The sequence below is a fragment of the Ictalurus punctatus genome, unplaced genomic scaffold (genome assembly GCF_001660625.3).
Source record: "Ictalurus punctatus breed USDA103 unplaced genomic scaffold, Coco_2.0 Super-Scaffold_100068, whole genome shotgun sequence".
NCBI classification, from domain to species: Eukaryota; Metazoa; Chordata; class Actinopteri; order Siluriformes; family Ictaluridae; genus Ictalurus; species Ictalurus punctatus.
In genome coordinates this window covers 8,811-151,712 of record NW_026521091.1, presented here as the reverse complement: position 1 = coordinate 151,712, position 142,902 = coordinate 8,811, and the positions used below count along the sequence as shown (strand labels likewise).

Here is a 142,902-nt window from a genome sequence, read left to right as displayed (position 1 = left end):
AGCTGGGACCTCGTGGCGCAACGGAAGTGCGTCTGACTCCAGATCAGAAGGTTCAAATCACGTCGGGGTCATTCAATGTGCTCTTTTTCACACAGACCCATGATTTTCTGCGCAGTCTAATAAGGATGCTGTTATATGGACTCCAATCTCTATGATGACCTCCCATGTCTTTGTCAACTTCATGCTAAAAGGTAACAAAGCTTAGGTAGCAACACTCTCACCTAGTAACCATTAGTAACTTGACAACCTGCTGAATGTTTACCCTTAGTTTGCCCATTTTGCTTGCTGAACAAAACATGCTGGAAAGAGGCACCTTAGATGGCTTCACTGGTCCTCTCAGAAGATATGGAGGGTACTACAACACCCAAACAGGGACTTGAACCCTGGACCCTCAGATTAAAAGTCTGATGCTCTACCGACTGATCTATCTGGGCTCGAGGAGTGAGAGTGCACTTTACCCTCGAGCTTGTAGGTCAGGCCTGTGGACGCTCTAGTTCAACGGTTCTCACAGACATAAATGGTGCTCAGCCCTTGGCTTGGAAAGGGCCCACCCCAGCTGGTTCTCATGGCTTTCTACAAACTATTAACACAGCTCAGCACCACTATTCAAGGATACAAACCAACAGGGTTCAACCACGGCTCTGTCCTTCATACTTCTTTACCCACTGACTGCCTGCAGTCTGAGACATACAAAGAGACAAGGTTCTTGTGAAACCTGTAAAATGGTGACGTTAACCAAGAGAATGTTGAACTTTGGTCCCATCTATTATGTTGGCCAGTTTCTAAGTTGAGATCAACTTAACCCCAGTGCTTTCTGTTTAACGACCTTGTTCGTATTTTTGTTTACAACTAGCACACTTTTGACCAGCATGTCGCTTGGAAATCGTTACCAGCATAACTCTTATTCGTAAGGCTCACTCTGGAGGCTTGTCTTGGTTCAAGGAATGCCTTCGTGTCATGGTATAGGAACAAGTAGAATAGCATCAGCAGTTTTAATTAAACTTGGCTTTTCTGCACAAGGAGACCAAAATTTCTAACAAACACGTTAATTCCACACCACAAACTGACGTGTAATCTTGGCTCTGTGTGCCTCGCAAAAAGCAGGTTTACGCCACCTTTGCCACTGATTGCCCATCGTCTGACACGTATAATGACACAAAGGCCTCGTACAAATGGTAAATGTGTGAAGTTACCCAGAAGGAGGCTGAACCATGGTTCTATCGCATAGGCAGTTGAGTCCCTGAGTTGCGCTTCAGGTATAAGTTGTCCACGCTTCACTCTCACGCACTGGGGTGAGATCTACCATTTGATCTTGAAAATCTCCCTTAATGTCCAGGGAAGGGAAACCTGGCAGGTTATCCCTTTAAAGGGCTCGTGCCTTGTCCTCTGAAAGAGCTCTTGCCCAGATGTCAGACACTAGTCGCAACAGTCACAGCCCACCACCTGTCTCCGAGTTCCAATGCGTCTTGATCGCCACGCCGATGAACAAGTATGCCTTGCACCATGATGCGCTATAGGCTTCGAGCTGGGACCTCGTGGCGCAACGGAAGTGCGTCTGACTCCAGATCAGAAGGTTCAAATCACGTCGGGGTCATTCAATGTGCTCTTTTTCACACAGACCCATGATTTTCTGCGCAGTCTAATAAGGATGCTGTTATATGGACTCCAATCTCTATGATGACCACCCATGTCTTTGTCAACTTCATGCTAAAAGGTAACAAAGCTTAGGTAGCAACACTCTCACCTAGTAACCATTAGTAACTTGACAACCTGCTGAATGTTTACCCTTAGTTTGCCCATTTTGCTTGCTGAACAAAACATGCTGGAAAGCGGCACCTTAGATGGTTTCACGGGACCTCTCAGAGGATCTGGAGGGTACTACAACACCCAAACAGGGACTTGAACCCTGGACCCTCAGATTAAAAGTCTGATGCTCTACCGACTGAGCTATCTGGGCACGAGGAGCTAGAGCGCACTTTACCCTCGAGCTTGTAGGTCAGGCCTGTGGACGCTCTAGTTCAACGGTTCTCACAGACATAAATGGTGCTCAGCCCTTGGCTTGGAAAGGGCCCACCCCAGCTGGTTCTCATGGCTTTCTACAAACTATCAACACAGCTCAGCACCACTATTCAAGGATACAAACCAACAGGGTTCAACCACGGCTCTGTCCTTCATACTTCTTTACCCACTGACTGCCTGCAGTCTGAGACATACAAAGAGACAAGGTTCTTGTGAAACCTGTAAAATGGTGACGTTAACCAAGAGAATGTTGAACTTTGGTCCCATCTATTATGTTGGCCAGTTTCTAAGTTGAGATCAACTTAACCCCAGTGCTTTCTGTTTAACGACCTTGTTCGTATTTTTGTTTACAACTAGCACACTTTTGACCAGCATGTCGCTTGGAAATCGTTACCAGCATAACTCTTATTCGTAAGGCTCACTCTGGAGGCTTGTCTTGGTTCAAGGAATGCCTTCGTGTCATGGTATAGGAACAAGTAGAATAGCATCAGCAGTTTTAATTAAACTTGGCTTTTCTGCACAAGGAGACCAAAATTTCTAACAAACACGTTAATTCCACACCACAAACTGACGTGTAATCTTGGCTCTGTATGCCTCGCAAAAAGCAGGTTTACGCCACCTTTGCCACTGATTGCCCATCGTCTGACACGTATAATGACACAAAGGCCTCGTACAAATGGTAAATGTGTGAAGTTACCCAGAAGGAGGCTGAACCATGGTTCTATCGCATAGGCAGTTGAGTCCCTGAGTTGCGCTTCAGGTATAAGTTGTCCACGCTTCACTCTCACGCACTGGGGTGAGATCTACCATTTGATCTTGAAAATCTCCCTTAATGTCCAGGGAAGGGAAACCTGGCAGGTTATCCCTTTAAAGGGCTCGTGCCTTGTCCTCTGAAAGAGCTCTTGCCCAGATGTCAGACACTAGTCGCAACAGTCACAGCCCACCACCTGTCTCCGAGTTCCAATGCGTCTTGAGCGCCACAAAGATGAACAAGTATGCATTGCACCATGGTGCGCTGTAGTTTTTGCGCTTGGACCTCGTGGCGCAACGGTAGCGCGTCTGACTCCAGATCAGAAGGTTGCGTGTTCAAATCATGTCGGGGTCATTCAGTGTGCTCTTTTTCACACAGACCCATGATTTTCTGCGCAGTCTAATAAGGATGCTGTTATGTGGACTCCAATCTCTATGATGACCACCCATGTCTTTGTCAACTTCATGCTAAAAGGTAACAAAGCTTAGGTAGCAACACTCTCACCTAGTAACCATTAGTAACTTGACAACCTGCTGAATGTTTACCCTTAGTTTGCCCATTTTGCTTGCTGAACAAAACATGCTGGAAAGCAGCACCTTAGATGGTTTCACGGGACCTCTCAGAGGATCTGGAGGGTACTACAACATCCAAACAGGGACTTGAACCCTGGACCCTCAGATTAAAAGTCTGATGCTCTACCGACTGAGCTATCTGGGCACGAGGAGCGAGAGCGCACTTTACCCTCGAGCTTGTAGGTCAGGCCTGTGGACGCTCTAGTTCAACGGTTCTCACAGACATAAATGGTGCTCAGCCCTTGGCTTGGAAAGGGCCCACCCCAGCTGGTTCTCATGGCTTTCTACAAACTATCAACACAGCTCAGCACCACTATTCAAGGATACAAACCAACAGGGTTCAACCACGGCTCTGTCCTTCATACTTCTTTACCCACTGACTGCCTGCAGTCTGAGACATACAAAGAGACAAGGTTCTTGTGAAACCTGTAAAATGGTGACGTTAACCAAGAGAATGTTGAACTTTGGTCCCATCTATTATGTTGGCCAGTTTCTAAGTTGAGATCAACTTAACCCCAGTGCTTTCTGTTTAACGACCTTGTTCGTATTTTTGTTTACAACTAGCACACTTTTGACCAGCATGTCGCTTGGAAATCGTTACCAGCATAACTCTTATTCGTAAGGCTCACTCTGGAGGCTTGTCTTGGTTCAAGGAATGCCTTCGTGTCATGGTATAGGAACAAGTAGAATAGCATCAGCAGTTTTAATTAAACTTGGCTTTTCTGCACAAGGAGACCAAAATTTCTAACAAACACGTTAATTCCACACCACAAACTGACGTGTAATCTTGGCTCTGTGTGCCTCGCAAAAAGCAGGTTTACGCCACCTTTGCCACTGATTGCCCATCGTCTGACACGTATAATGACACAAAGGCCTCGTACAAATGGTAAATGTGTGAAGTTACCCAGAAGGAGGCTGAACCATGGTTCTATCGCATAGGCAGTTGAGTCCCTGAGTTGCGCTTCAGGTATAAGTTGTCCACGCTTCACTCTCACGCACTGGGGTGAGATCTACCATTTGATCTTGAAAATCTCCCTTAATGTCCAGGGAAGGGAAACCTGGCAGGTTATCCCTTTAAAGGGCTCGTGCCTTGTCCTCTGAAAGAGCTCTTGCCCAGATGTCAGACACTAGTCGCAACAGTCACAGCCCACCACCTGTCTCCGAGTTCCAATGCGTCTTGAGCGCCACAAAGATGAACAAGTATGCATTGCACCATGGTGCGTTGTAGTTTTTGTGCTTGGACCTCGTGGCGCAACGGTAGCGCGTCTGACTCCAGATCAGAAGGTTGCGTGTTCAAATCACGTCGGGGTCATTCAGTGTGCTCTTTTTCACACAGACCCATGATTTTCTGCGCAGTCTAATAAGGATGCTGTTATATGGACTCCAATCTCTATGATGACCACCCATGTCTTTGTCAACTTCATGCTAAAAGGTAACAAAGCTTAGGTAGCAACACTCTCACCTAGTAACCATTAGTAACTTGACAACCTGCTGAATGTTTACCCTTAGTTTGCCCATTTTGCTTGCTGAACAAACCAAAAACATGCTGGAAAGAGGCACCTTAGATGGTTTCACTGGACCTCTCAGAGGATCTGGAGGGTACTACAACACCCAAACAGGGACTTCAACCCTGGACCCTCAGATTAAAAGTCTGATGCTATATATATATATATATATATATATATATATATATATATATATATATATAAATATATATATATATATATATATATATATATATATATATTTATATATATATATATGTATATATATATATATATATATATATATATATATATATATATATATATATATATATATATATATATTTCATTAGAAAAAGTGCAGTACATTTTCATGGTACGGTCAGTACTGTTTATTTTTGTAATAAAGTGAACTTAACTTTTCCACTGAGTGTTATATTTTCATTCAGTAGTAATCGGTTATTAGTAGGTGCTACCCGACTTGGTTATCGGCATCTGTAAGATCCACTGTCGATCAGCCTTTAAAATAGATTAATGTGTATGACATGATCTTCTTTAATTAATAACGAAATGCGCTTGTTGACAACTTGCTGTGGTATAAGGGGAATAAAACACTTCAGAATGTGCAGTTCTACCTTAGGGTGATAACGGTCACTCCACTTCATTGGATCGTTGACTGTTTTCCTATAACCGTATGTTTATGCCTTACATAAATTTAGGGGTTCTACATGCATGTAGTATTTGTACAATCAATAACCTATTAGAGTAATACATTGTGGTATATAAACTGAACTTTGTGTTTGATGTGTCTGCAGTGCCCAAAGCCCGTGGTGGTGACAGTGCATGGCGTTTGTGTGGAAGCAGGTCTGTTGGGAGTGTTAAGTACCATCATCTCATACACTCACCACATCTCTGGGAAGTTCCATCCATATTGTTTGCTGTCACTTTTCCTGCAAAGCTTTAACCATCAGAGAGTTATCTTTTACTGGGGCTTTTAGCTGCAGGAGACTGAATTACTAAGTTTTTTTTTTTTTGTGGATCTGATCAGGGCACACTCTGAACAATTATTTACATTTGCAGTTTGTTGAAGATTAAATAAACCACAGTGAGCATCAGATGTCTGGTTTTAATACAAAGTTTTATGATGAACTATTTTATGATATTACCATCTTGTCATTTATCAAAGAAGAGCTACAAAACCTGAAATTTGTTCATTTTTAGACAGAAAAATTCTGCAGTGTAGCTCTTCTAGTGGGCTTTCCCACTGGATGTTTAGTCCAACACAGAGCAGTTTGCATGAAAAGTTGGTAATGTGACCGTCGTAATGTGGACTGGGAAGTGCACTGCGGTACCGAACCCGAGACTACCTGTAGAAGGTGGTCCGAGTTCAGTTACAATGGAACTGTGAATGTGAATTGTCCCATGAATGTGAACGTAACTTGTATCCGGGTCCGCACTTGTTCAGGAAGTAGAGTAACCTGTGCTGAAGGCCTGTTGTGGTGATGACGTGTCATGACATGTTTTGGCCCAAATCTGCAGTAACTTTGAAAAAGTGGAAGCTCCTCTGAATATTGTGGAGTTTCTTGATTTTGCGTTAATTTCTGTGATCACAAAAAGGTGAAATTCTGGACTGACACATGGAAGATATGGAATGATAACAGAAGAATGTGACTTTGGGTTGTACCATGTATTTTTTTCATGTAGCTTTATTATTTAGTATAAATGAAGGCAAGTGTGTGTTCTGTTCTTCATCTCTGCAGTCGTGTGTTCCCTGATAGTCCATGATTGCTGGAGCTCTGGAAATAGCAGGTGAGATTGCAGGCCGGAGTCGCGTCGCTGTCCAAGGAACCAAAATCAACCTCCTCTACTCCTGAGACCACAGTGTGACTGAGAGCCTAGACTACATGGTAAGAACCTGCTTAAGACATGAAAAGCATTTTTAGCCTCAAGGTAGACCCATGCACACACAGTATGGCCACAAACACAAAGTAGAGCGGTCGAAATCTGAGATATCTCCTCTGCGTCTCCAGGCTACTTGGAACATGAACATGTTGCAGACACAGGATCTTATGAAGTCAGCGCAGGCAGCCCTGGAAAAGAAGAGTCCGAAAGACGTGCCCTTCTCCAAGCTTTAAAGGAGAAGATCCAGGGCTGTTGAAGCTGCGGTGGAACTGAGACATCATCATCCACATATCTTCAGTTCTTCTTGCTAAGTCTGTTTCTTTTTAGTCTTTTTATTTTTAGACTGGTAAAAAGACTGATTAGTGGAAGTGAAATGATAGATGAACTTTTATTTACTTGCTTTATTATTTGCAGGTGCCTTGTACAGTAAGACAGGGTAACTAATACTCAAAAGCTTTTTTTGTGTGTTAACATGTACAGTAGATGGACATATTTTTTCTGGTGCTGTGACTGCAGAATGTAGTGCAGTTAACACATAAAATTTCCTTGGATGCTCACTTTTAACTCTAGGAGGTCACAGTTTGCCCAGACATCTTTTTTTAAATCCGTCAATCCGTCACCCACACGTCATTCTGGGGGACGAAGAGGAGGAAGCTGGACAGATAAATTTATTTATTTATTTATCATTGCTGTGTTTCCTTAATCGAGTGCAGAAAGAAGAAAAACAACACAACTGATTTAAAATAAAAATATAGAAAATAATCTAATGTAAGATTCTGATCCGGTTTGCTTTCAGCAGGAAGGCTGTCCTCTTTCCTGTTGCTCTTTCTCTTCTATTAGTCCATTTGTCCAGTCTGAATCGGTTTTGATTCGTTTCGAGACGATTCGGAGTCTAATAATTTTCTAGTGAGAGTCGCACACTTCCAAACGAACTAGACTGAGATGAGTATTTGATTCTCACTAGAAAGTGATTCGACTCTGAATAAACTCGAAATGAATCAGTCAAACTGATTCAGACTCTATAAAAGGACTATGAGATGTGATTAAGATATATATTCCAATGTTTTGCTTTACAATTCCATTGTGTGTGTGTGTGTGTGTGTGTGTGTGTGTGTATGTGTGTGCGTGCGCGCACGTGTGTTTTTCAGGAGAACGAGAAACTCGGACACAACAGTACATCCTGACCATTGGTACTGTGTACACATCAACATACACACACGTCTCCATGCTGGACATCTCAGGAGCTTTCACACAGTGCTAGGAATATCCCGGGACAGAGAAACGCACCTTCTAAGTGAGCGAGTTTAGCGTCAACCGGTGAAATTTGCTGTAGCGTGAACACTTCGCCTCTGTGAGCTTCACTCTCCGTAGGGTTCACTGTAATTAGACATAAAATGTACATAGTTTATTTTTCATGCATTTAGGATTTCATGTTTTTTTTTTTTTTTTTTTTACTCTTCGAGGAAAAGAAATGATATTTCGAGGCAGCTTCTTCATCACTACCTGCTCCGTTTGACTCAAAAATGTAACGACCGGTTTCAAAAAGTCATGATGTCTTACTGTTGAATTTAAACAGGAAATGTGAAATATTTTTTCCCTTTGTTTCCTCTACTGTCTTTTTGCTGTGATCTTGAACACAGTTGTAATTTAAAAAAAAAAAAATAATAAAAAAATGATAATTCTAGTTCTCTCACTTTCCTTGTCCTAATTGTCCTGTATCTGTTAAATCCGTTTCATCTCTGGTCTTTCTGTCTGTATGAACACTTGTAGAAATGACTTGTAGTCCATATTTTTAAATGATTCGTGATTTTGAATTTAAATAAAGATATTCTTTAATTCTGTATTTTGTCATTTAATTATCATTAGAAATCAGAAGATCAGATTAAAGCCACGGCTTCTTTACCTGCCGAAGCTGTAAAACTTTCAATAAACCAGTCAATAGATCAGCTGGATAAATGTAGATTTTTATTTACTGATGAGATGTATTGATGGTGTTGATAGATTATTTGAAGATTTTTATTGATATTGAACAATCATTCAGTTCAATATTGAAAAAACTTGATAAATAGTTGATTAAATAAATGTGGTGTAATGTACTGAGTCAAATATGAAAACTACAAATAAACAACATCTATTTATATCTGTGTATAATTAAAAACCTCTCTCAATACAAGAAATTCATATCCTAAATGTTGCAAGTGATTAATCTGATCATTTTATTCAGCTGTTTAATTATTACTTTCTAAATAATAAACAAATGAATGTTCTGGATTCATGAGGAATGTTTACATTTTGTGTCCAAACTCAAAAGTTTAAACAAAGTGTATATTTATGATAATAAAGCACAAAGAACGTGAAACCTCAAAACGTCTACAATCATCGATGAATTAAATATTAATTTAAAAAATTTAATTAAACAAGAGTAAGATGAAGTATATTTTTAATTAAAATGTAATTAGAAAGGAGCACTTTTAAAGTGGATTTGATTTAAAATAATGATAAAGCTGTTTTTTTTTATGTATTTGTATATCTTATCCTCTATCGTGTTTAAGAAGAAGAGAATAATGAAGCTTTTTATGAAATAATATTTGGGTTTATTTTATTTTATTTTCTCCTCAAAGATTCAAATTTACGTCAACGTCCGTTACGTTGGTGACGTCACCACGAGCGCGAGAAGTCGAAGGTAGGAGCAGAAAGCGGTGTTAGTGTTAGTTCTGGCCCGTTTGGACCCAAACTAAAGTGAGTTTATTCGGTTCTGTGTAACCGAATCCGTTCTGTTCTGTATTGTGTGTATGTGTGTAGTTAACGGTGTTAACACCTGTGTTTCAGGTGTATCAGTATGAAGCAGGCGGTGACGGCGCACTGATTCACTCTCGGAGCTCGGTTCACTAATGACCGAATCACCGAGGAACCGACCAAAGATAACTCACACCCGCACGGAGAAGAAGAACAAGAGGAGGAGAAGTGAGAAATAACATTTTAAAACTTTTTTTATTCACTCTGGTTCAGTATTAATGTTAATATTATACAAATATACTAGCGGTGCTAGCTTTTGAGGAGGCAGTCCAGTCCACGCATGCGCAGTGTAATTAATGAGCAAGCTATTCGAAATGTGATTAGCAAATAGGTCGATGTTATTTTTGATTCTATTTAAAACGATGAATTCACTCTGTCAATAACTGCCCAGTCTGAGAATACTGCATGATTTACTTTTATAAGTGGACGTGGCAGAACGACATTTAGCTTCACTGGCTAATTAGAGCTCTTTTACTAGTTTAATGGCTGAGTCATCTGGTTTCGCGCATGCGCAGTGTGGGTTAAGGCGCTATAGTTCTCTTCTTTTGAATTATTATTATTATTATTATTATTATTATTATTATTATTATTATTGAGACCATTTGGGGTGAATTTGGAGCATGTGGGGGGTTCGAGTGACCCCAGAATGACCTATAAATATTCTTTTAAGAACTGAACTGAAGCAGCACAAACGAAAATTTTTACGGCACAAACTATTCTGCCGATGTTTTGTGTTGGTGGGGGGTCCAACTTCACGCAGGTTGTGTTTGTGTGTGTGTGTGTGTGTGTGTGTGTGTGTGTGTGTGTGTGTGTGTGTGTGTGTGTGTGTGTGCTCTTCAAATATCCAGATGTTCGATGGTCAAGTGTGTAGTGTACAGATAGAGTGCACAATTTAAGAAATAGGAACCAGTCAGAGAGAGGACATCGAAATAAGAACAGAAAGCACTGACCAAATAAGGAAATAGATTAAACTGGTACACGGCGTATGGGAGGCAGGAGATCGTGACAGTTATGTTGAATTATAACGTGTTGGATTATAGAAATAAATAAAGTGGTACTGATGTGTGTGTGTGTTTTAGGATGAGCTGGAGTGGGGCAAAGAGAACTGCATTCAGATCAAACGGATACAAGAGGTTATGACTCTCACTCACTCACTCACTCACTCACTCACTCACTCGCACACATCTATACACACACTTCTCGACACAGATCCCTAACTATCATTTCTGGTGTGTGCGTGTTAGAGGTGGCTGAGTTGTTTGAGGATCTAAAGAATTGAGTGTCACAATTCAACATGCACATCAGCGAAACTTTTCCCTCTGACTACACCAGCACGCACGCACAGAAATTCATAGTGCAGGTAACACACACACACACACACACACACACGAGTAGAGCAGTTGTAGTTTAACAGCATATGTGTATAAAGAGGCTTTTTTCTTCAGGTCAAAATATATACAGCAGGGGTGCCCAATATGTCGATCGCGATCGACTGGTCGATCGCAAAGGAAGTGCAGGTAGATCGCTAGTTGACGTAGTTAGTTGACGTACAGGGCAGCCAGTCTGAGAGCTCGTCTTTTCTCTCACCACACGTGTGCGATCAAGCGCGCCAGTGCTAAAGGCTAGCAAGCGAAATCGTGGGGAGAGGACATTTTTCAGTCTTTTAAAGAATTCATTGACAAAACCCAGCTCCAGTGTGCAAATTGATATCAGTCAATGGTTGAGCAGTGCAAATGGATTCATTGCCAAGTGCAGGGAAGACGATGCTTTCCCTGACTTCTTTAACTACCACTGTGTTGTGGATAAAAAATGTCATAAAATAAACATAAGGGAGACCTAGCATCCAGCAAAAGGGAGAAGAAGAAAAAAACGGGCACCTAGACACATAGAAGCGGGATTAGGCGGACATTGACGGATTGGAATTACACTTTAAAGATCTTTAAGAGCAGTAGTAGTCAAAAAAAGCCAAAAAGAGGTATACGAGCTGAGCTGAGGAGTGCTAATACACACACACACACGCTCGTACAGTCAAGGGCGGGCAAGTAGACACAACATACACACACACTCTCTCGCTCTCATACACACACATGAATAACTTTAATAATATCTTATAGTAATAGAGAAACTATAAAAAGACAATAGTAGGATATGCAGGACAGTAGAACTGTAATGATATTAAGAAGTTGGAAGTACAGTAAACCGCTTTTCAAGTAGTATAAATATATATAAAATAAGAAATATAGTGCAAATATGAAAATAAATTATAAACTAGAAATACAGGAAAATGTAAACTTACTCATGACTCAAATGGTGAGGGTTCTTGGCTCGCAAGGAAGGCCTTAATTTTAAGAAAGAACCATGAGGAGCCAGTTATAAGGGTGGCTGGGTCAAACTGCCCCCCCGAGATAACGATAAGACCAAGGTCCCTCCCGGTTGTTTAGTCGTCTTGTCTACGTCATTTTATTTACCTAGGTAATTGAGAATCCTGGTTTCTGACCACCTAAGGTAAATGAGAATCCTGGTTTCTGATTCTCTATGTAATTCAAAACGCTGGGTTTTTATTTTCTGGGTTATTAGAAATGCCTGGGTTCTGATTCTATGTGTAAGTGAAATAGGCCTTTTCTGGAAACATATGGGTTATCTAGTGTGTAAATACAGTATAAATACTGGAGCTTAAGCTCAGGGTAGGGGGATCACTTCTGAGAATTCTCATCGGTGTGGATCTCGTGTGGTGGAATGGAACAATAAAGCTGGACCCTTGCTTCTTCTCACTCACGGCTGGTGTATTTTTTCCATCTCCAACTGGTCTCAGAGGTAGATGTGAGTATTTATTGGCTTTTAAGTTGAGTTTTAAATGTTTTTGGGTAATAGGCTAAATTTGAGCCAACAAGTGACACAGACGAAGGTCGTATATTTTTTAAGAGAGAACCAAGACGGGCCGTTTATTAGGGTATTCGGGCCGTACTGCACCTGCAAGATAACCGTCGCTGGGGACGGCTAGGGCCGCAAGATAACTGTCTCTGGGGACGGCTAGAGCCGCGAGATAAGGGTCCCTGGGAACAGCAAACTCTGTGGGAACAGGGTCTCTCAAAAGTGCTCATTCACATAGGTAATGGTGTCCTGGAGAAGCTAATTCTAAACATATTGGTGTTTGGGTTTAGAAAACTGTATAAATAGGGGAGCTTCAGCTCCGGTTTTTTGGGATCACTTTTGGGAGGTCTTAACGGTGTGGATCTCGTGTGGTGGAACAATAAACTTGGACCCTTTGCTTCTTCTCACTCACGGCTGGTGTCTTATTTTCTTCCTCCAACTGGTTAAAATATGTGAGTATCTGTTTCTATGTTAAATATTAAGTGTTATTGGGTAATAGGCAAAATTTGACCGTCAACACCAAGCCTGGACACACCTGTGTGAGCGAGTGTATGTCTTGTGTTGCTGATGGCCGATACAGATTTTTTTTCAAGTTAAAAAATCTGATACATATTCCGATATACAATTATAAGGTCAAAAATGAAACAGATGTTAACAGGTTTAATTAATGAGGATTTTTTTTTTACTGTCAAAAGCCGAATCATCAATATAAATATAAAGACTGTACTTATAATGTGAGTTTTTTTTAAAAGCATGATTTACACCAATGCCAAGAACATTTTGTTGGCCAACTGATATTGATTACTGGAGGTACATTTTAACAGCTAATATTGATCTTTAGACAACAGGACAATGTTTTATCATGTTTCAGTCATTTAGTTGTTAGTTATAGACTAAATTTAGTCAGCTAAACCTGATCTAAACCTTAAGGACTGAAAGCTGTTTTGGATATCAGCCAAAAGATTACATATAAGTGAGTCCATGAAGTCTGCCCCACCTCTGAGCACACTCTATGCCCTTCTCTCCCAGCTCCAAGAACTCTCTTATGGTGGACGGCACAGTCTGATCAAACGCCTTCAGGGCGACGACGCCATTCGTGCTCTCCACACCGATCCTCGCACTTCCCTCTACTCCCTGCCGGCGGAACTGGACCAGGCACATGCTGGCTGAGGTGAGGGTGCGTGTGCTTGAGCCTACAGAAAACACATGACCGAGTCTCCTCAAACTGAGCCACGAGCCCCACACCACTCTCATCTACCCTCTCTCTCTCACACACACAGGGGTGAAGGGTCAGAGAGAGAGCCAAGAGGACATCAGGGTCAGAAAAAAAGAGAGAAAAATTTAGAAAGTGTATAAATGATGTTTTGGATAAATAATTCTGTCGTATTATCAATTCTTTATTCTAATATTATTTTTGATAATGAGACTCCATAGAATCATTTGGCACTGGTTTGGTCTTGATTGGACAAAAAACCTAGGACTAGTTCGCAAAAGTAGGTTTTACAAAAAACTCCAAGATGGTGGAAAACTTTTATAGGCGGAAATGAAATCAGAGATATACGTTTTGTTCGTCTGGTCCCAAGGATTCCATACATGTAAGACACTGTGACAGTGTCTGTGACAAACGTTCAAAAGTTATGGCCATTTTTCTAAACATTCTCACTATAGTGCCACCATCTGGCCGATCGGGCCGAAACTTTGTAACTCTGTAGTACTCTGGGCTACTACCTTCCCTCAAAGTTTCAGCTCTCTAGGCCTTATGGTTTGGTCTGCACGCTCAGTTTTAGGGAATAATACTACTACTACTACTACTACTACTACTACTAATAATAATAATAATAATACTTACAATTACAATTACAATACAAAAATCATGGTGGACTTTATGGGTCCCAATTAATTTTTGTGCCTGATGGGGAAAAAAATTACATTCACCTGGATTTTTTTTTTTTTTTACTTTGTAGCAAATAAACAAAATCGCAGATATGACTCCGAACATTTTTTGTTTAATATCTGAACTTTCTGGCTTCATGAACCATACCTCAAATATTTACAAAAGCCAAACGACAACCAGCACTAACACCTCAACAGAAGAAAACAAGGTTACTACAAGTAAAAGTTACCACTGTAAAAAAAATAGTTCTTGACTTTAGTAAGTTCAACTTATTTTATTCAGTTGTTCCAATTAATAGCTGATTTAGTTGTACTGACTTATTTAAATGAGTTTGCTCAACATTTAATTATTTATATGGAATCACACACGTGTTCAACACAATGTATTCCCTAGCAACCAATTACATCACTGCTTACGTCACTTCTGCAAGCCGTTAAGTTTCCTTCACAAGAAGGCTGTGCTCTTTTTCATCGGTGGACATCTTCGATGGGTCCAAGTCAGGTCATTCATTTTATTTGATATTACTCTCAATATTAATATGTATTTGATATTAATCCCAGTATTAATATGTATTTGATATTACTCTCAATATTAATATGTATTTGATATTACTCTCAGTATTAATATGTATTTGATATTACTCAATATTAATATGTATTTGATATTACTCTCAATATTAATATGTATTTGATATTACTCTCAGTATTAATATGTATTTGATATTACTCTCAATATTAATATGTATTTGATATTACTCAATATTAATATGTATTTGATATTACTCAATATTAATATGTATTTGATATTACTCAATATTAATATGTATTTGATATTACTCTCAATATTAATATGTATTTGATATTACTCAATATTAATATGTATTTGATATTACTCTCAATATTAATATGTATTTGATATTACTCAATATTAATATGTATTTGATATTACTCTCAACATTAATATGTATTTGATATTACTCTCAATATTAATATGTATTTGATATTACTCTCAATATTAATATGTATTTGATATTACTCTCAGTATTAATATGTATTTGATATTACTCTCAATATTAATATGTATTTGATATTACTCTCAACATTAATATGTATTTGATATTACTCTCAATATTAATATGTATTTGATATTACTCTCAGTATTAATATGTATTTGATATTACTCTCAGTATTAATATGTATTTGATATTACTCTCAATGTCTGTTGTTAAGATTTGTTGATAATTTGCTGCTGGATGAGTTGCATTGTGAACATGGAGGCATTTGTAGGCGGTAAACTGCTCCACAGAAAACATTGCTTTACCAAAAAACACTTTGAGGTCATTTTTGTCACGTTTTTGAGTTAACTTATTTTTTGTAGCGAGTATTGTGCTCGTGTGTGTGTGTGTGTGTGTGTGTGTGTGTGTGTGAGAGAGAGAGAGAGAGAGAGAGAGAGAGAGAGAGAGAGAGAGAGAGAGAGAGAGAGAGAGAGAGAGAGAGAGATTTGTGAATAAAAAGGCTGCTTGAGTCACTTCTCAAGTCCGTGCCTCATTTTGGTCTGTGAGCATCTGATGCTAATCACACTGATTGGTTCAGCTGCAGCAGATTCTTGTGAACAGGTTTGACATGCGATGCTTAATGTAGGTGTGTGTTTAAAATATAAGTGTATTGGAAGTGTACATTCGTGTCCCATTCGCTTAAATGCATCAAAAATATAAATACGTTTTTAAATAATCCTGTAATCCTTGTCGGGGTTGGTTTACTGAGCGATGAAGAGTCGGTTCGACTGATTCAGTTCACTCATTCAAACCATCGAAATGGGATAAGCGGCCTTGGTAATGATTCTTTAAACGAGCCGATTCAGAATCCTCTTCTTGAATCGTTTGAGTCGTTCTCACTCGGTCAGGGTTGCACATGTGGGTTGCTTTTCCTGCACGTGTAATCAGCACGTGTTCACAGACCGTAAATCCCCCCCCCCCCCCCCCATCCCCCATGGTAGACACTCGACAGAAATTTCATACTAAAGTAAGTATTTTATATTTTCTGGGTCTAAACAGAGCAGAAATATTGCTAATGTGTTCTACAGATTCTATTGGACTGGTGAACTGTCCACAGGAAGACAGTCTTCTTGTGGACTTTTATAAAGTGTTCTGGCCTCTGATCGGAGAGGATCTACTGCTTGTTCTCAGAGACAGTTTGAACAAGGGGCAACTACCACTGAGCTGCAGGAGAGCAATCCTTACTCTTCTCCCTAAAAAAGGAGATTTACAGGAGATCAAAAACTGGCGACCAGTGGCTCTTCTCAGCACTGACTACAAACTTTTATCAAAGGTGTTGGCCATGAGGCTGAGAAACGTTATGGAGCATGTCGTTCATGTCGATCAGACTTATTGTATACCCAACAGGTTGATATCTGATAACATCATCCTAATTCGTGATGTTTTGGTCCTCTCCAATTCATTGGGCTGTGAATTCTGCTTGATTTCTCTAGATCAGGAAAAGGCCTTTGACAGGGTTGAACATCAGTATTTGTGTCTAACACTAGACGCGTTCGGGTTCAGCTCTGGTTTTATAAACATGGTGCGAGTCTTGTACAGTGACATTGAGAGTATTTTAAAGATCAACAGTGGTTTAAGCACTCCATTTAAGGTTCTGAGAGGAGTCCGACAAGGCTGTTCATTATCTGGCATGCTGTACTCCTTGGCCATAGAGCCACAGATTAAGACGGTTTCTTTCAGGTGTAACCCTTCCTGGATGTGAAACGGTTTTTAAATTATCTGCCTATGCCAATGATGTTGTTGTCATCAGCAAGAAACAAGAAGATATCAATACCCTTGTAGAAAACATTGAAGATTTTGATGTAGTGTCCTCTGCAAAAATTAACTGGGGAAAAAGTGAAGCGATAACGTTCGGCGATGAGTTGAGCAAGAAACTGGTTTTACCTGCTGGTCTGAGTTGGAACAAATGTGGTTTAAAATATCTTGGTGTTTATCTTGGTGATGATACTTTTGTGAGAAAAAATTGGGACAATGTTTTAGAGAAGGTTGAAGGGCGTCTAAATAAATGGAAATGGATCTTACCACACATGTCTTTCAGGGGTTGCACACTTGTGATTAACAACTTGGTGTCATCTATGCTGTGGCACCGCTTAGCATGTTTAGACCCTCCAGCACAACTGCTGGCTAAAATACAAGCAGTATTGGTGGACTTTTTCTGGGACCGTTTGCATTGGGTCCTGCAGAGTGTACTTTTTCTACCCAAGGAGGAAGGAGGGCAGGGACTCCTTCATCTCGCCAGCAGGGGCGCTGCCTTCCAACTCCAGTTTATTCAGAGGCTCCTTGTTGGGCCCAGAGACCTCGTCTGGAGACCCTTGGCCAGAACCATATTGACCCGAGGCCGGAATTTGTGTCCTGCTGAGTCTTTGTGGCTGATGGACTTGAGTTCTCACAAACTTCACAATCTCCCAAAGTTCTACCAAGGACTGTTTACTGTGTGGGGGATGCTCCACAAACAATGAAGACCAGGCTGTGAGACCCTATCGTGGCTGCTGAAGGAACCAGTGGTGCATGGGACTCGTTTCAACGTGGAGCGCGTAGCAGAACCCTTTGTGATGCAATTGTTCTGTTCAGCTGGGATTGTCACGCTAGGACATGTGGTCGAGCGATGTGGACCTGGTTTGGGACACAGCCGAATTCTCTTGTTCGCCGTAAAACTGCCGTGTGTGATCGTGTCCTGTCGCAAAATGCGGTGAAAATGCTCACACGATGTTCATAATGTGATTAAGGTGTTTACATGTCTGTAATGCACGTCCATAATACGATTAAAACAGGAGTAATCCACCTGTCTTAATTAGATTAGTGTTTAATTAGATTATGACCTTAATTAGATTAAGGTTGCTGTTTACATGGTAGTTTCTTAATCAAATTATGGTCTTAATTAGATTAAGAGTGGATTATTGACTGCGTTTACATGGACAACTATAATCCACTCTTAATCTAATTAAGACCATAATTTGATTAAGAAACTACCATGTAAACAGCAAGGTAGAAGAAAAAACCCACATTACTATGGGTAAATAATATAGGTGGCACTAGTGCTGCACAATTAATTGAATATCGATCACGATTACGATTCTGACGGTTCACGATTAAATGAACATGATCGACTGCGATATTAACGTTTAAAGTTCGTCCTCCGCTAATAGAAAACTCAGCTGCAGCTCAAATCAAGCACTTCCTACACTTATAGCCAATCACCATAGGTGTATATATAAAGGATTGAGGATGTGGTCATTTTCTTTAATCGCACGTCTATCATTAGAGAATCCGCATCGTGTGATCAAAAACGGAGAACGCGCATGAATTTGTTATAGAATTTGTCCAAGATTTTATTGGGAATGTTTCGTACAGAGTTGACGATCTAAATAGCTTAATTTAGCTTAAAACCGTGTAATTGCAGGGTTAAAGATACGAGCTATACGAGATCAAGCCTGCGATCGGAGCGTCCGTATACTCGATGTTTACAAAACCGCAAGAACACGTCAGAGTTAATGTATTGTATCAAACACGTCAGAGTTAATGTATTGTTCTGATGGCTGAAGGAAAATTTTACTTAACGGTTATATCTTAAGGGTGAGCTGAGGTTGTGTGTAATTAGTTTAGTAGAGAGAGAGAGAGAGTGATGTAGAAAAAAGGAAATAAAGAATTAACAGGTGCTGTGAATTGAGGATGTGTAGAAAAAAAGTATATTTAAAGCAGATGAATGAGTGTATTAGAAGCTGGGAAAGGTGAGGTTTCCTTCACGTGTTTCCTGGAGGATGCAGTAGAGGTGTGTGTGTGATTTCCTGTATACATATATACACTTATATAAAATATACATATATACACACGGTTGTGTGTCGTTTTAGAAACATCTGGCACTTGAATTTTCAGTGTGCACATGATAGATGTGCTATATATTGTAATTTAGAAACAGGTGGATTACACGAATATTTTACACTAAATATGAAACTTATTCACTTCGACTGAACATTAAATGAATCTCAGAACTGAGACAGTATTAAACAGTCAGTAACAGAGGCGCCTGTGAGAATCAGAACCTCAGGTTTAATCAGTGTTGTGGAATGTGATGTGATCAAATCAACAAGTTAGTATATTTTACTTGCACTCTAAACCGGTTATCTAGGAATCGTTGTAGGGGGAAAAAAAACTACTTGAGTCCAGCACTTTCCTTTAACTGGAGCTGAAACTTCTTGTTAAAGCGTTTTTGGCCTTTTGTCAACCCTACAGTGCACGTCCCCGAGGCGCGTTCACTATTCACGTTTTCCTACAAAATGTCACCTCCTGTAATAACACGAGCACTGCTTTTTATTTATTTAAATATTTTACATATACGGATTATATACTTTCTGTACATTTACAAAAGGCTGGTGTAGATTTAAAACGCTCTGAAAGTTTTCACTAAAGGAACAGAAATTATTATTAATTTTTTAAACTGGTTTATGATGCTCGTGAGTGTGGACTTTAACGCGAACACGCTTTAAACCGGTATTTCCCGTCGCAGCACACGCACAGGTTTGTTTAAGATTAGCACGCACACACTTATAATATTGTCACTACAGAGCCCATGGAAATTAATGCTACTTTTGAATGGTTTTACTCTTCACTTTATAAATCTGGATTTCCTGCAGACGATACTAAAGTGGATGCATTTCTTCAAGACCTTTGTAACCCTGTTATTGATTCGAATACTGCCATGCAACTGGACTCCCCACTCTCTCTTGAAGAAATTTGAAATTCAGTTAAAACTGCAGCGTAACAAAGCTCCTGGCCCGGACGGGTTCCGATTGAATTGTTTAAAGCATCTATTGGAAAATTAGCTCCATTGCTTTTATCTGTGTTCAACGAATCTTTGGAATGTGGGTCTTTGCCTCCAACTCTGACACAAGCCACTATAGCTCTCCTTCTTAAGGAGGGTAAGGATCCAACCTCCTGCGGTTCTTATAGACCGCTGTCTCTGCTTAATGCAGATGTAAAGGTGTTGGTATCTCGTTTAGAGAATGTTATGCCTTATATCTGAAGAGCAAACTGGTTTTATAAAGGGACATCAGTTGTTTTTCAATACCCGTACGCTCTTTAAATTATTCAAAGCATTCGGCTGAGATTGGGATTTCTTTAGATGCTGAAAAAGCATTTGACAGGGTTGAGTGGGTTCAATCCACATCAGAGAGGAATGATTTCTAGGATTTATGATTTCATTCTGGCGTTAGGTAGTGAGGCAAGTACCAAAATTAAGAATGCGTGGGAAATGGAGTTAGGAGTACAGATAAGTGAGGAGTGTTGGGAACGTGCTATTGGTAGGATACAGTCTACCACTTCCTGTGCTCGTCTTGGACTCATCCAGTTCAAAGTTTCACACAGAGTCCATTTGTCTAAGTCGAGACTTTCTGTAATATATCCAGAAGTAGAGGACAAGTCTGATAAATGCCATGGCTCTCCCTGTCATCTTGGCCATATGTTTTTCTTCTGCCCTGATCTCCATGGTTTTTGGACTGGTTTCTTTACCATCATGTCCACTATTCTCAGGGTAGATTTAAATCCTTGCCCACTCATTACTATATTTGGGATTCCTGATGCCTCAGTTCTATTACGCTGTGTACAAAAAGATATTATCACTTTCACATCCCTAATAGCAAGACGTTCCTGCGACTGGTTCATGTAAATAACTCGTACAGTCAGGCAGGTGTTGGTTGTTTAAAGAAACCTTTTATTTAACAAAAAACAAAATAAAAATCGGCTCCTCAATCTTCCCCCTCCTTCTGAAAACACAGACGAAATAGAAATCACACGCTGCAAGGACACAGCCAGGTTCTCTTTTACACACACCTGAGAGGAGATAAACCAGCTGAACTTTCTAATCTTACATTAAACATCCAACAAGCAGCTTTCGGGTCACAGTGAGACATTAATGACAAGTTCCTGTAACGCTTCTTCTGCGCTAAACTCGAACCTGAGGGTGACGACGCCATCTCAAACTAAAACAAGTTCTATCTACAAAGCTACAGTGCAGAAGAGTTACTCTGACCGGGGTGGAGTATTTCAGTATAGTACCTTCTGATCGGCGATCAGCCTGCCATCATGCAGCTCACCTTCCGTCAGCTTCTCGGCTGCAGGCTAAACACAGTCAGTGAAACTGGTGCGTAATGAACGTGTAGAGAGAGAGACAGCGAATAAGAGTGAATAAGTTCAGACGTTACTTTAACGCATCTGTGATCTGAGTGATGAGTGCCTTGACCTCGGACATGATCTCCCTGGCGAGGTAGGAAGCGTGAGGTTAAACGCTGTGACTGTAAATAAACACTGAAACAGGTGTTGACTCCTGCACTTACCACATGTGCAGAAACTCCGGCAAGAGCCTAAGGATCCTCCTGATCTGAGCCAAACGTATCCTCCACTGAGCTCTCAACACCTACAGGAGCACAGGTCTTTTAAACTCACGCACTTCGTTGAACATCTAAACCGTTATCCATGGACAGAACACACACTCTCCCCAAACAATATAAACACAGTAAAATAAAACTCAAGTGATCGAGTCACCGATGAATCGTTAGCAGAGTGGTTGAACGTAGTTAAAAAAAAAAAAAGACAAGTTTTAATTAGCTGAATTGTGCATCCTTACCGCCGGGTCTGGAGCTGCAGCCTGTTGGCCGTGCCCTACGCCACGGTATGGTGCATTTCCTTTACCCTGTCCTCCTTCTCAGCTGCACGTGAAGTGTGAGGTTAAACACTGTGACTGTAAATAAACACTGATAAACAGGTGTTGACTTACCCTATGCACTGAACTTCCAGCCTTAGACTATTGATCCAAGCGATTAGAGCCGCACGTCTCGCCCGCTGAGCTGCCAACAACTACAGGAACACATGGATCTTTTAAACTCACGCACTTCGTTTTACATCTCCATCAGAAGACGCAGTAGGCCCAATCAAAGGCCAGATAGAGGTCATCTAGTCCAGATACCTTGTTGCACTATTGACTGAACAAACAAGTAAACAAATAAATAATATTTTATATTCATTTAAGATCTGTTGCACTTTTATTATTATTATTATTATTATTATTATTATTATTATTATTAAATTATTCAACTGTTGGTTAAAGGCGCAAAAAAAGGAATCCACAATGCAATTAATGATTAACCAATTTAAATCGAATACATATATGTTCTAGTATTTCCCCCCAGAAGTTTATGTAAATATAAATAAAAGCTTCTCATTGTTGCCAGATTGAACAATCGAGTGCAATTTGAAACATGTTTTTTTTCTTCTGTGCATTAATTAGTTCATTATCAATTTAATCACAGTTTGCTGATTTATTCCTAAAATATATTTATTACTAAAATAAAAAAGGAAATCCAGTAGGCAATGATGTCAATAATTAATACATTTAAATCGAATAAAACTATTTTAGTATTTTCCTCCAGATATTGTACACTTAAAAAAAAAAAAAAAAAGAAAGTAAAATAGACAAAGAAAAACACATCTTCTCATTGTTGCCAGATTGAGACACTGAATGCAAATTACATATAAATAATTTTATTAGCTCATTATTTGGTTACACTTTGTTCTGATTTATTCCCAAAATGGAAATTGGAATTTCCCTGCTGAAAAAAACAAAACAAAAATCAATCACAACAGAAACCCTCATAGAATCTGTAATGTCCTGTAGGTCTACTGGTAATTTGTTGCTTTGGTGGCATGTTGTGTCTAGTGAATACCATTAAGAACCAATAATGGTACTGGTTTTAATGGTTAACAAATTAACATGCGTTCTCCGTTTTTGATCACACGATGCGGATTCTCTAATCATAGACGTGCGATTAAAGAAAATGACCACATCCTCAATCCTTACATCATCAATCAGCATGATCCGGGGTTGTGTAGAAAGCGGGCTTGTATGAACACAGGTGTGTGTGTGTGTGTGTGTGTGTGTGTGTGTGTGTGTGTGTGGCTTTTACCTGCCAGTTGTAATACATGTGGCAGAGTTTGTAGGTGAGTCTCTGCATGTGGTCTGGTTTGAGGACACTGCTGTCGTACACCACGTTGTAGTGAGTGGGGGCCACGCTGCTGAAGCGCACTTTGTGACTCACGATGAAGTCGTACCTAACAAATCAAGCCATCAGCGTTTAAAACACACCGAACGCAACCTGAAGCTGCGATCAGAAAGACCGCCAGAGAAAGAGAAAAAGATGGATGAACTATGCCTGAACACACCACTCGGGTCACGTGACTTCGGCGTCGATGACCGTTCTGGGAGGAGGGTTGCTCAGTCAACGATTTTCATTATCGATTATTATCAACTATTATGGATTAGTTGTTGCAGCTCTATTTGCAACACATTATACTAAGTATTGTGTGGTATTTGAAGATGTTTGTTCAAGGTAATGCAGTTAATACCCATTGCAGTTCTTTATACTTCGGGTTATTACTCAGATTATAAATGTATTTGAGTGAGGACATTTATCACCTGTGTGCTTTTTCTGCATTGTTATTAGCATATGTACTGTATGATTTAGTAAAATAATCATTAGCCATTACGTTGTGAAGCTCGGTGCAGTAGCTGATGTGAAAGTACATTTTATGTGGTGGCGAGGTGGAAATATGATCCATACGTATTATGAATGAGATAAGAATGATCTGAGACAACTTCAGACTGTGGAAGTGTTACAATATTTTCTATATTTAATCCGTACATATGAGGTCAAGAGTGTGACCACCATTATGAGTAGGTCCGATTACGTTCTGATTAATCCCTACTGAATCGGAGATGGACACAACCGCTGTTCTCAGAGGGTCTTCCAGGTTATCAAAATGAATATTAAAGTCTCCGACGATTAATGCTTTATCTACAGACACAACCAGGTTTGAGATAAAGTCTGCAAATTCACTAAGAAATTCAGTATATGGCCCTGGGGGTCTGTAAATAATAATTAGAGGAATTAACTTTTTTTTGTGGCTACATAAGTTATACTGGTATAATTTCAAAAGAATTAAATTTATGCTTAAGTTTTTGTGTGACGACTAGATTTTGACTATGGATGAGACCAACACCTCCTCCTCTACCAGTTGAACGAGGCTGGTACATAACTGTATCCAGGAGGACTAGCTTCATTTAAAGCTATGTACTCGTTTGGTTTAATCCAAGTTTCTGTTAAACACATTAAATTACATTCCTGATCAGTAATGATGTCGTTAACAATAAGAGCCTTAGACGCAAGAGATCTAATGTTTAATAGTCCTAGCTTCAGATTAAAGGTGCTGGCTGTGCATTCAGTATGATCTAATTTTAGGTTAATTAGGTTACTAAAACAAACATTCTGAAATTGTCTATGTATTTGTATAGCTCAGGGAACAGACACAGTCTCTATAGTATGTACTACAGGTGTTGGACTATTAATTGAACATTGCTTATGATGAACGTTGTTATTGTAGAGGATGTGCTTACGGTAGACAGTCACTTGGTGTGTAGCGTCTTGGAGATGTTGTCAGACAGCAGTTCCACTCCGAGGCTGCTGGGGTGCAGGCCATCAGGACAAAACAACCTAGGACACTCCCAGAACAGATTCCAGTTATTGACTAACAGCAGATTCTGTTCATTACACTGTGAGGGAAATTATTAATTTTTACTTTGAAATAGTTTTGTTCTTGTTCTGTTTCATTCTCATGTGAGGATAACGACTCAGAAGGCCATGTGATGTCACTGAGATCAGAATGTTTATCTGCTTACAGAGACACAAACATGTTCTTCTGTTCAAGGTTCGTCTAAACATCATCTAAGATCCTAAAACAAAGCCTGTTTGAACTGCCTCAAACTGCTTCTTATCGGTACACAGAATGATGTCATGCTCTGAGTTTCATATATATAGTAGTGGTTTCGTACAAGGACTTCAGAGCGCTTTCATTATTCTGTCCTGCTTTATTCTATCCTGTATTAACCATCTGAGAGAGGGGGCGCCGCTGCAGGGGTCCCGGCTCAGGAGTATGGGGGCGCTTGCAGGTCTTTAGTTTATTTATCGAAAACATTGGATTTGGTGGCACAAGGATCGCCAGCACGTTTGCGTGCCATGGCTCGAGCTGCTCTCTTAGTGCAGATCACTGGGAAAATTGCTCTCACACATTGATCTTACACTCATCACACCAGGTCACTTCTATTTTGAATTAGATCCACATGCAACACGACAGCTCATCAAAGAACAGGATATGAAGTTATTCTATGTGTCACCCAAAATTTAAATATTAAACCTATTAGTGTGTCTAATACACCAACTGTAGTGTTGTATTGCCTAATTAATTCTGTGGAGCCAGTCACTGAGAACACTCACGATTGCCTAGCCGAAATTCATATTTCCTCGAACCAAAGTTTGAACTTTTTAGACGTTCCATCTGGAAGATTTTGTGAGCACCCTGTTCTGCCCAATTGGCCGAATTAAAAGCTATCACTACAGAGTGCGAACTGGTTATGGGTAGAATTGCTAATATATATACTGACTCTGATTATGCCCATGGATAGCGTCATCCGTTTGGAGCTGTTTGAATGCAGTGAGGTTTTAGTAAAAGTGCTGGAACACCACTTTAACATACCGAGCAAATAGTTTAATTGAATTCTGATTGTACCTACTGCACTTCTCACTGTATGAATTTCAGATCACATGGTTTTAACCAGTGCGCGAGGGGGAAGTTATGGGAAAAGATAAAATAGCAAGAGGACTGGTCTCTGTACTTACAGGCAATTATGGATTATTATTATTATTTTTTTAAACTTACAGGCAATGGTGAATAATAACCTGAGTGTGAAATTTATGCTAAAAACAATGTCAGAAAGGGAAAATCAGTATCGATAGGGCTCGTATCAATGCCAGAAGGGCCGTTTAAGCACCTGGTGATAGACAGGTTTAGCAGATGGAGGGAGGCAATGCCATCAGCAGACTAAACTGCTGGAACAATGATTCAATTTTTAACCAGAGAGGTAATTCCTAGAGACTGCATACCATCTCAGATTAGCTCTGACAACGGCTTAGCGTTCGTTTAAAAAACAGTGTTACAGTAACTGTGATTAAATTAAAATTTTGATGTGTTTATCACCCTCAGTCACAGGGAATAGTGGAAAAGGTAAGTGGTACCTTTAAGGCTAAGCTTAACGCAATTTGTGCTGACTCTGAACTCTTTTCGGTAGATGCTCTACCTCCTGCACTAATGAGCTATCGCATACAGACTAACAGAAATATGCATCTAACACCGCATGAAATGCCTACGGGTCGACCCATGTCTGTGTCATACCTGAGAGGTCCTTATGAAGAACTGCCGCTGAAGTAATTACAGATGGAACTAAGAGCATATATGCAATAACTAACTGCTATGTATGAAGCTATCTATTCACAGGACCAGAGCTGGGGACTGAGAGAGGAGACAGAAGTTCCTTGTCCTGTGACTGCTGGAGAACAGGTGTACCTAGGGGTGTTCCAGCCCAGAAGGGAAGGGCCATACAAAGTGAGCACCTAGATTAAGACCTAGGAGAAAGGAGGATCAGCTGATCAAAGGGGACGATCCAGTGGTTGACATTGCAGAAGAAAGAACAAGACAAGACATGAGAGAGGGTCTAAATGAAGATAAGGGAGAATGGCAGTCTCAGGCGATGGCAAAGAAGAAGGTCTGTCAGGGGTCGTACCAACAGAGCAGGAGGAAAGAAGGGCTCCTGCTGCTGAGAGCGGTTCTGACGAGCCTGATACACCTGCTGAAGGAGAAAGTGGCCCAAGCAGACGTTCCTTACAGGACAACTTGTCCATAATTGACTTTTCAGCCCTTGACTAGTCTCCAAAACAGTACTGAACTAGAACTGAATGAGACAATCAGTGAGCCAGATTGGACCTTCGATCGGCTGCAACAGGATGGAACAGATTCCAGTTCCTCAAGTGAGGACGAAGAAGCAGCTTGATGAGCCATGCCATGGGTGTAAGTACTAGCTTGACCTCTCCCCAAGGGTCGTCCCCGCGATATGCAAAGTATCTGGGTCGAAGACAAACATTGTTAACACATCCCCTGAGAAAGGATGTGATGGAGTTTTTATTTTTTTCCATTTTTCTATTTTTAAATTTTCACATTTTCTATTACAATATAATCAAGTGTGATTAAGAGACAGGGTGATCACTGTCATGATTAATCAAACTGAGAAAATTTGATTCGTATTCATGTTTATTAGTCTATACTTGTATCAGCTATATGTGCTTAATCAACTGTGTACTCTACATCACGATGACAACCACGGGCAAGTGCTGAACCAAACGCATCCTCACGCTTACAAACAATGTCTTGATTTTTGTGGGTAGGGAAAGAGAGAGAGAATTTTTTACTCCTTTCTAGCCAATGGGAGATGTTTGTTTCTGGTCTCCAGAGAGAGTGGTTTCAGGATTTGGTCATTGGTAGAAGGCTGACGTGGTCATACATTGATCACTAGTGAGATTACTCTCTCTAGCTAGATGGGGCTTAGTAAGCCCCAGAGGGGGAGAATATATGGAAAATATCTGAAGTGCAAACAATATGTGTAACTGACATTTGGATATGCTAATGAAGTGAATTCAATATGTAACCAACATTTAGAATTATTACTTGAGCATTATCGTATAATCAATATTGGTTAAAAAACATCATCTATATGTATAATCAACGGTTAGAAGCATAATCTAAATCCATAGAACAATGTTTGATCAGGTTCTATTCTGAGTGGATTTGAGTTGAATGAACTCTGTGTTTCAGTGCACAACAATTGTTCTTCTGTATTAGCTGGCACCTGTCTCCACAGCAATAAAAATTGGCAGTAGATATTCGCATGCGTGAGTAAATAACTTTGAGGCAGGTACAAATTAGGGAGTTAGGAGAGGGCCTCGGGAAAGGAGGTAGATATCAGCGGGGACAACCGATAGAGACAGACAGATGCTCATTGAGCCCTAAGAAGGGAGTCAAGGTCAAGACACACAAGCCTGTGTGAAACCTTTTTTTTAAAAAAAGAAACCTTGTCCTCATGAAACCTTTTCAAGAAAAACAACTAACTGTGCATGTTCCACAAATTTAACATAACACATAGACATGAATATTTAATTGTGGCAAAAGAAGATTGGTCTATTTCAACGAGGAAAAGCAAAACCCCACCTACAGAGACTATGCTGTGGAGATAGGTATATAAAGACATGTTTGTGTATGCATAATTCAGACACTCTGCAGACTGTCACACTTTATTGATTTTCAATAAAGTTTATTTACTTTTTGACATCTACTAAACTCTCGGTCTCTGAAGTTTTTGACCTAGGCTAAAAGGTTGATTTTATTCACGACACTCGCAGGCCACGATGGGTTCTAAAATTTGACAGAGGGGCCGGGCCAGGAACAGACGGATGGAGTGTTTGTGTGAACTAATATAAATGACATGTAAAAGCCATTACATGAAAGGATTTGGCCTTTAACAGGTAGCAAAGCATGAATATGCAAGGCTCATTCTACAAATTGTTTTCCAAATGCATTAATTTGATAACACAGTAGAGAAACTCGCGTCCAGTTTCAGTGGGAACAGTGTTGTTGATCTCCCTTTTTTGCCAGTGCATCAAACTCTGGAGTTAGTTTTGTTATGGCAATTCTCAGGATAGATCCAAGGTGTTGGTCAGTTACCTGGATCTGTGAGGGGCTTTGTCGATGTTCATGACGCTGAATGTCTGCTCACATACGTAGGTCGAGCCAAACCACATCAGCATCTTCTGTGCCGTCCTCCGGAGGTTTGGAAATGTCTCTTCATTAAGTGAAGCATAAAAGTCATTCAGTTTAAGAGGGTTGAACTTCTCCTTTAAGACTGAGTCAGACTGAAGATCGATCAGTTCCAATTGCAGCTCCTGTGGTGCTGTTTCAGGGTCTTGTGACAGGGGACAGGACACCAGCTGAACCGACGGCAGAATTCTCTTAGCAGGTCGCCCAGTGATCTGTATTTCTTCACGTTTCGGGACGCCTCTTTCTGCATGGCTAGTGTGGGGGAATGAGAGAGAGATTTGTTTGAAATTTGACTGGAGAATAAAGTCAGCTTGGATTTGAAGGCTCTAACATTTGTGTACATGTCGTGCACAAACTGATCTTTCTCCTGTAGCTTGATGTTCAGCTCGTTCGTGTGTGAAAATATGTCCACAGCAAACGCAAAGTCACAAAGCCAGTTGTTGTCGCTTAGCTCAGAAAATTTGTCGGATTTCCCCGTTAACTCCAAAAATGCGATAATTTCCTCTTTGAGCTCCCACACTTGTTGAAGCACTTTGCCCAAACTTAACCAGCGGACCCGATAGTGGTAGAGGAGTCCTGGTGATCCGCATCAGTTTCCTCCAGGAACGTAAGAAACTGACGATGCTGAAGTCCCCTTTCTCGTATAAAGTTAACAAGTTTTACGACCGGATTCACGACATGTTTAAGCTGCAATATAGACTTACACAGAGATTCCTGATGAATGATACAGTGAAGGAAAATAACACCCTGGTCAGGGTTTTCCTCCTTCACCTTGTCCTGGATTCTTTTCAACAGCCCAGTGTTTTTTCCAGTTAAATTTGCCGATCCATCCGTGGTGACATTAGCAAGTTTACTCCAAGGTATCTTCATTCTCTCGATGACAGCAGACACCTGGTTATACAAGTCCTCTCCCCGCCTTTTTCCTTTCAGGGACTCCATGGTCAAAAACTCCTCCATTATCTCAAAACTGTCGTTAATCCCTCGGATAAAATTAGGAGCTGAGCAGTGTCTTTTATGCTGTTACTTTCATCTAGTGGTAGTGAATATAACTTAAAAGACTCCGCCTTTTTGTTCAATTCGCTGGCGATATCTTCGTCAATTAGTTCCACACGGCGAGTCACAGTCCTGTGTGATGAACTGATTTTTTCAAAATTTAATTTGCTCTCCGGACACAGGAGACCTGCTGTCTCTACCATGCATTCTTTCAAAAACTCGCCTTCGGAGAAAGGCTTGCTAGCCTTTGGTAATTTGAATGCCAGCAAAAAACTTGCCTTGGTACTTCACTCTTGAATCGCAGTTTGTCTGTGAAAATTTTTTGCTGAGTCTGTAAATTATCCGTCAACCTCTGAGCCGTAGCCGCCCGTTCTTGCGTTCACTGCTTGCTAGCGTAGTTGGCATGCTTCGTGGCAAAGTGACGGCTGATATTGTATTCTTTGAAAACCGCAACAGTTTCTTGGCATATCAGGCATACAACCGTTGATCGGACTTCAGTGGAAAAATATTTTGTTGTCCACTCCTTATTAAACACTCGGCACTCACTGTCCACTTTTCTTTTCTTTGGTCCACTCATTTTTACAGAAGGGCTCAAAGGGCAAAGCGAAAAAGTGAAGTAGAGAGTAATACACCACACTGAGGTTTAATAATATAATTTGGACAAGTTCGGATTAAAGCCGGTTTAAAAAGCCCAACAGGCCGTATATGGCCCTCAGGCTGTAGTTTGCCCATGCCTGGTCTAAACATACATGCATCGACAGCTCTGTGTCAATAACACGATTTCCTACCACAAAAACGTGAGCGACTGCAAGCAAATATGACTCATTTGATCTACAGCTACTGTGCAGCTAGAAAGTTTAACATTTACAGTTTTCTGTATTTCTCCTTACGTTTGACCTGAAACCTGATCAGATTTTCATCCAAGTCCTTAAACTAGGTAAAAGAGAACCCGGTTAACAACAGATGCAAAAAAAACAGTAGTTTTTACAGTTATTTATTAAGCAAAAATGATCCAGCGTTAAATATCTTTGTAGGAAAAGGAATGTGAAGTCTAGGAGTACGAGTTCATTTAAATGGGGCTGATTGAAGTCAGGCGTTTCAATCAAGGGAATGGCAATTAGGCCCGCCCATGTTTCAAGAACATTAACTTGGGTCTTCACCATCAAAGTCTGGTCTTCACCACACAGGTTTATGGAAGTGTGCCCTGCCTCGATCAAAGGACATTCCTGAGGACCTCAGAAAAAGAGAGTTGTCAATGCTCACCGGCTTGGAAAGGATTACAGAGCCATTTCTAAAGAGTTTGGCTTCCACCAATCCACTGTGAGGTAAATGACATACAGATGCAGGAAATTCAGCACCACTGTTACTCTCCCAAGGAGTGGGCGTCCAGCAAAAAAGATCACTCCAAGGGTGTGGTGAATAATATCTCAGTAAGTCATAAAGGACCCCAGGGTAACATCTGAGAACCTACAGGCCACTACTTTCCATAAAAGAACACTGCTGCCTGTCTGAAGTTTGCTCACAACCATGTGGAAATGCCAGGAGCCTACTGGAAGAATGTTCTGTGGACAGATGAGTCCAGAATAGAACTTCTTGCTTTAATTGAAAATCATTGTTCGATACAAACCGAAAATAGCATCCCAACATAAGAACTTCATCCCAACCGTGAAGCATGGGGGTGGCAGCATTATGGTTTGGGGCTGCTTTGGGTCCGAACCAGCTTGCCATTATTGATGGACCTATGAATCCTAGATTGTACCAGGAGAATGTCAGGGTATCTGTCTGTGAACTCAAGCTTAACTGTAAGTGCGCCTTGCAGCAGAGACAACGACCTGAAGCACACAAGTACATCTACAGAGAAATGGTTAAAGCAGAAGAAATGTAACATTTTGGAATGGCCAAGTCAGACCTTAACCCAATAGAAATGTTGTGAAAGGACCTAAAAAGAGCAGTTCATGCAAAGAAGCCTGCCAGCATCGTTGAGTTGAAGCAGGAGAAGTGAGCCAAAATTCCTCAAACCCATTGTGCAGGATTGAGTGAGTCATCGGAAATGTTTGCTTCAAGTTATTGCTGCTCGAACGTCTCACACCGGTTACTGAAATCAAAAGTTTACATACTTTTTTCAGCAAAGGTGTTTAATGTTGGGTAATTGTGCTCAGTGAATAAATGTGAAAACTATAATGCATTTGTTTAATTGGGTTCTCTTTATCTAGTTTTAGGGCTTGGATGGAAGTTCTGTTCACATTTCAGGTCAAATGAATTTAATTTTATACTTGTTTGTATTCTTTTTTGATTTTGGCTATAAAATCATCATATTTTTATCTTTCATATATTTTCTGGATTGTTCTGGTAAAGTCTTTAAATTGCTGCTCCTGAAATCAAAACTGGTGTTTCGAGATGTTTTTGTATCTGTTATGGCCTCCAATACCATAGTTAAAAAAAATAAAAAATTTAAAGTCACTTCTGGGGAAAAATGATACAATTTTAATGCTTCAGCATGCACTAGACTTGTGTTCGTCCAATTAAATGCTCTCTAGAATGTGTACGAATGTGGGGGTCTTGCTCAACAGTAGCAGCTCATTAGCATTAATGTTCTTCAGAGCTGGGCGTATCCCAAACACTGTTAACTGTTGTGTAACACTTCAACAATGTCACCACTCTTATTTCCTGTTTCAAAAAGAAATTTGTCTTCATACAGAATCAAATCACAGCTCTCAAAGTTGTTTTGTGGGGACTGTAAAGTAAAAAATGAGCGCATTGTTCATCTTCCTTTAAAAGGTACAATAGTTTTATTTATTTATTTATTTTTCACTTGTACAAATAACCTGGGAGATGTGTAAAACATGATAAAAATAATGGATTAAGTTGTGGCCTTAGCAAAAGTGCATCAAGTCACTTAGAAAACCTGTTTAAAAAAAGACTTCTGGTCTGGAAAGCTTGTTTGTGTTTGGATGTGCCTCCTGTCAATCATTTTAGAGACACTCTATGGGCAACCATAGATCCTGGGCTGGAGCTTTGTGAACATGAGCGGGAAACATTCAAATGTAAAAGTTATTATTCCATCAGCTCTGCATGACGTGACATCAATTAAATGTGCTAGAGCTCTGCTTCTCTGCACTTCTCCTTACAGTTTAGTCATTATGATGTAGTTCAACGCTACAAAAGGTTTGAGTAAACAGTAATGCCCTTCCTCAAACTGGGTTGCCTTGCAGAATGTTGTCAAGTTGCCTGGTAACTTGTAGATTAAATATCCGTGCAGTTAAAAGGACGTTAAACGGTTTTGTCCCTGTGAGCCTTTACTCTTTCAATTTTGACTCCAGCATGAGCCAGTCTAGTGTTTCTGACAACAGCTGAGTACCAGTAACAAGTAACAATAGTCTTTACAACACTGACACTGCAAATCTGCAGTTTGACCAAGCATGTGGCCTGAACGACTGCGAGTTCAAATCCTGTTTTTTCCCCGAAGATCCATAATCACTAATATCCCTCCAGCTATGTGCTAAATGTTCATCACTTATCAGTTACTTTGAAACAAAAAGGTTCTGCTGAATATATGGTCTGTACAGTATGTAAGATGTATGTAAGTCTTATTTATTTTATTCATTTTAAAGTGCACCTATTATGTTTTAAAAGTTTCAAAAATCAAAGCAAACGACAAACGGAGTTATTAACCCACAAAAGAAGGAACAGATTCTCAAGAACTGAAACGAGTCGTTAGTAATTCCAGACTTACTTCCTGTACTAACCTACATAGATTTGTAATAAAAATCCCTGGTCTCTGAAAGGAGTTTAGAGTGAAACTTTTAGAATGGATCATTTAACGAGTCGTTTTTGACACTGGGTGGAAAAAAGGTAATGTTGCAATATAAATTATGAGCACATTAAACCCTCACCCTATTTTTTTTATTATTTTTTTTTTTACCTTGGATGCATATAAATCTATTGTACGAGACTTTTAAAACAAAATTAGGCACGTTTCAAAGCCATAATGGGTGCGCTTTAATTTTCTATAAGATCAACTCATACAGTAATGATGGCTTGAAGGGAATTGCAGGTTTATATTCATAGGCTCAAAAAGTATGATGTATTGTTCTTTAATTATTGTAGGGCTGCAACTAATGATTATTTTGATAATTGATTAATCTGATTTTTTTTAACTAAACTTTTTTTCAATTAGATTTTGTTTATTATAATAAAATAACCCCCCAATACCCTCAGGGTGTTTGTGTGTGGACTTTTAAAAAAAAAAAATGCAAAAGGCACATATAGTTTTACTAATATAATCTTTAATTTTTACATTTAAACCTTTCAAACATTGAACAAACATTGACAAACAGTCATTTGTCTACAGTTTGTCCAGTTTTAAGCAGCAAAACTTTAAATAATACCCAAAATATAAATAATCAAAAACAAAGGTAAAAATGTAGTTTTAGTGCATGGGGGATTTCTCCTCCGAACAAATTCACTCATGGAGAGCTGTTTCTTTCTGAAATAAATAAATTTAAAAAACAGCAATTGAGTATGCAAGAAGCAATTTATATGTAAATTAATATTTTCATTGTTTATAATGATAACTGCTGATGGCAACCATGATTAATATAAGAGATCTAAATAATATATAATTTATACATGTTTTAACCATTTTTTGTTAAATTTCTTTTACACAGACATGCTGTACTTCAGATGTGACAATATAAACCAAATATATCTCAAATATATAATTCATTCTGTTAATTTATTCTGTTAATTTATATAACATAGTAGAGCCGCAGTAGATGGCATTTGAAAAACAGATCAAAGTTAACTGTAGCATACACACAGAGAAACGCAGAAAGCTAACAGGCTTGTTTAAAAGGACAAGAACAATTATACACTAACGCATAAGCATTCGATGAAAACCACTACAGTGACTACAAAATCTTTTACTGCTGCTGTTATCAGCTGCCTTTAGATTTACTGCTTGACTTTGTTCACACCGTGTTTAATTTAACCTGTTTCTGTGGTAGCGCGATTTTAATCCATCAATATGCTGCACAACCTGATGCTCGAGACAAAATACATCTAGTGTGACTGTCCCGAAGTTAGTAAACAAAGCTTTTTACACAATAGCATGGAATTAAACTAGACTACACCATTTTCACATCTTCATATAATGTGGATATACTCAGGTTTTTGCTTACCGTGCTGATGTTCCACCTTCGTCCATGACACCAACGTGTTTTCGTTTCATGTGCTCGTACATCACTGTGGTACTCCCGCGTCACACAAACTCCACTTTGAAGAACATGCACGTTACCATCTTTGCTGCATTTAATGTAAAATGCTCCCATGCCTTAGATGACTTGGGACGCACACTTTTTTTTTTTTTTTACCGCCGGGTTATCTGTTTTGCACCTGTGTTTTCATGAAAGCGACGTCATACATAAACGCCACCCGTGACGTCAGCAGACCAACTAATTGATAATGACATTCATTGCCGAAGGTTTTCATAATTGATTATTATCGATTAGTTTTTGCAGCCGTAAATTATTTTAATCGTAATCACTCAGTACATCGTCTATTTGCAGGTATAGCATGACAAATAATTAACCTTGAAGCGTTCGTCCATCCATCTTCTATACTTCTTATCCTCTTCAGGGTGATGGGGAACCTGGAGCCTATCCCAGGGAACATTGGGCACAAGGCGGGGTACACCCTGGACAGGGTGCCAATCCATCACAGGGCACAATCACACACACCCATTCATACACTATGGATGCTTTGGACATGCCAATCAGCCTACCATGCATGTGTTTGGACTGGGGGAGGAAACCGGAGTACCCGGAGGAAACCCCCGCAGCAAGGTCCATCGAGGAAAGGAATTCCGTATTATAAACTGATGTTTTCCGACTTCACTAACCAATTTAAAGATCTAAACATCGATTGGGTGGAAGACTCGAGCAAAGAAATATATCTTTTAATTGTTGATCGAGTTTATAGTAACCCTGTGGCTTTCAGAAATTTGGAGGAAGACCAAAACAAAGAATGTCTCCAAAACTTACAGAATAAAATCCTATCTGAACACCTGAGAGATACAACTTGGTTAGTCGCTGTAAGAAGGCTCCCAGTAAGAGCCGGTGTGAAATGGAGCTGTTTTGTAAAAACCAGTAAATGCCCGATGCCTAACTGTAATAAAGAGGAAACACTCGAACATTTCCTGTTAGAGTGTTATCGCTCTAAAGAAACATGGGATGAATTAAAAATCATTGGTCTTAATATAGAAATAAATATGAACTCAATTTTCTATGGCATTTTTAAAGAAAATTGTAGCAAGTCTCAGCATGACTTCATTTGGTTCATAATATGTTTGACTAAATCTAAACTCTGGAAAACAAGAGCCAAAATGACTATAAATCAAACGTTTATATCCAGTGATGTTGTTCTCAAAGACATTCAAAAAGAACTAAGAAGACTAAAAAGCAGCACATCTTGGTTTAAAGACTCTTCAGTGTGGGACTCTATTTGCGTGTAATTGTACCTTGACTATGTAAGTTTTTTTTTCTTCTTTCTTTCTGAATATGATTTTGTCATATCGGGTGGTAAGGGACTCGGCAAAGGAGGCGCTAAGCGTCACCGTAAGGTGCTTCGCGATAACATCCAGGGGATCACCAAGCCGGCTATTCGCCGTCTGGCTCGCCGTGGTGGTGTAAAGCGTATTTCTGGTCTGATCTATGAAGAGACTCGCGGTGTGCTGAAAGTGTTCCTGGAGAACGTGATCCGCGACGCCGTCACCTACACCGAGCATGCCAAGAGAAAGACCGTGACCGCCATGGATGTGGTGTACGCCCTGAAACGCCAAGGACGCACTCTGTACGGCTTCGGCGGTTAAACGCTCTAACACCGAACGACGCGAACACAACGGCTCTTTTAAGAGCCACCCACATGTCTAGAAAAAGAGCTGTTCCGTGTGTGAAAAAAGTCAAAAACCTTTTTCTTTCGTCACGCATAAGGCATCAAACGCTGTACACAAGTAGCATAAGAACTTCTATCTGTATACATAAAAAGAGGCAATGTATTAGTAACAAACTATAAATATAACTATTTAATACTGTATGCACAGTACTAAATATTATTATAATGTGTTTGTTTAAAACGAGTTAGAAGACTGTTTTAGTAAAAACTTACTTATATATTTCTCTGTCTCTCTCTCACACACACACACACACACATTATATATATATATATATATATATATATATATATATATATATATATATATATTTACATTCATTCACTTAGCAAACGCTTTTATCCAAAGCGACTTACAAATGAGAAAGATACAAGCATACAAAGATAGAAAATTTTCTTGTGTGTACTTGCGCTTTCTATGAACGTGTATGCACACTTTGATAGATGAACCACTGGTCTAGTGGTGTTTTATACTTGAACAAGCTTTGCTTGCTTGGCTCTAAATCCCTAGTTTGACTTCATATGACCCACTGCTCCAAATGTTACTAGAACAATTTCAGCACATGGCCAAAACACAAGGTAAAATAGTTTTTCTCCAGCCAGGATATTAAAGAAGGCTCTATATGCCCTCTCTGTAGCTGGCATTATTGAGTTTTTGTGCAGTGCCTGATGAAACTGCTCTGTCTGGCAAGTTTTCTATTTATGAATCTTGATGGCTGAAGTCTATATTTTAAAGGTACAATAGGTCACACTTTCTATCAGAACATGTAAGACTAATCCTTTTGTAACAGAACTGAAGGTAAAGCAGCCAGAACACCTTGTCTGTAGTGAACCAGTAATATTCAAAAGATTCAAACTGTGTATATTTAACCTTTTTTTCTTTGTGTTATATGTCTGCTCTGCTGCACATAAAATAATGCCAAGTCTCTTAGGAAGAAAAGGTTAAGGATCGTGTTTTGTTGTCATCTTATGGTCAGTTTTGGAAAATTGCACTGTTGAGTATCTAGGGAAAATGCATCTGCACATTCCTCAGTAATTTCTTACGATAAATTCTTGAATCATTCAACACTATAAGCTCACGATGAGTTCATCTGTTGCATCACTGTTAGATGTTTACACAAAAGGGGAGGTTTAAGTGAAATATTAATCAAGTTGTACATGATTTTTGTATCATGTGTAACTTGTTATTCCTCCATTACAGTGAAGAGGAAATTGAAAATCATTACAATATGATTGAACAAATCAGAGAGGATGTCAGAGTGGGGGAACATGTGTAAAAGTAACCCCAACACATGCACAAGATGTTCAATTTATTTATCCACATCATGAATTATTCCTGTGTTTCCATTTGATTTCAAGCCCTTTAAAGTGAAAAAGCCATGCTGTGTTTGTGACACTCCATGCTGACCTGGGTTTTTTCTTCTTCTATTTTTCTTTTCTTTTTAAGCTTGGAAGTGGAAGGATGTGAATTTTCTCAGGAATAAAATGTTTATCATTCATCAGTGGTCGTCTGCTATGTCTGGAGTTATGTTACTGCATCAATGTGTACAGATATTAATCTGCTCTCCCTGATGATAGTGACTCTACCTGTTCTACCTACTCTTTATTATTTACATTTTTGTGCACAAAGGGCTAGCTTCAAGAGCAAGGTATAATCAGTAGTCTGATTTCACAATAAGCTAGAAACCAGAAAACACTTGATAGTGCAGATTTGTGCTTGCTAAAAACTGCTGCTGTACTCATCCTAGGATGTTGACACGAACACATTTGTTTGCCTTTTCCTCTATTACATCTGCATACTGGTAATGATTTGTAATCCCACTATCCAGTGTCAACAGGACCCTTTTGAGTTTGCTTCCTCTCTTAGGTTTCTTCTTCATGATGTCTCGGGGAGTTTTTCACCTCCAGCTTGCTCGATAGGGATCTAAATCTACATCTGTCAGTCCAGATGCTTTGTGACGATGTCTGTAAGTGCTATACAAAATGAAAAGTTCAACTAAAGGAATCCTCCAATAGTGATTTGCATTACAACAGCGAAATCTGAGAATAATGTCACTTTCTTTTTAATTAAATACGTAATATCTTTAATTGTGTATTTACAATGCAGCATTATTTCATTGATAGAAAAATAGTGCAGTCTCCTCTATATACACACACACACACACACACACACACACACACACACACACACACACACACACACACACACACACACACACACACACAATAGTTTTAGGATAGTTGGTTGCTTGGGAATGAACCCCCACACTCTGATGGTCCCTGAAATAATTACTTTATGTAATACCACTTAGCTCAGCTTGGCAAGTCTGAGAATATTCAACAGCATGCGATGAATCTTCATGCCACAGTGGCTTCTGTAGCCACATCTATGGCAGTTAGTGTCAAATAGGTTCAGCAGGTTACACTTCTCGCTGGATGCCTGATGGTATATATTCAGATCAGACTGATGTCCTCCTGGATGATCTCAGTTAAAGTTGAATTTAAAGTTGAACAGTCCAGAGCCAAAAGGGTTAAAGCCCTGGAAACTCTCCCAGGCCCCATGGAAGTGGTGATGGCCTTCTCCGTGCTTGCTCCCAGGGTCCAGGGGGTCTTCACCCTTGTCAAATGAACTCCTCGTTTCTGCACAAGAACAGAGAAAAGGTGTCAGATATACCAGCATCTTTCGAGACTCGTGTTTTATATTACCAGAGGTGCAAGCAGCTACAGTTTTCCCCCTTTTACAGTGATATAGGAGACACCTGAAAACTGCTTTTCTGCTATTTCAAAGTGCTCAAGCCAAACAGGAATAAAATTAGCCAATTCGCAAAGAATGTGGTACATGAACGACACATTCACTTCTACAAGAGGTTAATTATTTATAACCGTCACACCGAACCAGTGATCGATTTATTTTTTTAACCGTTCCATCTGGGGAAAAACAATACCATTACATCCAATCTAATATACTGTTGATCGATGCACCTTGACATTTAGTCTACATGCTGCCCAAAAAAATTAAAGTCTGTCTGGACCTCTAGAAATTCTGCAATGTCAGAATAATAATAAAAGAATAGGATTTGCAGTGACCCACCATTAAATTTTCTTTTCAGTATTGTAGGCTATACTTTTTAATTACTAAAATGAAAGGAAAATTCATTTTACAGACATACAAACAAGAATGTGTTAATCAACAGTCAATATATTTTATTAAGGTCAGAATCAGCCAGCCGTATATTGTCTGTACCCCTTATCCTACACAGGGTCGCGGGGAGCCTAGAGTCTATGCCAGGGGACTCCGGGCATAAGGCTGGGATGCCATCACACACCCATTCACACACTACAGACAATTTAGAGATGCCAGTCAGGTTACAACACATTTCTCTAGACTGGGGGTGAAACCGGAGTACCCAGAGGAAACCCCCAAAGCACGAGGAGAACATGCAAACTCTGTACATACAGAGCAGAGGCGACAATCGAACCCCTAACCCTGGAGGTGTGAGGCAAACGTGATCACCAGTCAGCCATCGTGCATTAGAGTTCATAATTGTTCTAAAAATACTAACAATACATGCAGGCCTGACATACACTTATGTTAATTTTGTAATAACTGTATAAAGTAAACTTATACAGTATGTGTCGCGACAGACCGACAGCCGGCGCACAAGGAACTAAAATCGCTCCTCCCGCGACTGCCGCGCTGGCGCTGAAGAGACAGCCCCGCTTCAATGTTTTGGACAGTCGGAAAGCACGTGGAGGTGGGGCGGAGCCGCAGACACACCCTCGGGCGATGAATGGCGCGCCGCACGTGAAAATTCCACCATCCAGCAGACGAAGGAAAAGTGGAAGGCCGCTTTTCCGCTCGAAAGGCGAGAATTCTCTCACATGACGTGTGTCTGGCTTACTGCCAGCTATCAGTATTGTTGGTTTTGTATGTTTTCTTTCAGACGACCCGGACCCGAGCGAATTCTCCGCTCCCTAGCTACAAACGCGGCATTGCCTGACGTCTGAGAAGAGCCCCTGTTTCTCCGGAAAGCCCCGGAGCGACTCTGGCAACCCCGCAATACACTGACCTCTCACCACACGCTGTCACGCCCACACGCGAGCACACACACACCCTCCAGAACGTTATAAATAAAAATAAAAATAAATCTCATTTGTTAACGTTACGACGGCCTCCCGTGTGTCTGTCTCCACCCACCGCTGGCTAATTTCCCTATATATGACATCATAATATTTCTGCAGATTACAGTTAAATATCAGTTCAACCAATACAATTAACCGTTTATGCTGCAAGCATGGATCGGATCCGTCCTTTCCAACAAAATGCATGTTTATTTCTCTTTGACTGTTAGTTATTTTGGCAGATCTGTATTAGCAAAAAAATCAAAAACATATCACAGACTGTGTTCAACATCCCCACTAATCACCAAGTCACAACCATAATTTCTGTTAATTTGATCTGAATTCCAATCTGATTCATCCTTCTTTATCTGCAGCTGTACTTACATACTTATATACTGTATTCCTCATCTATGTAAAACTATTCAAGCATGGGACACAAAAACCAACATCAAAAAACGGCTTAGCTTGGTATTTTTATATTAGCAGACAAAACTGATTGAGGGTTTACCTGGCTCAGTGAGCACTTCCTTGGCCTGTGCGATGTCTATGAACTTCTTCTCAGCCTTGTTCTTCTCTTCAGGATCCTGGAAGTTGTCTGGGTGTCACTGCTGTGACAACTTCCTGTAGGCTTTAATGAGCTTCTTCTGGGCTATCCTAGTGGTCACACAAGCCCAGCCGTTTAGAACACATTAAAACATGACACACTTCAATATCAACCTAAGAAGCCAAAGGGTAGGTGACGGTCATTCTCGCTGTACTCCTTAGCACTTTCAAAGTCCTTAATGGCTGCATAGATGTGATGAACTCTGATTCAGGGGATCAGTCCCAGCTCTAATTTAGTCTAGGCCATCTACGGCAGTTAATTCAGCTAATAAAGACTCGTATGAAGCTGTGCTTGATTAGGGGTGATTAGAAACTAGACTCTCTATGGGTAGGGAGCTCAGGGGGAAATCTACAGATAGCAAATAGCAAACTAAAATGGACCGTCAAGTGCATATACACAAATGCAATGTTGGTTGTAAAACATAAACAACTACAGTTGCACATGTTTGAGGCTCTATTTGTAACTGTTAGTAATGTAAATTTTGAGTTTGATCAGCAGTAAAACAACTATAATCTATAGGACGTGTGAAATGTGACACTTTTCAGCAAAACAAACTCTAATTCTACTTTTGACTAAAGGTCATAACTAGTCATTTCCGACCTCCGACTAGGAAAAGGAACGAACTCGGAATTCCTACTTGGGACACTCTCCACAACCACAACATAAGGGCTATGTTGATTTGATGTCACTTGCTGAGCATCAACAAAATAGCACCTCTTACCTTTAAATGAGTTATGCTGTATATAGACAAGCATTTGTTTAAGATCACTCAACATCTTAGATCGAGCACATCTGGAGGTTGTTAAACTGACTATACCAGGGATGTCCAGTGTCCAAGCAAAGGGCCGGTGTGGGTGTAGGTTTTCATTCCAATCAAGCAAGACCACATCTGATTCCACCTGTTTAATCAGTTGAGCTTGGCTTTCAATAGACTCAGGTGTTGTTTCTGTTTTCTTTGAAAGCATGTCTAGTCAGATAACTAAGTTTAAGGGCAATTTCAAAGTAAAAGGAAAATGGAAATACAACTTGGCATCATTTTCACTATTGCACAAACAACACAGCTACAGTATAATCAGTTTTCATCATGTTTTATTGTGATCTGTGAGATGATGCATGCAATGGCCTTGACGGTGGTATTAGCATGAAAACTGAAGTTTGTTAATGATGTAATTAATGTGAACAGAGTGTAAAGATAGGTCAATCGGGAGCTAAATTTTACTGGCACCAATATTAGTATGTTGTCGAACTTGATTGTGGGTAATACAAGAAACCAAAGTGAAAAATGACCAACAGGTCAATGAAAGAAGTCTAAACTAAAAAGTAAACTCAAAATTTTCACTACAAAATGAATCCTGGATGCCACCTGTTAATTATAAAGATCAATATGCAAGTTGTTCATGGTGGATTTTTCCTTTAATGACTTAATTTTCCTTTAATGACAAGTCAAAGAGTTACAGTAGGCTCCCTCTCTGAAGTCTTGCCTGTGACAAATCACCTGTTACCACCAACTCTTTTCAACATGATGCATGTCAATCTTCTTTTCATGTCTTATCATGGAGTAAAACTCACCGATGTGAAATCAGGTTTAACTCGATGTCACGTATCGTGACGGAGCGGAGATAGGACGGATGCAATTGCAGTATGAACAGTTGTTTATTTTAAAAGAGAGACAGGCAGACAAATCCAAAACATAATCCAAAACAGGCGAAGGTCAGGCGATCGGCAAACAGGCATACACAGGGTTAAACATGAATCAAGGTCGTGTCACGGAAAACAGGGTCGATAAACTAAACGAGAAACATCAACTATGACGAGGAACTGGGAGCGGATAATCCAGCGTGAACGAACTCTAAACATGGACCGTGACTATGACTACTAAACAAACCAATCTAACTCTAGGATAATCTTCCGCGTTGTGTGCTGGGAGGCGCGCGGTATATATGTGGACATGATCAGCGTCTAAACTGATAAGCCTCTAAACTTGCTGAGGGCAATACAGACACACGTGAAATCCCAGCCAATGACAGAACAGGGAGGAGACATGACAGAAACATAAACAAAACACACGTGTCCAGATGTCACTACTGTCAACAACGGAAAAGCAGGTGCTCGCGCATTCGCGCTTAGAGCACGCTGCTTCAAGGGGAAATCATGACACTCGATGACTTTGCTTAGATCCGGTAAAGCGGATTTAGACTTGTCCGTGGCCAGGTAGACGGTGGCCCTTCTGTAGTAGGCCAAGTATTTTTTCGGGTCACCGTCTACACACGGATGTCAGAAAGTGGTCGGTTAAGATTCAGACAGAATATTTTTTTTGCAGAAATAAAGAAATGATTGCTGGTGACTTTCTGAGAAAAGCTCACCGACTCACCAACAGCTGCGTGGAAATGGGAAAGTGCGTCGGCCAGCTGTCCGGCAGCCAGGAGCTTCTTCCCCATCTCCAGGTGCTTCTCGACACTGTTCTCACTGCTGCATAGCACTCCTTTAATCAAAAGTAAACTCAGGCCAGGATATAGTAAAGTAAAAATATAGTGACAAATGGTTGGGTAGAATAATACCATTGCATTTCACTATGCTTGCAATTATTATTATTTTATTATTATTATTATTATTATTATTATTATTATTATTATTATTATTGATAAAAGACATGGACACTGTAATTTCCCTGTGTCATTTTTTAAATACAAAGCACACATCATTATCTTGGACTTTATCATAATCATCAGCACAGAGAGGTCTCATTATCAAGTCACATCTCTTTAGAGTCTATAGAAAAGCTTGGCTTTGTATGTAGAGTACTACTTAGTGCACTAGAAGAAACTTGTGAGATTCATTCCTTAAGACTAGTGAGGTCTAATGAAAAGTATTTCTGTAGAATCTGTACAGCTGTGTGACAGTTCAGTTTCCACACTATCTATCCAGTATATGAAGTCAGTACCTTCTTACCTTCGTATCGAAGATCCAGCAGCACAAGCACAAAGGGCACATAATTTACTAGTTTGTATGTGACTGGTGTTATAGTTACCATGATATAATGTTTTGTTTTGTTTTTTTGTAAACTCGGGTGTAGGAATATGAAGGCTTGGCTACAATGATGTTTAAAGAAGATAACCACAGCGCAGGACATGGTTTCCTCACATGCATATGATAAAATCAGCTGCTGATTTGGTCTTTTTAATGTGTTCTCACTGAACATGAGACTAGTTAAGCAATGAAGGCAATACATCCCAGACCATAATATTTTCTGGACACGGCTTGGACACACTTTATTTGAACTTCCAATACACCAGGCACAAGAACAGTTTCTTTCCAGAGGCCTTCATTCATGGCCCTTAAAGAGTATTCTTAATCTTCAATACAATGTCACTGTAACCTGTGATATACATATCAGTTATTGTATAAACGATTACAATTATTTATTATACATATTTTTTGCATTTAGCAATTTCATTATTTACATATAAGTCATATATTACAAGGAACAACTCCAATTTATTGTTGTTGTTTTGTTGTGTTTATCTAGGCTAGTTAATATTAACTATGTAAACACAACAAAACAACAACAACCATAAATTGGTTATAGATATTGCGATAAATTAGGTCACAATACACTTTTCTATGATGTTGTAGGTAAGGTGATATCCATCCATCCATCCTATCCCAGGGAGCATCGGGCACAAGTACACTACGGCATCGGGCATTCATACACTACGGACACTTTTAGACATGCCAATCAGCCTGCCATGCATGTCTTTGGACTGGGGGAGGAAACCGGAGTACCCGGAGGAAACCCCCACAGCACGGGGAGAACATGAAAACTCCGCACACACAGGGCCGCAGTGGGAATCGAGCCCCCGACCCTGGAGTGAGGCGAACGTGCTAACCGTTAAGCCACCATCCACCTGGTATTGTGATATCTTTTTTTAGTAATTACAAAATAAATAGAATTGAATGAAAGCAGCTAATTATATGTAAATTTGCTGATGTTTTTAAAAAGCCTAATCTTTCAAATATCTCCCTCCTTTAAAAAAAAACAAAACTATTTTCAGTGTTAGAATTTAGTTTTTGTAGGAATGAAATAAATAAAATATCATCTAACTCAGTTGAACAGTTCTTACTTGTTACTACTGGTACTACTTGTATTGTTCTCTGCTAGATATATATCGCTTTGCTTGTATTTTTCTCATTTGTTAGTCGCTTTGGATAAAAGCGTCCGCTAAGTGAATAAATGTAATGCACTTTAAATCTATTCATTTATTTTACATCCCTACCCCCCCCCCCATCTGTTTACATGTTTTCACATCACGGCTACTTTGGTGACAGTTTGTTAGCTAAATTATATAGCATGATACATATCCCTGCTTGAGTGTGCGGGCATACTTGGCCAATAAAACTGATTCTGAATCTGATTCAGAAAAATGGCAGTGATCCGTACGGAAGCCGAAGGAATCGACTCTTATTGAAGAGCTGACCCAAAGGATTCGGTTCACTTAAAAGAGCCAGTGCTTTCCGTCACTGAAGGAAGTGAAGTGCGCGGTGAAAAAGCATCATAACGGACGCTACAGTGGCATGTAATAATTGTGGCTTACCGTACACGTTGTCTGGTAAAAAAAAAAAAAAAAAAAATGTTTTAAACAAATTCTCTGTATTTACTTATACAAGTATTTTCCGGACGCATCTTGGTTACACACTGCTGAATGCGCTGAATGCAATGTGGTTTCAGAACACACCTAATTAACCTAATTAGCTAGTGAACCTTTGACAATTAGCAGACTACATCCTCAAAGTGAGCGTTTTAAAGCTAAACAATGAGACTTAATTGATAAACATGGCCTTCAAGTTAGCTTGAGTTTAGTTGGCTAGCTAGCTAACGTTTTGCATTAAGGCTTAATTTTCTTTCTTTTTTTTTTTTTGCAGCGTGGTTTCTTAAAAATGATAAACAACCAAATTCCACACAGCAAATGTTAGCCATGTGAAATGTTAAGAGCAGTGGGGGAAATTTCCTCCATGTGATGTTTAGCTTCATAAATAAGTGAACTTGATGTTTTTTGGTGGTTTTGTTGCTGTTTACAGAGGGTGAGGTTGTGGGGAGGCTGCCCCATCTGCTCTTCTGTGTGGAGTGTCTCTGCTCTCTGGAGTGTCCTCAGGACTCCAACTCTGTCCCCTCAGTCAGCTGTCCCGAGTGTAGGGTGAGTACTCTTCACAACTCCTGTCCATGCAGCCATCACTCCCTTAGTGTGCTACAGCATGTCAACCAGCTTTCACAACTCTTTTTAGGGAAAGTAGCTAAAGCATGCTCAATTTGTCACCAGATGACACCATAGACTAATTTTTTCCAATTACTTATGATATGGCAATGAATATTACTAACTAGTTTTAAAAAAGAAAGCGAGGCAGATAGGGTGCCGATACTTGTAGAGTTGCATAGATATATCATGAACATGCACATTTTTTAACGAGTTTACAAATGAAGAAGGCAGGCAAAAAGAAGTCGTGAAAGGTGAGTAGTCTGAAGGAAATGGTTACTCGTTTGTCAGCATCAACAAGAAAAGTGTTTAAAATGAAGAACTATGGGACAGTAAAGTTTTTTTAAACATAACTTTCTCAGATTTACTAAGTAGATAGCTTTAGTTGGTCATTACTACACACCATAATGTTAGATAAGTGTGTCTGAGTTTAGTATTTATGCAGACCTTTTATATATATTTTTTTTTTTTATGTCTCCACCACTAAGTCTGTCCATCCATCTAAGGTTCTCATTAATGCAATATCTCAAGAACCAGTGGTTGAATGTTTGTAGGAATTCTATAGACTATATAGTTGTTGTAACCAGCAGATGACTTGATTAGTATTTGGAATTGATAAACAAATATCAACAATCAAAAATAAACGAGGTCACAGCAGTTTCATGTTTAGGAACTCAAGGCCCTTTATTGTTTTTTTTTGGCTAGCTACGGTTTTGCCATCATTCCATGCTTCTGTGTGTCCTTGCTTTTGCATGAGATTCTTGTTTAGTGTGACATCTCAAGAACGAAAGGTTGAATGTTTTATAGTGTAGCAGCAGCGGCAGGTGGAACACAGACAGAGTGAGACTGGTTAAGAGAGCTTTTATTTTGTAGAATGGGAGTGCAGAAGGGCCATGGGATACTCTGTCCTGGGGAAGCAGTCTGTGAGGGAGGTGTTAGAGAGGAGTGTGGTCGCTATGGGCCAGGCAGAGCGGTGTAGGCCGGTAGCAGAGTGCGGAGGGAGCGTAGGTAGTGGGGGTGAGGGCTCTTGGGGGGAGAGACTTGCTGTCGTCATCGTCATCTGCAAGACATAGAACAGAATTGATCAGCATAGACACGTAGACAAAAGCTGCTCAAGCTGCTGAGGTTGTGATGCCCTTTTATCCTCTCCAGTCTTCTCTGAGAGGGTGAGGAGTTGCAGTGTTTATCTGCCGCAAGTTGTGCTCTATTTCCCCACCTCATGCTCTGCTGCAGTCGACAACAGTGGTGCTGAAATGACTGTCTGTTCAGCACCTGGGTGGCAGTAGTGTGAGGAGCGTTTTTCACCTCTTCAACAGGTTCATGTGGTACCTGTACGTTTCTGCTCGCTTATCGGCTGCTGCAGATGTTATCGTCAGCTGCTGGAGGCTGGCCTCCATTAGTTGCTGCAGCATGGAATCCATGTTTTTATTTTTAAATTTTTTATTATTATATATTTTTTCCTTTATTTTTTATTTGGCCGGGTCTGTGCTCATTCCCGCATCCTTCACCAGACTTACAAATGAGAAAATACAAAATACAAGCAAAGCAGTATATCAAGCAGAGAACACTGCAAGTAGTGCTACAATAGAAGATTTTTAATTGAGTTCTAGAAGATGCAAAAATGTAATCAGCCCTGAGATTCTAACCAGCGACCTTGGCATTCTTAACACCACGCACTATTTAACTGAGCTACATTGCCACATATATAATATATCATAATAGTTTCGAAGAGAATTTTTAAGCGAATATTTGTAAGTGTCCAAAATTATATGGACGGCGCTCCATGCAGCGGGGAAAGCACTCAGACATAGCCCGGGGAGGGAGGGTCATGTCGCACAGACTCTGGCCAGATTCAGGCCGATCATCGCTGATTTTTTCCCGGGTGTTGAAGAGTTACCATTGATGAAATTCTTACTTTACATTTATTTGGTAAAAAGCTTAGACTTTTCCGGAGCATTCTGCCGTTAGGGGCGATGAAGAGTTCCTGGATAGCAAGCACATTAGGCCGATTCTGGTAGAAATGCGCGACTGTCGGCTCAATGCCGGTATCAGTGAAAAGGTAATTGCCCAGAACCCTGCTGACCGTTCACACCACTTCTCGCTGACGAACGGTTTTTGCTATGTGGGCAAATCTCGGCTGAAAGCAGGTGTACTTGCGGCAGGTCCATACTCAGTGTAGCGGTGTGTATCTGCTTTTTCGAGTTCGTTAAGTCACAGACGGGCCACAGCTAAAATTAAGGAGCTCAGCCGCCTGGAAAAAACTTTTGACGGTTAAATCAGTTAGGATACTCGAGGCTGCAGTCATTCTTCGTTTTCAAGAGGAATCATTTCAGCTGAAGAAGGTAAGTAATTTAATTGAGTAATTTCAGTCTACAATATTGTTTGATATTTAAAATGTCAGGGAGAAAATGTTTTTTAAAAATCTTTTCAACGGTATGTGTGATTGTGACAAGAACATCAGACGGTATCCTAGCAGCTAGCTAGCCGGCTAGCTAATTTAGGTTAAGTTAAGAGGCAGCTTGACACTTTTTTTTATAAAGCTTTTTTAATTGCTCTACAAATAAGATAAACTCCTAGTTTATTCCTTCCGTTCCTGTTTTACTACTTTTTATTAAACTTTTTTAATATATTGTGTCAGAAAACCCACACAGTTTGCAGCATGCTGTGTCCCGTTATTAGATTATATTGTCCACTGGGCAGTATAACAGACCTGTTGTTCGGCTCAACACTGTATTTCTTATGTGCAATTCTTAGCCATAGTCTAGCAATATACTAATTTTTTGTCTCATTGAGTGATCCTGAAGGGATTGAATAAAGTTTAAATGCAACTGTATTTTACAGACAGCGATAAAGAGGGCAGGACCCGGTCAGACCTCCAGTCAGACGTGGAAGTGTCTGGGTAAAGACCACCAAGGTGTAAAACATGCAGATATTTGTTCAGCACATCGCTATTGCTATTCCTTGATGCTTTGAGAGCATATTCAAAGTTGTATTTTTCATGAAACATTGTAGAATTTGGCAATATAGTCAATATTTTACACTCTTACAGAGATGCTGCAGAACTGGCAGCCGATGGACGATATGCCGTGTGAGCGTATTCTTCTGCTTTCTGATTGACTTTCTTTGGTAGGTATTAATTAACCGTGATTTCCACTCAGCCATCTTACTGGAATTGTGTAGGTTACCAATAAGACTGAGGATGGAGTTGTATAGTTGTATAACAAAATATATTTTATTTTCTTTATCATAGCCATGCTGAGGGAGGTGTTGACTAAATTAGAGATGGTGCTGGACCAACAAACCACTGAGATTGCTTCAACTACAGGAGGTCCAGCTGCAGCCTTTGGATGTTGATGAAGATTTACTGCCCTGCAAGACCTTCCTCAACTGCGTAGTCTGGAGCGAAGGATGCAACAGAGCCCAGATTACAAGCAAGATCTGGTGAGAATTTTTTTCTCTTTTTTTTTTTTTGTTAACAACTACTTGCACAATTACACAGCGACTGAGAGCATTTCTGTTTTCTCAAGGTGACACACTCGTACTCAAAGCACAATGTTCAACACCACTTTGATATGAGGGAACAGTTATGACCTACTCTTTAGTAGAGATGGAAAACATGGAAAACACAAGCCGTGGTAATCCACGGCTAGATGTGCATTAAACGATTTTAATGCCTGATGTGGAGGAAATGAACCACTCGTTCAAATCGTTTAATGCACACCTAGCCATGGATTACCCCGCCTATACCATGGTCTTTCCACAATTAATGACGTTAAAGCTGTCATTGGTTTAGAAGCACAAACTTTGATTAGAAGTTTAAAATGATCGTTAATTTTTATTAGTTAAGTCGTTAGATCTGGAATTTTGCCCGATATATATCAGACACAGAGATAAAGTAGTATGATAAGATTACATTTATTCGAATGAATTGACAGATATCTATCAGAGAGAGAGAGAGAGAGAGAGAGAGAGATTAAGCGTGTATGAATTACCTGCATCATGTGTGCCTCTCGGCAGTCAGTGTTGCGCAACAGTAGTGTAGTAAAACTGAGAGTTGAATTACTTCAGAAACAGTGCTCTTACCACCTCGTTGCTGAGAAATATCATGTAGCTTTTCACCAGCAAAGCTATTTTTATTGTTAAAGTTGCAGACAGCGCTGGCAAGAGGTGTCTGTTCATATGAATGTCAATGTATGCTCGAGTGTCTGTGCGTGTGTGTGCATGTAGGCTGCGCATTGATTTAGAAATGATCACGGTGATCAAACTGACTGGAACTACCTGTGCAATAAACGGTTATAATGCACACCTTCCAGCCATTCAGAATCCAATATTCACACTGACCATGGTATAAGCATAATTAATGCTTATGATTCATAATGACTGTATGATATGATATTGCTTTATTCCAAAGTTCATAGAAACCTCTTTACGCCTAAAGCTGCAGCGATGGAGGTCGAGGGGACCATGAAGAGGTGGCTCCAGCTGGCATCAGATCAAGAGTGTGGGTGCAAGAGAAGTCTTTTGCAAAAAGAAGGTATGTAGAGTGTTTTAACTGTGGTGTTTTTGTGGTATTTGTTAAAATGTTCATACTGTAGTCTATTTTTAATTGTTCATAAAAAATGTTTTTTAAAAAAATCCTTGCTGTTTTTAAGCGGTTGAATTAGTGTGCGTGTTTGTTGGTAGCTGGGTGGGTACACAGTTGCGGTCGGAAGTTTACATACCCCTTGCAGAATCTACAAAATATTAATACTCTTAACAAAATAAGATTGATCCTGTGTGATCGTTGGGAACTCCATTGCGAAACGTCCGCGTCGCTTCAACAAGGGGTAAGGTGCACACACAGTTTTTCTTTTGTTTGTGTCCTTGATGTCGCTGAGCAGCTACCAGGAATCCTGAAGAAGGACTAGCGCATTGGAGCGGTGGGGGCACGTGGGGGCAAACATCAGGCTGTGGCAGGCGGAGGTTCTGAAGAGGGACTTCTCCAGCCTGATCGAGACGGTACGAGGCAGATCACCCACCGCGAAGATCATTGTCTCTGGACCTCTTCCCTCATACAGAGGTGGAGCTGAAAGGCTCAGTAGACTTCTTGCTTTGAATGACTGGTTAGTTTCTTGGTGTAATGAACAGAATCTGCTGTTTGTTAATAACTGGAATCTGTTCTGGGATCGGAACTGCTGTCAGACAACATCTCCAAGACGCTACAGACCAAGTGACTGTCTACCGTAAGCACATTTTCCTACAATAACAAAGTTCATCATAAGCAATGTTCAGTTAATAGTCCAACACCTGTAGTACATTCTATAGAGACTGTGTCTGTTCCCCGAGCTATACAATTACATAGACAATTTCAGAATGTTTGTTTTAGTAACCTAATTAACCTAAAATTAGATCATACATCCAGCACCTTTAATCTGAAGCTAGGACTATTAAGCATTAGATCTCTTGCGTCTAAGGCTCTTATTGTTAACGACATCATTACTGATGAGGAATGTAATTTAATGTATTTAACGGAAACTTTGATTAAACCAAACGAGTACATGGCATTAAATGAAGCCAGTCCTCCTGGATACAGTTATGTACATCAGCCTCGTTCAGCTGGTAGAGGAGGTGTTGGACTCCTCCATAGTCAAAATCTAGCCGTCACACAAAAACCTAGTAATAAATTTAATTCTTTTGAAATTCTTTATACCAGCATAACTTATGTAGCCACTAAAAATAAGTAAATTCCTCTAATTATTATTTACAGGCCCCCAGGGCCATATGCTGAATTTCTTAGTGAATTTGCAAACTTTATCTCAAACCTGGTTGTGTCTGTAGATAAAGCATTAATCGTCTGTGATTTTAATATTCACTTTGATATCCAGAAGACCCTCTGAGAACAGCGGTTGTGTCCATCTTAGATTCAGTAGGGATTAATCAGAACGTAATCGGGCCTACTTATAATGGTGGTCACACTCTTGACCTCATACTAACATACGGATTAAATATAGAAAATATTATAATTTTTCCGCAGTCTAAAGTTGTCTCAGACCATTATCTTATCTCTTTCATAATACGAATGGATCATAATATTTCCACCTCGCCTTGCTACCGCATAAAGCGTGCTTTCACATCAGCTACTGCACCGAGCTTCATAAATAACCTCCCAGAGACATCAATTATATTTGGATCACCATCTGATCCGATAGAACTCGATTAGGTGACTGAAAGCTTCAAGTCAACACTCCGCTACATGCTAGATAGAGTGGCTCCACTCAAAAGAAAAATAATTAGAGAGAAAAAGCTAGCACCCTGGTATAACGATCAAACGCGAACCTTAAAACAGACAACTCGACAATTAGAACATAAATGGCGTCAAACCAAACTGGTGATATTTCAAACAGCATGGAAGGAGAACCTACTGAAATATAGGAAATCTCTTAGCGATGCTAGAAAAGTCTCTCCACCTTAATAGGAGACAACAAAAACAATTCTAGATTTCTATTCAACACAGTAGCAAAATTTACTAGGAATGAAACCACCACAGAGAGAAACACTCAATCACAATCATTACATAGCGGTGAAGATTTCATGGAACTTTTTATTGGTAAAGTTGAAAATATTAGATGTGAAATTCAGGCTATTAAATTAAAACCAGACAGTATTATAACTAACCCTGTAGACGATGATATAGCAATATCGGATTAATTTTTAGAATGTTTTACTCCCCTTAGAGAGACCGAACTAGCTTCATTAATCTCTTCAGCAAATTCATCAACTTGCATACTAGATCCCGTACCTACATGTCTATTTAAACAGATTTGTCCTGGAGTAATTGAACCATTTTTAAATATAATCAACTCTTCCCTTAGCACTTGCTATGTACCTAAATCATTTAAATTAGCAGTTATTAAACCCCTGATTAAAAAACCTGACCTTGACCCCTCTCAACTGTCCAGCTATAGACCAATATCTAATCTCCCCTTCATCTCCAAGATCTTAGAAAAATTTGTACACAGCAGTTATGCTCGTACTTACATAGGAATAACATTCATGAAATGTATCAGTCAGGACGTAGACCTCATCATAGCACAGAGACAGCGTTAGTTAAAGTAGTAAATGACCTTCTACTGACCTCTGATCAGGGTTTGTCTTGTTGCTTGTGTTACTTGACCTTAGTGCAGCTTTTGATACTATAGATCACACTATTCTCCTTGATAGATTAGAAAATGTTGGCATTAAGGGAACAGTCCTCTCCTGCCTCAGGTCTTATTAGACCGATCGTTATCAGTTCAGTTTGTAGATGTAAATGGAGACTTCTCCATGAATACCGAGGTTAAATTTGGTGTTCCACAAGGTTCTGTTTGAGGCCCACTGCTTTTTATTTTGTATATGCTACCTCTAGGTCAAATTATTCATAAACATGGAATGAATTTCCACTGTTATGCTGATGATACAGAGCTGTATGTTTGCAACTGAACAATAACAACAATAAACAACAACTGAAGAATAGCGAAAAACTTCTGTTTTGTAAGTCAACTGTTTTGTAAGTCAAACTTTTTAATGTTCACCTGGAATTTGACTCCTATGTGACTAAATGATGGAATTGTATCTTATGTTGGACCATGTATTCCAGAGATTTTTTATTTGAATTTCTTGCTTACTTGAAGACGATGAGGCAGAGCAGCATCGGAGAGACAGTTCGCTCCATTCTCCAAAGAATCGGGGAGAACAGTCTGTAATGTATGTTTTTGTTGAAAGTGTCAAAAGGTGGGAAGCTGGCTTTGACTGATCAGGATGAAGTGTATCGCCTTGTACACTGTGAGTATGAAGGATAAAAAATGTATACCGTAATTTTCGGACTATTGAGCGCACCTGAATATAAGCCGCACCCACTAACTTTAAAAAGAAAAGAAAAATTGTACATATATAGGCCGCACTTGTCTATAAGCCGCAGGTGTCCACGTTGTAACGCGAGATATTTACACAGAGAGATTTTTTTTACTTTTAATTAAATACATACCGTAAATGCTTTTTTTCCTGAACAGTGCATGCCAAGCTTACGTGCAGCAGCTCTGTTTCCTTCTTCAACAGCCAGATCGATCACCTTTAACTTGAAAGCTGCATCAAATGCATTTCTTCGTGTGTTTTCCATGATGAGGGTGTGTGCATGAAGCGCAAATGACTGATCTGAAGAATTTAGTGTAAGTGTGTTTGATTTAATTCGAACAATTTCTTTGGTCCACTGTGACCTGTTCTGTAATTTCATTGGTCTGATGTGACGAGGCTAAATGTTTTGGCGGCATGAAGCTCGTTAACCCGTAAAAATCCATAAATTAGCCGCATCATTGTTTAAGCCGCAGTGTTCAAAGCGTGTGAAAAAAGTAGCGGCTTATAGTCTGGAAATGACGGTACATGACGGTATATGCCTCCTTTGCAAACTCTTGAGAAGAAAGTCTTGCCTTCAGAAAACGGACATTTTCTCTGTTATTGCATTCCAAGGCTGAATGTTTTTGTTGATATTTATGTTACAGATATTGCCGAACAAGCACATGGACGTGAATATACTGTTGCCGGTTGCAGAGAGGCCATCGGCAGCTACCTAAAAAATGCCCCAGGCAGGAAAAGTGGCAAGAAACATATTAGGAGTGTTTATGATGAAGGTTAGAATTTAAATCTACAACTTCTGTGATTCTTTTTCATTTCTCATTCATACAAATGTGCCATTGTGTAACACTGTTGACTGACTCATTAGTTTTTATATCCATTTGAAAAGCAAAAACCTTTCCACTATGCATATAACTGAAAGTGCATACATGCTCCAAACCTTTTGTGAATACTGATGATTGATTTGGAGGTTTCAAATTATGAGTGAATTGTGGTTCACTTTCTTGCGATCAGGAATGTGTAGCTAATGCCTGTAGTTTTACTGTTTCCGAAATTGTTGGTTCAGACTGCATCATATAGTACATGTATATAACAATGAAATGAAATGCCATATATTCAGATATATCCACTGTCTGTTCACAGCAGAGCTACGTGGGATCTCCAGTGCGTCCTGCAAGAATTGGGCCTGAGTCCAGTTCAGATTCAATTTTGTAATCTCATTCCTCTCCCTTGCGTGACAGCCTCCAAACAGTACAATTCTAATGAGCTTGAATATACGGGGAATTCCATTGGGTTTGATGTCTGACTAATTAAAGACCCACCTCTTCTATGAACACCTAACCAACTCATAATAAAAAAATGCACTTACACCTCTAGTCTGCACTTTGCTTCTTCTAGAATTCAATGAATAGATCTTGTATGGTAGCTGCTCTTGTATTGTTCTCTGCTTGATATATCGCTTTGCTTGTATCTTTCTTATTTGTAAGTCGCTTTGGATAAAAGCGTCTGCTAAGTGAATGTAATGTAAATGTAATAAATTGTTTTCTTTGATTAGCAATACATAGGTACTATATCTGGCTGTTTTGTGTGTTACAATATTGAATGTCATTTTTCAGCTATTCACTTTGTCTGCATTTACTAAAATTCATGCATGTTTATTAAAAATATTCATGGAGTTTGTTAAACTATATAATTGTTGTCTATCGTTCATAAGATTCGTCATGGGAATTCCATAGACCAGAATCTAACATCCACATTATTGAAGCATTGTTTAATTACGGATTTTTTTAAGCATGCGGTATGTTATATGCTTTAATTGTATCTTGCCACATAATGTTGGAAAATGAGTACTTGTGTACTTTTCAAGAAATTAGATACAAAAAGGATTACACATATCTGATTAGAAAAAATAGCATCATAATGTGTGTAACTTTGTGTATAAATATTTGTGTAGTGTATTTACACCACATTATGAGGTATGTGTATATACAGGCAAATACAAAATACTATGTGCATGTTGAGTTTTTCTGGAATTCCATATCCCAGTTTTACTGTTTTATAAAGCACTGAATGGTTTGGGTCCAATATATATTTCTGATGTACTGGTACATTATGAACCATCCAGACCTCTGAGGACATAAATATGAGATTCCATGAGATACTTGGAAATCTAACACTATATATATATATATATATATATATAATATAATATAATGTCCCCTTCTCTCTGTACCACGTTCTAAATTTTCAAACTGCCCAAGAAAGAAAATTTGCTGTTTTCTGAGACGATGAAGTGGCTCTTAAAAGAGCCTTTGTGTATATTAGATGGAGTTGTCGTTTACGAGTGCTCTCCGCGAATACGCCGGGCCAGCTGAATATCCTTGGGCATGATGGTCACTCTCTTGGCCTGCGTTGTCTAGATTTGACATATCAAAAACAATACACGGCGCTTCTGAACTGTTTAACAGCATTATTATTATTATTATTGTTATTATTATTATTATTACATTTTTAAAGAACATACCCTCGATTCTTGACATGGAAATGTTGTTTGTAAGTTTACATTGAAATAATATATCCAGATATCTGTACAGCTGCTTTGTGACAATGTCCATTATTAAAAAACGCTACATAAACTAACAAAATGCAAAGGCTAGATACAGCAATGATTTAATACAACTCCGTTCAAATGAATACAGAGGCCTGCTCAGACACCACAGCGTTTAAAAACTCGACATTCGCGGCGTCATAAACGGGGAAAATGGTCACGCATACCACCAGGATAGGTCTAGAACTCTGAACGCTGCTCCGATTTCACTATATATGTGCGCGCGCTGGCCAGACAGACGGAAAGAGACACGGTATACAGACAGCACACCAACACATTTAAAGCATATTCACACATGATGATGATGATGATGATGATAAATAGTCTGATATTTCTGTAAAGCTGCTTTGAGACAATGTCTATTGTAAAAGCGCTATACAAATAAATAAAAATTGAATTGATAAATATACTGCTATGTATATTATATAATGTAAAAGTACACAAATTGATTTGTAATATGAAAATATTAATGTATTTCTAATGTTAGTAGAAATTTCATTCTCACCACTGCTTCATGTGTTCCCTACGTGGCCTCATCTATCCACAAATAGGGAAGAACATTACAAAGATAGGTAAAGTATACAATAATTATCATGAACAGGTTAAAAAAAGGGGAGAGAGAGTATGTTGGATAAAAAGTATCTCAGGTTATGTCTTTCAGTCGTCCTCCGTCAGCCTTCAGCCTTTACTTCTCTTAACTCTTAGTTCTGTGCTAGGAGCGAGAAAGTGTGGTTGACCGCAGAGCGTTCAGGCCTGGAGAGTGTGAATGAACACACACTGACGCATGCTGCTCACAGAGACATCCACCAACCACAGGTCACTTCTAAAACACTTTGGTCCCCATGGAGAAGCTTTGGCAGCAGCCACAGGAGTACCGAAGCTGGGGAAGTCCTCGGAGCTATTCATATCAGAGGCCTTCTCACTGCTGGTAGCCCAGGGTGCCTCCCTCACCACAAATCCATTGGAGGGCCCACGGGGTTCCTCAGGTTTGGCTGCTGCAGTGCCAGATGGCTTCATGTAGGCCATCTTGGCCTCATCTTCCACCACATCAGCCATACATTCCTCTTCCAAGTTCAGGAGATGATCTATGGCTTCATCAACCATCTCTGGACGGCCAGTTACAGTAACCAAATTGGGATCTGCAGCTCCGCTCTGAGGAAACCGAAGATCAACTTTAAATTCATCCATGATTTTGCGGATACCCTTGGTACGAGCACCAATAATGCGAGCATGAACTCTGCTGTCCAAGGTAATGTCCTCAGATATAATTTCCTCCAGTTCATCAACAATGCCTTGGATAGCATCACGTGCTGCTATAGCATTCTGCTCATAGCCGGTGATGCTGAGCTGGTCATGGTTCTCGTCATTTTTCTCAGGGAACTGGATGTTGACATCATGGTCAGTATGGATCTGGGTGATTATGGCACCCTTGCGAGCAATGATCTTGAGATGATATTTGGGATCCACAGTGATGGTCAACTTGAAGCTCCTGAGAGCCCGATCCTCCAGTTCAGCCTGCAGCCCTTTGATGCGCTCAAGAAGCCCTTCTTTAGGTCCAGGTGAGTGGCAAGGCCTGTAACGGAAATTATGTCGGACTGGAGCTCAGGAGCAGGCACTTGAATATTGACCTTAAATTCATCCATCATTTTGCGAATGCCACTTCCTTTCTGCCCAGTGATGTAGCGATGAAGCTCAAAAGGCACTTCTCCTTCAATGCTCACATGTACCAGAACCTTCAGGGCTTCCACTGCAGCCTCACGTCTCCATGTAATATTTCTTGGCCAACTACCACAGACTTGGAACAGAGTACCCCTTCTGGGAAACTGCCGTTCCCGAGTTTGGACACACGAGGGCAGTCAAGCTCCATCCAGCACAACGGCGCCTGAAACAGAAGGTAGATTTGGGCTATTTTACACTGACGCGGCTCATCAGCGTTATTACTGTGCATTGTCTAGTTTTCACGTATCAAGGACAATACACGGAGCTTCTGAACTGTTTAACAGCATCATCATTATGATTTAATTTTTAAAGAACGCACCCTCTTCTCTAGACATGGAAATGTTGGGGTTTTTTAAGTTTACATTGTCACACAGCAGCTGTACACATATCTGGATATATTATTTCAATGTCCATTCTTAAACACAGATGAACAAACAAAGAAACTAACCACATGAAAAGATTAGATAGACCAATGATTAGATACTACTCCGTTTAAATGAATACAGAGGCCTGCTCAGATACCACAAAGTTTAAAAACCTCGACATTCGCGGCGTCATAAAGGGAACAACCGTCAAGCATACCATCAGGAAACTTATAGAACTCTGAACGTGACGTCATAACAGATCTTATGGCTCGCTGCTCCGATTTGACTATATATGTCTGTGCGCGCGCGCCGGGGAGACTGACCTAGACACGGTATAAGGACAGCACACAAACACATTTAAAACATATTAACACATTAACATTACATCATGTACATAGCAGTATAGTTATCATAATAAAGTACACAAATTTACTGCTAATATTAACATTATTAATGTCTTTCTAATCTTATTAGTCATTTCATTCTCATCACTGCTCCTACGTAACTTCATGTGTTCCCTAGGTGGCCTCGTCTATTTCACTCGAGAATATCCACAAATAGGGAAGAACATTACAGAGATAAAGGCTTAAAATTGCTTGAATGATAAAAAGTCAATAAATACGAAATCACTAGATAACTTTAAAGGGTTTATTTTCTACAGAACATGAATACAATCCTTTCACTCAAAATAGGACTCCCCGCTGCAGACCCTCCTCCAACGTTTTCAAAAAAGCTCCTAGCGTCATATCTAGCGACTTTTTACACAAACCTTAGCTACTTTCCGTAGAAGAGAATGGCCAGTACTGCCCGGTGAGTGTGAGGTCCTGCTTTCCCCCCGGAGACACGCCTCTCTCTGCGGCTACTCTGTTCAGTGAGGGGCAGAGAGGAGCAGCACATTCACTCACTTCTAACTTTCTCTCTGAGAGATTATTTTACATGGAAATATAGCACGAAATCACAGTGCACTCGTTGTCTTTAACTTATGTGTGTGGTGGTTTAGTCAGATGACATCACGGTTATAAAATCAGGATTTTAACAGTGTAGATCAGCAGCTTGGAAAAGGTTTGAAAGTGACTGCTGGTGAACATGTAGTCTCTTATTGGGCCGTGGTTCAGTCACTATTTCATACTCGTCCTGTTGTCTGACAACAGAAACAGAAAAATACGTAAATGAAAACAGCTTTATTGGGAATTTGGCTGTAAAGGGCTGACTTTAGGCAGAATGAAAATACGATGTAATGATGTAATGAATATGCTAATTAGTGCATGACATCATCTAGAAACGTGTGGACACAGTGCTCCTGTCACTCACTTGGAGTATTTTAACATTATAGTGAAGATGAATCAGTGCCTGGGAAATACAAATTTAGTCCATCACGGCTGGGAAAAGGAGCTATATTAAAATTGGCTGTGTTTTTATTATTATTATTATTAATAATAATATCTTTTGGAATTTAAAAAGAAGAAATAAAGAATATGTTTGAATGACATCTCTTGTATAGTCTGTGAAAACAAAAGCATACACAGTATTTGAAAAGTGCTTGAAAGTCCTGGAATTTCATTATGAAGCATCTGTACAGACCCTGTTATATGTACTATGTGACTGATGTATTAAACATGCCTCTTGATTTCTGGGTTTAGCATAGTTATACCTCGGTTTGAGTTTAAAACAATAGCTAGATTTTCTGGTAGAATAATGCTAGTTAAGTTTCTCTCAGAAATATTATTGAGTAGATAAAGTATATTCAGTAGCTTTTCTGGGATAGTGAGAATTTAGGTTAATATAGTAGAAAACAAAACACTCAGATTATCCTGGTTGTAAGAACTGCTCATTCATCTGTACACCTTTACAGTTTTCACTGCAGATATATCATCAGCTTTATTGAACAATACTCAGAATCCTTGTCACCTCCCAGCCAATCAGTCATCAGTCATGATGAATTTTTGTATGGTTGGAAGCATGTTTAAAACACAGAAAGTGCTGAGATCATGTAAGAATGAGGTTTTACTCACTGGCATAAATGTGTTCACTTTAAACTTTGCTCCTTCCCTTAAACACTTACCTGCTTGAGAATTTCCAATGTTTGTAGAATGATGATTCTCAGTACAGCACATTACCAAATATTAATGCAATTTTAATTTATTTATTTATTTGTGACAATTATGGGATTTTTTAATTTATATAATATGCGAACATTTTATTTATTTTTTTTTTACATGATTTTACACCTTATCTTATTTGGCTCATCAAGGTTCAGAGCATTCCATTGTCTTAAATCAACATTTCCCATTGTTAGTATCAGAATCTTATTTAACATGCAACATATTCAATAATCTGTAACTAAGACTCAATAAAGAAATTCTCATTACACAGTGTCCAGAATGTCTCTGAAACACTTCAGCCTATGATTAGCCATGGATTCCTGGGAGGACACTGTAGCAGTCTCTGAGGATTTCTTCTTATCACTTCACTGTAAAAACAACAACAACCCCAAACCATTAAATGCTGGCTTCATCTTCTTTTAATTTGATTGTCAGTGCTCAACTCAAACCAACAGCAGTATTATTAATAATATCAGGAATGATTGTGTCTAAAATCAACCACTGATTATATCCCACTTGTTTGTTTCTAGATAGTATGATTTATTTAGCCAAATCTAAACTCACCTCTCCATTTGTGTAACTGGATACTCAGGATAATAAAATTTCACTCTGTTTTCCATCCACCCCCCCCCCTTCCATTTTCTGCATCTCCTATCATACAGGAACCTTGAGCCTATCCCAGAGATCATAGGGCACTGGACAGGGTACACCCTGGACAGAGTACCAGTCCATCGCAAGGCACACTCACATACACATTCACACACCCATTCATACACTACAGACACTTTGGACATGCCAATCAGCCTACCATGCATGTCCTTGGACAGGGGTCATGCAGCAGGCCAACAACCCTAAGCACAAAAAGCACATATGGGTCCACCAAAGTATGGTTAAAAGAGAATAAAATTCATGTTTCAGAATTTGCCAAGTCAATGTCCTGACCTTAATCCAATAGAAATGTTGTGGAAGGACCGCAAGCAAGCAGTTCATGTCAGGAAAATCACCAGCATTCCAGAGCTGAAGCTGTTCTGTACTGAGAAACGAGCTAAAATTCTTACAAGCCGATGTGCAGGACTGGTCAACAGTAAAAACAGGGAAAATGTTTAGTTTCGGTTATTTCTGACCAAGGGGTTCACACCATATGCTGAAAGCAAAGGTTCACATCGGATCACGTAATAGAAAGAAAACATTCTACACACCGTTATACCACCAGCAGCAGTCTGGACTGTTGACACAAGGCATTTTCATGCTGCTGATGCCAATGTCTGACCCTATCATCTACATGTCACAACAGAAATCAAGATTCATCAAATCAGGCAATGTTTTTCCATGCTTCAACTGTCCAGTTCCAGTGAGTCCACGCCCACTCTAGCCTCAGGTTCCTGTTCTTGGCTCACAGACAGGAGTGGAATTAATATGGTTGTAGCTTATCCACCTCATTTGGTTAGACGTATTGTATGTTGCAAGAGGGTTTTCTGCTCCCCACACTTGTAAAGAATTATCATTACCATAGCCATCCTGTCAGCTCGAACCAGTCTGTCCATTCTCCTCTGTCCTCTCTCATCAACAAGGTGTTTGTTTTTCTCCACCATTCTGTGTAAACTCAAGAGATTGCTGTCTGTGAAAATCCCAGATCAGCCTCTAAAATTCTCAAACCAGCTCGTCTGGCACCAACATTCATACCATCATCACTGAGATCACTGAGATTCTGATGTTTGTGTGAATATTAACTGAAGCTTACTGAAATACTTACCTGTATCTGCATGATTTTATGCATTGCGCAGCTGCCACATGAATTAGTTAAGTTCTTTTTCAAACACATCCTGCAAAAGCAAATAAGATCGGCACTCCATCTGCTTTGAGTAGCCTAATGCAAAATGTATTCAAAATACTATTTTTAAGAACTCCAAAACACCTGAAACTGGATTCGAGGCACAGTATACAGTGTTACCACCATTGAAATCACCATTTAATTACATATGCTTCAACAGTTAAAATATATCATAAATAAATAAATACATCATTATTATTATTATTATTATTATTATTATTAATAATAATAATAATAATAATAATAATAATAATAATAATAATAATAATAATATGTGTAATTTATATAGCTCCTTACTCATAACCAATGTCGCTTTACAATTACAATGTTTCAACAAAACATGGAACATGCGGTAGACTAGATTTGAGAAAAAATATGATTTATAGTTTACAAAGAAATATTAAATTTCTCATCAAAACATGATTACACTGCTTATGCTAAGCTTAATTTACACAAGTTTCTAATTACAAGATTGAATTATATAAAGTGAGCGTGATCGATTCATGTAGTATTAATGTAAACCCATTACATTATGAAATCTTGTGGGGATGTTGGCACTGACAGGTACTATAACTATAGTATTTAAATTAACATGATTCAAAGGTGTGTGATAGAATAGCACAGTGTTTTAATAAATTCAATGCTAATGAATATTAGGTGCTATTATTAATGAATATTATCCTGGTGTCTAATATTATTTTTTGAGAACAGTGTCATATTGAAATACAATGAATCTGCACATTTTAACAGTTCAAATGGAGAAGTTATTAATGTTTTGTCACAGTAATGATTCTGTGTCTCATTGCCAAAAATGAAAACCTCTTAACTCTGAAAGTCAATTAAACAATGTTTGAAGGAGAATCTATAATAAATGCATCATCAGATGACTAAAGGGAATTGCTGGATGATCCGTCACATCAGTTTTAGCCTGACATTTTTGCTTTTGCGTCACACATTTGTACAACAGTTTTTATGAATCAGACATTGATTGATTCATAAATCAATTATCTTGCTGGATAAAACCTATACCTATATTATATATGTATATATTTATGTATGTATAAAATGTAAATGGAAGGTTTTTGCTTCATGTTTTTTTAAACTTTGCTGTAGACCGTCATTTGAGTCAAACTTATTTGCATTTGAAGAACACAAAGTGCATTTGCCTTTTAAATAAACTAAATAATCATTTAGTGATACACCAAGTGGACAGCTCAGAGTTTAAAGGGTCAAAGAGAGGACTTTCTGATCTATGTCGAAGAAGGTAAGAAACCTCTCTAAACTGTGCCTTTATTTTGGCACAATGAATGATATATTTGTTATATGATGCACTTCATATAATTTGATGTGCACAGTTAAAGTCTGATTATTAAGTGGTGAATGGTACATTGCTTCCTCAATTGGCTATTTTCTTTTTAATCCTTGAGTGCTCTTGTAAATTGTCTAAAGTTGGTATCTTTCTAGTTAAGCAGAAAATGGAGAATTCACAGAGGCCCATGCCTTTTCTTTTACTTGAAACTCTGATTTCAAGTATCAGACTGATTTCAAGTATTTTAAAAAATCTCGTTTTACAGTACACTATGATTGATTTAATATCACTTGTAAATTGTCATAATTTAAAAAGACAATACCTTTTATAGATTAAAAACACAACCTATCAAATGTTCCTATAATGTATATATTTTTTTACGCAGTGATATGCATTTTCTCATTGCAGTCGATTCTGACCCATCAGCAAGGTAAGAATACAGTATAGTAGAATACAGAAACACACACACACACATGCACACACACACACACACACACACACACACACACACACACACACACACAAATGTCTGAGACCACAATGAAAATCTGGATTTTTTTTCTCTTTTACATTTTGAAATAAATAGGTTTTAGAATTTTTTAATATTTAAAAGAAAGAAAGTAAATGTTTAATATTTTGGATATTTAATTTTTTAAATTCTGCAACTGTAAACATTAAGAAACTCTGAATCTCTTGTAAATATTTTAAAGGTTCTACTTTTTTTTTTTTTTACTGAAGTTGTAGTCAATAATACAATTTCGATTGAAAATTATAAAATTAAATAAGAAAAAAAATGTAAAATAGAAACATTTTCCACTAGTGCTCTCAGACTTTTGGCCCCGACTGTGTGTGTGTGTGTGTGTGTGTGTGTGTGTGTGTGTGTGTGTGTGTGTGTGTGTGTGTGTGTGTGTGTGTGTGTGTGTGTGTGTGTGTGCATGTGTGTGTGTGTGTGTCTGTGTGTATGTAAACAAACTATTAATGAAAATAAAATTTTGTGTAAGATAAATGAATGAATAAATATGTTCTCTTCTCCCCTCCAGTCGATGTGGCCTTAGGAGGAATAGCAATACAATCTTCTTTACACTAACAATTATCCTGCTTACTTTGCTATCGATGACAACAGAGCATCTAACATGAATTTCGACTCATGTACTGCTACAAATCCTCAGTATAACCCATGGTGGAGGGTGGATTGTTGGCGGTGTATGATATTAGCAGTGTAATCGTCACTAACAGAGGCGACTGCTGTTCAGAACGGATAAATGGTGCTGAGATTCACATTAGCAACTCCTTGGTCAACAACAACCCCAGGTGAAATATAAAAAAAAATAATTTATATAAAAATATCGGCCTAAATGAGTAAGAGTTTATTTATAGAATTTTATTAACATTTTAAAAAGCTTGCTGAATATAAGGCTTTGCAATTTGGTAACAAATATTTGTATATATTTACAACTCTAATGAGGCATTACAACATTCCAGTAAAACTGTTCTTTATGTAATATACATAATTATAAAGCACTTTAAGACTTAATAAATATATTGTGAAATATTTTAAATGATTATTATTATAAATGATAATTAATTAATGCTTAAATAGTCACTCATAAGTTTACTGTAGTATTGCTCATTTAGTACTGTACACTTTATTTTACTGAAGTATAACTCAGCAACATTTAAACAAACTTATTACAGAAAATGTAGGTAAAATATATTACTGCAGATCTTTATCTGATTGGCAAGGACATTTTTAATTGTATAAATTGTGTAATTCTGACATGTAAATTTACAAGGAATGAATTACTACTTACTGAAAGTAGTTCTGGCTACATGCCAAATTGCAGGTTTAAATGAATTAAAATAATTAAAACTTATACAAGGACATGGATGGATATTAGAATACTGCAGTATGTTTCTCTCTCTCTCTCTCTCTCTCTCTCTCTCTCTCTCTCTCTCTCTCTGTGTGTGTGTGTGTGTGTGTGTGTGTGTGTGTGTGTGCTATACAGTAACTACATAGTAACTTAACTACATAATAAATTTTCTCATCTTCCCTCCAGTCAATGGGGAATCCGTCTATTTCTTAGAAGGAATAGTGACACAGTGTCCTGCGATGGACTGGCACCCTGTCCAGGGTGTACCCCGCCTTGTGCCCGATGCTCCCTGGGATAGGCTCCAGGTTCCCCGTGACCCTGAAAAAGAGTAAGCGGTTGAAGATGGATGGATGGATGGATGAATAGTGACACAGTATGAAGCACAGAAGGGTTTAATTAGGAAGGTTTTTATTTCATTTTATTTTCCTTTCATGGGAAATTCTTTAGAATGGAGGGCTGCATTTTTCTTATTAACTTTGGGGGAGAGAAAAAATAGAGGGTGGTGTATGAATGACTGTCTATAGCTGCTATAATGTAAGGGATAACAGGAACTAACTTGTCTCACAGGTGTTCTGTAACATTAGACATGACTATAAACTGAGAAAAAGTATGATGTGTCGTTCTTTAATAAAATAAGAAATTCTTCTGCACACACTGGTATGAAAATAATCAACTTCAGGGTGGTGACAGATTTATTAAACATTATTAACTTTGGGTTTAACTTAATATGTAAAACTAAATACAGTTCCCCTCATTTCTCTCTCTCTCTCTCTCTCTCTCTCTCTCTCTCTCTCTCTCTCTGTGTGTGTGTGTGTGTGCGCATGCATGAGTACAGTGGAGTAAGTGAAACGTGTTGGTGAGAGCGTGCGTGGAAGACTGAGGTTTTTGTCACTTTCTTTCTCTTATTTTCCCCTTCTACAGTATCTCACAAAAGTGAGTACACCCCTCACATTTTTGAAAATATTTGATTATATCTTTTCATGTGACAGCACTAAAGAAATGACACTGCTACAATGTAAAGTAGTGAGTGTACAGCTTGTGTAACAGTGCAAATTTGCCATCCCCTCAAAATAACGCGACACACAGCCATTAATGTCTAAACCACTGGCAACAAAAGTGAGTACACCCCTAAGTGAAAATGTCCAAATTGGGCCCAATTAGCCATTTTCCCTCCCCGGTATCATGTGACTTGTTAGTGTTACAAGGTCTCAGGTGTGAATGGGGAGCAGGTGTGTTAAATTTGGTGTCATCGCTCTCACACTCCCTCATACTGGTCACTGGAAGTTCAACATGGCACCTCATGGCAAAGAACTCTCTGAGGATCTGAAAAAGAATTGTTGCTCTACATAAAGATGGCCTAGGCTATAAGAAGATTGCTACTACGAGAAATAAGCTCATAGCAACACTGATGAAATACACATACAGTACAAAAAAACACATACACACAAATAGAGAATGTGTTTAGCATTTTTTTTTTTTTTTTTTTTTTTTACATCTGCACATAATTATTAGTTTAGCAGCTTTTTTAGAATAAAAAAAGTCATGTATAAGTCTATATAATGAGTCTTTACTGGTCACATATACAGTGAAATTGTTTTCTTCACATACTCCAACATGTCAGGAGGCTGGGGTCAGAGTGCAGGGTCATGATATGGCACCCCAGAAGCAGAGAGGGTTAAGGACCTTGCTCAGTGGGCAGCTTGACAGGATTGAACCCCCAACCTACTGATCAGTAAGCAAGAGCATTAACCGCTAAGCCACCACTGCCCCAGTGGGTGGGAGTGAGAGGGGGTATGGGGTGAGAGATGAGAGAGAGAGAGCGAGAGAGAGAGCGAGCGAGAGAGAGAGAGAGAGAGTGTGTGTGTGTGTGAGTGAGTGTGTGTGTGTGTGAGTGTGTGTGTGAGTGAGTGTGTGTGAGTGAGTGAGTGAGAGAGAGTGAGTGAGTTTTCATAGCATCTACTACTTCTTACCCCACTGTTTTCTAACTACTACAAATATAGACTTCTGAACACCGCCAATAAAAGCTTAATAACAGAATACAGCAATTTTTGGGAAATTGCCGTTCCCGAGTTTGGCCACACGAGGGCAGTCATGTCCCATCCGGCACAACACACGACGCCGCCTAAAACAGAAGGTAGGTTGTAGGTATTTTACTATTACTACTACTACTTCTAATAATGACCTCAATCGAAGTAATTAAATACGTAATGAAAATTGTTGTCTATATAGCTGACCTCATTTTCCTACACAGTGAATTAAAAGGCGCACAACCATCAGAATCCCAGTTCATAATTGTGTTTGATTGGCCAAGTAGAATAAAGTGTCCGTTTCTTTTTGAGCTTATTGGACATATCACATTGCTGTAACTATCTCATTGGCACTACTTAATTGCTCATAGTTTATTTGACGAATGCAACTGCTGTGACATATTTTGCCAATCTTAAATTCAGCTGTCATTCTGGAGGTGCAGTTTTGGTTGATGCATGACATTTAGGTTCAAACACAGTGCATATGGGAAAAGAGAAGGCCAGTGATTAGACAATGCGAAAGCTGACTTTGTATTCCTACTTGTGTGTGATGTGTGTTATGTTAGTTTCTCTTGCACAACTGTCGAAGTGCATATGCTTTCCTTGTGAGTGACACTTTTTAAGAATGAGATAAGGGTTTGAGACAATGTAGCTAATTTCAACATTCGAGAGTCTATTATATCGTGCATTTGCGAGAGCTGATAAAGCAAGGCCTGAGAGTTGTGTTTGCATTCCTTTCTCTGGTGCTTGTAAGTTAGTGAAGTACTTGTGTGGTAGAATGTGGACTGGGTTCAAAGTGAACATAGACATTGGTGCTGATCCGCTGAATGCTGGGCCTACTAATAAAGGCTTGTGCTACTATGTGCGACCTGTAGTTGCAGTGGACGTAGGACTGTAGTATATATGGGTCCAAAAGGACGTGCTCAAAAGGAATGTCTTGTGTTTGAAACAGTAATGTCAATGTTGTACAAACACACACGGCTTTTTCTAACCTCCTTATGCTGATGAGTGTTTTGGCTGTATGCTTTACTATGTATGTTTTACCCAAAGTTCCTGACTATTGTGTTGTACTACTACTACTACTACTACTACTGCTACTAATGAAAACATTAGTACTGATAATACTAATAATGTTTTGCATCTGTGTGTGTGTATTTAGAGAGAGACAGAGAGAATGGGGAAGAAGAAGACGTTAGCAGGTGAAAAGCAGTGCCTAGTGATTGTTTTCGAAAAAGAGAGCCATTGTGTGACTGTTGGTGTAAGGCCCGCCTCCTCGCCTGTTCTCAACTAGGTCCTGTCGAGTGTGGATAAATAGGTGGGCGCTGCGCGAGAACTTTTATTGAGTGGTTTGACTTCGAGAGCAGCGTCATGTCTGGCAGAGGCAAGGGTGGTAATTAATACTCTCTTTTTGCAAGTGGTACCCTCGTTCGTAATTTGAAACTAAAGACTTTAACGACAACAACAACATCAACAACAAAAACACATTTAACGAGGTGATAATTATCGCCACCCGGGGTTCGGTATGTCACCCCGTGTGGCCTCCTCGCCGTCGGCGGGGAGGCACTGGGTCAGACTACGTTACAGTGGAGAAGGAGAAGCGCCAGACAGGGCTGAAGTCGGAGTAAACCTTTTAAGTAGTCAATGGATATCGACTACAGATGTATACTCTTTTATTGCAATGCCTAACAGAAAAGAGTATGAAATATGTTTTACCAAAGAACAGGCACTTCAAACATTTTCTCAAATTTTTAATAATAATACAGGAAGTGAATTCTGGAAAAACTGGGAGATGACTACATCAGCTCCCCAAGACGTAAAGAGCATTGTAGTAAAGTTTTGGACTGGGAGAATCGCTGACTCGGATGTAGAACAATACCTCTTAAGGTTTGGTGAGATACTGAACCCTGTTGACAAGCCGCTGGACCAGTTCGGGATATGGTATGGAGTCAGGAGATATAAAATAAAACTCAAGAAAAACCCCGACGGAAGTATATTCCAGATACCAAATTCCATTTCCATGGGACCATACAATGGAACGATTACATACCCCGGCCAAACGAAGCGATGTTTTATATGTAACGATTCCGACCATCAGGCAAAGGACTGTGAGAAAACAAAGTGCTGGAAATGCGGAAGCTTTGGTCACAAAGGAAAGAGTTGTAGAAATACACAAGTATGTAATTTATGTAATGAAACTGGGCATATATATTTTCAATGCCCAAATTCTTACAGCTATAAACTAAGAATGCCGAAAAATCAAAAAGACATTGACCAGAATGCAACACAAAACGCACATAACACAGAGACCAAAACAAACGATAAAGAGGATAACAACTGGGAAGAAAATAAACTACACACAAGTGAGGACGACTCGACATCTGGGAGTGACTCAAGCAGCACCGATACCAGCGACAGCGAAGACAGCGAGGACTCTGAGAGCAGCGCCGAATCTCTGACCCCGGAAGGGAGACGGAAGACACCGGAAGTACCTGCTGGAAGCAGCGGAGCATCTCCGCCCAGTCTTTCGTCTGTGGAGAGACGGCAAGCATCGGAGTTTCCTGCTGTACAAGCCGGCGAGACTCGGATCGGCTCAACCCCTGAAGGAGGTCTACAAGCCCCAGAGGAGCCTACGTGCTCAGAGGGAGAGACCGGAGCGACCCAGATCATTTCTACACCTGCAGGAAGCCTACAGGGCCGAGAGGAGTCATCGCATCCAGCTGGTGAAAGTGGAACAACTCAGACAATCGCCGACAACACAGGTGACACTGCGGACACTCCCACGCTGGCGAAAGGTAAAAACACTTTAGACTATCCATATAAACGCCAAAGGCGAAAGAGGAATTCTCCTGGAAATGTTGACAATGCAAAAAAGGTTAAGGAATGATGTATATCGCCTACTTTTCCTCCCTTTTTTTTGACACGATGTCTTTGATTTTAACTTCAATTCCTATATCATTTAAAAAGAAATGTGATATATGTCTGCAGGAATTAAGGTTAAATGATGTGGATAATGTTGAGAAAATGTGGACTAATGGACATGCAATAATATCTATCGGAGAAGATCCTTATCTTAATTTTTATGGTTTTTTCAAATTTAACTGTTGCCACATGTAATGTTAGAGGGATTCAGGCAAAAATTAATCAAGTGAAAAAGTTAAATATATTGAGTGGAGAACATGTTGATATTTTATGTATACAAGAGACCAGATTAAGCAGTTTTGCAGACGTACAGGACGCTCAAAGTTTATGGATCAAAGGTCCTTCAATCTTTTCAATAGGTGAAAGTAAAGCTGATGGTATTGCGACCTTATTTTATAACAATAAATTTAAAATAATTAAGAGCCGTGAAATAATTCCTGGTCGATTAATGTTTATAGATGTGTTTTATTGCACAAAAAAAATTAGAGTAATAAATGTATACACAGCACAGGATACTGTTGGTAAAATCCGGCTTTTTAAAAAGCTTAAAATGCTCCTGTGTGTCGGTTTCTATACCATTGTATGCGGTGATTTTAATACAATCACAGATGATAATGATAAAATTTCTTCCAAAATATGTAAAATTAGGAGAGAAGGTGGTGTCCTTAAATCTATAATGAATGAACAGCATTTCACCGACATATTTAGGACATTATATCCAGAGAAAGTGGACTTTACAAGGTTTGATAAAACATGTAAAACTAGAATTGACAGGATATATATTAATAATAATTTTGAGGCAAAATTTTATACAACAAAACTCTTGGTTGAGTCGGACCACTTGACAGTTATATGTGGCATTAGACTTAAAAATGAAGAAAGAAGAAACTATTGGAAATTAAACACACAAATCTTGAAAAGTCCTTTATTGATTGTAGAATTAAAGGAAGAAATTAATAGGATTAAAACTTTAGATATCCTCACTACCAATTATTGTGATTTGTGGGAAGTTTTTAAGATCCAGATTAAAAAATTTCTTAAATACAAATGTCTATGTTTTAATAAAGAAAAAAATGAGAAGTACAATACAATTATGACACAATATATAAACCTAAAACTGAAAAATACAAGAGATGAAAGTGAGGAAAACAACTTTAAAGTTTCTATCTCTTTTTTCAAATCCTTTAATAGTGAGTTTTTACTGAACATTCAAGTCCGAGCAGGAATAATTTCCGATGAACTTCTAAATCAAACAAAAGCAATTTCACTATTTAATAAAAGGAAAGAAGCCCAATATATCGAAGCCATTAAAACAGATAATGGAACTATAGTGAAAAATCCTAAAGATGTCAGAGATGCTGTTCGGATCCTTTGTTCAAACATGTACGACTCAATTGAAATAGATAATAAACTTCTAAAAACCTTTTTGAATGTAAAAAATAGTGTCGACCCGCCTTCCAAGAGCTTAGGTGAGGAAATAAAAGAGGCTGAGGTTGTTGATGCCATTAAACAATTAAATCTAAAAAAGTCTCCAGGGAAAGATGGTCTCCCGTCTGATTTTTATCATGCATGCGCCATAGATTTGGCTAAATTATTAACGCAAGCCTTTAATGATGGGATCGCTAGAGGTTACATGCATGACTCGTTCTATGAAGGCGTTTTATCCTTGTTGTATAAAAAGGGTGAAATGTGTGATATCAACAACTGGAGACATCTCACCCTAATGAATGTCGATTATAAGATTTTTGCAAAGACCATTATGAACAGGATGAGTGACTATTTGGATGTAATAATAGCTAAACAACAAACATGTGCAATAAAGGGAAGATTTATGTGGGACAACTTGAACACATTAAGAGAACTAGTTTTTGATAAAAATGGTGACAGTTTTTACATTGTGGCTTTGGACCAAAGAAAAGCATTTGACTATATCTCAAGAGACTATTTGTGGGAGATTTTAAAACTGTATCAATTCCCTGAAAATTTCATAAACATGATTAAATGCCTTTATGTTAAATCGACGGTTGAAGTAAATGTTAACGGTTCTTTGACTGAACCATTTGAAGTTGTGCGGGGTGTAAAGCAAGGGTGCCCTCTGAGTGCAGCCCTATATATTTTATCTATAAACCCACTTGTACAAAAAATCCAAGATGATCATAGACTTAAGGGTCTTCAAATAGGAAAGAACAGAGTCGTGATCTCTGCTTATGCTGATGACATAACTGTATTTGTGAAATCTAAACAAGAACTAGACATCATCTTTGAATATTTTAGCGAGTATGAGCAAGTCTCTGGAGCCTCCTTAAATAAAGCTAAAACGGAATGTGTCTGGATTGGAAATGAAAGAAACAAATTTCCCATAGATGTCCCAGAAGTTCAGCAATTAAAGGTTTTAGGTATATATATAGATAATAATGGCTGTGTCGACCATAACTGGTCAAAAAAAGAAGAAATAATACAAGATGAAATTGATAAATGGAAATCATGTAATCTAAGTTATAAAACTAGAATAAATATTATTAAAACTTTTCTATTATCAAAAATACTGTTTTTATCATGCATCTTACCTCCGACAGAAGTTTGGGTAAAAAGACTTCATAAAATATGCTGTAATTTCATATGGGATACGACTCGTGAGGTTACAAAACGTGAGCTCCTTTTTAAGAGAAGGGAACTGGGAGGCCTTGGGGCTGTCGATATATCCGTAAAAACTAAAATAGCAGTGTGCAAAATCATCGCGAGTGGTATTGCCAGGCAAACCGAATGGATAGGGAACATCTCTAACTGGAAATCTAAAAAAGGTCCATCGAGGAAAGGAATTCCGTATTATAAACTGATGTTTTCCGACTTCACTGACAAATTTAAAGATCTAAACATCGATTGGGTGAAAGACTCGAGCAAAGAAATATATCTTTTAATTGTTGATCGAGTTTATAGTAACCCTGTGGCTTTCAGGAATTTGGAGGAAGACCAAAACAAAGAATGTCTCCAAAATTTACAGAATAAAATCCTATCTGAACACCTGAGAGATACAACTTGGTTAGTCGCTGTAAGAAGGCTCCCAGTAAGAGCGGTTGTAAAATGGAGCTGTTTTGTAAAAACCAGTAAATGCCCGATGCCTAATTGTAATGAAGAGGAAACACTCGAACATTTCCTGTTAGAGTGTTATCGCGCTAAAGAAACATGGGCTAAATTAAAAATCATTGGTCTCAATATAGAAATAAATATGAACTCAATTTTCTATGGCATTTTTAAAGAAAATTGTAGCAAGACTCAGCATGACTTCATTTGGTTCATAATATGTTTGACTAAATCTAAACTCTGGAAAACAAGAGCCAAAATGACTATAAATCAAACGTTTATATCCAGTGATGTTGTATTCAAGGACATTCAAAAAGAGCTAAGAAGACTAAAAAGCAGCACATCTTGGTTTAAAGACTCTTCAGTGTGGGACTCTATTTGCGTGTAATTGTACCTTGACTATGTAAGTTTTTTTTCTCTCCCTTTCTTTCTGAATATGACTTGTGTAAGATTGTGAATTTTGTATAATTTCAATAAAACTCATTAAAAAAAAAAAAAAAAAAAAAAAAGCAAGGGTGGTAAAGGACTCGGCAAAGGAGGCGCTAAGCGCCACCGCAAGGTGCTTCGCGATAACATCCAGGGAATCACCAAGCCAGCTATTCGCCGTCTGGCTCGCCGTGGTGGTGTAAAGCGTATTTCTGGTCTGATCTATGAAGAGACTCGCGGCGTGCTGAAAGTGTTCCTGGAGAACGTGATCCGCGACGCCGTCACCTACACCGAGCATGCCAAGAGAAAGACCGTGACCGCCATGGATGTGGTGTACGCCCTGAAACGCCAGGGACGCACCCTGTACGGCTTCGGCGGTTAAACGCTCTAACACCGAACGACGCGAACACAACGGCTCTTTTAAGAGCCACCCACATGTCTAGAAAAAGAGCTGTTCCGTATGGGGGGAAAAAGGCTTTTTCTTTCATGAAACATAAGGTATCAAACGCTGTACAGAGGTAGCGTAAGTGGTAGATCTATTTGTATTTTTTGTAATAAACTATATGTATATATATATATATATATATGCACAGTATTCAATATTATAAACTGTTTGATTAATACGATTTAGAAAATGATTTTAGTATAAACTTACTTCTATATTTCTCTCTCTGTCTCATACACACGCATACATGCATATATAATATAAAACGATTTTTTCTCAAGCCAATTGTTTTTTCATAGTGCACGTTGTCCTGAAAGTACAAGGGCGGGAAGGGAAACAAAGCGTATCGGAGGAAGCATGGAGGGAGGGAGGAAACAGAGTGCAGTAGGAGGCGCCATGCAGGGGGAGGTATCGAATTGTGTCCAATCAAAAAAAAGGTGTCTTGTCTGGGCATCATTAGCATGTGGGTCTGTAAATAGAGCGGGCGCGAGGCGGGCGCTAGTCATTTACTGTTCGTATACTCGAGGAGCAGCATCATGCCCGATCCAGCCAAGACCGCGCCCAAGAAGGGCTCAAAGAAAGCCGTGACCAAGACGGCCGGCAAAGGAGGCAAGAAGCGCAGAAAGTCCAGGAAGGAGAGCTACGCCATCTACGTGTACAAGGTCCTGAAGCAGGTGCATCCTGACACCGGCATCTCATCCAAGGCCATGGGCATCATGAACTCCTTCGTGAATGATATTTTTGAGCGCATTGCCGGTGAGTCTTCTCGTCTGGCTCATTATAACAAGCGCTCCACCATTACCTCCAGGGAGATCCAGACCGCCGTGCGCCTGTTGCTTCCCGGGGAGCTGGCCAAGCACGCCGTGTCCGAGGGCACAAAGGCCGTGACCAAGTACACCAGCTCCAAGTAAAGCGCGTTACCGCCGTCTTCATCAACCCAACGGCTCTTTTAAGTGCCACCCACTTTTCATACAAAGAGTAATTTCCTCTCTTTCGTTTTCTCTCTCGCTGTGTGTGTGTGTGTGTGTGTGAGAGAGAGGGAGGGGGAGTTCTGAAGCGATGCACTCCCGCGGATGTTCAGGCTTTTGGGTAATTCTAGCAGTCTGCTAAATGCAGAGATGAGTGAATCTAAACGGTTATAGCACGGTTTCGGGGGTTGTATAATCTGAGCAATGCAAAATGGGACTTTAGCAGCACAAAGTTATTCGTATTAAGATTGTAGCAACAGGGAGTAGTTGAAAATGGTTTTCTGATAGCACATAATCATTCTAAATCACGGGTGCCAAAACTTTTTCTTGTGAAGGGCCAAAAATCAAACTTGATTGAGGGCTGTGGGGCAAAAGTAGTTGCATTATACCAAACTGTATTATATTAAAATTAAAGTTGCCATGGTTCTCATTTATCATTTCATAATATTTACAAATAAATCAATTAATAGAAAACGTTAGTCTGTATCTGCTTCACTAATGCAGTTTTATTTTCAGAGTTCTATAGTTCAATGAAACTTATAGTATAATTAAAACATAGAACCAATCCCATTTATAATACATGTTCAATGCCTCATACAACTATTCAAGCTATAAGCAATACAGCCATGTGTCTGCAATATCAGTGACCTCTAATGAGACACATGAAGCTGGTCCTTATTTTTCAAAAGTTTTTCCAAATTGGGATGCAGTGGACTTACTGTCAAAGTCAAGATATTATGGAGGTGAGAGTCAGTTACTTTACATCTCAGTTTACACTTGTTTAAGTTCATCAGACTGAAAGTCTGTTCACAGTGGTAGGTACTGCCAAACAGAGACAGCATCACTTGTGCCTGTTTGCACATCTTTGGGAACCTGTTTGCTGGGACACATTTGTAGAAGTGTGTCAAGGGAAGGGACCTGAACTTGTGTTTGAGTTCTGAATCACACTGAAGCTCAATTGGTTCCATCTGTAGATCATCACTGACTGTGTCCACACTGATGGTGAAAGGTTGAACAAACCACTCAAAGTCAGATGCAGTGTGTCTGAAGTCCTCAAAGCGACTGTCAAACTCCTGGATAAGGTTGCTGAGAACAGCATCATACTCAGGTACCTTCTCTTTCATCATGCCTGCCTCTCTAAAACAGGGAAAATTGGCTAAATTTCCTGGATGTGGAGATGAGCGAGAGAGGAACAGTGTGAGACAGGGAGTGAAAGAAGAGAGAGGGAGGCAAATAGAATAAATAACTGACAAAATGAGGAAATTAATCCATGATAATTTAAGAGAACTTTGACACAAAATTTATCAGCTTGATTAACAAAAAAACCCAAAGCTGACACCACTGGATATAAATGCTAACTAAATATAGGTATTAATAATAACAATAACTGCACATAAAATTATGGTGCATATTATAATTGTGAATGTTACCTGCTGAGAGATGTCTTCTGAGCAGCAGTAGTTTTTGTTTGTAGGCTCTGACGTGATAAAAAAGCTGGGTGATAATCTGGTCTTTTCCCTGGAGCTGAACATTTAAAACATTGAGCAGCTCTGTGACGTCCACCAGGAAAGCCAGGTCAGAAAGCCATTTCTTATCCATGGGCTCTTGAATACTACCAATCTTGCTTTCCTGAAAAGCTCTGATCTCATCACGCAGATCAAAAAATCTCCTGAAAACTTTTCCTCTGCTCAGCCATCTAACCTCCTGGTGGTACAACACATCACCATATTGCACATCCATCTCATCCAACAGGACCTTGAACTGCAGGTGAGAGAGCGCCTTGGAGCGTATATCATTCACAATTTTGACGACGTCACGCATCACATCCACAAGCCCGATGGATTGGGCACATAGCTGTTCTTGATGTAAAATACAGGAAATCTGATAGCTGGCCCGTGTGGCACTTTCTTGAGCTGATGAAGGACGTAGCAGCGCGCTCTGCTCAGATCGAAGTTTAGCAAGCAGCTCGTTAGCCTTCTGTTTTATGCCTCGCCGCTGTCCTTTGAGAAAGCTGAAGAAGGTTTTGTTTCATAATGACGGATTTTGTACTCTTTCAAAGCAGCAACTGACTGCTTGCAAACTAGACACACTGCCTTTGAGTTGATTTCAGTAAATAAAAAGTCAACTTGCCAAATCTTTTTAAATTTCCTCTTGTCTGTGTGCCAGTGCCTGGATCTCTCCACTATTACCTGTTTGTTGACTGTCGCAATGAACGCTGGCCTTGAAGTACGCATGTACATTAAATAAAATTCTAATTCTTATTCTCTACATTTAATTTCAATTTACATTTTTTGTAGCTCAAAAATAATAATAAAAAAATGTTAAATTAGAAATGAAGATCAGCATCAATTAACCCGCCCCTTCTCACACATGGCATGGCGGGCCAAATCAAGTCACCACGGGCCAACTTTGGCCCACAGCCCGTAGTTTGGGCATCTCTGTTCTAACTGTTGTAGTAGCACATAGTCATTTGAACTAATGTGACATTAGCACAAAGTCATTCAAAAGAGTGTTCTAGTAGCACATAGACATTGAAAAGAATGTTCTAGCAGCATGGAATACAACACACACACACACACACACACACACACACGGCTATAGCGGAGCCTATAGTCACGCGCGCTGTGCTTTACACGGCCCCCAACGCGCTCTGCTTCCGATACTACACACACCACTCGACAGCTGCCAAGACATCAGGCTCGTTCCCAAGGCTCCTCTTTAACTCGGCCCAGAACGCATACGACGGCCGTGCCTGCTTTTCGCCGGTTTTTACACACCACATCGCACCAAATGCGCAGCCCGCCGGCTTGAGCACAACGCGCGCCGCGCCTTTTCATGTGCGCTGCGCGAGACTGTTGCTCTCTAGCCGGCCAGGCCGGGCCACGGGAGACACGAGAAAGCCCGTCCTCGCTCAGCGTGTGCTTCAACGTTTTGAATCTCGTCTTGCGAGTGGGATTTTCACCGAGAAATGCCACGAGAAAACACATCTGAGCGCGCGCCGCGTCCGTGCATTCATTCAGCGGCGCCCCGAGTTGAGTCTACAACGCTCTCATATCTGTTTTTAAGACCAGCCCCCGGCCCCGGGGAGGGAGGATCATCCTGTGTTACACACTAACGTACAGCGTACGACTCGTGTATTCTACGCAGTTCCAAGAGAGATGGCAGAAGTCGCACCCGCTCCCGCCGCAGCGCCGGCCAAAGCGCCCAAGAAGAAAGCAGCTTCGAGAGCAAAAAAAGCCGGCCCTAGCGTCGGCGAACTGATCGTCAAAGCCGTTTCCTCGTCTAAGGAGAGGAGCGGCGTGTCTCTCGCTGCCCTGAAGAAAGCGCTGGCTGCCGGCGGATACGATGTGGAGAAGAACAACTCCCGCGTCAAGATCGCCGTTAAGGGTCTCGTGACTAAAGGCACTCTGGTGCAGACCAAAGGGACCGGCGCGTCTGGCTCTTTCAAGCTGAACAAGAAGCAGACCGAAGCCAAGAAGCCCGTGAAGAAAGCCGCGCCCAAAGCGAAAAAGCCCGCCGCCAAAAAGCCCGCCGCTACTAAGAAGCCCAAGAAGGTAGCGGCCAAGAAACCCGCCGCCGCGGCCAAGAAGGCGAAGAAGCCCACAGCCGCCGCAAAGAAAGCCACCAAGAGCCCGAAGAAGGCGAAAAAGCCCGCGACCCCTAAAAAGGCAGCCAAGAGCCCCAAGAAAGCGAAAGCTGTCAAGCCCAAGACCACAAAGCCTAAAGCGGCAAAGGCGAAGAAGGCAGCACCCAAAAAGAAGTAAAGACGTTTGTTTCTTTCATGCTTTTGTTCCTTAAACGGCTCTTTTAAGAGCCACCCATATTTTCCTTTAAAGAGCAACATTTTCAGTCAAGCTTTATGGAATCAAAGCAATACACGTTAGAAACATACAATAGTATGGATACGCATATCTACTACGTATCATGTACACATAGCCACAAGCTGATGCTGATTTTAGTACAGCAGAATAGAATCCTGATCGTGATTCCTAAACGTCATTCCTGATCTCCAAAACGATCACAGAATATGTAGGATAACATATTGATACATAATAAATCAATGTTAATGATAAGAATAAATAAATTCAGTATATAGTTGTTAGTTCGTGCTTTTGTATGAATATTCCCTTCTGTTTTCATTCGCGCTCTCTCTCTCTCACACACACACACACACACACACACACACACACAAGCACAAACAGGGGTGGGAGGGGTGACGCTGGAATTCGACGTCCTGTTTGTGATTGGCTAATCTGCCATTGCGTTCTTAGCGAATAAGAGTGGCCGTTTTGTCTATATCACGGAGAGCTCGGGGTGGAACGTTCATTTCGGAGTTGTTAGAACAGATTGGAGCATCAAGATGAGTGGCAGAGGAAAAACCGGCGGAAAAGCTAGAGCTAAGGCCAAGACTCGTTCATCCAGGGCTGGACTTCAGTTCCCCGTGGGACGTGTGCACAGGCTTCTGCGTAAAGGCAACTATGCCGAGCGCGTCGGTGCTGGCGCTCCGGTCTACTTAGCCGCAGTGTTGGAGTATCTGACCGCTGAGATCCTGGAGTTGGCCGGTAACGCCGCCCGTGATAACAAGAAGACCCGTATCATTCCCCGCCACTTGCAGCTCGCCGTGCGTAACGACGAGGAGCTGAACAAACTGCTCGGCGGAGTGACCATCGCTCAAGGTGGTGTGCTGCCCAATATTCAGGCTGTGCTTCTGCCTAAAAAGACCGAGAAGGCCGTCAAGACTAAGTAAACTCGTCCACTGCTGCTTTGTCAGTACCCAAAGGCTCTTTTAAGAGCCACCATCTCTGCTTCAAAAGTGCAATTTTACACCCGTTTTTCTACTGAAAGTGTGCACTAGAAAGTCAGCACGTTTGAAATGAAAACAGAAGCGTTATACTTTGCTAATAATTATGTGATAACGTTAAGTAGTAGTAGTAATAATAGTGGTAGTTAGCGTGTTGTCTAAATGAAATCTGAGGAGTGAAATTGTGCACTTTTAAGACAGCATATTTATAAATAAAAAAAGGACGATAATTTTGTAGTCATGATTTAATACCATATTTAAGTAATGACTATGAGAACAATAGCAGTTAGCGTGCTGGTTAAATGAAGTCTGAGGGATGAAAATGGTTTGTGACGGCGTTGTGTGTGTTCCTATCGAACAAAGCATTTGTGTTAGAGAGCGCGCCAATAGAATAGAATTGTGGCGGGCGTCTTATGTTTCGAACGGTGGCAGAGAAGACGGTCCAATAGTCAACAGGTGACGTAAAACGTTCTATCGAATAGCAGACGAGCGCGTTCGAGACGCCCAATCAGCGCAGGGCGGCGTTATGGCTTAAAAAGGCCGCGTTCGCGCGCGCCGTTTATTCTGTTTTTATATCCGCGAAGTGCAGAGTTTGACGCTATGGCAAGAACCAAGCAGACCGCCCGTAAGTCCACCGGTGGCAAGGCGCCAAGGAAGCAGCTCGCCACTAAGGCTGCCCGCAAGAGCGCGCCGGCTACCGGCGGCGTGAAGAAGCCTCATCGTTACAGGCCTGGCACCGTGGCTCTGAGGGAGATCCGCCGTTATCAGAAGTCTACTGAGCTGCTCATCCGCAAGCTACCCTTCCAGCGCCTGGTGAGAGAAATCGCTCAGGACTTCAAGACCGACTTGCGTTTCCAGAGCTCGGCCGTCATGGCCCTGCAGGAGGCGAGCGAGGCATACCTGGTCGGTCTGTTCGAGGACACCAACCTGTGCGCTATCCACGCCAAGAGAGTGACCATCATGCCCAAGGATATTCAGCTGGCCCGCCGTATTCGCGGAGAACGCGCTTAAACCACAACTCCGTCTAATAAACACAAAGGCTCTTTTAAGAGCCACTTCCTCGTCTCAGAAAACAGAAAATTTTCTTTCTTCGACAGTTTCATTATTAGAACGTGGTACAGAAGATAAAATGACACTTTATATATATATATATATATATATATATATATATATATATATATATATATATATATATATATATATATATATATATATATGCATGTTTTTGTATATATATGTTTAAATTGTTTAAATAAAATCAAGGTTTATAAAAACAAGGTTTTATATTAAATATAGTGCTATGAATATTAATGTTTGTTTTTATAGATGAGCCGTTAATTGTGGTTATGTCCGAACAACACAATGCACAGTAATGAGCTGTGTCTGTAAAATAGCCCAAACCTACCTTCAGTTTCAGGCGGCGTTGTGTATTGCGCTAGATGGAGCTTGACTGCCCTCGTGTGGCCAAACTCGGGAACGGCGATTTTCTAGAAGCGGATTTCTGGGCAAGAACTATTACATGATATTATTATTAATCTCTCTCTTCCCTTTTGTCCCGTCCATGATAATTATTGTTGTTATTTAACAATTGTAGACATGAGCTCATGTTAAAATGAATAAATAGGGAATAAAATGGTAATAACCTTATATATTCTCGAGCGAAATAGACGAGGCCACCTAGGGAACACATGAAGTTACGTAGGAGCAGTGATGAGAATGAAATGACTAATAATATTAAGAAAGACATTAATAATGTTAATATTAGCAATTAATTTGTGTAATTTATTATGATAACTATACTGCTATGTACATGATATAATGTTAATGTGTTAATATGTTTTAAATGTGTGTTGTCCTTATACCGTGTCTAGGTCAGTCTCCCCGGCGCGCGCGCACAGACATATGTAGTCAAATCGGAGGAGCGAGCCATAAGATCTGTTATGACGTCACGTTCAGAGTTCTGTAAGTTTCCTGATGGTATGCTTGACGGTTGTTCCCTTTATGACGCCGCGAATGTCGAGGTTTTTAAACGTTGTGGTATCAGAGCGGGCCTCTGTATTCATTTGAACGGAGTAGTATTTAATCATTGGTCTATCTAACCTTTTCATGTGCTTAGTTTCTTTGTTTGTTCATCTGTCGTGTTTAAGAATGGACATGGAAATAATATATCCAGATATCTGTACAGCTGCTTTGTGACAATGTAAACTTAAAAAAAAAAAAAAAAAACATTTCCATGTCTAGAGAATAGGGTATGTTCTTTAAAAAAATAAATCATAATGATGATGCTGTTAAACATTTCAGAAGCTCCGTGTATTGTCCTTGATACGTGAAAACTAGACAATGCACAGTAATAACGCTGATGAGCTGCGTCAGTGTAAAATAGCCCAAAGCTACCTTCTGTTTCAGGCGGCGTTGTGCTGGATGGAGCTTGACTGCCCTCGTGTGTCCAAACTCAGGAACGGCAGTTTCCCTGAAGGGGTATTCTGTTCCAAGTTTTGTGGTAGTTAGCCAAGAAATATTACGATTACTATTACTCTCTCTCTCCCCCTTTTTAAACCCGTTCATGATAATTATTGTATACATTACCTTTATTTTTGTAATGTTCTTCCCTATTTGTGGATATTCTCGAGTGAAATAGACGAGGCCATGTAGTTACCTAGGAGCAGAGTCTAAAATATCTTTTTGAAGAACCTCAAACTATTATCATTTGCTATACTATTGATCATTACGTTACATACATCTTATTCGTATACTTAAAAAAAGTATACGAAAGTACTTAATGAAAATAATATACTTTATATTTTTTTATGTAACCATTCAAGTATTTGTTGAAATGCTTTTGTTACTGATAAATACATGTACATTTAAATTGATTTTGTTCTGTCTGTGATTTTGTAGATCTGGATGTTCAGCTGGTCTCAGATCAAGCATCCTCCTCTGTACTGACTCCACTATCCCCAGCTTCATCCCATTCATTAGATTCCACAATTGTCCTGGAGTCCACACGAAAGAGTAGGAACCCAACAGGGTTAATGGAGCAGAATGAAGCAAGACAGGTAAGCTTTGAATAAATGCATTTAAAATCCTCAATTACGTAATTGTTTATTATTGATACTTATCTGTAGAAGTGTTTTGTAAATGTATTCTCGACATAAAGGAAAGGCATTAAAAATCCTCTTAAATTTCCATGAGCATGTCATAACAATGTAAGATGTTTTGACAGAAAGTTGATTGTGTTCTGAGGGCCAATCCAAAGGGTGAGGAAATCTTCAAGGAGTATGAAAAGACCAAAACACTAACATGTCTGCAACCAGGACGTTCACCGTCTGTTTACGTGTGGCATATGTTAGAGCTACATGGGTAAGAATTGGAGGTCACTTCCCTCCCTTTATCATCACAACAGATTCATGTGGCACAGATAAAGAATGCTATTCTGTGTTGCTATAAAAGGAGAATTTATCCTTTAACTTCTTGCAAAACATACACACTTGCAAAGTAAATTGATTTATTTTGAAAGGATGATTCCATGGTCAAGTGTGAAGACCAGTTATGCACTGGGAATTGTGACACTTTTTCCATACCTCCAAGATCCTTTCTCCAAACATGGATATGTAAGTTTTGTCTGAAAACCCAAACCAGTGTGTGTGTTTATATTTTCTTCCCTTTTGTAGTTTTAAAGTTAAAATGATCTTGTTTTAGATGAGTGTTTATAGGTTGCTCAGCTTTGTATTTTCCACTTGTTTTTGTAATTTTATATAGTCATTGTGTGAACTTATTGTGTTGAGTAATTCATTCTTGAAGCCAAGAACGAGATGCCTCTGTTTGGGTCTTTTCTTAAACAGGAACACTACTATGATCCTGAGGGTAATACTGGCTTCATTGCATGGAGGATCAAGACAGTTCAACATAACACCTGTGCTGGCTCCCGGTGTTATTCCAAGACTGTTCTTCAGGATGGTCCAAAAAACAGACAAGAATCTCTCTTAACTTGTCAACAGCGATTTGGTGAGGAGTGCAGGGAGGCGATATCTACAATACGACATTTCACTGATGAGAAGATGAGCGACTTTCCAGTATTGACCGAAGATGGTCGGTGAGGATGCATCATCTTCTGTCCTGGATTTGTTCACTCGTTTCCTTGCTGTATCCGGATTGGTAAGAAAATATTTAGCTTTGGAAATAGTTTTGAAAAGGAAATGACCTTCTCTGTAGTTATTAAAGGAGTTCACTGGTACAGTAGAGAAAGGAGTTGTTCAGTGATCACCATAACAACAACAGGCCGGTCCAAACTGAGAAATTCAACGTTCTAATCTTTTATATCCCAAATGTATGCATAAATAACACAGCAGATCTTAATTTTTAGTATTTGACCTTTCATCCATTTATGTCCGTTATGTTTAAACCTGTATAAACCTTGTTTAAAGATCTACCACGATTTCTCCATGATGTTTGGTGACAAAGTGTCTCAGAAGTTCCTGGCAATGTGGTCAATATTCTTCAAGCCAAAAATCATTGCAGACTGCAAGACTCTTAAGAATATGGGCGAGCTGCTGTCAGGAACTGAACCTGAATCTGAGGACTACAATGGTCAGTATAAACTATTTTGTATTTTAAAAATGTTCCAGTCTTAAAAAAAATAATTAAAGAGAGATCATTTAATTATTTTATGATGTCTTTACGATGGGACAGCGACATGTCCTCAATTCTTTTGCAGCTGCATCTGCTCCCTCTAACCTCAAGAGGCCAGAAAAAAATATCCAAGATCAGTTCAGCTCAAGCAACCAGCCATCCTGTGAGCTGTCTTAAGGTATGCAAAAGTTAATATTTAAACATCAGATCTTAATTTTAAGGAGCTCTTGAGGTGTAGGTTATTCTGAGACCTGCATCTCATTTTGCATACTCCACCTGCAAACAAGATGTGACGGTGTTAGTGATAATGTAAAAAACATGCAAAGAGTTTTATTTTCATATTTATTTTATGTCCCTTTGCTGACCTTCAGGAAGGAGCCAGTGTGAATACCTTCATTGAGAGTGCTGACACAAGACAACCATTTCTCCTCTGCATCGGTGAGCGAAAGAAGGATATCCCAAAGTTCTACGTTATTATCGACCAAAAGCCGATCCCATGTAAGGCTCACACATCAGTGGCAGCTTTTGATGAACTGTTCAAAGCTCACTATGTCTTCAGTTTCTCATATGATAAAGCTCTTTGTGATTTCTACACATTTATCCAAACCACTATCTATAACATCGATGTCAGAAGAGCAATGGAGAGCCTGCGTGTTAAAGAACTTCGAGCATGATTGCTGCAGCGAGATTAACTGCCTTGAAGATGTTCACATGTTTTGAATGTAAAGCATACCTCAGAACTTGTTTGGCTCTTCGTCAACATTTAAAATTTCAACATGGTTTATATCCTAGCAAAAAGTTACATTTAAAATGTGGAGAGCCAGGTCGCCTGTTATCATTTTGTACATATAGTGGCTTCTGAAAACACCTCAGCAAGGTACATAGTCACACTATGGATCAGGAGATTGATACTAATCAGGATCTTTCCACTCAGGGAGAATATGAGGCAGAATGTTCAAATGATCGCCCAAGTTTACAAAGTTGGAGTTTACAAAGACATTAATGATGGGTCGTGTTTCCAAAACCATGCACTGTTCTCACAGCACAAGCACGCTTTTCAGATTCTACTCTATCACAACGATTTTGAAACTGCTAACCCTCTAGGTTCCAAGAGGGGGATCCACAAACTTGGTTGAATCTATTTTACTCTAAAAAATCTTCCACCCAAGTGTAACTCTGTACAGACTAATGTACATCTTGCAACTTGATTCTACACGGAAGATCTTAAGACATATGGTTTTGATGTGATACTAAAGCCCCTTAATGATGACCTGAAAATCTTAGAAACCGAAGGCATACAGCTTCCTTGTTTTGAACAACCATTGTTTGGCTCAGTAATTCAAGTAACAGGAGATAATTTGGCTTTAAATGGCTTGCTGGGAATCTTACAGTGCAACTAATTTCTGTAGGCTTTGTTTAATTAGTAAGGAAGAAGTTCAATCTATATTTACTGAAGATCATTCTGGGTTAATTTTTCGTTCCAAAGAGGTTCATACTGAACATTGTAAGGCACTAAATGAAAATCATGAACTACGGTCAATATATGGTGTCAAAAAGTCATGTGCGCTCAATTCATTAGAGTATTTCCATTGTACTGATAACTATGCTGTTGACATCATGCATGATCTGCTAGAGGGTGTGGTACAGTATGAACTTAAACTGATTTTTGAGTACCTTGTTAAACAGGATGCAGAGCTTTAATTATGGTTACACAGACCGTAAAAACAAACCAAGTGGGTTAAAAATTAATGATATGGGCAAACACCTGGGTTTGAATGCCATACAGTCATGGTGTCTTCTGCACAACACTCCACTGATATTCGGTGGTCATTGAAAGGAATAACAATCACTGGAACTTTCTCCTACTTTTGATACAGATTGTCAATATAGTGTTCTCCTACACCATAACTGATGGGATGATATGTTACTTAAAACATCTGATCTGTGATCACCATACTCTATTCAAAGAATTGTTTCCTGACAAGACGTCGATTCCCAAGCACCACTTGATGATGCACTATCTGAGATGCATAAAAAAAAATTGGCCCTCTTATCCATATGTGGTGAATGCGATTTGAAGCTAAGCACCATATTTTCAAAAGATGTGACAAAAATTTCAAGAATCTCATTAAATCATTAGTAAAGCCACATCAACGTCAATTGGCATTTAACTGTGAAAATGATTGTTTTAGAAGGTTTGAATTTGGTCCTACATCAAAAACCATCTGTAACTTGCAAGGTGGGGAAGAACTCAGTCAGACATTATATTTAGAAGCCTGTTTGAGTGTTACAAGTACAAAGTGGGTCAGACATTATGGTACTGAGTATCAGGTTGGTGTGTTCATATGCACTGGATGTACCTATGATCTCCCTGTGTTCAAAAAGATCTGTGATATAATAATATATGAAGAGAGTGCTTTCATTATTTCCTGCAATGTAAAAACGATGTACTATGATGACCACTTCAATGCATACTGTATAGAAGATAACCGAATGGATGAGTTTTCTGTCATCTCTGTGAATGAACTGACACACTTTAGGCCATTTGACCAGCAGTGCTCTAATGAGAATAAACAAACAGAGTACATAGTGCCCAATTGTTATATTTAGAAAGACGTGACCTGAGGGGTCAGTAATGTTAACGCCCTTGAAAAAAAGAAAACTATTATAAAGCAACCAACTTTTTTTTTTCTTTATTTGCCTTTTAGATTTGTAATCATTTAAATGTTATTTTAATTGTGCAGTAGCATATTAACACTTTATAGTGTTAGAGGCAACTCATTTAATAGTACGCAATTAACACTATGAGATTTAATGAATTACTCCTATGAGAATTAATTTCTAACACTACACACTGCTGTTGAGAAACTAACACTTTAGTAGTGTTCAATTTCAACTATACAAAGAGTTGATGTGAACTCTATTAAAGTGTTAAAATGACACTGTGGAGTGTGGACCCCTCCGGACACTTTAAAAGTGTTGAAATGAAACTCCAATAGAGTGGATTTGTTTCTGTTGATTTTGCTGTGTATGTATATTTTATAATGTTAAAGTGCACACCTTGATTTCTATTATAATAACATTATTAATGTATTTCTAATGTTATTAGACATGTCATTCTCATCACTGCTCCTAGATAACTTAGTGTTCCCTAGGTGGCCTCATCTATTTCACTTCGAGAATATCCACAAATAGGGAAGAACATTACCTTTATCTTTGTAATGTATACAATAATGATCATGAATGCGTTAAAAAGGGGACACAGTAATATAAACCATGTAATATTTCTTAACCAACTCGGGCCTAACTACAAAGGTACTCAGACAGAATACCGCTGCTGGGAAATTGCCGTTCTCAAGGTTGGACACACGAGGGCAGTCAAGCTCCATCCAGCACAACACACAACGCCACCTGAAACAGAAGGTAGGTTTGGGCTATTTTACAGACACAGCTCATTACTGTGCATTGTATTGTTCGGACATAATCACAATTAACGGCTCTTCTATAAAAACAAACTATGTAATATTCATAGCACTATATTTATACTAAAAATACAAAATTAATAACTAACCTTTTTATAATGTTGATAGAAAGCCTTTTACATCATTTACACACACAGATATATATATATATATATATATATATATATATATATATATATATATATATATATATCTCCTTTTCTCTCCATACCACGTTCTAATATTTAAACTGGACACACGAGGGCAGTCAAGCTCCATCCAGCACAAGACACAACGCCGGCTGGAACAGAAGGAAGATTTTGGCTACTGTACACAGACACAGCTCATCGGCGTTATTACTGTGCATTGTCTAGTTTTCATCTAAGGACAATACACGGCTCTTCTGCACTGTTCATCATCATCTATAAAAAACAAAAAACATTATGTAATATACATAGCAGTATATTTATCATAATAAAGTTCACTCATTAATAACGAATAATAAACATTTCTATATGTTGATAGAAATATAAAGCATTTATATATATATATATATATATGTCCCCTTCTCTTATCTAAATATTCCAACAGCCCAAGAAATAAAATTAGCTGTTTTCTGAGACGATGAAGTGACTCTTAAAAGAGCCTTTGTGTATATTAGACGGAGTTGTCGTTTAAGCGCGTTCTCCGCGAATACGGCAGGCCAGCTGAATATCCTTGAGAGAGATGGAGAAATGTGAAAAGCTAGCACTGTGGCTACGTGTTTCGCAACCATGAGCTGTATTACATTTTCCAAAGCAATTTAACACGCTGAGATGGGCAGTCCATAGGTAGTCGGTACCTAGCCGACCAAGGATTGGATTGCATAGCGATGGCGAGGTGGCTGAGAGGTTAAGGTGATGGACTGCTAATCCGTTGTGCTCTGCACGCATGGGTTCAAATCCCATTCTCGTCGCAAACTTGTTACTTTGCCTCCTCTTTCCAGCAATATCTGGGTTTGTTGCAGTCTGTCTCACGCCTACAAACAGGAAGCTTTGTACAGGTCCCTGAGCTAGCACTAGAGAGGGTGGAGAAATGTGAAAAGCTAGCACTGTGGCTATGTGTTTTGCGACCGTGAGCTGTATTTCAATGCTTTTTGGCCACAGCTGCTGTAAGGCTCTTGCGTCTCTGGAGGTCCGTCAACGCAGAACGCATTCCGCAGTCCAGACGACAGTGGCAAAGAACCTGCACCGAAACCACTTTATTGCTCCACACACCGGGATGTAATTTCATATGCGTGAGCTATGTCAGCAAGAGGTTAAGGTGATGAACTGCCAATCCGCTGGGCACAGCCCATGTGGGTTTGGATCCTATTTTTCTTGTAAAGACCTTGCTTAAGCGCATTCTGTAAAGGAAGCGTGCATGGTGCAGACATTGTTGACGTCTGCATGAGCAGTTAGTCTGAAGGGGAAATTAGGGTCAGGTGTTTTCAATCAACGGGATGACAATCAGGTGTGAGTGAGCACCCTGTCTTATTTGTAGAACAGGGATCTATCAATGTCTGATCTTCACAACACATGTTTGTGGAAGTGTATCATGGTATGAAAAAAGGACATTTGTGAGGATCTCAGAAAAAGAGTTGTTGATTCTCATCAGGCTGGAAAAGTTCAAAAAAATATCTCTAAAGTGTTTGGACTCCACCAATCCACAGTCAGACAGGTTGTGTACAAATGAAGGAAATTCACGAGCATGGTTACCCTCCCCAGGCGTGGTCAACCAACAAAGATCTCTCCAAGAGCAAGACATGTAATTGTCCACGAGGTCACAACGGATCCCAGGGTAACTTCTAATCAACTAAAGGCCTCTCTTGCATAGGCAAATGTTAATGTTCATGAGTCCACCATAATGAGTACACTGAACAATAATGGTGTGCATGGCAGGATTGCAAGGAGAAAGCCACTGCTTTCCATAAAGAACATTGCTTCCTGCATGCAGTTTGCTAAAGATCACATGGACAAGACACAAGGCTACTCGAAAAAAACGTTTTGTGGACAGGTGAGACCAAACTAGAACTTTTTGGTTTAAATGAGAAGGGTTATGTTTGGGGGAAGGAAAACACTGCATTCCAGCATAAGACCCGTATCCCATTTCTGAAAAATGGTGGTGGTAGCATTACAGTTTGGGCCTGTTTCACTGCATCTGGGCCAGGACGGCTTGCCATCATAGATGGAACAATGAATTCTGAATAATACCAGCAAATTCTAAAAGAAAATGTCAGGACATCTGTCCGTAAACTGGATCTCAAGAGAAAGTGGGCCGTGCAGCAAGACAACAACCCTAAGCACACAAGTCGTTCTACCAAAGAATGGTTAAAGAAGAATAAAGTCAATGTTTTGGAATGGCCAAGTCAAGGTCCTGACCTTAATCCAATAAAAATGCTGTGGAAGGACCTGAAGCAAGCACCTCATGAGAGGAAACCCACCCACATCCTAGAGATGAAACTGTACTGTAATGAGGGATGGGCTAAAATTCCTCCAAGCTGACGTGCAGGACTGATCAACAGTTACCGGAAACGTTTGTTTGCAGTTGTTGCTGCACACCGAGGTCACACCAGATACTGAAAGCAAAGGTTCACATACTTTTGCCACTCACAGGTATGCAATATTGGATCATTTTCATCAATAAATAAATGACCATGTGTAATATTTTTGTCTGGTTTCTTTAATTAGGTTCTCTTTATCTACTTTTAATACTTGTGTGAAAATCTTATGATGTTTTAGGTCCTGGTAATGAAGATGTATAGAAAGTTCTAAAAGGTTCACAAACCTTCAAGCACCACCGTAACTGGGATGTAAGGTCATGGCAGAAGAGCTCTTCCGCAAACACTACCGATGTGACTGTGGACCATGGGGTCTTAAGCCTAGATGAATCGCGTCCAAAAGACCACGCCTTAGCTCTGTCTTCAGCTGGAAATGGTTAGATGTCCCCGGCAGAGCTGGTTAAGTGAAAGGCACTTGAGTCTCACAACAGTCCATTTGTCGCGCCCATGCCAGATTTCTTGTTGTCCGGCGGAATGACCCGGTCACCTTCTTACCACGATTTAGGCTCCAGTCTCTTTGGGGGCGTGGGTTCAAATCCCACTGCTGCCAGGGTAGTTAGCTGAAAGTAGTTCTGCTTAACTTTCCCGGAGTGGAAAGTAGTTATGCTCAACTTTCCTTAATTTCTCCAGTTAATTCTCAGTGGTAGTCCTTATCACTACAGATGCAATATATTTTTCACCACATGTTGATTCCATGGCGCTGTTCCGAAGCTTGGTGTTTTCTTTTTTTTTTTTTTGAAGATCTACATTTTGAATTGCCTCCGCTACCGCGTAAACCAGTTAATACTTTATTGGCTTTATTTTTTCGGCTTTCATCTCTTTTTGTTTATTTCTTTTTTCCCCAGACAGCGATTAACATTCATCATTTTACCTGAGAATAAAAAGCGCTCTTAGGCGGCAGGTAAAGTGAACTATACACTTACATTTACATTTATTCATTTAGCAGACGCTTTTAACCAAAGCGACATATAAATAACAAAATTGCTTATTTACTCAAAAGAAACATTGGTATGTTATGAATATCATTTGAATGGTTTAAACTATATATGTAGTGTCAATTCAGGAATATAATTATACGTTCGTATGCCGAGTGAAATTTCTATTGTCTACTGTTCAGTGTCTGTTGTTTGTTCAGTAGTCAAACACACACTTAAAATAAAGTCTTTTGGTAAGAAGTGAGCAGATCACACAATTATGTTAGATTAAGTTAGAATATATTAGAGTAGATGTGTATCTTTTCAATAGTTGTATAATTAAATTTTGGGTCATTGATCTTTTACTCTAATATGAAACCTGTCAAGTTATTTTAAAAGAATCAGTGACCATAATTTTACTTTACAAAACATAATGCATAACTAAGTAAAATCTTTTTATATATTTATTTATGTTAATTGTTCATATCTATGGGTACTATTCAGGCCATCAGCATGAAGAAAAAAAAATCCCTGGGAGAATCAACGTGTCCTTCAGGAGAGGCCCATCAGGTCATTTACTTCGGGGCTCATCTGAAGAGTCAAGAAGCATTAAAGACAATCCTTCTTTGCAAGAGAAGTCAACACCTCAAAGAAAAGATGTGGTCAGGAACAATACAGCCTCCCGCTCCGTTCAATCCACCTGCTAGTGGTGTTCCTGAAGACGCACCTCTGACACAGGCAACAGTTGAGAAGACACCAAAAAAACAAATTAGATCCTGTTTAGCTTGTGGTCAGCCAAATTCTCATTACATGGGTGATGGCTCCTCTGTACATTTCTTTTAGCAGGCTGGTGATGTTAAATACTTCTACTGCTCCAGGAAAGTCTTTGAGGCATACTCTGCAGAGGGCCTTCTGGTCATCTGTGCAGGTTCTGCCACCAGCCACTAAAACAAGGACCCAATAGCCCTCATATCCACACTGGTTTCCCTGGAGCGGCAGGCAAATACATTTACTGTCCTTCTAAAGTGCTCTCCCTGTATCAGGCACAGGGAATGAATGCAGAGACGGCATGGGCAGAGTTTCAGCAGTCCTCATTCTATGAGGCTGAGAGGCAGAGGTGGATTGTTGAAAAGAGAAAATAACTTTGTTGTGAAACACAGAATTTAAGGTCTGTGCATGGCATGTCTGATTGCAAGCCAAGCACAAGGTTGGATTTTGCTAAATAGTTACAAATCCTGTGTAATACTGTTGTCCATGAATCTCATTCTACGTTTTCTGTGCTCTCGCTCGTGCTCGCTCTCTCTCTCTCTCTCTCTCTCTCTCTCTCTCTCTCTCTCTCTCTCTCTCTCTACCATTGTGGAATTGTGTATAGACAACATTGTATTTAAAAAAACAAAACAAAATTGTCCTGTGTATTTGTAAATATGTTTTATCTAGCTTGTATTTGTAAATGTTTTAAAATCTTAGTCCTTATTTGGAATACATTTTCAATAACTTACTATAACACACCCTGCATATATTATTTAGATAGTTATTTTAATTTTGACAAATTGTTAATTTCACATTCTTCTTTAACAGTTAATTTTACACACTGAAAGAGTATCGGAATAGTAAATGTTGACAATGCCGCTTTTAAAAAATTACATAGATACAATATGTAACAGATAAAATAATATAAATATTTGAACGGATGTTTTTACGTTAGGTTCGTCCGACCCTCCTCCTGGATTTTCCTTGCTTTCTATTGGCTAGTCAGCGCTCTACACCTACGTGTGACCGGCCCCCGCGTGGCAGGTGAGAATTCCGTGTGGTAGGTTAGAATTTGACCACTGAACCACCAATGCTTATCTTAAAGGATTAAGGACAATGCAGAGTGTGCTTTTCATTAAGTATTGTTCTGATTAAACAGATTGGTTTCAAAATAGAAAAGGAGCATCCTAAGTCTCTTGTATATTTCAGCAGCATGGAGTTGGTCTAGTTTGGGCAGAAATGATAAGGCTTGTAATGTTCTTTTGGTGAAGGCTTAACTTTCAAAATTCACTTCTGCATTGGCCGGGAATTGAACCCGGCTGTTATTGAGTATTGTGCTGTTCAGCAATTTGGTTTCAGATTTGAAAAGGAGAATCCTAAGTCTCCTCCTTATTTCAGCAGCAGTCACACACTATATTTCCAGATACTGTATAATATTATAATATCTCCTCTCTGCTCAACACGCATGTAATACAGTCTACATACCGTAGAGCAGTGTTTTTCAACCACTGTGCCGTGGCACACTAGTGTGTCGTGAGAGATCGTCAGGCGTGCCTTGAGAAATTGTCCAATTTCACTTAATCTTAAAATTCTTTTTTATTAAAATTTATTCATTATTATCTGCAAATAATAAGCCATTGTTGAGTGTCTGTGCTGTAATATAGTGACTGGCAGAGTAATGTAATATTCGTCCGGGTGGCAGCAGGTAATTGCCTCCTACCTTCTTAGAGACAAGAGAATTAGTGACGCATGCGACAGGTCGTGGTGGCAGTGATGGAGAAGTTTTTAAAAAGGAAAAATGCAAACTCTGAACTGGGCCCTGGACAAGACTGTGACCCAGGTGAAGGGCCTAGTATGAGTGGTGGTAAAAAGAAAGCAAAGACGGTGAGCTCGAGGCAATACAGCGAAAGTTATCTTTTGTTAGGATTTACTTTCACCAGCGATGAGATGACCCCGACTCCATTATGCTTGGTGTGTGGCGAGAAGCAGTCCAATAGCGCCATGGTGCCAAGCAAGCTTAAACACTATATCCAAACGAAACACTAGTCGCTTCAAAACAAGCCGATGGACTATTTTGTTTGTCTGTGTGAAAACACTGAAACAGGCAACATTAATGAGAAAAACCACAAAGGTAAATTAGAAAGCCCTCAAAGCTAGTTGCTGAACTTGTAGCTAAATGAAAAAAGTCCCACACTGTGGCAGAGACGTTAATACTACCTGCCCGCAAAGACACTGTCAACGAGATGCTCGGCCCTGACGCGGTTAAAGACATATCTAAACTCCCGCTCTCAGATAACACAATTGGCAGACGTATTGATGACATGTCTACAGACATCGAAAGCCATGTTTTGGAAAAGATACACATCAGTAGGAAATTTGTGTTGCAACTTGATGAGTCTACGGATATTCTCAGCTCTTGGCCAATGTGCATTTTGTGGATGAAGATGCCATTAGAGAAAACTTCCTATTTTGTAAGGCACTGCCAGAAAAAACAACAGGAGAGGAAATTTTTTGGGTCAAATTGGAATATCTTGACCAGGGAGGACTTACGTGGGAAAATTGCACAAGTGTTTGCACTGATGGAGCTGCAGCCATGGTCGGGCACACCTAAGGCTTTGTTAGCAGAGTGAAGGAAAGAAACCCAGATCTTATTGTTACACACTGTTTTCCGCACCGTGAGGCCTTCATGCAAAGACTTTACCAGCAGAACTAGTTCCTGTGGTGGATGATGTTGTGCACATAGGGAACTTTGTAAAGACACGACCTTTGAAAAGGTATATTTGCATCTTTGCGTGAGGAAATGTGAGCGGAGCATAAAGCCTTATTGCTCCATACGGTGGTTGTAGCGTGACAAGTTGCTGGCCCGTGTGTATGAGCTGTGGGAGGAACTTAAAGTGTTTCTGACAAACGAGAGGTCTGATTACTCAAATCTGTTTGCAAGTGATGAGTGGTGTGCAAAGCTGGCATACCTGGCAGATATATTTCATCATCTGAATGAACCGAACACACGGATGCAAGGCCGAAATGAGAACCTGCTTACAAGCATGGATAAAATAAATGGATTCCATTTAAAGGTGCACCTCTGGCAACAACATGTGCAAAGTGCCAACCTTGAGATGTTCCCACTCACAGAGGAACGGCAAGATCACCCTGCTGCAATGTGCGAGGTAATAGGTAAACATCTGTAAACTCTTGAGGAGAAGTTGTCATTTTATTTCTCTTCAGCCTCCACTGAATGCCTTGACTGCTATTGGAAAGGACATAACTTTACAGGAGCAGGAGGAACTAACTGAACTGAAACAAGATCGTGGTTTAAAGCTAAGATTTGCTGAACTTCCTTTGGACAGTTTTTGGTTGACTGCTCCCAAGGAGTTCCCCATTCCGGCCAACAAAGTTTTGACATTGCTCCCATTTTCCACAACATATGTGTGTGAGCTGAGCTTTTCAAGCCTAACTGCTATAAAAACTAAAAACAGAGAGAGACTGAAAGCTGGTGAAGAAGAGCTTTGTGTATGCCTTTCTTCAATTCCTGCCAGGATATCGGCTTTGTGTTCATCTAAACAGGCCCAGGTTTCACACTGAGTGAGTATAAATAAATTGAGAAACTATATTGTAATTATATATACTGTATTAGGCTACAGAGTGTCATTCTGTAACATTTTTGGTTGGTGCTGTGCCACAAGATTTTTTCAATGTAAAAAATGTGCCATGGCTCAAAAAAGATTGAAAAACACTGCGTTACACTACACAATTTAAGAAGCTACACTTACTTCTGCTTCCATTTTAACACTTTTCAGTTTTGGAGCAACAACAACAGCAACAACAGCAACAACAATAACAACAAAAAAGTGTTGGAACAAAATAAATCTTATTTTCCATTCCAGGTTGCAGGTATTCGCGGGTGCAATGCAACACTGTTCCACACACAAATAACTCTTTTGAATGGTTAAATGACTAAAATCAGAAAGCGCCACCAGCATATCTGACAAAGATGACTCATGAACTGGTTCTTTAATCACTAGCTGAAAACGACGTATTGAATTTACACAAACGCCAAATAACAAATACAAAATTCTACTTTCTCATGAATATGGTATAGTGCATTGCTTAATCAGCAGTTTTTCTTAGAAAGACAAGATATTTAAATTGAATGAATTTAATGAAATCACACATCAAGCTGTCTTTTCTAACAGAACATTAAATTTAGCATTAGCTCCCAGTTCCAGAAAGTTCTAGCCAGACATTCAGGGGGAAAGAATCAGAATAAAATGTAAAATAAAAAAAGTAGTGAAAGATGAAAGTGAAGGAATAAACGAGGGGTTTGTGTCTTAAAAGTTGTGTCTTAAAAGTTGAGTAATTAAAAACTAAAAAAAAAGCTGTGAGATTCAGCGTTTGTCACAACGATGCCAAACGCTCTGCGTCTCCCGACTATTTCTTTGGGATTGTTCCCAAACTGAGAAATCAAGGTTCTTCAGTCATGCTTCCCCCACAATCAAGCTTTGGAGTTGACTCCATATTCACAACGACTATAGAGTCGACTCCAAAGCTTGATTCCTTTGAATCGACTCTATTCCCATTACCTGGTATCTACGAATTGACACCAGGTATTAGGAATCGCCCTGTTAATCATGATAATGATCCTATGTACTTAATACTGTGGGTTGTTCCCCTAACCTTTAATTCGAGATTTGTGCTGAATTGATTCTTGGAACAGACTCATTCAGTGTTGCAATCGATTTCAGAATATTAGCAAGGGTTTGAATCGTTATCATTTCCCCTGCGTCCGTTTGTAGGAAGCTGCCTTAATCACGATGAACCCAGGCTACGCAGGCAGGACCGAGCTCCAGGACAACCTGGAGGCCGCTTCAGATCCGTCTCCATGATTGTGCCCGACCACGCCGTCATCGCAGAGGTGTGCTCGGGTGCCGTCATTCATTACATTATGTAATGAACGCAATAACGGATGTATTCTGGCGTGTTACAGAACCGTTTCACGTTGTCTTTTTTGCTGTAGGTGGACTTGTGAGCTGAGGGCTTCAAGTCCAGTGAGACTCTGGCGAAGAAGATGATTCAGCTGTATAAGCTGTGCAGCAAGCAGCTTTCCCGGCAGGACCACTACGACTTCAACATGAGAGTCGTCAACTCTGTTATCGTCATGGCCGGGTATGTCCGTCTACGAACAGGGTGAACATATTAGATTAGATTAGATTCATCCATTGTTTTTTCTAAATTGTTAATTAAAACTATCTATAAATGTAACAGATGTCTTGCTGGAATAAATCGAGCATGTGTGTGTGTGTGTGTGTGTGTGTGTGTGTGTGTGTGTGTGTGTGTGTGTGTGTGTGTGTGTGTGTGTGTGTGTGTGTGTGTGTGTGTGTGTGTGTGTGTGTGTGTGTGTGTGTGTGTGTGTGTGTGTGTGTGTGTGTGTGTGTGTGTGTGTGTGTGTGTTCCAGGTCTCTGATGCGAGAGGACCCACACCTGAGTGAGAACGTGGTGTTGATTAGAGCGCTACGATACTCCAACCTGCACAAGTTACTCAAGGATGACGCAGAACTTAAAATAAAATAAATTGATAAATAGTAAAGAACGCCAAAGCTTACATATGGAGTATCAAAGGTGTTGGCTCAAATTTAGCCTATTACCCAAAAACACTTAAAATTCAACTTAGAAGCCAATACTCACATCTACCTCTGAGCCCAGTTGGAGATAGAAAAAAACACCAGTTGTGAGTGAGAAGAAGCAAGGGTCCAGCTTTATTGGTTCCGTTCCACCACACGAGATCCACACCGATGAGAATTCCCAGAAGTGATCTGATACCCTGAGCTTAAGCTCCAGTATTTATATTGTATTTACCCAGTAAATAACCCATATGTTTCAAGAAGACTATATCACTACCAATAGGGTTAAAAAAGAGCTCATCTAGCTTACTATTATGTTCAAGAAAAGGGCTATTCCACTTGCACATAGAATCAAAACCAGGGGTTTTCAAATTACACATAAAATCAAAACTAAGGGATTTCTAATAACCCAGAAAATCAAAACCAAGGGATTCTACTAACCCAGAGAATCAAAACCAAGGGATTCTACTAACCCAGAGAATCAAAACCAAGGGATTTGAATAACCCGTAAAATCAAAAGTGGAGAGACAAAACATTATCATTATCACAGGATCACTGGAATCAGGCACTAGGAGGAAATTCCAGGACAAATTAGGAAATACAATTAACTGACATTTGCAAATTCTTTGCAACTAAAAAGCTGTAATTATATACTATATAACTTTTTTTTTAAAGCATTTGAAGTATATAACATTAGCACCTTGTAATGTTATACCAGATGAAAAGTAAAGAATCCTGGAACATCTGAACATCCATAATCTGAAAATCTTGAACCTAGTGTCAATCGAGTCAATCCAATCTTTGTGCGTTTAGCGGTATTCAGTCGGACCTCTTTCCTGGTGTGGGCGTCCCCGTGCATGACTACGGCGTGCTTCAGTCGAACATCGAGGCAGCTCTATGCGCCCGCTCCCTGCAGCCCGTCTCCAGCATGACCGCCAAGGTGATCCAGCTGTACGAAAACCACAGCGTACCGTGCCCTCGCTGACGCACTGCGCACCCTCCATGAGACAGAGGGCTGCAAGGTGAATCCCTTCTACAAGCCCATCGAGACCGACGTGCTCAACCCACAGTCAGTGAGCATGGACGAGCTGTATGGTGAAGACGACCCTCTCACACTGGAGTGGAGTGCCATCAAACTGTCCCTCGGCAGTGACACCGTCGACACGCACAAGTGGGTGGTGAGTGACGTACCTGTGGACGTGCCTGTGGATTGAGAAAATTACCTCCGTGTTGGACAACAACAAGACGCTCTGTCTGGCTAACGGTGAAAGGATCAAGCTCACACCTTCTACACACATGTTATTCGAGGTGTTACCCATCAGACACAGGTAGCATCGGTCCTAAAAACCATCACAAACAAGCACAAGCATGTCATTTCCAAGAAGATTTTTTTTTTACATTAAACGCGTTCCTGATGGAAAGGTCACACACAAACGTATCTTTAAGACTTCACTCTTTCACACGCCTATAACGAGCGATAAACGCATTCGAAGCATGTTATAAAGCCTCCGTAATGCATTACGCATAGTATTTAAATAAATATTATTATAATAACATGCACTACACTACATTATGAATTCTTAACATATTGTTAACACGTCTTTACTGTGAGCGGGATGATGACCAGACGCAGACAGGCTCCCGGGTACTCATATCCGTAGACGTACTGATACAGAGCCATTCTGGCCACGCACTTATCCAGATCCACGTCCCAGTATTAGCACAGCTGCTTCTGCCACTCAAAGTTACTGCTCGAGTCCACCTACGTGAACACATACAAAATGACATGTGATATATATATACGGTCTCACTGTACACGAATTGGGCATTCTCGCTGACGATATAGCGTGGATAGTTTATAATGAGTGCGTTCATACTGTATAAACCTGGGAACTGATTTGCATATGCACTGCTGTCAGAGCTGCAGTTATTTTTAAAAGATTTATTAACAGCTTCTGACCAATCAGATCTGACCACACCCATGATTCCCTTCGCTCTGAAGAGAAGGTGTGTAGCCATCTGTACCCTTTCATTGACGAGCTCGGTGACGATGTCTCTGGTGTGGACATCCACAGTAATGAGAGCTGTGATGATGCTCTGATGTATTTTGGGTAAGTTACCCAAGAGTGGCCAACACATTCAGCCTCTGTATAAATACAGACACACACACACACAGAGTAATACCCGTACATTACCACATATTACACCATACACCATTATGTCATGTAATCAGAGAAGGAAATCTGAACTACAGTTCCCAGCAGCCACTGCATCACAGTCACATGACCACCTGCACCTGGATCACATTCCTAGTAAGCACTTGTGTATTTAGCCACAGTTTTCACTGCACTCTTTGTCTCACGTTTGTCTTTCTTTACCTTTGTCCCTGGTGCTGTGTTTTTCTCTTTGGTTTATGTTTAGTCTTTGCCACAGTGATTTGCCCCAATGTCAGTGTCTTTTGTATTTTGTTTAGTTCTTTATTAAACTTGAAAAATCTGCACTTGCATCCGTCTCAACCTCCATATCGTGACACAAAAATATAAATATAATATAATATTATATATAAAATGTGTGTGGGGGTATATATTAATAGAGAGAAAGGCATTTCTTCTCAGGGGGGAGGGGAGTAATCAATAGGAAGAAGGATCTGAGAGGGAACATGGACAAAATTAATGGAACTTTTTCCTGGTTCGGCCCTAAATTTGGGGCAGATTCAATTTCATCTGTACAAGTTGGACAATAGGGATGGGGAACATAGATCCAGTACCCTTAAACCCAATTAGAACTTCTATTCCAACCATTAAAACCAGTTTTTATCTTGAAATCTAGGGGCTTACCCAAACAATAAACTCTAATCACCTAATTTTTAACCAATAAAAACTCCTTTTTCCAATGTTGAAACTTAGGGGCCAACCCTAACCCTGAACTTAACCATCAGAAACAAATAATATGTTCTCTAAACCGATCCTCCAACCCCCAATAGTTAACCTCACCTAGAACGTCTTACATTTAGACAGATATTTTTTTTAAAGTCTTTAATTTATTTATTCATTTTCATATGGTTCATTTACATGTGATTCATTTACGTTGATTCATTTTCATGTGATTCATTTTCATGAGATTCATGAAAATTATTTTTTTTTTAAAGTGGCAGAATTCGTTTTTAACACAATATATAGATTAAAAAAATGATATCAGTTGTATAAAAAAATGGAAAATAAATTATATTTTCTCATAGAATGTTAAATACATATAGAGGAATATATACAGAATGAAGGACAAGGTTTTGTGCCTGTGCCACCTCCCACACCAATGAGTGTTGGGTTGAGTCATCCCCTAACCTAACCCTGCCTGAGCCTTTTTATTAAAGGTGTTTAATTTAGTTTGATGTGGTTTAGTTTGTTAGAATGTGAATTTATCCGTTATATGTAGGCTAGCTAACTGCGTAGTTAACTAACGTTAGTCAGCTGACAAGAAAAATATCAGACTTTTTCCTCATCCCCTGCCTGTCCAAACCCTGCCTCCTCTACATCAGATGCCGACGATGTTGAGACCAACTCGACCAGTGAAAGTTCCCAAGTGACATTTGAGTCATCCCAGCCCGTTTCAATCGGTGTGCAATCTTTTACAGATGATGACAGCCAAGCGCAGCGAGTTGAGTCTTCTCCCGTCCCTGCGGCTCTCATCCCGACAAGACAGTTTAAATCAGCTTGGCTACAAGAGTTCGCCTGGTTACGTTATGACAAAGGGAAAATGTACTGCACCTTTTGTGCTAAAGCAGGACAAGATATTGCTGGTAAAACAGAGTTCATTACCAGTTCGAGTCATTTTAAAAAAGAAACCGTAAAGAAGCATGGAGACAGTACAAAACATGAGACCGCCAGGGATTGTGTCATTGCTAGGTCTGCCCCTCGTGCCACCCCAATCGTGAAAGCAGTGCAATGTGCTAGTGATAAAGTCGCTGAGAAAGAGATGAGGGAATTGAAAATAAAATTCAATGCAGCCTACATGACTCTGAGCCTGAATAAGCAGGAATTTAATAAAAAAGTGAAAAAAGAAACAAATGACTGCACATTTAAGTATTTACGATAATATGATTCAAGATGGGGGCAGCACTGCTACTGTTGGGCCCTTGAGCAAGGCCCTTAACCCTCTCTACTCCAGGGGCGCTGTATCATGGCTGACCCTGTGCTCTGACCCCAACTTCCTAACAACCTGGGATATGCAAAGAAAAGAATTTCATTGTGCTGTAATGTATATGTGATCAATAAAGACTCATTATTATTATTATTATTATTATTATTATTATTATTATTATTATTATATTATGACGTACTGAACATTGCACATATTGCACACTGTGTCTACTACTTTTATCTACTATCCACAGTCCAAAGGCTGTGGAGCTAGAAGGCTATGTGTGGGAATGACAAAAGATTTTTAAAAATAAAATAAAAAATGTATCAATACATGAAATTAGATTACACAATGTAGTTGAGGTTTACATGAATAAGCAGAAATGTAATCATGCTTATCTTTCCTATAGCACAAATGAAAAGCCCTCTCTAGAAGAGCAGATTTGTCAAATGAAACTTTTTCCTTCTTATCCACTGCTACGGTAAACTAAAGAGTAGATATTCAAATGACACTGCTAAATATGACTAGCATTAGCTACGTGTACTAGTGCAAAATAGTCCATCAAATGTATTAGCAGGTGTAGCCTATACACGAGTCCACTATCGGTCATATCACAATTGAGAACATGCCCCAAATTCATTGCTTTAGTAGAATTTAATGGTAAGTGAAATGACAATCACATTGTAATGTCCTTAGTATTTGTTCAGTCTACAGGTCCTCTAACACTGTTAAATGAATAAATGTAAATGTACTATGACGTAAATTTTGTTTTAAATCAATTAATTCAGAAATTACACACAATATTAAGTTGATGTAATTATCAACATTATTATGTCAACACAACTCATCAAAATAATGTGTACAACTTTAAATATTTAATTAATTCAATAAATTAGAATTTTTATCTTGCAACCACACATTAAATTTAGATTGTGGGGGTTTGTTTTGTATAGCTCCGCTTTTAGAAAATACACGATGGTTGAATGTGAACATAAATGAGCAGAATGTAAGCTTGTGAAATAAATTAAACTTTATTGATTGCACTTTTGAGAAAATGGCATGACTTTGAATAAAAATTTACTGAAATAAATACTCTAAAACATTGATATACCCGAAGAAATGTTAAAAAAAAAAAAAAAAGTTTTTACATACCTTCTAAATAGGTCCCTTTAGGAGGTAAACGTTTTAAAGACGGTGTTTTATAAGAAACGCGCGTATTACATGCCTTCTAAACCTAACCCTTTAGGATGTAAAATAAAAATTTCTACAGTCCTTCAAGGCTGTATGATGTCGTTGTTCTCTTTTACTGAAAGAAAGGTCAAAACCTTCAGTGTTATTTGTTGTGAAGACTGAAGTGACAATATGTCTGAAGAAAATGAAAATATGTATTACATATCCTACCTTCTAACCAGGTTAATTTAAGGGTGAAAAACCTTTTTTAAAGACGGTGTTTTAAAAGAGTCGTGCATTTTGTTTAAACTATAAACAAGATTTCAGAAAATGGTTCACCAACGAGGATACTTACACAGAACTGTCGCTAAATACATAAGCTTTTGTCTATGCTTTGACATCCCATGTCCCAGCAGTACATTTATGACCTCTGATGACCATGTGGGTGTGCGGGGGTGGGTGTGAGAGAGAGAGACACACAGGTGTTCTTTCGGGGGTTTTGCTGACCAGAATTCTTACAAATGTGTTTGTTAACGAATTAAAGGGAGTCATTTGTCTCAGTGTTAAAATAATGGTTAAGACGTTGTGGTTAAAACACAGAAGAAACTCTGCAACTATCTGTTACAATGTCTGCTCTGAGAAATCCTAATACCCTTAGAAGATTGCTGTGTATTCACCAACAAGAGGACCTGTTGAAATGAGAGAGGACCTGACTTTTGCTCCAAAAAAAAAAAAAAACCAAGAGGTTAGATTGACAAATTATTAATGAAGGTAATGTAAAGTCGTTGTTGTTTAACCCTGAGCAGGGCGTCAACAGCTCCAAAGATCGTGTCTTAAGTCCGAGGGTTTAGTTAGGAGGTAGAAAAACATTTAAAGACGGTGTTTTAAAAGAAACAAGTTTTTCATCCTTAATGGTAAAAAAGAAAAATGGCTGTACTCCAATATGAAATAAAACGGTGGAGACACACTGAGTACACTTCTGTTCCACAGTCTATAAGGATCCCAAAACTTCATGTAGTGTGGAAAAATATATACACCCTCCATGACTACGTTACTTAAGGTTTAAACATTATTATTTTGTGATGGCAGCAAGACAAAACGGTTGTGCATTTGGTATGTGGTGATTTTAGAATTAGGCCCCAAATGTCAATTATGATTTGTGTATGGCTTCGTCAGGCAAAGATCACGATGGTATGGAAAGAGTATACAAGAGTAATTGGGGTGATCTAATGCTTAGGACTTGTACAGTACTTCAGCTCGGGAACGTCCCACCATGGCGTTCAGAGAGGCGTTATCTAAGGTACACGTATATATAATATAGATCAGATCTATATTAGAAGGCGGTGTGGTATAACGTGAATCAGCAATAAAGTTCTCAGCTTGAGTTGTTTTGTTTGCGTGTAAAGTATACAGACAGAGGATATTTCACTGAGGTTATGTTAATGAAAAGGCTGTGCCTATTGTACAGGATTGTTGTGATTGTCGTGCAGCTCTTGTAAGATGTGGTAAGGAAATTTGTGAAATACAAACACAAAGAAGTGGTGGTTGCTTCGGATTAAGAAGAAAAAAACCTGCCAAATTGATACGAGTGTAATATAAACAAATGTTTGTGATGCCTGTGAAAGTCTTTCAAAAGTGAATCTGTAGGTAGTTTCCCTTCTGAAGACTGGAGCGAGTAAACACTCCTCAGGCACTGCAGAGTTTTTGTGGAGTGTGTGTACATTTTTGGACCAAGTGTGGTCCTCTCTCAGATTGTTTGCAGTTCCTCCGGTGTAAACTATAACACGTATAGTTTATAACAAGTATAGTTTACACACGTTAAAGACTTAACGATCCTTGCTATTCCGTAGACGTGTGCCAATAATCAATTCCTCAACGTATCACACTGTTTAACACGCACAACAACAAAAAAAAAAATCAATGAGTGTTTTTGTACTCGGGAGCAGCAGGCGAGTCATGGGTGGCAGGTGCGTTGTGCGTTAGCAGAGGGCTTGAGTGTTTAGATGGATCCAAAATGGTGGCTGAGTTTTATGTATTATTAGGGAGCTCATCATGGTCAGGTTGTCCGGATTGGACAGGAGCACATTTCAGCAGGTGAGGACGCTACGCTGAAGGTGATCCGTGTACAGGAGCAGTAAGGAGGGATAGATGTTGCAGAGGGATAGATTCCACCAGTTTCTTATCGATGGAGGAATTCGAGGACGCTGCACGAGTCGCTCTGTAGAAGTGCTCGTCTCTTTGACCTGATTTTCCTGCATTGTAGGGAGCCGTGGTGGATGTGATGGTGTATTTGGAAGTACAAGATTGAGATTTTCCTGGTTCAGAAGCTGTATGTCCAATATCTGACTAGGTTTAGACTCGCCAGGTAGAGCGTAGGGGTTCGGAATGAGGGCTTGGTTTTTCTTCAGGCTCCCTCTCTTCTTCCTGAGGTTCGGCTCGGACTTCTCCTCAGGGACCGATGGGTACTGGACCATAATGGTGGGTTTCTGGCGGAGGTCTTGGTGTGTATGAGGCTCGGTGGCCATGATGGTGCGAGCACTGTGCATTCTCTGAGGGAGTTTGGGGCCGGGCTCGCCGTGCTTCTTCTTCCAGCGCTTCAGCTGCGTGCGTTGCTCACGTTCCACGTCCTGTGCCGATACCTGCAACTCCAGAACATACAGCAAAAATCAGTCACAAAAATGAACTGGAATAGAATGTCATTCTACTGTACTTAATGTGTTAGAATGGGCTTCATTACAACGTCATGTAAAAGACGATGATAAATATTTATGAACGCTAATTTTGTAGAAATACGAAGGTGATGATGGATAAAACATGCTTGATCACCATGGCATGGACTCGCATAGTTACAGTAATGACAGGAAATGTTACAGTAGTGAGAGACCCATCATCATCATCCTCCTCCTCCTTCTCTCTGTTGTGTTACCTGGAGCACGAAGAAGCCCTCCTGCATGTATCTAGGCTCAATCGCTCTGAGGACCTCCATGGTCTCATACTGACCCGGACAGGCCTTGAGCTTATCCCGAGTACCCAGCATGGACGTCAACACCACCAAACCCACACAGAATATCATTTTCACTCCTACACAAAGAAAGAATGAGAGAGAGAATCAACACAGAAAGAAAAGAAGGACAAGTGTGTGTTTGTGTCTGACCGTCACACAGGAACATGTCCCACACTCTGAGGACCGAGGCCCAGGGCAGAGTTCTGGAGAAGGCGCACATGAACCACTCCATCATGTAGAGCACCGGCTCGATCTTGTGCTTGTCCAGGTGCCGATACGCCACAGAACACACTCGCTTCACAGCGCATGCAGGATCTCGCCGTCCAGCTGAACCGCCTCCTGCACACATAACGGTTCACAATAAGCGATATAACTTGCTGTTAATAACACAAAACAACTGTTCTCCTACACAGAGAAGCCCTGTTTCTAATAATACACTGTGCAGTGCAGAAATCAGGGAGGAAGAAATAAAACACGTAAAATTACAAATCAAAACTACAGCTCACACTAAAATACATAAACACACACTCACAATAATATAGAACATTAAACCTTAAAGAAAAAACTAAACAAAACTGCCTCATGAACACAGCAACACATACACACAAACACAAGATGGCGGTGTTGAGTCGCCTCGTACAGCGGAGCAGGGTGGGGTTTGTAGCTCCGATATATAATTTCTAACAGACCTTATGATCTGTGTGGCGTTACAAAACTAAATTACCGAGTGCGAATGTTTCCTCTACAACTTCAGACTGAACTGAACTACATTCGCTTCAGTCAGATTTCAGTTTTTCACTTTTTCACGCCTGCAATCCACGGATACACAACTATAGCCGTTTTAAAAACGTGCATTCAGTCCGGTTTCTCGTTTCTACTGTACTTCTATATTCCAATTTATTTAACTAGGCCTGTAAAAAGAAAAAAAAACCCCAAACACATGGCAAATGGTACTTCTCAGCTTAATTTGATTGGTGAACAAATACAGTGATGTCAGTTGATCCTAAATGTTTCTTTCCCAACAAAATAGAAGGTTTAACAAATAAAAAAATGTAATTTCTCAGGAAGTTATTCAGTGAAGTAACAATGAACTATTTTGGCCCTTCAAAGCTATTCAGTGATGAATGTAGCCACCCTTCTTTTCAATAACCGCCATGAGCCTTCCATTGAATGTCAGTTTCTTGATCTGTTCATGATCCATTTTAGCTGAATGGAGCATTGCCCTGCATAAAGATCATGGTCTTCTTGAACGTTGCTGACTTCTTCCTGTACCATTGTTGAAGAAAGGATCTTCTACAAACTGGCAGTAGATTTGGGAGTTCATTTTCAGTCCATCTTTAACCAGACGGAAAAGGTCCATCTGCTCCATCTATAGTCACTCTTATTTCATCGGTCCATGAAACCTATAAGGAACGGTCTTCAGGTATTTCTTGGCCCAGTCATGATGCTTCAGCTTGTAAGTCTTATGCAGTGGCGGTTGTATTTCAGCCTTCCTTACTGTAGCCATGTCTCTGAGCACTTGCCACCTTGTATTTCTGGACACTCGTGGAAGGTTGCAGTTCTGAAACATGGTGGCGGTGCTGGCTAATGGGTTCTCTCACGTTTTATTCTTCTTAAGTCTTTTGCAGTCAACTAGCGCCTTTTCTTCTCTGCGTTTTTTTGCCCCCTGTTGAGTATTCATCACAAAGCATTTTTGTTGGGAGGTCACGCCTCAATAATTTTGCGATCGTCAGTGTGCTGCAGCCCCTTGATAGGCATTTTACAATTTCTGAACTCTTTTTTTTGGCCCATTTTCCTGAATTGGAGAAGCTAATAATTATGCAAACCTTATATAGGATGTTAATCACTTTAAGGTGTAGTGTTTATATGTGGTCCTGTAAGTTTACAGTGCAGTACAGTCTGGGAATTTTCCTGAATCACACCCGATTTAAGTCCTCGGGTCATTAGGTAGGAGTGTTAGATGAGAAATCATCACACTGTGCATGATCACAGGAATTCAGGACCCGAGCCAGGCTCTCCTGATTTATAAATTAATTGTTGATGACCTTAAAGTAATTCCCAGTGAAGATTTATCATCTTTTTACAAGCATCCTTTTCACATTTAAGAAAAATAGAAATCACAGTGATTTGTACATTTGTGCTCTGCATTTCTTTCAGAGACGTGGGACTGAATTGTTGTGTATATAGGCAGTTTTTTTGTGCTCTGAAATTGACCGGACTTTTGAGAAGATAGCTGCTCATGGTTTAATTCACTTTTAAAAAGGGACTGACAATATGAAGTGAGCATACGTGTATAAAAAGGTGGTTGTGTTGAAGAAACCTTGTTGACCGATCTTTGCTAACTTGCTCTGTCTGTGTGTGTGTGTTTACTGGTACAATAGTGGTAGCAGATTTGCAGAGCCGAGCTTACAGTAAGGAAGACGCTGAAGTGTACTTGTTTGGAAGATGTGGAAACTCAAGTCTTACATGTTAGCACAAACATGTCTTTTTCCTTTATTAGGGAATTTGTACTTTTGGACATTTTTGAAAGATATCATGCTTGTGAAATGTGCTTTGCGTGTTATTCATGTTCAACTGGTTGTACTGGGCTTAGATTTGTGTCTTTTTGAATCATTTACACTCTATGGCACCTTTTTACGGTCTTGCTGTATGGGCTGTGTTCCAATTGATCTGTGTTTGATCATTTCCTCCCTTCGCTCAAACATTGTGTTTGAGAAGGCCTTCATAGTTGAACGGTTGTTTTCCTCAGCTCTGGATTTAGCTGTAGGGCCCAGAGGTTTTTGGAGTTTGAAGAGGAGGCGATAAAAGATTTGGAACACAGCCCTGTTTTCCTTTCTGAGGTTCCCCGGCTTTTTTCCGTCACCCGTCACCTCCTAACCGAGCTCAATTCTGCTGCAGTTTTTTAGCCACAAGCTGCTGGTGCTTGACTTCTGAGGCCTTATCCTGTTAAGCGGCCGCACTATGGCAAAAAGGAGAGTTCAGTATGCCGACTGTATGAGCTTCAGTTGAATGTGTTGTGGTCGAACTCTTGGTAGGACAGTCCAGTATATTACAGACGAACACAGACGAAAACATCCACAAGGCTTCTACTAAATATTGTTGAATGTCCGCTCGTATGCAACTCTCCAAACAGTGTCACGTCCTATCGAGAGTTTCAGTCGACGTTTATAATCTAACACAATGGGATTTTTTTTACTCTGGTGTAATTTTCTTGACCATTTTAACGCAGCATCTCTGGTGTTACTTTCGTCAAAAATGTAGGACACCAGAGGACGAGGCAATGACGACGTGATCTCGTTCCTTCGTGTGTTTTTGCCTCAGATTCTGGCGACTGTTCAGACTCGGTTTGTAGCGAAATTTCAAATCCACAAATGTCCTTGAACAACGTACATTTTCAACAATCCGTTTAAATCGACTGGTCCATTTCCGCTGCACGGTGGATTTGAAGGATGCACTGTGATCAGTGTGGCGACGTCTGGAATCGAGTTTCTGAAAAGGCCACGAGTTGGAGGTTACATTTAGTTTCTAAGGACATCTGGGCTCTTGGTGTCTTTGGATAGGAACTGCTAAACTTTTTCTATAAGGGTGAAAACAGATGCATGCTTAGATTCTTTATCTGTAGACAGTTTATCTTGCTTACTGCATTGACGTATGAAGTTTGGACGGGTTCTGTAGAAAGAGATTAACATTAAGGGGGAAAAAAACAATGTAAAAATAAAATACTGAAAGTGAATTTGTCCTGGATTGTTTTATTTATTATTTTCCATTGGGATGTCAAAAGCTTCTTCAACTTGGCCACAAATCTAACCAAAGTCAGGTACATTGTCAAGTATTGCCCCAAAATACCTCTATGGTAGATAGATGTGCTCACTGATCACTTGTACATGTGCTCATTCATACAATTATCCAATCAGCCAATCATATGGCAAACACCACAGTGTACAACATCAAGCAGGAACAGATGAAGAGCTTCAGTCAATATTCACATCAAACACCAGAATGTAATCCAGTGATTTTATCCGTGGCATGGTTGTAGATTCTAAATGGTCTGGTTTGAGTATTCCAGAAACTTCGGCTCTCCTAGGATTTCCACACACACACACACACACACACACACACGTGTGAAAAACATCCGGTAAGTGGCAGTTCTCGGGGTGGAAACACCTTGTTGACGAAAGGAGAATGGCCAGACTGGGTCAAGTTAATAGGACGGCCACTGGTAACATCAAATAAGCTCTCTTTACATACATGGTGAGGCAGAAAAGCATCTCAGGATGCACAGCATGCCAAACCTTGAGAACAGTAGAAAACCTAATTGATCCTAGATCCATTTTTAAGTATTAAAGATTTATAAAATGTGGACACTAGGTTACTTCTCTATAGTTAAAAAAATTGCAAACAGGAATGTGTGTGTGTGTGTGTGTGTGTGTGTGTGTGCCCGCTTCATACTCATCCACTCCCTACTTGTGCCTGAGTGTATTCATTGAGTAAAAGACAGTGTGTGCTCTTAAATGTATGTATGTGTGTGTGTGCGCGTGTGTATTTAGACGGCAGTGTGAAGTGGTGTACCACTATGTGAGGAGGGAGAAGTATGCTCTGAGGATGAGGAGATGGAGCAGGATGACGTGGCATCTCTCTGGAGCTCCTCCACGTTTCTTCACGCAAAAACAATAACTCTCTCAGATTCTGATGGAGCGGCATCTACATAATCAACAAAGCACACAAACATCAGTTTCGTTCTGGGACACCGATTTTTCTAAATCATTCCATTCGCTTTCTATTTATTTATGTAGCATTATTAAAAGATCAGTCATCAAGCCGGTGTAACCTTAATCTTTATCGCTAGCTGCTCCTGAAGTGTTTTGGAAATCGTTTTCAGCCACGTCATGTTCACTCACCGTCCACTTTATTAGGAACACCTGTACGTTCATGTAGTTTTCTAACCAGCAATCATGAAATATACAGGAATATAGAGGAATCACAAGAAAACTACATTTCAACACACTTAAAAAAAAATAATCTCACAATGTTGGATTTGAGTTTGTAATGCAGTGAGCACAACCAAGGAGTGCATTTTAAAAAGAAAACTACAATGTTGTTGAAGACTGAAACCTGTACCTACAAACTAGAACTGAAAATGGAACCACTGAAGAGTCAACAGTGTCAGAGATCCTCGTGTGTCCAGTTCCACTGTGTACGGCACTTTTTATGCTTACCGACCCATTACTCCAGCTTTTGTGTTTTTTTTAGCTTTGTGCTGATAGAAATGGTTTTGTTTTTTTAAAGCAAACTTGGTGTTAAAACCCAGAAACATCTAGAAATAAAAAGTGACATTTCATCATGTGTCTGAAGTGACACTGTTCAGTTATACAAGTAACTGGGTATTTTGGTATATATTGGAAACACTATTTTTTGAGCATTTCCCCAGAATTTCATAGAGTGTGGTTTGCAGTATAAGCACCTGTGGTCTCATGCGTGGGTTCCAACGCACATAATAACCCACCCAGAGCTCCAGATGTGTGAGACTGGCCAGTGGATACAGCACCTGGTTTTTACAGTCCACATAGAACGGGTTAGTGAAGTCCTCCGGCTGACTGTTAACGTAGGACCACAGTGACCGTTTACCCTGTACTTCCTAAAAACAAAAGAGAGAGAGAGACAGAGAGAGAAGTCATAAGACACTTAGACAAATTCCATTTCCATTCAGAAAAATCAGACAGGCTGGAAAGCCTCCGCCCATTAGTGGAGAAACGTGGAGCGTACCTTTTCCATTCTCTCCTGCTCACTGCTGTAGAGGAATGTACCAAACAGGCAGCTGTAGGGGCGATCCAGGATGGGGATGAGAAAAGCTCTTTGAACTCAGTGTATAGTAAGATGCTTAAATGTGGATCTGCACAATAGTGCCTGAACAGATAATCAGTCTTTTGTTCAGTACGGAAATTATATTTAATTCTTACAATTAGAGTCCTCTTCAAAAGTATTGGAACATCAAGGCCAATTCACTTGCTTTTGCTGTATACTGAAGACATTTGGGTTTGAGATAAAAGACGAATATGAGACGATAGATCAGAATTTCAGCTTTCATTTCCTCATATTTACATCTAGACGTGTTTACACAGCTTAAAATATGGCAGCTTTTTTGAAGCCATCCTATTCATTAACTGTTCAAAAATACTGGAACGAGTGACTGATGTTTTTTTCTTGCTGGCCAGGTGTACCTCGTTAAATGGACTTTAAACAATGAATAGCTCTGAATGTCTTCTCTTGGTTTGAGCCCTGGGTTTCACCTGTGGAGACAGCATTTGTTGTTAAAAGAATAAACCGACATGAAGACCAGAGACCTGTCTATGGGAGAAAAGCAAGCCATTTTGAAGCTGCGAAAAGAGGAAAAACCGGTCTGAACCATTGCACAAACATGGGGCATAGCCATAGAACAATTTGGAATGTCCTGGAAAAGAGAGTTAGTTCTCATTATGATCTCTTACTTTATAACATTAAAATAAAACAATAGTTCCCTCACAAGCCTCTCTTTTTTCCCCCCTAACTCTTGAAATTAATAAGACTTGCAATGTTACTGAGAAACTGGAAAGTGCAATGTCCTCTCTGCCATGACACTGGAGACTACTTCCATAAAACTTCCATAAATAGATAACTTATAAATCTTAACTAGATCACAATGATCATACGTCTTTTTCTTTAAGTGACATGTTTATAATATGTTTACGATTAAGCTTAGAATATGTATTGCGTACGCCATACTAGACCCTGTGAATGAGCTGTTACTATAGGAACGAGAACATCACTATAAAGCTGTAATTTCCCTTGCAGCTGGAATCAGAATCTTGCTGTTCCAGAAATGTCTCCAACGCCTTCTGACCAATCAGATTGGAGAATTCAACAGTGTTGTGGTGTAAAGCATCAGTAGCTGACCTGTCTCATCATCTGCCACACACAGTCGATGAACTGCACAAAGAGAGGGGATCGTTCCGAGTTGGCGTGATTCTCATCTCCAAGGCCGACACGCTGAGAAACACACAGAGAGAGAAAGATGGGGTTAAATATACATGCGTTCACGCGCCCACACACAACCACGCCCTCACTGCTCATACGCACCGAGGCCAGCTTGTGTCCGAAGCTGATCCACTCCTTCTCGATCAGTACATTACAGTACTTTATATATATATATATAATATATATATATATATAATATATATATATATTATATATAATATATATATATATATAATATATATATATATATATATATATATATATATATATATATATATATATATATATATATATATATTATATATAATATATATATAATATATATTATATATAATATATATATATATATATATATATATATATATATATATATATATATATATATATATATATATATATATTATATATAATATATATATAATATATATATATATATATATATATATATATATATATATATATATATATATATATATATATATATATGGTAAATCGTGCACATCGGAGCACCTTCATCCCGACCTTTGTCTGCATTCAGGGGTGCTAAGGAGCTCCTTGACCATGCCCATGCCCAATGTAAGTTACATTTTCACTGGTGCTGGCGCGTCTACCGAGTTTTGAGAGTTTTCAGCCATGTTTAGGCCCTTAAAAACGACAAGAATGCATGAAATAAACAATAAACACCAGAAAATCAATAGGGCCCTGCACCTCCGGTGCATGCGCCCTCCGGTGGTCACCGGAAGCGCTGCACCTTCGGTGCTCTGCCCCAATAATAAACAGCAGATCCAATAGGGCTTTGCAGCAGCGGTGCTTGGGCCCTAAAAAGCAGTATAAAGCACCAACAGAAGACACAGAAGCACAAAAGCGCAAAGGCAAGTAAGGATAATTACAGAAACGGTTACATTACAGAGATCCCCACAATGTGATCCATGACCACAGTAACATGACAAGAAGCTTCACCTCAGACCAGTCACCAATTGTTGTAGGAAGGTGAAAGTGGCTGCCTTAAAATATTTTTACCTCAAAGTGATTTGTAGCGCGCGCGCTCACACACACACACACACACATGGTGGAAAGGGTGTAGCAAAAATCATGCAACTATTGTGGGAAAAAGAGGGGGAAAAAACCCTGATACTTTGTACCTGATGCATCATCTTTTATAATTGTGATTAATGGTCCATTAGAGAAGAAAAAATTCAGTTCCATTCTTTGATTACTTATTTGGCATACAGTGAATATTCACACTTTAAGGCCATGTGGAACAATTTCCAAAATGCATTTAAATGGGGTAAATTGTGTACATTGAACCGAGAGTACTAGACATGTTTGCTAAAAGCAACACAAAGGCTTTATTCACACTGCAGGAATTTTATATTGTGTGTTTAGATTTTTTCTTTTAGACAGACTGTTCAACTGCAAATTTGTTCTGGTGAATGACAGGAACTCAAAATCTTTCTGCAGAACTCTGTTGAAGATTCTGTACATCAGAGATTCATCTGAACTTCAACAAAACATTTCACATTTATAGAGTTCTGTCTACGGTCATCAAGTAATCACATTTATAAGTTTATTTATTACCTCTCCCCTCTGTTGGCTCAAATATAGCCTATTACCCAAAAACACCTAAAATTCAACATAGAAGCCAACACTCACATCTACCTCTGAGCCCAGTTGGAGATAGAAAAAAAGACACCAGCCGTGAGTGAGAAGAAGCAAGGGTCCAGATTTATTGTTCCGTTCCACCACACGAGATCCACACCGATGAGAATTCTCAGAAGTGATGAGCTTAAGCTCCTGCATATCCTCCATACTGTCCTGCATATCCTACTATTCTGTTTTTTTATAGAGAGTTTCTCTATTACTATAAGATTATTAAAGTTATTCATGTGTGTGTGTATGAGAGCGAGAGAGTGTGTGTGTATGTTGTGTCTACTTGCCCGCCCTTGACTGTACGAGCGTGTGTGTATTAGCACTCCTCAGCTCAGCTCGTATACCTCTTTTTGACTTTTTTGACTACTACTGCTCTTAAAGATCTTTAAAGTGTAATTCCAATTTGTCAATGTCCGCCTAATCCCGCTTCTATGTGTCTAGGTGCCCATCTTTTCTTCTTCTCCCCTTTGCTGGATGCTAGGTCTCCCTTATGTTTATTTTATGACATTTTTTATCCACAACACCTCCCTGATGGATATTTACACCCCCCGTTGCCTCAGCAGAGGAAAAACCATCATTGAGGACAGCTCTCACCCTGGCTCTGATCTGTTGCCCTCAGGGAGACGTTACAGGTGCATCAGAACAAGGACTAATAGATTCAAGAATAGTTTTTTCCCCAAAAGCTATAATCATTCTAAACACACACATGTACTGATTTCACAGTATAGGTATATAGTGTCTCAGAACTGTGCATTTTATAGTACCCCCCACTTAACCATAGTTAAGAGCCAAATCTCCACCATTCTGAAAGCATAAAGTACGTATTCATGTGTAAACAAACATGTGTTTTATCTATGGAAAATAAATGAACATTAGAACAGATTTACTTGTCTCTGACTGAACAAAGCAGGCCATATTAAACTGGGTTAAATATACAAATCCACACAGTTCACCAGTCCAATAGAATCTGTACAACACGTTAGCAATACTTCTGCTCTGTTTAGACCCAGAAAATATAAAATACTTACTTTAGTATGAAATTTCTGTCAAGTGTCTACCATGGGGTCGGGATTTACGGTCTGTGAACACGTGCTGATTACACGTGCAGGAAAAGCAACCCACACGTGCAACCCTGACCGAGTGAGAACAACTCAAACGATTCAAGAAGAGGATTCTGAATCGGTTCATTTAAAGAATCATTACCAAAGCCACTTATCTTACTTCGATGGTTTGATAACAACAGCCCGTCTTACAGAGTGCTGCAGGAATGAGTCGTGAAACCCAGAAACGATTCAGCGTATTAGCACTTCCGTCAATGGGGTTTTGGGTTAAATGCCGGAAATAAGGTCTGTGGTGAACACAAGCTCAAGATGTTTTCAAGTTTATCTCGACACACAGCCTAGTGAGAGACTTTTTATTATTTTAAGGTACATTTCCTGAAGAAAATGTGAGTGGTGCTTGCCGTGGCAAAATTCAGATCGGGTGCCAATACTTTTGAGAACTGCCCGTGAAGGGCGCCAATAGTTTTGAGAGCCGGACGCATAGGGTGCCAATAGATTTGACAGCCGGACGCATAGGGCGCCAACAGATTTGAGAGCCGGCCGCGTAGGGCGCCAAAAGATTTGAGAGGCGGACGCGCAGGGCGCCAATACTTTTGAGAGGCGGAGATCTAAAAATAGTAGTGATACACAAGCTTGGTTGCAGTCGTGTTGATTAAGGAAAGCTACAAGGTTGCAGATGTGAGGTTCTGATCTTTACGGTACAGTGAGGATGAGCAGAACATCTACACAGCATGGAACTGTGAATAGACTCAGTGTCTGTGGACTCGTGTACACACAGTTTGGTGAGATTATGCTACAGGAACAGTCAAAATACACCATGGCCTTGAATGTTTTGGCCCTGTCGTAAACACTGAACAATCACAACTACTCTGTTGAGAGCGAGAAATGACCTCACAGAGTGATGCGTGTTGACGTCCATTTTATATAGTTACTGTTTCTGATAGAAAATCGATCTCCCTCGCGCTCTCAATACTGCACTGTAACAGTGTGGGACAGAGACCCAAACAGCAAGGTGAAAATGATCTCTCTGCAAAACATGCGTAAACGTCGTTTAAACAGATTACACAGGGTCTCTTTCTCCTGCAAGGGGTATGTCAACTTCAGACCACAACTATATACCCACCCAGCTACCAACACGCACACACACACGCGTGCACACACACTAATTCAGCCACTTAAAAACAGCAAGGACTTTTATAAACAATTAAAAATAGACTATAATATGAACATTTTAACAAATTAATAAATAGCGCAAAAAAAACAGCAGTTAAAACACTGTAAACACCCTCCTTTATCAAAAGTCTGCTCTTGCGCCCACACTCTCGATCTGATGCCAGCTGGAGCCGCCTCTTCATGGTCCCCTCGACCTCCATCTCTGCAGCTTTAGCCGTGAAGAGGTTTCTATGAACTGCAGCTTTGGAATAAAGCAACACATATCGTACAGTCATTATGAATCTTAAGCATTAATTACACTTATACCACGGTCAGTGTGAATACTGGATTCTGATTGGCTGGAAGGTGTGCATTATACAGTGAGGGAAAAAAGTATTTGATCCCCTGCTGATTTTGTACGTTTGCCCACTGACAAAGAAATGATCAGTCTATAATTTTAATGGTAGTTGTATTTGAACAGTGAGAGACAGAATAACAAAAAAAATCCAGAAAAACGCATGTCAAAAATTAAAAAATAAAAGACACCTGGGAGCCAGAAATCTCTCTGATTGAGAGGGGGTCAAATACTTTTACCTCATTAAAATGCAAATTAATTTATAACATTTTTGACGTGCGTTTTTCTGGATTTTTTTGTTGTTATTCTGTCTCTCACTGTTCAAATAAATCTACCATTAAAGTTATAGACGGATCATTTCTTTGTCAGTGGGCAAACGTACAAAATCAGCAGGGGATCAAATACTTTTTTCCCCTCACTGTAACTGTTTATTGCACAGGTAATTCCAGCCAGTTTGATCACCGTGATCATTCCTAAATCTTATCACACTACTTTATCTCTGTGTCTGATTTACTTCAGACAAAATTCCAGATCTGACCACCTAACTTATGGAAATTAAAGTTTATTTTAAACTACTTTTTTCTTTCCAGTTTCATTTTTATTGAACATTTCTCCTGAACACGTCTACATGTCAACTGAACATCACCTTTTCTCTTCTCTCCTCCCCTCCCTTTCCCAAGGAAAACAAATTGAGCAACACACAGCAGTAAACATTCACAGGTTTTTCTTCTTTTTTCACTAACAAAGGAAAACAAAATTAAAAATGCAGAAAACCCGCCCCCCGCCTCATCATGGATACCCAATAACTGTCGCTGGTTATAAAGATATTGTAAAATCCAACAACAGGCACAAAAATTTAAGTGGGAAGTGTCTAACTCCATAAAGTATACAATAAAGGGATGCCCTTTATAAAAAAAACTTGTCCGTACAACCATTCATCCTATATGTTATTTTCTCGAGTTTCAGAAAAAACATCACGCCCTTTAGCCGCTGGGAGACAGATGGGTATTTAGCAGACTTCCACTGCAACAGTAGGGAACGTCTTGCTATAAGGGATGTGAAAGCAAAAACATCCTTTTGTATCAAGCTCAATGGAACTGAGGCATCAGGAATCCCAAATACAGCAATCAATGGACAAGGATTTAAATCTACCCTGAGAATAGTGGACATGATGGTAAAAAAAACAGTCCAAAAACCATGGAGTTCAGGGCAGAAGAAAAACCTATGGCCAAGATGACAGGGAGAGCCATGGCATTTATCACACTTGTCCTCTACGTCCGGATACATCACAGAAAGTCTCGACTTGGACAGATGGACTCTGTGTAAAACTTTGAACTGGATGAGTCCAAGACGAGCACAGGAAGTGGTAGACTGTACCCTCCCTATAGCACGTTCCCAACACCCCTCACTTATCTGTACTCCTAACTCCGTTTCCCACGCATTCCTAACTTTGTTACACGACTCACTACCTAACGCCAGAATGAAATCATAAATCCTAGAAATCATTCCTCTCTGATGTGGATTGTTTGAAAACAAGCTTTCCCAAGCCTGTTCAGGAGGTGCAGAGGGGAAATCAGGAAAACATCTAGAAACGAAATTCCGAATTTGAAAATACCGAAAAAAAATGAGTCACAGGGAGGTCATAAGTGTATGCCAGATTGGCAAAGCTATCGAACACACCTTCGTGATACAGATTTCTAACTTCTTCAATACCCTTGTCATCCCACACTGAGAATGTGGAGTCCAAACACGATGGAGGAAATAGGTGGTTGTTGACTAAAGGACACAAAGAGGATGCACCTACAAATTTAAAGCGCCGTCTAAATTGATACTAAGTCCTAAGTCCTAAGTGTTGAGGACAACTAGATTACCAGTATATAGGGAGAGTTTTGTAGGTAAAGAGGAGTAAAGTAAAGCAGGTAAAGAGGATTCCCTACACGACAATAGTTCCAATTTAGACCAAGAAGATCCAGGAGATTTAACCCAGTAGCAGAGTTTATGGATGTGCGCAGCCCAGTAATAGAATTGAAAATTGGGTAATGCAAGTCCTCCACTAAGTCTACATTTCTGCAATAATTTACTAACCCTTGGTGGCTTCCTTCCCCAAATAAAAGTACTAATTATCTTATCCAATGAATCGAAGAATGATTTTGGCAGAGAAAGAGGCACTTGCTGGAACAAGAAAAGAAACTTCGGTAATATATTCATTTTGACGACATTGATCCTGACAATTAGAGAAAGGGGTAAGTTACCCCAATCTGAATGTTAGATTTAACCTTTGAGATAAGGGGAGTGAAGTTAGCTGATGAAAGATTAGATAGAGAACGTGTCACGTTGATACCTAGGTATTTAAACCCTTACTGACTAAATCGAAACGGTAAATCTGACTGTTGGAGAGAAAATGCTGCAGTATTGACAGGAAAACAGTCGCTTTTATCCAAGTTTAATTTATAACCAGAGACAACACCGAAGGATTCCAGAACAGCCAAGACAGCAGGCATAGAGGCAACAGGATCGGTTACATACAATAACAAATCATCAGCATATAGCGACAATTTGTATTCTACACCGTATAGAACTATTCCTTTAAACAAGGGAGAAGATCTTAATGCGATAGACAGAGGTACGATAGCGACAGCAAAAAGCAGAGGGGATAAAGGACAACCTTGACGAGATCGTTTGTCTGAACCCTGGCATTAGGGGTTGAGTAAAGGAGGCTAATCCAAGAAATAAACTCATCCCCAAATCCGAACTTCCTCAAGACTGCAAACAAATACTCCCACTCAACCCTATCAAATGCTTTTTTCAGCATCTAATGAAATCACAATCTCAGGAAGCACTGCCGAATGCTTTGAATAAATTATATTAAAGAGCGTACGGGTATTGAAAAACATCTGACGTCCCTTTATAAAACCCTTCTGCTCTTCACATATAATATAAGGGATAATGTCCTCTAAACGAGATGCCATTACTTTCACCAACACCTTTACATCTGCATTAAGCAGAGACAGCGGCCTATAAGAACCACAGGAGGTTGGATCCTTATCCTCCTTAAGAAGCAGAGCTATCGTGGCTTGTGTCAGAGTCAGAGGCAAAGACACATTCCAAGGATTCGTTGAACACAGATAAAAGCAATGGAGCTAATTTTCCAATAAACATTTTAAAAAATTCAACTGGAAACCCGTCCGGGTCAGGAGCTTTGTTAGATTGCATAGTTTTAACTGAATTTCAAATTTCTTGAAGAGAGTGGGGAGTCCAGTTGCATGGCAGTATTCGAATCAATAACAGGGTTACAAAGGTCTTGAAGAAATGCATTCACTTTAGTATCGTCTGCAGGAAATTCAGATTTATAAGGTGAAGAGTAAAACCATTTAAAAGTAGCATTAATTTCCATGGGCTCTGTAGTGACGATATTATGAGTGTTTTTAACACTAGGTATGAGACGGGAAGTGGCCTGTCGCCGTAGCTGACGTGCCAGTAAACGACTCGGCTCGTCGCCATGTTCATAATATGAACCAGGAGTACGTAACAACAAGCGTTCCGCCTCTTTAGTCGAAATAAGATTGAATTCTGCCTGTAAGTCGATTCGCTGTTTAAGAAGTTCTGGAGAGGGGTTCAACGCACATCTTTGATCGAGACTACTGATCGCAGATGTAAGTTCATTAACCCTAGCAGTGCGCTTTAAATTACAGAGAGTGGAGTAAGAAATAATCTGCCCTCTGATATAGGATTTAAGTGTCTCCCATAACAATGAATAAGAGGTGGAGTCATTCTGACTGAAGAAAAGAAAGTCATCAATAGAAGTAGAAATGAACTCACAGAATTCACTGTCTGCTAAAAGAAGAGAATTAAATCTCCAAGGCGGTGGGCTACGTTTATAAATAGAAAGATGAATATCTAATTCATGATCGCATGGTCAGAAATTACAATACCCAAATAGTCAGAAGAAACTACACAAGAATCAAGAGTGCTGTCTATAAAAAATAATCAATCCTCGAATAGGATTTCAATAGGATAGCACCTGGGAGAAGAAAGAAAACTTTTTAAGAGCAGAGTTACGGGATCTCCAGGGATCAACGAGACCGTTCTGACCCATAAAATCGGAAAATGTTTTAGACATAGCAGATTGATTCAGAGTACGGGGATTAGACCGATCAAAGTTTTGGTGAATTACACAGTTTAAATCTCCCCCGAAAATCAACAGGTGAGTATTTAAGAAAGGGAGATTGCTCAACAATCTATTAGCAAATTCCACATCATCAAAGTTTGGAGCGTGTACATTTACCAACACACCTGTCTTTGCATCAGAGTACCAGCAACTATAATATATCTACCGTTCACATCAGCAACAACGTTGGTGGAGGAAAACTGTGACCTTTTGTCAATTAAAATAGCGACCCCTCTTGCTTTCGAATTAAAGTTCGAGTGGAAGACTTGACTCACCCAAGGGCAGAGTAACCTTTGATGATCTTTAATACTTTAAGATGTAGGTGCGTCTCCTGTAAAAATACTATATTGAAGTTTAAATGTTTCAAATGTATAAAATCCTTAGATGTCTTGACAGGATTACCCATACCTCTGACGTTCCAACTAATAAATCTTAAAGGCGTGCCTGTCCCAGCTATGCTGGGATCCATATGACTACTAACCATTTAAATAAAGTAAACCAGAGAAATATAAATAGCCAATTAGAGCCGAAGTGGGACCACCCAAAGTTTATTTTAAACTTCTAATCAAAGTTTGCACTTCTAAACCAATGACAGCTTTAACGTTATTAATTGTGGAAAGACCATGGTATAGGCGGGTAATCCATGGCTAGGTGTGCATTAAACGATTTGAACGAGTGGTTCTTTTCCTCCACATCATGCATTAAAATCGTTTAATGCACATCTAGCCGTGGGTTACCCCTTACATATCATCTGAGAGAGACAGCTAATTCTGTATGTAAACAGATATACTTACCAATCACGACCTCTCCGAGTTGGAGAGCGGACAGTGAAGTCTTTCCATCGACTCCCCTCCAATTGAGATTCTTTGCCAGGGAGTTAGCAATCACCCTCTTCAATATGCGCCAGGTGCAGTCACGCACATACACCCCGTCAATAAGCGCCAACCAGTTTACCTGAAACCGATTTAAAAAATAATATACACTAGTATAAAAACAAATAATTAATAAGCATGTATTGCCTCGTCAACTGTGTCAGTGCTTCTCACTACTCCTGCAGTTACCCTGCCCTGTGTGTTTTCCATCTCTACTAAAGAGTAGGTCATAACTGTTCCCTCATATCAAAGTGGTGTTCAGTGTTGTGCTTTGAGTACGAGTGTGTCACCTCGAGAAAACAGAAATGCTCTCAGTCGCTGTGTAATTGTGCAAGTAGTTGTTAACAAAAAGGAAAAAAACTCACCAGATTTTGCTTGTAATCTGGGCTCTGTTGCATCCTTTGCTCCAGACTACGCAGTTGAGGAAGGTCTTGCAGGGGCAGTAAATCTTCATCAATATCCAAAGGCTGCACCTGGACCTCCTGTTAGTGCACACACACACACACACACACACACACACACACACACACACACAGGAGCCACTGCTTCTTTTTTATTTGTGCACTGAAAGTGAAAGAGGCGGAACAGACACCTCGGTGATATTGACGATAAAGACAGGGTTAGACGGAAGGTTCTCCAACTCAACGGAGCTGCTCAGAACCCTGACAGGGCTCACTGACTGATTCTGAAAATCCACATTCACCCTGATAGAGACACACACACACACAGTGAGTGAGAGAGACACAGAGAGAGAGACCTGTAACAGAACAGCACTAATGTACAGAACATCATCTAAACATCACACTGTCTAGGGGATGTGGTCACATGACTACTCTCACTTAAAATGTAACCATGACTCATCTGATGATGCTCGCTGCAGTGTGTGTGCGTGTGTGTGTACCGTGTATATCTGAGGTGTGAGATACACTACCCCCCTGCCCAAGTCTCCACCTCTCCAGCGGGTTAAACGTTGAGATGGAGAGGAAGTCTCTTCTGCGCGAGGAGGAGAGACAGAGAGACCTCTGGGAGAACGCCAGAACCTCTCATTGACGAGCGGTAGAACTCTACATAGGCCCTGATACACACAGACCCACAATACATATTTATAGAAAATCACAATTAAACACACACACACACACACACACACACACACACACACACACACACACAGTGGTGTCACACACACCTGGAGCTGTCAAAGGAGATGGATTTGATTTAACCACAGTGTCTGAAGAGAGACTGGAGCTGTTTATAGTAGAGGAATGCAAATGGAGGGAGATTACACACCTGAGAGAGAGAGAAAGGGAGGGAGAGAAAGAAATATTATTAATAATAATAATAATAATAATAATAATAATAATAATAATCCCCTAGTTAAATGGAAGCTGACTGAATACCACTATGGTGGTCCTGGGGTCGTTTCCATAGAGTTCCTTGGAGGCGAGCTCCTCGTCCACAGTTCCCTGGAGGAAGCAGTTCGGATAAAATGTGCCTGCAATCGCCACCTGAACAACGGAAACATCACTGATACTTAATAATAATTATTATTTATTTTCTGCAGGAGTAAGTTACACTTCTTGGACTTTGTCGTCATGGTGACAATTTTAAACTCTGCATTTGCAATTTTACTTTGGATGCTTGTGCTTCTAAGGCTGCGAATCATGACTAATATTTATATTTACTGTACATCAGGGGTGCCCACACTTTTTTGACTTACGAGCTACTTTTAACATGACCAGTCAAAGAGATCTAGCTACACTAAAAATGCTAAACATATTTATTTATATACTGCGTATACTTTATATATATATATATATATATATATATATATATATATATATATATATATATATATATATATATACACACATACACACACACACATACATACAATATATGTTCATGTACCTTGCATAACTGCATGAACCCTTATGGCGCGATACAATTCAGTACATTTTTGGTCATTACCTTACTCTGACGATGTGCACTGAATAGAATCAGCCAGGGTTGCATAGTCCGGACAGTAGCTGCTGGTAGCCAGCCTCAAGCAGGCCTCCAAATGATGATCAGTCATTGTGGAACGGTATTTGGACTTAATGATCTTCATGAGGGAAAAGGCTGACTCACATAAATAAGTAGAGCCAAATAATGCAGTCAAGGAGGTGGCACATTTCCTCATGTTTGGGTACTTTTCCCCTGTGAGTAAGTTCCAGAACTGTCCATGAGCCCTGGACTTCAGCTGAATGTCAGTCTGTAGTTTCAAAATCTCATCCTCCACTTCAGACGAGTTCAGGTGAAACAGCGCTGCAATTTTCGATGCGAGTGAATCAACCTCAACAATGTCCCTAAACGGGTAGCACATGAATGTGGCGAATGGCTCCAGTAAAGCAAAGTCTTGAAGCGTCTGTCAAACTCTGACCGACAGCCGTCAATCTGCTCCGTGTAGCGTGCAATGTTAAACTGCGCACAAGCCTTCCGCTGCGTCTCCAGATCTGACGGGAGGTTTTGGAAGTTCCCAAAAACATGGTGCTGCAGCTTTGAGAACAGAGGTTGCATTTTCCGTTTAAAGGCATTAACTGCCTTTAATTTTTGTCTTTTCCTTGCAGCTCCAAATTAAGGTTTGCCAGATCGGTTAAAAATGCTCGGTTAAAAAAAGTCCAGCAGCCACTGATCATCATTGACTTGGGTGTATTCTGCATGTTTAACAGCAAAAAGAAACTCGCTTATCTCCGGACAGAGCTCTCGAAATCTCTGCAGGAATTTACCCCTACTAAGCCGTCTCACGTCAGTGTGTAGCAGGAGCTGATTGGTCGTAGTCTGCCTTCTCCACATGCGCACGGAACAGCCGTCTTTGAAGTGAACTAGCACGTATAGAACAGGCGATCTTTGTTTCAACATCCATGATCTCTTTCACGTTTAGCATTCTTGTGCATAAGGCTTGTTGGTGTATTATGCAGTTGTTGGCTCAAATTTAGCCTATTACCCAAAAACATTTAAAACTCAACTTAAAAGCCAATAAATACTCACATCTACCTCTGAGACCAGTTGGAGATGGAAAAAAAATACACCAGCCGTGAGTGAGAAGAAGCAAGGGTCCAGCTTTATTGTTCCATTCCACCACACGAGATCCACACCGATGAGAATTCTCAGAAGTGATCCCCCTACCCTGAGCTTAAGCTCCAGTATTTATACTGTATTTACACACTAGATAACCCATATGTTTCCAGAAAAGGCCTATTTCACTTACACATAGAATCAGAACCCAGGCATTTCTAATAACCCAGAAAATAAAAACCCAGCGTTTTGAATTACATAGAGAATCAGAAACCAGGATTCTCATTTACCTTAGGTGGTGGTGGTGGTGGTGGGGGGGGGGGGGCAGTTTGACCCAGCCACCCTTATAACTGGCTCCTCATGGTTCTTTCTTAAAATTAAGGCCTTCCTTGCGAGCCAAGAACCCTCACCATTTGAGTCATGAGTAAGTTTACATTTTCCTGTATTTCTAGTTTATAATTTATTTTCATATTTGCACTATATTTCTTATTTTATATATATTTATACTACTTGAAAAGCGGTTTACTGTACTTCCAACTTCTTAATATCATTACAGTTCTACTGTCCTGCATATCCTACTATTCTGTCTTTTTATAGTTTCTCTATTACTATAAGATATTATTAAAGTTATTCATGTGTGTGTATGAGAGCGAGAGAGTGTGTGTGTATGTTGTGTCTACTTGCCCGCCCTTGACTGTACGAGCGTGTGTGTGTGTGTGTGTATTAGCACTCCTCAGCTCAGCTCGTATACCTCTTTTTGGCTTTTTTTGACTACTACTGCTTTTAAAGATCTTTAAAGTGTAATTCCAATCCGTCAATGTCCGCCTAATCCCGCTTCTATGTGTCTAGGTGCCCGTTTTTTTCTTCTTCTCCCTTTTGCTGGATGCTAGGTCTCCCTTATGTTTATTTTATGACATTTTTTATCCACAACACAGTGGTAGTTAAAGAAGTCAGGGAAAGCATCGTCTTCCCTGCACTTGGCAATGAATCCATTTGCGCTGCTCAACCATTGACTGATATCAATTTGCACACTGGAGCTGGGTTTTGTCAATGAAGTCTTTAAAAGACTGAAAAATGTCCTCTCCCCACGATTTCGCTTGCTAGCCTTTAGCACTGGCGCGCTTGATCGCACACGTGTGGTGAGAGAAAAGACGAGATCTCAGACTGGCTGCCCTGTACGTCAACTAGCGATCTACCTGCACTTCCTTTGCGATCGACCAGTCGATCGCGATCGACATATTGGGCACCGCTGCTGTATATATTTTGACCTGAAGAAAAAAGCCTCTTTATACACATATGCTGTTAAACTACACCTGCTCTACTCGTGTGTGTGTGTGTGTGTGTGTGTGTGTGTGTTACCTGCACTATGAATTTCTGTGCGTGCGTGCTGGTGTAGTCAGAGGGAAAAGTTTCGCTGATGTGCATGTTGAATTGTGACACTCAATTCTTTAGATCCTCAAACAACTCGGCCACCTCTAACACACACACACCAGAAATGATAGTTAGGGATCTGTGTCGAGAAGTGTGTGTATAGATGTGTGCGAGTGAGTGAGTGAGTGAGTGAGAGTCATAACCTCTTGTATCCGTTTGATCTGAATGCAGTTCTCTTTGCCCCACTCCAGCTCATCCTAAAACACACACACACATCAGTACCACTTTATTTATTTCTATAATCCAACACGTTATAATTCAACATAACTGTCACGATCTCCTGCCTCCCATACGCCGTGTACCGGTTTAATCTATTTCCTTATTTGGTCAGTGCTTCCTGTTCTTATTACAATGTCCTTTCTCTGACTGGTTCCTATTTCTTAAATTGTGCACTCTATCTGTACACTACACACTTGACCATCGAACATCTGGATATTTGAAGAGCACGCGCGCACACACACACACACACACACACACAACCTGCGTGAAGTTGGCCCCCTCACCAACACAAAACATCGGCAGAATAGTTTGTGCTGGTTTGTGCCGTAAAAATTTTCGTTTGTGCTGCTTCAGTTCTGGAGATATTAAAAGAATATTTATAGGTCATTCTGGGGTCACTCGAACCCCCCACATGCTCCAAATTCACCCCAAATGGTCTCAATAATAATAATAATAATAATAATAATAATAATAATAATTCAAAAGAAGAGAACTATAGCGCCTTAACCCACACTGCGCATGCGCAAAGCCGGATGACTCAGCCATTAAACTAGTAAAAGAGCTCTAATTAGCCAGTGAAGCTAAATGTCGTTCTGCCACGTCCACTTATAAAAGTAAATCATGCAGTATTCTCAGACTGGGCAGTTATTGACAGAGTGAATTCATCGTTTTAAATAGAATCAAAAATAACATCGACCTATTTGCTAATCACATTTCGAATAGCTTGCTCATTAATTACACTGCGCATGCGTGGACTGGACTGCCTCCTCAAAAGCTAGCACCGCTAGTATATTTGTATAATATTAACATTAATACTGAACCAGAGTGAATAAAAAAAGTTTTAAAATGTTATTTCTCACTTCTCCTCCTCTTGTTCTTCTTCTCCGTGCGGGTGTGAGTTATCTTTGGTCGGTTCCTCGGTGATTCGGTCATTAGTGAACCGAGCTCCGAGAGTGAATCAGTGCGCCGTCACCGCCTGCTTCATACTGATACACCTGAAACACAGGAGTTAACACCGTTAACTACACACATACACACAATACAGCAAAAAACAGAACGGGTTCGGTTACACAGAACCGAATAAACTCACTTTACTTTGGGTCCAAACGGGCCAGAACTAACACTAACACCGCTTTCTGCTCCTACCTTCGACTTCTCGCGCTCGTGGTGACGTCACCAACGTAACGGACGTTGACGTAAATTTGAATCTTTGAGGAGAAAATAAAATAAAATAAACCCAAATATTATTTCATAAAAAACTTCATTATTCTCTTCTTCTTAAACACGATAGAGGATAAGATATACAAATACATAAAAAAAAACAGCTTTATCATTATTTTAAATCAAATCTACTTTAAAAGTGCTCCTAATTACATTTTAATTAAAAATATACTTCATCTTACTCTTGTTTAATTTAATTTAAATTAATATTTAATTCATCGATGATTGTAGACGTGTTGAGGTTTCACGTTCTTTGTGCTTTATTATCATAAATATACACTTTGTTTAAACTTTTGAGTTTGGACACAAAATGTAAACATTCCTCATGAATCCAGAACATTCATTTGTTTATTATTTAGAAAGTAATAATTAAACAGCTGAATAAAATGATCAGATTAATCACTTGCAACATTTAGGAGATGAATTTCTTGTATTGAGAGAGGTTTTTAATTATACACAGATATAAATAGATGTTTATTTGTAGTTTTCATATTTGACTCGGCGAGCAGTACTTTACGGAAAATTTTCCAGTCACGCACAGAGTCTTGTTGAGCAACGAAAGAGCCAGGCTTCCACTTTCTGGGGAAAACCAGAGACTCCCTTTCATTTGGTAAGCAAATATTAACTGCTTTGCTACAAAAGAAGGAAATCTCCTCTGTAAAGGAGGTCTCGCTTTCTGGCTGTTCCTAGAGGACCTGATCCTACAGTGATGACAACCGCTCAGTCATTAAAGCAAAGTTCAGAATTTCTAGCTTGTTTCTGCCCGGTCTCGAACCAGGGACCTTTTGCGTGTGAGGCAAACGTGATAACTACTACACTACAGAAACCACGATGCGGTGGCGCTTTGGTGGTGCACATACGTACACTTTGTTCACCAGAGCTGAATGGTGCAGCGTGGCATTGGTGGTATAGTGGTGAGCATAGCTCCAGTCCAAGCAGTTGACCCGGCTCCAATTCTTGGCCCGTCCACGGGTTGTAGCTTGGAGCTTCTCCAGGTACTTTATGGTAGTTGGCACAAAACGAAGGAATCACCTACCTGAGAATGAGTTGGTCAACAGAATGTGCCATAGGCTTCTCTGCAGGCCTCCTACGACTCTTTCTGCTTCCCACTTGAGTTCTTAGTGCTCTCTTTGCTGTTTGTAAACACGTCATTATGCAACAGGGCACGTTTGACCCGTGAACAGGGGCGAAAAGGTGAGAACATGCGGTCTCTCCGTGTCTGTCTCTTGTTAGCGACAAGCTAGCATGCAAACTGTGATGAGAGGTGTCCATTTTCCGCGATCAGCCATCTATATAGTCAATGTTTTATATTTAATAAGCAAATATGTCTATATGCTGATTGGTCTTAAGCAGCGTTGTCCAATCTTCAGCTTTTGGTTCCAATCTAGCAGGAGCCACACCTGATTCCAATTGTTGGCTCCGCTGATCTTGGCTTTCAATAGACTAAAGTGTGGCTTCTGCTTGGTTAGAATGACAACCTGCAACCACACTGGCCCATTCTGGAGAAGACTGGACAACCCTGATCTAAAGCAAATAACCACCGAGGTAAGTGCCACTTTGTGAGTTCTGAATCCGTCATGCCGGCTCGACGTCACTCGATGAACAGGGAAGGAACCGGGAGATGAGAAGTCTTCCCACGGTTGAGGAATGGCAATTTCAGGTTGAGGGTACGTTTGCTTTGCGTTTTCCCGCTTGGAGGTGGGGAATTACAAGTCGCAACCTCGAGTCAAGCGCATCATTACTCTTGTCTTCTTGATGAAGGAAAGAGCCAGGCTTCCACATTCAGTGGAAAAGCAGAGACTGCCTGTGATTTTGCAAGCAGCTGTTATCTGCCTTGCTACAAAAGCTCAATGGAAGGGAAACCGCTCCCAGTTGACCTGGGTTCGATTCCCGGCCAATGCACCGATTGTAACTTGGAGCGTCTCGTGGTATTTCATGGTAGTTGGCGGATAAGGAAGGAATCACCTGCCTGAGAATGAGTTGGTCAACAGAATGTGCCATGGGCTTCTCTGCAGGCCTCCTACGACTCTTTCTGCTTCCCACTTGAGTTCTTAGTGCTCTCTTTGCTGTTTGTAAACACGTCATTATGCAACAGGGCACGTTTGACCCGTGAACAGGGGCGAAAAGGTGAGAACATGCGGTCTCTCCGTGTCTGTCTCTTGTTAGCGACAAGCTAGCATGCAAACTGTGATGAGAGGTGTCCATTTTCCGCGATCAGCCATCTATATAGTCAATGTTTTATATTTAATAAGCAAATATGTCTATATGCTGATTGGTCTTAAGCAGCGTTGTCCAATCTTCAGCTTTTGGTTCCAATCTAGCAGGAGCCACACCTGATTCCAATTGTTGGCTCCGCTGATCTTGGCTTTCAATAGACTAAAGTGTGGCTTCTGCTTGGTTAGAATGACAACCTGCAACCACACTGGCCCATTCTGGAGAAGACTGGACAACCCTGATCTAAAGCAAATAACCACCGAGGTAAGTGCCACTTTGTGAGTTCTGAATCCGTCATGCCGGCTCGACGTCACTCGATGAACAGGGAAGGAACCCGGAGATGAGAAGACTTCCCACGGTTGAGGAATGGCAATTTCAGGTTGAGGGTACGTTTGCTTTGCGTTTTCCCGCTTGGAGGTGGGGAATTACAAGTCGCAACCTCGAGTCAAGCGCATCATTACTCTTGTCTTCTTGATGAAGGAAAGAGCCAGGCTTCCACATTCAGTGGAAAAGCAGAGACTGCCTGTGATTTTGCAAGCAGCTGTTATCTGCCTTGCTACAAAAGCTCAATGGAAGGGAAACCGCTCCCAGTTGACCTGGGTTCGATTCCCGGCCAATGCACCGATTGTAACTTGGAGCGTCTCGTGGTATTTCATGGTAGTTGGCGGATAAGGAAGGAATCACCTGCCTGAGAATGAGTTGGTCAACAGAATGTGCCATGGGCTTCTCTGCAGGCCTCCTACGACTCTTTCTGCTTCCCACTTGAGTTCTTAGTGCTCTCTTTGCTGTTTGTAAACACGTCATTATGCAACAGGGCACGTTTGACCCGTGAACAGGGGCGAAAAGGTGAGAACATGCGGTCTCTCCGTGTCTGTCTCTTGTTAGCGACAAGCTAGCATGCAAACTGTGATGAGAGGTGTACATTTTCCGCGATCAGCCATCTATATAGTCAATGTTTTATATTTTATAAGCAAATATGTCTATATGCTGATTGGTCTTCAGCAGCGTTGTCCAATCTTCAGCTTTTGGTTCCAATCTAGCAGGAGCCACACCTGATTCCAATTGTTGGCTCCGCTGATCTTGGCTTTCAATAGACTAAAGTGTGGCTTCTGCTTGGTTAGAATGACAACCTGCAACCACACTGGCCCATTCTGGAGAAGACTGGACAACCCTGATCTAAAGCAAATAACCACCGAGGTAAGTGCCACTTTGTGAGTTCTGAATCCGTCATGCCGGCTCGACGTCACTCGATGAACAGGGAAGGAACCCGGAGATGAGAAGACTTCCCACGGTTGAGGAATGGCAATTTCAGGTTGAGGGTACGTTTGCTTTGCGTTTTCCCGCTTGGAGGTGGGGAATTACAAGTCGCAACCTCGAGTCAAGCGCATCATTACTCTTGTCTTCTTGATGAAGGAAAGAGCCAGGCTTCCACATTCAGTGGAAAAGCAGAGACTGCCTGTGATTTTGCAAGCAGCTGTTATCTGCCTTGCTACAAAAGCTCAATGGAAGGGAAACCGCTCCCAGTTGACCTGGGTTCGATTCCCGGCCAATGCACCGATTGTAACTTGGAGCGTCTCGTGGTATTTCATGGTAGTTGGCGGATAAGGAAGGAATCACCTGCCTGAGAATGAGTTGGTCAACAGAATGTGCCATGGGCTTCTCTGCAGGCCTCCTACGACTCTTTCTGCTTCCCACTTGAGTTCTTAGTGCTCTCTTTGCTGTTTGTAAACACGTCATTATGCAACAGGGCACGTTTGACCCGTGAACAGGGGCGAAAAGGTGAGAACATGCGGTCTCTCCGTGTCTGTCTCTTGTTAGCGACAAGCTAGCATGCAAACTGTGATGAGAGGTGTACATTTTCCGCGATCAGCCATCTATATAGTCAATGTTTTATATTTTATAAGCAAATATGTCTATATGCTGATTGGTCTTCAGCAGCGTTGTCCAATCTTCAGCTTTTGGTTCCAATCTAGCAGGAGCCACACCTGATTCCAATTGTTGGCTCCGCTGATCTTGGCTTTCAATAGACTAAAGTGTGGCTTCTGCTTGGTTAGAATGACAACCTGCAACCACACTGGCCCATTCTGGAGAAGACTGGACAACCCTGATCTAAAGCAAATAACCACCGAGGTAAGTGCCACTTTGTGAGTTCTGAATCCGTCATGCCGGCTCGACGTCACTCGATGAACAGGGAAGGAACCCGGAGATGAGAAGACTTCCCACGGTTGAGGAATGGCAATTTCAGGTTGAGGGTACGTTTGCTTTGCGTTTTCCCGCTTGGAGGTGGGGAATTACAAGTCGCAACCTCGAGTCAAGCGCATCATTACTCTTGTCTTCTTGATGAAGGAAAGAGCCAGGCTTCCACATTCAGTGGAAAAGCAGAGACTGCCTGTGATTTTGCAAGCAGCTGTTATCTGCCTTGCTACAAAAGCTCAATGGAAGGGAAACCGCTCCCAGTTGACCTGGGTTCGATTCCCGGCCAATGCACCGATTGTAACTTGGAGCGTCTCGTGGTATTTCATGGTAGTTGGCGGATAAGGAAGGAATCACCTGCCTGAGAATGAGTTGGTCAACAGAATGTGCCATGGGCTTCTCTGCAGGCCTCCTACGACTCTTTCTGCTTCCCACTTGAGTTCTTAGTGCTCTCTTTGCTGTTTGTAAACACGTCATTATGCAACAGGGCACGTTTGACCCGTGAACAGGGGAGAAAAGGTGAGAACATGCGGTCTCTCCGTGTCTGTCTCTTGTTAGCGACAAGCTAGCATGCAAACTGTGATGAGAGGTGTACATTTTCCGCGATCAGCCATCTATATAGTCAATGTTTTATATTTTATAAGCAAATATGTCTATATGCTGATTGGTCTTAAGCAGCGTTGTCCAATCTTCAGCTTTTGGTTCCAATCTAGCAGGAGCCACACCTGATTCCAATTGTTGGCTCCGCTGATCTTGGCTTTCAATAGACTAAAGTGTGGCTTCTGCTTGGTTAGAATGACAACCTGCAACCACACTGGCCCATTCTGGAGAAGACTGGACAACCCTGATCTAAAGCAAATAACCACCGAGGTAAGTGCCACTTTGTGAGTTCTGAATCCGTCATGCCGGCTCGACGTCACTCGATGAACAGGGAAGGAACCGGGAGATGAGAAGTCTTCCCACGGTTGAGGAATGGCAATTTCAGGTTGAGGGTACGTTTGCTTTGCGTTTTCCCGCTTGGAGGTGGGGAATTACAAGTCGCAACCTCGAGTCAAGCGCATCATTACTCTTGTCTTCTTGATGAAGGAAAGAGCCAGGCTTCCACATTCAGTGGAAAAGCAGAGACTGCCTGTGATTTTGCAAGCAGCTGTTATCTGCCTTGCTACAAAAGCTCAATGGAAGGGAAACCGCTCCCAGTTGACCTGGGTTCGATTCCCGGCCAATGCACCGATTGTAACTTGGAGCGTCTCGTGGTATTTCATGGTAGTTGGCGGATAAGGAAGGAATCACCTGCCTGAGAATGAGTTGGTCAACAGAATGTGCCATGGGCTTCTCTGCAGGCCTCCTACGACTCTTTCTGCTTCCCACTTGAGTTCTTAGTGCTCTCTTTGCTGTTTGTAAACACGTCATTATGCAACAGGGCACGTTTGACCCGTGAACAGGGGCGAAAAGGTGAGAACATGCGGTCTCTCCGTGTCTGTCTCTTGTTAGCGACAAGCTAGCATGCAAACTGTGATGAGAGGTGTACATTTTCCGCGATCAGCCATCTATATAGTCAATGTTTTATATTTTATAAGCAAATATGTCTATATGCTGATTGGTCTTCAGCAGCGTTGTCCAATCTTCAGCTTTTGGTTCCAATCTAGCAGGAGCCACACCTGATTCCAATTGTTGGCTCCGCTGATCTTGGCTTTCAATAGACTAAAGTGTGGCTTCTGCTTGGTTAGAATGACAACCTGCAACCACACTGGCCCATTCTGGAGAAGACTGGACAACCCTGATCTAAAGCAAATAACCACTGAGGTAAGTGCCACTTTGTGAGTTCTGAATCCGTCATGCCGGCTCGACGTCACTCGATGAACAGGGAAGGAACCCGGAGATGAGAAGACTTCCCACGGTTGAGGAATGGCAATTTCAGGTTGAGGGTACGTTTGCTTTGCGTTTTCCCGCTTGGAGGTGGGGAATTACAAGTCGCAACCTCGAGTCAAGCGCATCATTACTCTTGTCTTCTTGATGAAGGAAAGAGCCAGGCTTCCACATTCAGTGGAAAAGCAGAGACTGCCCGTGATTTTGCAAGCAACTGTTATCTGCCTTGCTACAAAAGCTCAATGGAAGGGAAACCGCTCCCAGCCTTTTTCGGCCGCAGACCTCTTGCAGACCTCTCGAGGTGAACTCGGCGAGCAGTACTTTACGGAAAATTTTCCAGTCACGCACAGAGTCTTGTTGAGCAACGAAAGAGCCAGGCTTCCACTTTCTGGGGAAAACCAGAGACTCCCTTTCATTTGGTAAGCAAATATTAACTGCTTTGCTACAAAAGAAGGAAATCTCCTCTGTAAAGGAGGTCTCGCTTTCTGGCTGTTCCTAGAGGACCTGATCCTACAGTGATGACAACCGCTCAGTCATTAAAGCAAAGTTCAGAATTTCTAGCTTGTTTCTGCCCGGTCTCGAACCAGGGACCTTTTGCGTGTGAGGCAAACGTGATAACCACTACACTACAGAAACCACGGTGCGGTGGCACTTTGGTGGTGCACATACATACACTTTGTTCACCAGAGCTGAATGGTGCAGCGTGGCATTGGTGGTATAGTGGTGAGCATAGCTCCAGTCCAAGCAGTTGACCCGGCTCCAATTCTTGGCCCGTCCACGGGTTGTAGCTTGGAGCTTCTCCAGGTACTTTATGGTAGTTGGCACAAAACGAAGGAATCACCTACCTGAGAATGAGTTGGTCAACAGAATGTGCCATAGGCTTCTCTGCAGGCCTCCTACGACTCTTTCTGCTTCCCACTTGAGTTCTTAGTGCTCTCTTTGCTGTTTGTAAACACGTCATTATGCAACAGGGCACGTTTGACCCGTGAACAGGGGCGAAAAGGTGAGAACATGCGGTCTCTCCGTGTCTGTCTCTTGTTAGCGACAAGCTAGCATGCAAACTGTGATGAGAGGTGTCCATTTTCCGCGATCAGCCATCTATATAGTCAATGTTTTATATTTAATAAGCAAATATGTCTATATGCTGATTGGTCTTAAGCAGCGTTGTCCAATCTTCAGCTTTTGGTTCCAATCTAGCAGGAGCCACACCTGATTCCAATTGTTGGCTCCGCTGATCTTGGCTTTCAATAGACTAAAGTGTGGCTTCTGCTTGGTTAGAATGACAACCTGCAACCACACTGGCCCATTCTGGAGAAGACTGGACAACCCTGATCTAAAGCAAATAACCACCGAGGTAAGTGCCACTTTGTGAGTTCTGAATCCGTCATGCCGGCTCGACGTCACTCGATGAACAGGGAAGGAACCCGGAGATGAGAAGACTTCCCACGGTTGAGGAATGGCAATTTCCGGTTGAGGGTACGTTTGCTTTGCGTTTTCCCGCTTGGAGGTGGGGAATTACAAGTCGCAACCTCGAGTCAAGCGCATCATTACTCTTGTCTTCTTGATGAAGGAAAGAGCCAGGCTTCCACATTCAGTGGAAAAGCAGAGACTGCCTGTGATTTTGCAAGCAGCTGTTATCTGCCTTGCTACAAAAGCTCAATGGAAGGGAAACCGCTCCCAGTTGACCTGGGTTCGATTCCCGGCCAATGCACCGATTGTAACTTGGAGCGTCTCGTGGTATTTCATGGTAGTTGGCGGATAAGGAAGGAATCACCTGCCTGAGAATGAGTTGGTCAACAGAATGTGCCATGGGCTTCTCTGCAGGCCTCCTACGACTCTTTCTGCTTCCCACTTGAGTTCTTAGTGCTCTCTTTGCTGTTTGTAAACACGTCATTATGCAACAGGGCACGTTTGACCCGTGAACAGGGGCGAAAAGGTGAGAACATGCGGTCTCTCCGTGTCTGTCTCTTGTTAGCGACAAGCTAGCATGCAAACTGTGATGAGAGGTGTACATTTTCCGCGATCAGCCATCTATATAGTCAATGTTTTATATTTTATAAGCAAATATGTCTATATGCTGATTGGTCTTAAGCAGCGTTGTCCAATCTTCAGCTTTTGGTTCCAATCTAGCAGGAGCCACACCTGATTCCAATTGTTGGCTCCGCTGATCTTGGCTTTCAATAGACTAAAGTGTGGCTTCTGCTTGGTTAGAATGACAACCTGCAACCACACTGGCCCATTCTGGAGAAGACTGGACAACCCTGATCTAAAGCAAATAACCACCGAGGTAAGTGCCACTTTGTGAGTTCTGAATCCGTCATGCCGGCTCGACGTCACTCGATGAACAGGGAAGGAACCCGGAGATGAGAAGACTTCCCACGGTTGAGGAATGGCAATTTCAGGTTGAGGGTACGTTTGCTTTGCGTTTTCCCGCTTGGAGGTGGGGAATTACAAGTCGCAACCTCGAGTCAAGCGCATCATTACTCTTGTCTTCTTGATGAAGGAAAGAGCCAGGCTTCCACATTCAGTGGAAAAGCAGAGACTGCCTGTGATTTTGCAAGCAGCTGTTATCTGCCTTGCTACAAAAGCTCAATGGAAGGGAAACCGCTCCCAGTTGACCTGGGTTCGATTCCCGGCCAATGCACCGATTGTAACTTGGAGCGTCTCGTGGTATTTCATGGTAGTTGGCGGATAAGGAAGGAATCACCTGCCTGAGAATGAGTTGGTCAACAGAATGTGCCATGGGCTTCTCTGCAGGCCTCCTACGACTCTTTCTGCTTCCCACTTGAGTTCTTAGTGCTCTCTTTGCTGTTTGTAAACACGTCATTATGCAACAGGGCACGTTTGACCCGTGAACAGGGGCGAAAAGGTGAGAACATGCGGTCTCTCCGTGTCTGTCTCTTGTTAGCGACAAGCTAGCATGCAAACTGTGATGAGAGGTGTCCATTTTCCGCGATCAGCCATCTATATAGTCAATGTTTTATATTTAATAAGCAAATATGTCTATATGCTGATTGGTCTTCAGCAGCGTTGTCCAATCTTCAGCTTTTGGTTCCAATCTAGCAGGAGCCACACCTGATTCCAATTGTTGGCTCCGCTGATCTTGGCTTTCAATAGACTAAAGTGTGGCTTCTGCTTGGTTAGAATGACAACCTGCAACCACACTGGCCCATTCTGGAGAAGACTGGACAACCCTGATCTAAAGCAAATAACCACCGAGGTAAGTGCCACTTTGTGAGTTCTGAATCCGTCATGCCGGCTCGACGTCACTCGATGAACAGGGAAGGAACCCGGAGATGAGAAGACTTCCCACGGTTGAGGAATGGCAATTTCAGGTTGAGGGTACGTTTGCTTTGCGTTTTCCCGCTTGGAGGTGGGGAATTACAAGTCGCAACCTCGAGTCAAGCGCATCATTACTCTTGTCTTCTTGATGAAGGAAAGAGCCAGGCTTCCACATTCAGTGGAAAAGCAGAGACTGCCTGTGATTTTGCAAGCAGCTGTTATCTGCCTTGCTACAAAAGCTCAATGGAAGGGAAACCGCTCCCAGTTGACCTGGGTTCGATTCCCGGCCAATGCACCGATTGTAACTTGGAGCGTCTCGTGGTATTTCATGGTAGTTGGCGGATAAGGAAGGAATCACCTGCCTGAGAATGAGTTGGTCAACAGAATGTGCCATGGGCTTCTCTGCAGGCCTCCTACGACTCTTTCTGCTTCCCACTTGAGTTCTTAGTGCTCTCTTTGCTGTTTGTAAACACGTCATTATGCAACAGGGCACGTTTGACCCGTGAACAGGGGCGAAAAGGTGAGAACATGCGGTCTCTCCGTGTCTGTCTCTTGTTAGCGACAAGCTAGCATGCAAACTGTGATGAGAGGTGTACATTTTCCGCGATCAGCCATCTATATAGTCAATGTTTTATATTTTATAAGCAAATATGTCTATATGCTGATTGGTCTTCAGCAGCGTTGTCCAATCTTCAGCTTTTGGTTCCAATCTAGCAGGAGCCACACCTGATTCCAATTGTTGGCTCCGCTGATCTTGGCTTTCAATAGACTAAAGTGTGGCTTCTGCTTGGTTAGAATGACAACCTGCAACCACACTGGCCCATTCTGGAGAAGACTGGACAACCCTGATCTAAAGCAAATAACCACCGAGGTAAGTGCCACTTTGTGAGTTCTGAATCCGTCATGCCGGCTCGACGTCACTCGATGAACAGGGAAGGAACCCGGAGATGAGAAGACTTCCCACGGTTGAGGAATGGCAATTTCAGGTTGAGGGTACGTTTGCTTTGCGTTTTCCCGCTTGGAGGTGGGGAATTACAAGTCGCAACCTCGAGTCAAGCGCATCATTACTCTTGTCTTCTTGATGAAGGAAAGAGCCAGGCTTCCACATTCAGTGGAAAAGCAGAGACTGCCCGTGATTTTGCAAGCAACTGTTATCTGCCTTGCTACAAAAGCTCAATGGAAGGGAAACCGCTCCCAGCCTTTTTCGGCCGCAGACCTCTTGCAGACCTCTCGAGGTGAACTCGGCGAGCAGTACTTTACGGAAAATTTTCCAGTCACGCACAGAGTCTTGTTGAGCAACGAAAGAGCCAGGCTTCCACTTTCTGGGGAAAACCAGAGACTCCCTTTCATTTGGTAAGCAAATATTAACTGCTTTGCTACAAAAGAAGGAAATCTCCTCTGTAAAGGAGGTCTCGCTTTCTGGCTGTTCCTAGAGGACCTGATCCTACAGTGATGACAACCGCTCAGTCATTAAAGCAAAGTTCAGAATTTCTAGCTTGTTTCTGCCCGGTCTCGAACCAGGGACCTTTTGCGTGTGAGGCAAACGTGATAACCACTACACTACAGAAACCACGGTGCGGTGGCACTTTGGTGGTGCACATACATACACTTTGTTCACCAGAGCTGAATGGTGCAGCGTGGCATTGGTGGTATAGTGGTGAGCATAGCTCCAGTCCAAGCAGTTGACCCGGCTCCAATTCTTGGCCCGTCCACGGGTTGTAGCTTGGAGCTTCTCCAGGTACTTTATGGTAGTTGGCACAAAACGAAGGAATCACCTACCTGAGAATGAGTTGGTCAACAGAATGTGCCATAGGCTTCTCTGCAGGCCTCCTACGACTCTTTCTGCTTCCCACTTGAGTTCTTAGTGCTCTCTTTGCTGTTTGTAAACACGTCATTATGCAACAGGGCACGTTTGACCCGTGAACAGGGGCGAAAAGGTGAGAACATGCGGTCTCTCCGTGTCTGTCTCTTGTTAGCGACAAGCTAGCATGCAAACTGTGATGAGAGGTGTCCATTTTCCGCGATCAGCCATCTATATAGTCAATGTTTTATATTTAATAAGCAAATATGTCTATATGCTGATTGGTCTTAAGCAGCGTTGTCCAATCTTCAGCTTTTGGTTCCAATCTAGCAGGAGCCACACCTGATTCCAATTGTTGGCTCCGCTGATCTTGGCTTTCAATAGACTAAAGTGTGGCTTCTGCTTGGTTAGAATGACAACCTGCAACCACACTGGCCCATTCTGGAGAAGACTGGACAACCCTGATCTAAAGCAAATAACCACCGAGGTAAGTGCCACTTTGTGAGTTCTGAATCCGTCATGCCGGCTCGACGTCACTCGATGAACAGGGAAGGAACCCGGAGATGAGAAGACTTCCCACGGTTGAGGAATGGCAATTTCAGGTTGAGGGTACGTTTGCTTTGCGTTTTCCCGCTTGGAGGTGGGGAATTACAAGTCGCAACCTCGAGTCAAGCGCATCATTACTCTTGTCTTCTTGATGAAGGAAAGAGCCAGGCTTCCACATTCAGTGGAAAAGCAGAGACTGCCTGTGATTTTGCAAGCAGCTGTTATCTGCCTTGCTACAAAAGCTCAATGGAAGGGAAACCGCTCCCAGTTGACCTGGGTTCGATTCCCGGCCAATGCACCGATTGTAACTTGGAGCGTCTCGTGGTATTTCATGGTAGTTGGCGGATAAGGAAGGAATCACCTGCCTGAGAATGAGTTGGTCAACAGAATGTGCCATGGGCTTCTCTGCAGGCCTCCTACGACTCTTTCTGCTTCCCACTTGAGTTCTTAGTGCTCTCTTTGCTGTTTGTAAACACGTCATTATGCAACAGGGCACGTTTGACCCGTGAACAGGGGAGAAAAGGTGAGAACATGCGGTCTCTCCGTGTCTGTCTCTTGTTAGCGACAAGCTAGCATGCAAACTGTGATGAGAGGTGTACATTTTCCGCGATCAGCCATCTATATAGTCAATGTTTTATATTTTATAAGCAAATATGTCTATATGCTGATTGGTCTTAAGCAGCGTTGTCCAATCTTCAGCTTTTGGTTCCAATCTAGCAGGAGCCACACCTGATTCCAATTGTTGGCTCCGCTGATCTTGGCTTTCAATAGACTAAAGTGTGGCTTCTGCTTGGTTAGAATGACAACCTGCAACCACACTGGCCCATTCTGGAGAAGACTGGACAACCCTGATCTAAAGCAAATAACCACCGAGGTAAGTGCCACTTTGTGAGTTCTGAATCCGTCATGCCGGCTCGACGTCACTCGATGAACAGGGAAGGAACCGGGAGATGAGAAGTCTTCCCACGGTTGAGGAATGGCAATTTCAGGTTGAGGGTACGTTTGCTTTGCGTTTTCCCGCTTGGAGGTGGGGAATTACAAGTCGCAACCTCGAGTCAAGCGCATCATTACTCTTGTCTTCTTGATGAAGGAAAGAGCCAGGCTTCCACATTCAGTGGAAAAGCAGAGACTGCCTGTGATTTTGCAAGCAGCTGTTATCTGCCTTGCTACAAAAGCTCAATGGAAGGGAAACCGCTCCCAGT

The 142,902-nt window shown here is 40.4% G+C and overlaps 7 protein-coding genes, 5 long non-coding RNA genes, 6 other non-coding genes and 1 pseudogene across 40 annotated transcripts; 10 read left to right on the top strand and 9 right to left on the bottom strand.

Annotated features, from left to right (window-relative positions):
• Positions 1–1,884: 1,884 nt before the first annotated feature.
• On the bottom strand, positions 1,885–1,957 carry trnak-uuu (transfer RNA lysine (anticodon UUU)). The gene has a single exon. It is a non-coding gene; the product is annotated as a tRNA-Lys (tRNA).
• Positions 1,958–3,052: 1,095 nt separating this feature from the next.
• trnaw-cca (transfer RNA tryptophan (anticodon CCA)) lies at positions 3,053–3,124 on the top strand. Its single transcript has one exon. It is a non-coding gene; the product is annotated as a tRNA-Trp (tRNA).
• A 1,458-nt stretch (positions 3,125–4,582) lies between these two features.
• trnaw-cca (transfer RNA tryptophan (anticodon CCA)) lies at positions 4,583–4,654 on the top strand. The gene has a single exon. It is a non-coding gene; the product is annotated as a tRNA-Trp (tRNA).
• Positions 4,655–5,551: 897 nt separating this feature from the next.
• LOC128630833 (uncharacterized) lies at positions 5,552–14,894 on the top strand. Of its 4 annotated transcripts, none has more exons than XR_008395064.1 (7): positions 5,552–5,690; positions 6,587–6,733; positions 6,857–9,467; positions 9,558–9,692; positions 10,604–10,657; positions 10,769–10,884; positions 13,425–14,317. It is a non-coding gene; the product is annotated as an uncharacterized LOC128630833 (long non-coding RNA). The 4 variants fall into 4 exon arrangements; XR_008395063.1 differs by lacking the exon at positions 5,552–5,690 and adding an exon at positions 14,683–14,894 and having other exon boundaries at positions 5,722–6,733; positions 13,425–13,566; XR_008395065.1 differs by lacking the exon at positions 5,552–5,690 and having other exon boundaries at positions 5,722–6,733; positions 6,857–9,411; positions 13,425–14,318.
• A 6,148-nt stretch (positions 14,895–21,042) lies between these two features.
• Positions 21,043–25,576, bottom strand: LOC128630832 (piwi-like protein 1). 4 transcript variants are annotated; one of them, XR_008395060.1, is made up of 6 exons: positions 24,786–25,576; positions 23,299–23,443; positions 22,113–22,317; positions 21,963–22,044; positions 21,395–21,752; positions 21,043–21,102 (listed from the first exon to the last, which is right to left on the bottom strand). XR_008395060.1 is itself a non-coding variant. In XM_053679096.1 (4 exons), the coding sequence occupies exons 1-3, from the start codon at positions 24,866–24,868 to the stop codon at positions 21,669–21,671; spliced, it is 312 nt and encodes a 103-aa protein (XP_053535071.1). In that variant the 5' UTR covers positions 24,869–25,576; the 3' UTR covers positions 21,043–21,102; positions 21,395–21,668. The 4 variants fall into 4 exon arrangements, 2 of the variants coding, with proteins under 2 accessions (XP_053535071.1, XP_053535072.1); XR_008395061.1 differs by lacking the exon at positions 24,786–25,576 and adding an exon at positions 23,555–23,866; XM_053679096.1 differs by lacking the exons at positions 21,963–22,044; positions 22,113–22,317.
• A 2,549-nt stretch (positions 25,577–28,125) lies between these two features.
• LOC128630831 (general transcription factor II-I repeat domain-containing protein 2A-like) lies at positions 28,126–31,358 on the bottom strand (annotated as a pseudogene).
• Positions 31,359–38,184: 6,826 nt separating this feature from the next.
• Positions 38,185–46,485, bottom strand: LOC108261186 (uncharacterized). The gene is made up of 4 exons (XR_008395059.1): positions 46,349–46,485; positions 44,128–44,238; positions 41,661–41,806; positions 38,185–39,670 (listed from the first exon to the last, which is right to left on the bottom strand). It is a non-coding gene; the product is annotated as an uncharacterized LOC108261186 (long non-coding RNA).
• Positions 46,486–46,667: 182 nt separating this feature from the next.
• LOC108262389 (uncharacterized) lies at positions 46,668–55,660 on the top strand. 3 transcript variants are annotated; one of them, XR_008395058.1, is made up of 8 exons: positions 46,668–46,948; positions 49,847–49,919; positions 50,055–50,131; positions 50,256–50,446; positions 51,444–51,539; positions 51,886–52,227; positions 54,390–54,805; positions 55,519–55,660. It is a non-coding gene; the product is annotated as an uncharacterized LOC108262389 (long non-coding RNA). The 3 variants fall into 3 exon arrangements; XR_008395056.1 differs by having other exon boundaries at positions 46,670–46,948; positions 51,417–51,539; XR_008395057.1 differs by lacking the exon at positions 46,668–46,948 and adding an exon at positions 49,176–49,347 and having other exon boundaries at positions 51,417–51,539.
• A 20,403-nt stretch (positions 55,661–76,063) lies between these two features.
• On the top strand, positions 76,064–76,558 carry LOC108261964 (histone H2B). Its single transcript, XM_017462682.3, has one exon. It carries the CDS (start codon positions 76,111–76,113, stop codon positions 76,483–76,485), a length of 375 nt encoding a protein of 124 aa, XP_017318171.2. The 5' UTR covers positions 76,064–76,110; the 3' UTR covers positions 76,486–76,558.
• Positions 76,559–76,845: 287 nt separating this feature from the next.
• Positions 76,846–83,260, bottom strand: LOC128630828 (general transcription factor II-I repeat domain-containing protein 2A-like). Its single transcript, XM_053679092.1, has 5 exons — positions 83,206–83,260; positions 82,987–83,020; positions 82,749–82,855; positions 77,973–78,553; positions 76,846–77,707 (listed from the first exon to the last, which is right to left on the bottom strand). Exons 4-5 carry the CDS (start codon positions 78,361–78,363, stop codon positions 77,193–77,195), a joined length of 906 nt encoding a protein of 301 aa, XP_053535067.1. The 5' UTR covers positions 78,364–78,553; positions 82,749–82,855; positions 82,987–83,020; positions 83,206–83,260; the 3' UTR covers positions 76,846–77,192.
• On the top strand, positions 78,814–86,151 carry LOC128630829 (histone H1-like). Of its 8 annotated transcripts, none has more exons than XR_008395055.1 (8): positions 78,814–80,302; positions 83,215–83,305; positions 83,750–83,821; positions 84,242–84,399; positions 84,567–84,954; positions 85,186–85,436; positions 85,768–85,930; positions 86,058–86,131. XR_008395055.1 is itself a non-coding variant. In XM_053679093.1 (2 exons), the coding sequence occupies exons 1-2, from the start codon at positions 79,701–79,703 to the stop codon at positions 83,249–83,251; spliced, it is 639 nt and encodes a 212-aa protein (XP_053535068.1). In that variant the 5' UTR covers positions 78,814–79,700; the 3' UTR covers positions 83,252–83,885. The 8 variants fall into 8 exon arrangements, 1 of the variants encoding a protein (XP_053535068.1); XR_008395051.1 differs by having other exon boundaries at positions 83,750–83,843; XR_008395050.1 differs by having other exon boundaries at positions 83,215–83,843; positions 86,033–86,151.
• LOC128630830 (histone H2A) lies at positions 80,880–81,295 on the top strand. The gene has a single exon (XM_053679094.1). The coding sequence runs from the start codon at positions 80,903–80,905 to the stop codon at positions 81,287–81,289; it is 387 nt and encodes a 128-aa protein (XP_053535069.1). The 5' UTR covers positions 80,880–80,902; the 3' UTR covers positions 81,290–81,295.
• On the top strand, positions 81,905–82,391 carry LOC108262587 (histone H3). The gene has a single exon (XM_017462959.3). It carries the CDS (start codon positions 81,944–81,946, stop codon positions 82,352–82,354), a length of 411 nt encoding a protein of 136 aa, XP_017318448.2. The 5' UTR covers positions 81,905–81,943; the 3' UTR covers positions 82,355–82,391.
• Positions 86,152–89,320: 3,169 nt separating the features above from the next.
• On the top strand, positions 89,321–101,797 carry LOC128630827 (uncharacterized). Its single transcript, XR_008395048.1, has 3 exons — positions 89,321–89,395; positions 98,469–98,838; positions 99,129–101,797. It is a non-coding gene; the product is annotated as an uncharacterized LOC128630827 (long non-coding RNA).
• Positions 90,307–90,388, top strand: trnas-gcu (transfer RNA serine (anticodon GCU)). Its single transcript has one exon. It is a non-coding gene; the product is annotated as a tRNA-Ser (tRNA).
• A 2,482-nt stretch (positions 101,798–104,279) lies between the features above and the next one.
• LOC108262568 (TBC1 domain family member 10A) lies at positions 104,280–108,973 on the bottom strand. Its single transcript, XM_053679090.1, has 4 exons — positions 108,877–108,973; positions 107,755–107,943; positions 107,527–107,681; positions 104,280–107,245 (listed from the first exon to the last, which is right to left on the bottom strand). Exons 1-4 carry the CDS (start codon positions 108,971–108,973, stop codon positions 106,688–106,690), a joined length of 999 nt encoding a protein of 332 aa, XP_053535065.1. The 3' UTR covers positions 104,280–106,687.
• A 2,997-nt stretch (positions 108,974–111,970) lies between these two features.
• On the bottom strand, positions 111,971–129,751 carry LOC128630826 (uncharacterized). Of its 8 annotated transcripts, XR_008395043.1 has the most exons (13): positions 129,724–129,751; positions 129,438–129,572; positions 128,502–128,555; positions 128,287–128,402; positions 125,271–125,378; positions 125,060–125,160; positions 124,775–124,948; positions 124,239–124,577; positions 123,796–123,955; positions 118,612–118,740; positions 114,535–114,627; positions 113,823–113,891; positions 113,367–113,419 (listed from the first exon to the last, which is right to left on the bottom strand). It is a non-coding gene; the product is annotated as an uncharacterized LOC128630826 (long non-coding RNA). The 8 variants fall into 8 exon arrangements; XR_008395046.1 differs by lacking the exons at positions 113,367–113,419; positions 113,823–113,891 and adding an exon at positions 111,971–112,305 and having other exon boundaries at positions 129,724–129,750; XR_008395042.1 differs by lacking the exon at positions 113,367–113,419 and having other exon boundaries at positions 113,723–113,891; positions 129,724–129,749.
• A 6,883-nt stretch (positions 129,752–136,634) lies between these two features.
• trnav-cac (transfer RNA valine (anticodon CAC)) lies at positions 136,635–136,707 on the bottom strand. Its single transcript has one exon. It is a non-coding gene; the product is annotated as a tRNA-Val (tRNA).
• A 4,143-nt stretch (positions 136,708–140,850) lies between these two features.
• Positions 140,851–140,923, bottom strand: trnav-cac (transfer RNA valine (anticodon CAC)). The gene has a single exon. It is a non-coding gene; the product is annotated as a tRNA-Val (tRNA).
• Between the last annotated feature and the right edge of the window lie 1,979 nt (positions 140,924–142,902).

What these genes read in the sequence shown, in the direction of transcription:
- LOC128630832 (XM_053679096.1), bottom strand. Translation starts at nt 24,868, where the DNA reads ATGGCCTGCACCCCAGCAGCCTCGGAGTGGAACTGCTGTCTGACAACA. An exon ending in ACACCAAGTGACTGTCTACC is followed by an intron (nt 23,444 to 24,785) that starts GTAAGCACATCC and finishes TTGATTTGTTAG; the next exon opens with GTACGACTTCATCGTGAGTC. An exon ending in ACATGTATTACAACTGGCAG is followed by an intron (nt 21,753 to 23,298) that starts GTAAAAGCCACA and finishes GTGCTCCTGTAG; the next exon opens with GTGTTGAGAGCTCAGTGGAG.
- LOC108261964 (XM_017462682.3), top strand. Translation starts at nt 76,111, where the DNA reads ATGCCCGATCCAGCCAAGACCGCGCCCAAGAAGGGCTCAAAGAAAGCC.
- LOC128630828 (XM_053679092.1), bottom strand. Translation starts at nt 78,363, where the DNA reads ATGCGTGACGTCGTCAAAATTGTGAATGATATACGCTCCAAGGCGCTC. An exon ending in CAGAAGACATCTCTCAGCAG is followed by an intron (nt 77,708 to 77,972) that starts GTAACATTCACA and finishes CTCCACATCCAG; the next exon opens with GAAATTTAGCCAATTTTCCC.
- LOC128630829 (XM_053679093.1), top strand. Translation starts at nt 79,701, where the DNA reads ATGGCAGAAGTCGCACCCGCTCCCGCCGCAGCGCCGGCCAAAGCGCCC. An exon ending in AAGGCAGCACCCAAAAAGAA is followed by an intron (nt 80,303 to 83,214) that starts GTAAAGACGTTT and finishes TACCGTGTCTAG; the next exon opens with GTCAGTCTCCCCGGCGCGCG.
- LOC128630830 (XM_053679094.1), top strand. Translation starts at nt 80,903, where the DNA reads ATGAGTGGCAGAGGAAAAACCGGCGGAAAAGCTAGAGCTAAGGCCAAG.
- LOC108262587 (XM_017462959.3), top strand. Translation starts at nt 81,944, where the DNA reads ATGGCAAGAACCAAGCAGACCGCCCGTAAGTCCACCGGTGGCAAGGCG.
- LOC108262568 (XM_053679090.1), bottom strand. Translation starts at nt 108,973, where the DNA reads ATGGAGCAGATGGACCTTTTCCGTCTGGTTAAAGATGGACTGAAAATG. An exon ending in GGACATGTTCCTGTGTGACG is followed by an intron (nt 107,682 to 107,754) that starts GTCAGACACAAA and finishes TTCTTTGTGTAG; the next exon opens with GAGTGAAAATGATATTCTGT. An exon ending in AGGGCTTCTTCGTGCTCCAG is followed by an intron (nt 107,246 to 107,526) that starts GTAACACAACAG and finishes TATGTTCTGGAG; the next exon opens with TTGCAGGTATCGGCACAGGA.